This window comes from Gobio gobio (genome assembly GCF_949357685.1).
Source record: "Gobio gobio genome assembly, chromosome: 4".
Classification (NCBI taxonomy): Eukaryota; Metazoa; Chordata; class Actinopteri; order Cypriniformes; family Gobionidae; genus Gobio; species Gobio gobio.
The window spans coordinates 18,259,511-18,403,689 of NC_137100.1; the positions used below are offsets into that span (position 1 = coordinate 18,259,511).

A 144,179-nucleotide genomic window follows, 5' to 3' on the forward strand; every position below is an offset into this window, starting at 1 on the left:
GAGGCCATAGAGCGTCCGAGGGCTTGTGCTGCGGTCTTGGTAGCGCGGAGGGCAAGATCCGTCGCGCTTCTCAAATCCGTAACCAGCTCAGTGTCTGTGCTTTTCTCGTCCAAATCGCGGAGGAGATTAGCCTGGAGGATTTGCAGCACGGCCATAGAATGCAGAGCAGACACAGCTTGACCGGAGGCAGCGAAAGCGCGGCCGATCAGCGATGACGTCATTCTGCAGGCCTTGGACGGGAGAGCAGCCTTTGAGCGCCAACCGGAGGGCGGGCAAAGGTGCGCTGCGACCGCCTCTTCCACCGGAGGGATAGCACTGTAGCCTTTCTCAGCAGCGCCGTCAACTTGTGAGAGCGTCGAAGATGCTTGAGACGAAACCCTCGCGGAAAGTGGCACGTTCCAGGACTTCGCGAGCTCCTCGTGAAGTTCAGGCAGGAAAGGTGCAGTCCTGGAGGTGGGCGCGCGGCGGCGACTGTTGAGGAAACATCCGTCGAGTCGATTCGGTGCTGCCACCTTCGGCGGAGACCATTCGAGGCCTAGCTGCTCGACAGCCCGGGTGAGAAGGCGCAAGAGTTCCGCGTCCTCACCCGCTCGAGAGCGTCCGGAGGCCCGGACTGAAGAGGCCACGGAGGACCAATCCTCGCTGTCGGATGCCATGATGGAGCAGCTGTCGGCGCGTTCCTCAGCCGCATCCGCCTCATCCCCGGAGGCGGCAACAGACATGGCGGCCTGGGGTGGGGGCGGGGAAGGCGAGAGAGAAGCTGGCGGGAAAGGTTCCGGCGAGCTCTTCTACGTGAACTCCGGTGTCCGCTGCGAGCGGCGCTTCTTCTTGCGCGGCTTAACAGGGACAGAATGGATGTCATCCTCGAACTGATCGAGTCGAGCCCGCAGGGTCGATATCGTCAAGTCCTCGCACTCCGGGCATCCGCCGGCAAGGAGTGCGGCAGCGGCGTGATCGCGGCCCAGGCAGAGAGCGCAAATCACGTGGCGGTCTCCGGAACTGAGTGGCACGTGACACGAGCCGCAGAGGGAACGAGACATTTTGAAACAAACGCTCGGCTCTTTTTAGGAAAGTGTGACGCAGCGGCGACAACACTTGAGCAATAAAAGGATATAATGCTGCCGGATAGCAGAGCAGGCACGGAAGGCTGAAGGTGGCGAAAATGCAGCCGGCTTCTTCAGGCGCTGTCCTAAGCTTGCTGTGCTGTGCGGTCAACGGCGGCGGGTCCCAGATCCAGCGATGCGAAGAGCTTCGCTGAAGAACAGAAAATCGAATATGCAGCCCGTGAGCCCCGCTTATATACACGTGGCCACGCCCCACCTGTAGGCAAATGAAGCCAGGTGGGCGCGAAGCGCCCTCATTGGTCGCCACGTCACGCGGGCTCACCGATAGGCTGCTGCAGTTGCCAGCAGAGCAGCCAATAGCACGCTGGAATAGCCTGCTATGGTCTGCCAGGCTGCCGCACTGCGTTGACAATATTACAAAATTAAGGATAATTTTGGGTTTTTCAGTAATCTCGAAGAAAGAAAACTTTCCCGATGCGTAAGGAACTTACGCAATACGAGAGAACCTCTCGTAAGAGAACCACATTCTGCACACATTACAAAGTCCTGGCTGCGGAGGAAGAGGGTACGGGTACTTGACTGGCCTGCCTGCAGTCCCGACCTGTCTCCAATAGATAATGTGTGGCACATTTTGAAAGGGCAAAATGCGACAACGAAGACCCCGTACTGTTGCCCACCTTAAGACTTGTTTGCAGGAAGAATGGGACAAAATTACACCTGAAACACTTCATCACTTGGTGTCTTCAGTCCCTAAACGTCTTTTAAGTGTTGTGAAAAGGAATGGCAACATTACAAAGTGGTAAATGCTTTACTGTCCCAACTTTTTTTGAAATGTGTTGCAGGTCTGAATGACAGGAAAGGATGCATATTTACAAATGACATGAAGTTGACCAGACAAAACATGAAATATTTTGTGTTCATATTGTCTGCAATGAAATACAAGTCAAAGTAAATTTAGAAATCACTTCTTTTTTTTTATTTGCGTTTTCCATACTGTCCCAACTTTTTCTGATTTGGGGTTGTAGTATTTTCCCGTAAAATATCCCGTATTTTATATGCCGATTGTGTTAACTCAGAACACGCAACTATATGTGTCTGTGAAGTGGCTTGCACTTGGGTTGCTAGACCTCCAGTCAAGGTGGCAGTACACAGACAGTAGCTTAGGCCAGTGTTTCCCAACCGGGGTGCCGTCGGTCTGACGAAAGCAGGGGTGCCGTGTAAAAGTTCTTAAAATAATTTTTTTTTTGTTCAAATTTTTCAAATAATTCTCTCTTTGTAAACTTTGTTCATTGCATACCGTATGTTCGAATATGACCAGTCATTTTCGCCGTCATCACCCGGGTGTAGTGCCAGAAGACGCGAATGAGAAGTTGCGCGCGCTGTGAGAAAATTTGTCTCTGTGCACTCATCCGAAAGCGCGCATACGTCTCACAGCGCGCAAATATTGAGTTCTCTTTCAAGTCTTGCTCTTGAACGGACAAACTCACGCAGAAAGTATGTCAACATGTCCATCTTGATGAGTATTCTAGCAGACATAGTCTGTATATGCCTTAAGTTAACTTTATACAGTCGAGAAAGACGACGCATTAACGTGCATTAGGTCTTAGTCAAGTCAAGTCAACTTCATTTATATAGCGCTTTTAACAATGTAGATTGTTTCAAAGCAGCTTTACAGTGTTAAACAGGAAAATAATGCAGCATAATTTTATTCAGCTGTATAGCCATTCTGGAGAAAATGCTGATGTCATCAGTTCATTTCAATTATCATACAGTGACAGTGTGGGCTTTAGATCAATAATTAGATCAGTAATTTAGTTTATATGGTTAATTTAGTTTATTAATTAGATTTATTTCGATGTTTAGTTGAAAAATGTAGTGTCCCCAACTGAGCACGCCAAGCCAGAGGCAACAGTGGCAAGGAAACCAAAACCCCATTAGGTGACCTAATGGAGAAAAATAAACCTTGGGAGAAACCAGGCTCAGTCGGGGTGCCAGTTCTCCTCTGGCCAATTAACAAACAGCGTATGATTATTATTATTCTGGCAGCTTTACAGGTCAGAGGTCATAATAGATCGGAATATCCGAGGGACCGGAGGCAACATGCTGGAGACGGGTTTATTGAGGATGATGTTGATTAAATAATTATTAAAGTGCAATATTCGAATGATCGGAGGCAACACGCTGGAGACGGGTTTATTGAGGATGACATATCGATTTAAGTATTATTTAATTGTAATATTCGAACAATCGGAGTCAACACGCCGGGGGCAGTAGCCTTAAAGGGGCAGTAGCCTTTACTGCTGTCTGTATAATGTCAAACAACAAAAGACAAGGACATCACTCACTGCTCTTGATTGAATAGCTTTTGTAAGCTTCCATCTTCTTCCGCTTATCCGGGGCCGGGTCGCGGGGGCAGCAGTCTAAGCCGAGATGCCCAGACTTCCCTCTCCCTAGACACTTCCTCTAGCTCTTCCGGGGGGACACCGAGGCGTTCCAAGGCCAGCCGGGAGACATAGTCCCTCCAGCGTGTCCTCGGTCTTCCCCGGGGCCTCCTCCCGGTTGGACATGCCCGAAACACCTTCCCGGGAAGGCGTTCAGGAGGCATCCGGAACAGATGCCCGAGCCACCTCAGCTGTCCCCTCTCGATGTGGAGGAGCAGCGGCTCTACTCCGAGTTCCTCCCGAGTGACTGAGCTCCTCACCCTATCTCTAAGGGAGCGCCCAGCCACCCTGCGGAGAAAGCTCATTTCGGCCGCCTGTATCCGGGATCTTGTCCTTTCGGTCATGACCCAAAGCTCATGACCATAGGTGAGAGTAGGAACGTAGATTGACCGGTAAATCGAGAGCTTCGCCTTACGGCTTAGCTCTTTCTTCACCACGACAGACCGGTACATCGACCACATTACTGCAGAAGCTGCACCGATCCGTCTGTCAATCTCCCGTTCCATCCTCCCCTCACTCGTGAACAAGACCCCTAGATACTTAAACTCCTCCACTTGGGGCAGGAACTCTCCACCAAACTGGAGTGGGCAAGCCACCCTTTTCCGACTGAGGACCATGGCCTCGGATTTGGAGGTGCTGATCCCCATCCCAGCCGCTTCACACTCGGCTGCAAACCGTCCCAGTGCATGCTGAAGGTCCTGGTTAGAAGGGGCCAACACGACAACGTCATCCGCAAAGAGCAGAGACGAAACCGTGTGGTCCCCAAACCTGACACCCTCCGGCCCTTGGCTGCGCCTAGAAATTCTGTCCATAAAAATTATGAACAGAACCGGCGACAAAGGGCAGCCCTGCCGGAGTCCAACATGCACCGGGAACAAGTCTGACTTACTGCCGGCAATGCGGACCAAACTCCTGCTTCGGTCATACAGGGACCGGACAGCCCTCAACAAAGGACCCCGGACCCCATATTCCCCCAGCACCCTCCACAGGATGCCGCGAGGGACACAGTCGAATGCCTTCTCCAAATCCACAAAACAAATGTGGACTAGTTGGGCAAACTCCCATGAACCCTCCAGCACCCTGTAGAGGGTATAGAGCTGGTCCAGTGTTCCGCGACCAGGACGAAAACCACACTGTTCCTCCTGAATCCGAGGTTCCACTATCGGCCGGATTCTCCTCTCCAGTACCCTGGCATAGACTTTCCCGGGGAGGCTGAGAAGTGTGATCCCCCTATAGTTGGAACACACCCTCCGGTCCCCCTTCTTAAAAAGAGGGACCACCACCCCGGTCTGCCATCCCAGAGGCACTGTCCCCGACCGCCACGCGATGCTGCAGAGGCGTGTCAGCCAAGACAGCCCCACAACATCCAGAGACTTGAGGTACTCAGGGCGGATCTCATCCACCCCCGGTGCCTTGCCACCGAGGAGTTTCTTGACCACCTCGGTGACTTCAGCCCGGGTGATGGACGAGTCCTCCTCTGAGCCCCCAGCCTCTGCTTCCTCAATGGAAGACGTGACGGCGGGATTGAGGAGATCCTCGAAGTATTCCTTCCACCGTCCGACAACATCCCCAGTCGAGGTCAACAGCCGCCCATCGCCACTGTAAACAGCGTTGGTAGGGCACTGCTTCCCCCTCCTGAGGCGCCGGACGGTTTGCCAGAATCTCTTCGAGGCCAGCCGATAGTCTTTTTCCATGGCCTCACCGAACTCCTCCCAGGCCCGAGTTTTTGCCTCCACGACCACCCGGGCTGCAGTCCGTTTAGCCTGTCGGTACCCGTCAGCTGCCTCAGGAGTCCCACAAGCCAGCCAGGCCTGATAGGACTCCTTCTTCAGCTTGACGGCATCCCTTACTTCCGGTGTCCACCACCGGGTTCGGGGATTGCCGCCTCGACAGGCACCGGAGACCTTGCGTCCACAGCTCCGAGCAGCCGCTTTGACAATGGAGGTGGAGAACATGGTCCACTCGGACTCAATATCTCCAGCCTCCCTCGGGATCCGGTCGAAGCTCTGCCGGAGGCAGGAGTTGAAGATCTCTCTGACAGGAGACTCGGCCAAACGTTCCCAGCAGACCCTCACAGTACGTTTGGGTCTACCGAGTCTATCCAGCTTCCTCCCCCGCCATCGGATCCAACTCACCACCAGGTGGTGATCAGTTGACAGCTCCGCCCCTCTCTTCACCCGAGTGTCCAAGACATACGGCCGCAGATCAGATGAAACGACCACAAAGTCGATCATTGACCTACGACCTAGGGTGTCCTGGTGCCATGTGCACTGATGGACACCCTTATGCTTGAACATGGTGTTCGTTATGGACAAACTGTAACTAGCACAGAAGTCCAATAACTGAAAACCACTCGGGTTCAGATCAGGGGGGCCGTTCCTCCCAATCACGCCCCTCCAGGTTTCACTGTCATTGCCCACGTGGGCGTTGAAGTCTCCCAGTAGAACGACGGAGTCCCCAGTCGGAGCACTTTCCAGCACCCCTCCCAGGGACACCAAGAAGGCCGGGTACTCCGCACTGCTGTTCGGCCCATAGGCACAAACGACAGTGAGAGACCTATCCCCGAGCCGAAGCCGCAGGGAAACGACCCTCTCGTTCACCGGGGTAAACTCCAACACATGGCAGCAGAGCTGGGGGGCTATAAGCAAACCCACAAGAGCCCGCCGCCTCTCACCATGGGCAACTCCAGAGTGGTAAAGAGTCCATCCCCTCTCGAGGAGTGTGGTTCCAGAGCCCAAGCCATGCGTGGAGGTGATTCCGACTATCTCTAGTCGGAACCTCTCAACCTCACGCACAAGCTCAGGCTCTTTCCCCGCCAGCGAGGTGACATTCCATGTCCCAAGAGCCAGTTTCCGTGTCCAGGGATCGGGTCGTCTAGGCCCCCGCCTTCGACTGCTGCCCGATTCGCTTTGCACCGGCCCCTTACGGTCCCTCCCGTGAGTGGTGGGCCCACGGGAAGGTGTCCCCACGTCGCTCCTTCGGGCTGAGCCCGGCCGGACCCCGTGGGGGAAGGCCCGGCCACCAGGCGCTCGCATACGAGCCCCAACCCCAGGCCTGGCTCCAGGGTGGGGCCCCGGCTGCGCCATACCGGGTGACGTCACGGTCCTCCTTCTTTTTGTCATCATAAGGGGTTTGTGAACTGCTCTTAGTCTGACCCGTCACCTAGGACCTGTTTGCCTTGGGAGACCCTACCAGGGGCATATAGCCCCGGACAACATAGCTCCTAGGGTCATTCGGGTACTCAAACCCCTCCACCACGTTAAGGTGGCAGTCCATGGAGGAGCATTTGTAAGGAGGAGGAGCTTTTGTAAGCTTAATAGGATTAATCTTTAATTTATACAGTCAAACATGCAATGTTATTTTACATTTGATAAATTTCTGTACCTGAAAACTAATGTTAGACGTACCTGAAAAACCTGAAAAGCATAGTTTATTTTATTAGTATCTTTGCTCAATAGTGTTTATTTGTGCTGCTGCTTGTATTTAAATGATTTGTTCTTATTATTTTCTTTATTTTTATTTGACAGTAGTCCTTTTTTCCCTGAACATAGCAAATACTGAACCATACTTAAACCGTGAACCTAAAACAGTGATACAAACCGAACCGTGAGCAATCTGTACCGTTACACCCCTAGCGTAACGTATGCGAGGGGGTGCCACAAAATGGAGAACATTTTCAAAGGGTGCCATGACTGAAAAAAGGTTGGGAAACACTGGCTTAGGCTACTATCGAAGAAGAAGAAGACAGTTGTAGCGGCGGCCGGGAGGAAGAGGGAAAAAGTAGCGGGAAGTGAACTTCAAGGAGAGTAGAGTAGATGAGTGTGATGTGCGATGATGGATCAGGACGCTGACGGCCAAAATCAAAATATATTGTGTAGTTATAAACTCTTTAGACTGTTAATGATTAGTGCTTTTTCAAAAGGTTGTGGGTAAGAATCGTGTAAAAAAAACAAAAAAAAACTTATTTTGTGGATGGATTCCGGGAAATCTCCCTTATTTTCAATGTTCAATGTTGACAGCTATGCTCAGACCGGCCCGTCTGGCACCAACAACCATGCCACGCTCAAAATTGCTTAAATCACCTTTCTTTCCCATTCTGACATTCAGTTTGGAGATCAGGAGATTAGGCTTGTTTGAGATGAGCAAAATCTGCGCAGAACCGATCACCCGTGATCAGCGCGAGATGCATTCCGGTTAGAAAAGTGTCCGAGGGCGGTCCGCCTTGCTCTGATGTCATGCTGACGTATGACAAAAAACTCTCGCGAGCGAAAGGCGGATGTGTCGGATTCTGCAGACGAGCGCAGCTGCTCTCCACCGACTGCGCGGAGCAAAAGCATGATGGGAAACGACTTGCTGACGACACAGCTTAATGCTTATTGGTTTAAACAACCGTGATGTATGGTTCTTTTTTTAAAATGTTTGATTTTAAAACTCTGAGATCATGTTTTTATGTGTGAATATTCCCAAACTCTCAAGCAAAGGCGATCTCTCTGTGGGTTATGTGATTTTGTCATATTTATAAAATATATATATATATAAAAACATGTATGTAGGCCTAATTAAAGTCAAAATGATTGATAAACACGTCTTTCGAATGGAAATAAATAACAAAAACTTTGGGTGTCTTGTTCATAATATTTATTTTCATTTAAAAGTAACAGAACTTTAATTACATCCAGTTTATCAGCAACAAAGCGCACGAGTGTGAATCGCGCGATATCCGCCTTTGATCTCGCAGGTGTCTGATCCACTACGAGAAGAGAGAACTGTCCGGCTTGCCAGCACTTTTTTCACTCCTCCCCTCACTGCAGCCGCCTAGTCTCGGCTGAATTTCAGGCGAGGCAAGGCGCATCTCAAACAAGCCTATTGTCTTGACCAGGACCACACCCCTAAATGCATTGAAGCAACTGCCATGTGATTGGTTGATTAGATAATTGCATTAATGAGAAATTGAACAGGTGTTCCTAATAATCATTTAGGTGAGTGTATAGAGTGTAGAGTAAAAAAATGCTGACCAGAGTAAAGATTTTTCTTTTATTTATTTATTTTATTTTTGTCAATGCCATTTATTTAAAGATTTGGCATGCTGACCAGGGGCCCGTTTCAGAAAGGAATTTAAGTGGAAACTCTGAGTATGTTAACCCTGAAATAAGGGAAACTCTGGGTTTTCTGTTTCAGAATGGGAGGTGTAGACTTGGAATTTGCCTCTTTCCCCCGTAGTTTAATACACGGGACCAGACACCAGTTGCTTTGTCAAGAGATCTCTTTATTTTAATAATTGTTGTTGTTGTCAGGCATAGTAGAGAAAGACAGTTCTGGAGAGATGTTATAACATACACCGTTAAACCTTACCAGGTTACTTATAAGTAAAATACTGGCAACACTGTTGCCAGCTAGTTACTGTAAAGAATCTGTTACAGTGACTAACTGGCAACAGTGTTGCCAGTATAATACTGTGTCTATACCAATACAGTGACTAACTGGCAACAGTGTTGCCAGTATAATACTGTGTCTATACCAATACAGTGACTAACTGGCAACAGTGTTGCCAGTATAGTACTGTGTATATACCAATACAGTGACTAACCGGCAACACTGTTGCCAGTTTTATACCGTAAATCAGGCATTACAGTTGATAACTGGCAGCAGTGGTTTCAGTTATTTACTGTACAGTAATAACATACTGCATATACATTTAAATAATTTATAATGCAGTACTCATTGTGGTACTCTTAAACTTACGAAGCATTCTTTCATGTTACTTCATTTAAAAAATAAAATAGAAAGAACTTTTAAATCTTTACACAAATTCACTTTATTACTTAGGTGTTTATCCCAACATAACAGAATTACAAAAACAGAAAGAAACAACCTGTTTGTTTTTGATACAACACCCAAAAATCTCTTTCAGTCACCAATGACCCTCATGTTATTTAAATTAACATAAATTAAATTACCTTCTCATATTCTTACAAGTAAAACGTTAACAAAAATTTTTTCACTTAGTTGCCTGTTTTCCACTCAAATTCGGTGAGCCTCTGCAAAAATGTATGTACATGTGGATTTATGTTTTGAATCTTTCTTTTAACAGATGACCCAGTTTTACGGCTGGTTCCAGCTTTGGAAGCACACTTTGTCCCCTCAGGATTAATCCTCACTAAAAACCTGTTGAGTGAAAAAACAAATCAAACATTTCAGAAAAACAACATCATACATACTAATATATATATATATATATATATATATATATATATATATATATATATATATATATATATATATATATATATATATATATATATATATATATATATATATATATATATATATATATATATATATATATAAATAAAATGCACAACAGTGGCAAACTCATGTTACATTATTGAACAAATTTTTAACATGTACCTTTGAATGAGTTCTAATGTGGCACTGGCTGACTCTTGGTATTCAATGTTAAAAACATAGAACACGCTGAAAAACACAGAGAGTGCCGCAGAGAAATCTAACTGCTCATCAATGCAATGTGTCACTTTTCCCTCAATGCTGACCATCCACTTAGATGAAGTTAGAAGGCTGTCTCCTGCAACAGCCATAAAACTCAACCTAAAAAAAACTGCCAAACACATTTACTATTTCTCATTTATTTCATACTTACCAAGCATGATGAGCCTTGGTGTGACTGGAAGACGGAGCTCATTTTACACTGACATTTGGGTTGAAGTTTTCTTAGAAAAAAAATTGCCAAACATTACAAAGCTGTTCAAATTCTTTTACAGCTAAGGTTGATTCTGATTTGTGAGCACACCCTTTAGAGTGAAATGTCCATAGAAGCACTTATGCTCTGTGTAGCATCATACAGGCCCATACTACAAAAATAATTGTCAAACAGACAAGGCCTAACAGACTGTACTATGTAGCACAGACAGACATCATACATCCAACTTTTTTTTTTTCAAACCTTTGCCCATGTTTATACAGGTATGTCACATATGATCTGTGAAACCAAGCCTACAATTATTATTTCAAGGTATTTCTTTACTAGTCATGTAATGTATTAATTACTTACGTCTACTAAAATGAAGAGAGAGTTTTCTTTCTCTTTGAAGTGTTTCATTGTCAGTAGGATGGCTGATATGGCAGTCTTATCAGTGCTTGCTGGTGTGGCTTCAATTTCTCTGAGGAGAGCCTGGACTTCGGCATTCCATTTTAATGTCTGTTTTTGAAAGTAGTTCACAATCCGTATGCATTTTCCGTTCTGGCATTCACTCAAGCAACTGCTTATATCAACACCTGTAAGTGTTTCAAAATGATTGCATAGGCCTCTTTTACTGAAAAGATATGGCCATTCAAGTGCTATGTCACTAATGGCAGGAGGGGGGCATGAATTAATCATTTTGCGCTGAGCAATATAAGTCTCTTTCATTGGCTTGTCCACATCAGACAATTTACAAGACCTTGGGCCTCCAGACTGAAACATTTCTAATAAAGTCTGTCTCTTAATTTCAAGAGATTCAGATGTCTCTCCATCTGGCATGGAGGTAGGTTGCCAATTAATGCATCCATAACTGTCAACTTTACATCAAACTTTTTTGACTATGTTGTCCTGTTCTTCATCAGCTTTGTTGGTTCTTTTTGGTTGACGAATCCGGTGTGCTACATTGTCTCTGTTGACATGTTCTACTCTGGTTCTCAGCTGTCTTTGAAATGAACTATAGCCTTTCCCCAGTTGTTCCCCTTCCTCCGTAAAGTCTCTAAATGTTAAGGGAAATTTGGAAAAAATGTTTCTTGCCATTTCCCCACAGTCTGCCAAGCTTGGGTTTGGGCAAAATTCTCTTATGGCTGCTACAACAGCTCTTATAAACTCTCTTCTTGGTCCAAGAGGAGCCTTCTCCTTATTAGACGCTGCATGAAGAAGGGCTGCAGGCATGTGGTTCCAAGGAATCTGAAACATACTTAGCCAGTATGAATTTGAAGGAGTGTAAGAAGTGGATGGCTGTTCTAAGTCTGGTGATGGTAACGAGGTGAATGTTATTTCTAATGACGTCTCATCCACTTGGTCTCTCAATGCTTTGAAAAATACATACAGAAAAAGAAAGTGAGACATATAATGTACATAATATGCATATTATACAAGTTATATATGTCTACATATATGGAATATGATGTTGAAAATAATGATCACAGACATGTAATCAGAATTGATTTGGCTTACCTATTTGTTTAAAAGCCATCATTAGTTTTCGACATTGTATTGGAAGTAAGATGTCTTGAAGGTCTGTCAGCTCTACTAGCGCAAGGTCCTGTGTCCTCTCAACGCCCACCACAAAACAGAGATGATTGACTACTACATTAAGTTTTGGAATATCCAATTCTGGAAGATTTTTGTGATTTCTTGTTGAATCAGCTCAGTATCTAAAGTTAAAAAGAACATATGGAGTGATGTAATGACACCACAGAAAGGCCTGCCACTTCATACACCGGGAGGGGATAGTAATTCAAGAGATTGTCAGCATTAACACACACATACTTGAGATCAGTGTTGTGCAGAGAGTGAAGTCCAAGGTCAGACAATAGCACAAACAAAGTAGACATTGGTTGGATTAAGTATCAGTGATATTTTTCCAAAGACAAACCCACAGCTGCTCTGGGCTACAACAACTACAAGGCCATTGGTATATTTGGTTCCTTTATAAACAACCCCTGACACCTCTGAAGTACTCTGACTGACACAGTTAGCTGTCCTTATTGCATGTTGTATTTCTGTATTGTATAACTGGTCATTGTGTTCACGTGCTTCACTGACAGACTGAATTTTAGGAGGGAATAAATTGCCACAAGCTAGATAGGACTGAAGCAACTGGTGCCTTTCCGCCAAAGTTTTACAAAGATGAACAAAATTATGCAGTTTCCTTGCAGTTTTTAAAATATGAATGTTTACTCTCAAACCTGAGCGTCCACGAGCGAATCAATGGGCCAAAATGTAGTATAAGATCTGCATAGTACAACAAGTACCAGGAACCAAGTTTTACCAGGAAACAAGGTACTTCTTAAAGAAACATATTCTTGTGTTAAAAACTTGAGGTAGCCTATCTCATTATGACTAATTTTGGGCGCACAAATCACCTCATCCATTTCCTTTAGTTTAAGGCACAACTGCCAAACCTCACTGTCTATTGCGTTTTGCATTTTATGTCCTATATAAATTGGTAAGAGCCTCAAGAGACACCAGTTCTGTGCAGCAGAACCACCAAGTCGTCTTGCATCAGCTTTAATCACACATGGGGCATTGTTACAATCACTTCCTAAATGTCTGAATTGTGCAATGGTTCTATTCAACTCATTGTAGGTAAAGTGCTTTTCAACTGAAACCAAATGTTTAATGTAAAGTGCCAAGTCATCAGCCACAATACCTTCAAATAAATCATGCCCTAAGCACGGAGGCAGTCCACCACAGACATGAAAAAATAAGTAAGGGAATTGAAAACTGAATTGAATTTGATGCCCTCTATTATACACTGATCAGTAGTTGTGAGCTGTTCAACACTATGTTCATAATTTTGGTTTGTTCTTTTTAGGCCAATATGTAAAGGCTGCTGATTAAATGTGTCTCTGTCAATTAAACAGTAGCGACAGAAATGCTTGTTGGTACTGAAATTCTCAGAAAAGCCCCCAATACAATGAGACCCAAGATTATCTCCACAAATGGCAATAAGCCCTCCTCTAAGAGTAGTGCCGTCAGTAGACTCAAATCCAGACTCCTCTAAGTCTTTCAGATCAGCAACAAGACAGGCAAAGACCTTCTGCTGACCAAACTGTTTAAAGTCTTCCTCTCTACACAGCAAGATAAGTTGCATTGGGTCAACTAAGGAGCGGTTGTGTGGCAAAATTTCACCTAGTGTCATGTACACTGCCAAGATTTTATGTTTCTTTCTACCCGAGCCAAGTGGATTTACAACTTCAAATGCATCCTGGTATAAGATAATTGATAATGACGAAGAATGCTCTTGAAAGATGGAATTTTTCTAATGCATGTGCCATCCTTTATATCCTCTAGTACTTTGTTAACAGAACCAAGCATTTTTGTCTGTTTGTACTGTTCCCCTTAAGCTGCATGAGCGCGTGCACGGGTTGAAGCGCTATTTTTAGCACGAGTGTAATGTTTGTTAATAGATTTAACGTAAAAAAACATCATTAATCTTGACAAACTATATAGCATTCTAAAGGTCTAAACCTCAAGCATCGAGGACAGACCACTGTTTTTCAATGAAAAGCTTATAACGGCTGTATTTTTGCATCAATGTAAGCAATACACATCAAATCAAGCATAAATAAAAACAGAGCACATACCAATAGTGTCCTAATTACGAGCCACACACGCATCCACTGCTAAAAGTTCCAGAATGAATGGAAAGGTGAGGGTCCACTGAATAACATCCCATAGAGCATTTTAATCCAACGAAACAATAACGGTGTAATATTGATGGTTAATCCTTTGTTTACATCGCATTTCTGCGGAGCGAAGTATCATACTAGACTGTTATGCAATAAAATAATGCACCAAAAACAGTCTCCCGGTAGCATAAAGTGGCATGGGTTTATAGCTTAGAATGTTACGAACATAATACAACCAACCCCACTCAAAAACATGCAAAGATAGCCGGGATATAGTCAAAAATATCCAACCATAGCACTCGGTTTAGCTGATGTCAGGATGTGCTCATCCAATGATAATGTCTGTTTATCTGGAGCCAATAAAAGCATTGAATCGTCATGACTGACAGAAAATGTAGCAAATGAGCACACGATTCCAATGACAGCTGGCATGTGTATATTTGTCACATGGGCGTGAATATTTATTCATTTGAATGTGGCGCGCTCTCCCCACGAGATGCTGCGAGTAGTCTGTGTGACTGTGACACCCACACCACACCCCTCCCTGTCATTTGACAGCTAAGAGCAAACGGGCTAGTAAACAGACGGTCTCTTTGTAGTAACTGTTTGCTAATCTTACTAACTGGATGGAATTTATTATCCAATGTATCGTCAAAATAAGTTTTTATTGTGCTGAAGATGCTTTATTTGAGCTCACTCGAAGCAGCGATGTGGAAAACATTGAGGAGAGTGAAGACAGCGATGACGGTGCTTGTTGACAGAGAAGTTGATCCAATAACATACCGGTGAGTTGCTATGTGTAGTTGTTTATGTATATTGAGAATGTGTGTGAGAATGTATTTATTTTATTGTTTCTGTGTGCTAGAAAAATTACAATATACCAGTATAGATTATACATATACTGATATTTAGCATTTTTTCTAGCACACACAGGAAAAAAATATATATTTATATAATATATAAAATGCATTTTTTTCCCCTGTGCTACAAAAAACAAATTGACGAAAAAAGAAAAGTTCTGGACGGCCGACCATCTGTGTGATTGTTGATTTTATGTCTGGCCATCAATATGAATGCTCACTGTATCACCGGCCATTAGATTGATTGTAGGACTGTGTGCGAATGTATGGGCCGCCGTCAATATGAATGCTCACTGTATAGCCGGCCGTTAGATTGATGCTTGGGCTGTGTGAGAATGTATAGGTGGCCGTCAATATGAATGCTGTCTAACCGACTGCCCATCAGTTTCATTGTTCATGGGATGGCCTGTAATTAGAGTGAATGATGACAGTGTGATTGTTGATTGAATGGGCAAACTATACAGAAATATTACATGCAGTGCTAATTCTCTTTCCTTTCCTTGCCATTCTACAGGCATCAGGTTGAGTCTTCAGATGAGCTATGGCATCCAAGCACCAGCCAACCAGCAGAAAAGAGAAGAAAGCTTTCAGATTCTTCAAGATCTGCACTTGCTGTTGTAGACCTGAATCGGCCAGTAAAAGTAAAATGTTTTTTTTTTTTACATTTGCAAATTGTGTGTTTTTATAGCTATATATTTATATTATATTGTTATTTATATTACTAGTTATATTTATAGTTATTATACTTATATTACTTGTTGTATTTTCAGTTGCAAAGAAGTTTAGCTCTTTTTTATTAATATTTCATTTTTATTATATTTTTATAAGTTCTGTTGTACAAATAAATCACTTATACAAAGTCTTATGGTTCTGCCTATTATTTTATAGTTGAAAAAGCATTCAAGCATCATATATGATGGCTAAAACAGCTTGCAGTACCCTTCATAACATTAGGTTATCAAGTCTCCTGTAGGTTTCTTGGCACCTGAACATATTCTTAGAAAAAAGCATGCAGGAACCCCATTTTTCATGATATCTTCGTCAAATTTTAAATATAAACTGATGAGACTTGTGCCTTTCAATTCATTAACTAACTGGATTCCTCTAGGCTTATTTTCATATATTTTTACATCAAATAATAAAGTGTTCATTGTAGCACAAATCATCTTCAAGACACTTCAACTTCTATAACTGTTTGTCTTTCTAAGTTTTATTCTACTTTAATGTTTGGGTAATAAACTCTAAAGTGTCTTCTTTTTAAAGATGTCTAAATTGTGCATGTAGTGCAAATTGTTCAGCAACTGCAATTGTTTTAGTTGGGAGATGTCATTTCTGGGGATGTGCCTCAAGCAGGCGGAGGGAGAAATGGAAAAAAGCTTGCAGGAACCACATTTTTCATTATATCTTCCTCAAACTTGAACTATAAACTGATAAGTCGTGTGGCTTTCAATCCATAACTGAACTGGATTCCTCCAGGTCTATTTTCATATATTTTTACATGAAATAATACAACATTCTGTGTAGTGCAAATAATTTGAGGCATTTCAACTATTATAATTTTTTATCTGTTTGAGAATTATCAACTCTGATTGCTTTTTATTAGAGTCCCAAGTGTCTTCTTTCCAAAGATACCAGTGTTGCCACAGTTACTTTGAAAAAGTAACTTAGTTACTTTACAGATTACTTGATTTTAAAAGTAGCTAAGTTACTTTACAGATTACTTGATTTTAAAAGTAACTAAATTAGATTACAAGTTACTTTATTAGTTACATTCATCAGTTGCCGACAACACCTCTGCAGCCTCAACATAAAAATGACAACCGTTTTTGCCAACACTTTATTGGAAGTGCATTTTTAATAGTAACGTCAATGTATCTCCTGAAATTGTATCTCCAAAAAAAATATTTTGACTAATTTTATAAAATCTAAACATGTTAATGAAAAGGTACAAATTACTTTGTGTTCTTATTAAATACATTTATGAAAAACAATTTATATTTAATTTTTTAATTTATATTTATATATGAATGTAAATAATTATATGGGCCTATACAAGATTTATAGTTTATTGTAATCCTGATGTGCAGCTCTGTAAAGGGACAACAATTATATGATCGATACGTGAGAACAATATATTTTTTTAATAATCTTTAAGTGCACAAAACTATGAAAATATATGAAATGCTTCAAAACAGAGGGGCAACAAAGCGCTTATGCGCATCCCGGATGCAGAATGATGCGCTTAAAGCAACATGGAATCAGAGTGTGCAGTGCAGCGCGAGTGCACATTGAAAAGTTCACGGCATAAAGAGAAGATGAGTGTTGAGCCCACAAATCCTAGTCTACTACAGTAGCCTATATCGGTCCAAACATTCACTGATTATTTGTTTCTTCACAGTTTTAATTTCCGGTTATTGTGCGTGTGATGTTAATTAATAGTCCTTGTGTTGTCACCTGGGTAGCTCGAGCACAACATCTTTTAGAAACCGCTAGATAAACTCCAGCAAGATAAATTATTTTATCAACATGTCAAGTATTATAACGGGAATATATCATATGGAGTGAGCTTTACCGTGCTGCTGCTGCTGACTGTAACCAGAGAATGTCTAATATGGCGAGAAGTTTCACTCTCACTGAACTTCCGGCTTCTGAACTGGTTGCAGTTCCTCTCTGATTCCATATGAGGGCGCTCACAGGACGAGTGCAGAATGAATGGAGGTCTATGGCGCTATACCAATAAAAATCCACTTTTCTCAGGATATAATTTTTTATCTAGTAATTTGAATGTTGTATTCTAAAGGAAATGCAAATAAATTACACATTGCTGGGTGTTAGATTTTTTAGAGTCACTTATTTGCTTTAAAAAGTCTTTTAAAGTGTCAATGACGTCATACACATGTACGACCAGAGATACTGCTTAACGGCAATCCTTCAGTCGCTCTGGTGCTTTCGCGCTCTGCACTTTCTTTTCTCTCGAGGCATCGACAACACAGCTGACACAGGTAAATACACGTGCTAGAAGAGTTTTTGTTTTGTTTGTTTCTGGTCCCGCTTCAGATGACACGATGCCATCAAGCGGGATCTCTGGTCGTAATCAGTCCTTCACTGACCAATCAGCGTTCATTAGCAGAATGCTAGCGTGTTATGGACAACAACAACTCAACCTGTAAGAAATCAAAAGGACATAAGTACTCGTTCATTCAACTTTCGACCTAAAACCCATGTTGAACTTGCAAAATCTACAATCATTTCTGAGATTTCTCAACGGCAATCGGGTGAAAGAGACAAATTTAGCCGTCAAGCCCCATTGACTTCCATTCATTTTGCACTCATGGCGATCGCCCCCAGTGGAACTCTGGTGGTACTACAACCAAAATTCTGTACAACAGGGCTTAATAGGGAGTGGGCAGGCTCTCCGTAGACGGGCTCTGCTGTAACCGAACGCGACGCGCAGTTTTGCTGAACGGAGAATGACAGAGCAGCGGAGGAAAGACATTCAGCTATGGAATGGCTTTAGATGACTTTGTAAGCTGCTAGCAAATAATACTATGCGAATAATGATTGCTGAAGGATAATGTGACAATATATATTTCTGATGATTATTTAGCCTAATTATCACGACATGCCTAATCTGAGCAAGTGACTGCCTGTCTTGAGTTTTGTCGACAGACGGAGCGGCCGCCTCGTAATTCTCCTCTATGCCCCTGCTGAGACTCAACAAGAAAGCAAAAATATATATTTTTAGTAAGGAAAATGACAAAAATAGTAACGCACAGTGACTTGGATAAGTTACTAAGTAACGCGTTTCTGGCATCACTGAAAGATACCTTAATTGTGCCTGTAGCACACTGTTCTCAGGAGCTATAATTGTTTTAATTCAGGTAGGTCGTTTTCAGCTGTGAGCCCCAAAGTGGGGGTGCAGCTTAACAGGTTTTAATCGATGTCTGCCTAAACAGAGATGCCAGCGTTTCTTTAAAGGTCCCATGGCATGAAATTTTCATTTTATGAGGTATTTCAACATTAATATGAGTTCCCCTAGCCTGAATATTGTCCCCAAGTGGATAGAAATGTTGATCGGGGTAAAACCGAGTTCTGGCTGTCTTTCTCTGCCTTTGAGAAAATGACAGGCCCGACTAGCCAATCCTGAAGGCTCCTGGTTTGACGTCCAAGCAGGCACGGTTTCCTCCCTTTCCCCCGCCCAGAGAATCTGGCACGCCCATGCAAACACTCGAGAGATCATTAACGTTACTTGTGAACGAGTGAACACTGGCAGTTTCTCAGTGTTTGGATGTACAAATGAAAACAGAAGTCTTTCTTCAGTTCCTTCTGATCTGTGATCAGTGATTTCTGATGTGTAGCTAATTATTTATTATTTGTGGACACGCAGCGGCTTCTCTCTCTCCCGACAGAACGGTGTTTTCGTGTTTTCTATCTTGAGAGTCAGTGTTTTTGTACGTCCTCGTCGCGTCTATCTGTTCTTAAATGTGCATACAGTCTTTTCTGTTTAACATCAGCAGTCACATCTTTAGAGATAAACTTCACACACGCCGAAGCTCGGCCTCCAACATCCCCGACCCCCAGTACTGCATCTGGCCCACAGCGGAGGCACCAAACGCGGCGTGAGATTAAGCAGAAGGAGGGTAAGCGTGAGGGTATCTGGGCTAGGCTAGCCAGCTTTCCCCACAATAAACTGGATTACATTCGATTACAGCTGTTGTGTCTTTGTTTGCGCTGTGTAAGTTACTCAATGCGCGTCAACGACGCTATTCATATGTTTGGAACATATCTAGAAATAATGCTATATTCAACACTTACTAACTCGTTCATCTCGCTGTAATGATACATTGCATGTGTTACAAAGTTGGTAGAATAATGATGAAGAGGACTCGGTGTGACTGGGACTCGTGTTTATTCAGAACTCTCAGATACAAACACAATAAACTCGCGCTGACTGACAGCGCTCTCATAACTCAGTAGTTACTATAAATAACTTTGTTAGCAATCGCTTCGTCTCCGTGATGTCCGGTTCGCGAACGAATCATTCTTTTGAATCGGTTCTTTTTAGTGAACCGAACCAGTTCACCAAATCGGACTGAATCGTTCTGAACGGTTCGCGTCTCGAGTCAGCGCTGATCCATAATTTACTAAAGTTACTAACTTTCTGACATGAGTGACAGTCCCTCCGACTAGAAATAAACTAATAACCTGAAGTATATGCTAGTAACTACAACAGTTCACCCTGAACTGAGACATGCTGAGAGAACTGAGAAGTGAACACAGGTCCATCCGTCTCTCTGGCAGACTCGTGCCTGCTCGTGCCTCGTTAAACCACGCCCCCTCCGCTCATTTAAAATGCAAAGATGTCAGCCAATCACAACAGTGGGCGTTTTTACTGAAGTCTCACAGCAGACACGCCTCTTGAAGCAGGGCATTCAGCCACAGGGCAAACAGCAGTATAGAAAAAATGCCTTTTATTTCTAAATTATGACATTTTATGATGTAAAAATCATACTAATAATATAAGTACACCTCAGGAAACACTATAAAATAATAGAAAAATGCCATGCCATGGGACCTTTAAGTCGCACATATTGACAAAAGCGTTCTTTACGAGATGTGTCAGTGCCTAGATAGATCTGTTTTGGCTCAACAAAGTTAAACTTCTGTTTGAAGAAGTTCTTTCTGGTTCGGTCAGACCTCAACTGACCTTCATTGTACAAAGTTAACAAATCTTGTGACACTAGTTCATCGAGAAGTTTGTCTACATCACTTGAAGGTATGTCTGTTGATGACAACAACTTTTCCTTTAGTCTAACAAGCATGTCCTGCATTCTATCAACATGAAGTGCTTGAAACTCCTCAATAATACATTGAATAGAACTAGCAGGCAACAACATTTTGGCCTGCATCTTCAAGTAAAACAGAGCCAAGTTATGTAAAAAAGGCTCTTCATCTATGGCATTTCTTTGACTTTCAATTGATGTTGATGGTACATGACTAAGACACTGATCTGTAGCAGTTAGGTCACAAATCTGTTGTGGGTGCAGTCTCACACTGTCTGTGGAAGGCTGTGCTGGACAGCTGTGCTGAACCAGACGGCTTATGCTTCCGTGACAAATGAGTGGTGAAAGATGTTCTCACTCTAAAATAACTAAAGCAGCCATCAACTGGACAGCAAATTTTTCGGCCATCTCTAATGTGAATACGCAGGTGGACACACAGCTCTGAAAAAGTACTAGCCACAAATACACATCCAGGAACCTGACAGTGAAGGTTCACCTGTGGATGCCTATGTGTATTCTGTGTTTGTGGCTGCCTGTGATTTCGGTGCATATGTGATCGTAATGATGAAAATTTTTTAAAAGTACAATGGCACTGCTGCATTCCACACACAAACTGAAAATTTGCTCTATGTTGGTGTTGTTTTATATGTGTATAAAAAGCAGTTAGTTGGCGAAAAGGCAAATTGCTAAATTTGCATCTGTACATTGTGGCAAATCCAGACTAACCAAGAAAACTGAAAGCAATGATAAAACAAGCTGTTTATCAGCAAGAGTTCAAAAAATTCTACACAAAGAGATATTACTTAGTGAGGAGTTGAAAACTTGCTAATCAGGAAGCTACTTCAAACCATGCATATAAACAATCTAACTTAACATTTTAAATAAAAAAATGTTTTATAAAAAAATATATATATTTGAATCGTTTACTTACTTGTAGTTGTGCTATTCATGTTTAGACTGAAAACATACAAATCTGCTATAGGAGTTCTCAACACAGCATGCACAGTAGCAAACAAACTCCAAGATAATCAAGGCAAAGGAGTGACACCTGCTCGTTAAGGCTCAAACATTCCGCCTGTGTGAATGTATTTGTGTGCTCACATGCATGCATGCTTGCATGCTTATGTGTATGTTAATGCATTAATCTTTGCTTTCTGACTGAAGATGTAAACAGTTTGAAAGAAACAGTGACGTAATGCATCATGGGAATGTAGACCAGTAATTTACCAGTTAATATTACAGTTATTTGCCTTCATGGGCGCTGAAAGTAATGTACAGTAGTTTATAATTAGTGCAGCATAACCTCACCTCATATTACAGTAAAATACCTTCCAATGATGTTAAAGCTAAATACTGGCCCAGAAATCTACAGCAAGGTTTAACAGTGTAGCTTCACTGTTGTTCTCCACCGAAAGTTCTCTCTCTGCTCTCCAGACAAAAACTTGTGGTTTTTATGCGCCCCGAAAAACATCTGGTTTCCATTAACTGAATGTATAAGTCACACATACATTAAAGTCACACATACATTCATGCTGTTTCACCGTGTGCACACATGGAACCTCCCATGCTCTCTCACATACATGTAATGAAGCATACAACGATTATAAATGATTATTAATGATAATAAAAATAATAATACAGATACAAAATAGTAACTAATTATGAATATAAATGAGAAGTAATATTGACTAGTAAAATTTGGTCTACAGAGGTATGTCAAACCCGAGAAAGCAGGGTAAGTGAAGCCCGTTTCTAAAAGAGATGTAACTTATACTCAGAGTCAGTTACCAGGGTAACTTACTCTGTGAACCTAACCTGGTCAGGAGCAGGGGCCTATACGATGAAGCCGGTTTAGCTGGCTAGCCAGATATGTTTAAGCTTAGTTTGTGCCAATCCTGGGTTTTAGGTACCATTAAAGTGGTTTGGCTTTTAGCAGTGTTCATCTCCATAGTAACTTACGCTCCACGGCTAACCTGCTCCAGGGCAGGTTATGTTCTGGATAAGAGATCTCAAACTGAAATTAGACCAATCAGCTGTGAGCAAAGTGACACCCCTCTGATGCAATGAAGTCACTCCTCCTGTTTCTACTCCAAATTAAAGGTCACTACATAGCAAATGGTTTTAAAAGACTAAAGTGTCTGGCTTTTAACAATGCTTATTTATTATAATAATAATTTTGAATGACTTAGATATCATTTAAGTAATTATATACCCTTAATCACTTACACATGTATCATTTTAGTTAATCAATCATTAATAGGCACATAGTTAAAATTAATATAAATAGCCTACTGTAAATAAAGGTCATACAAATAAGCTTTAAAATCAATAAATAAAGCTATAAAAATGACTACATGCGAGTTTAAATGTTCAATTCTCTCTATATATCAACTAAACTAACTTTATAAATTTTACTGGTACTGACTAAGTAAGATTTTTCTTAAAGTTGACAGCTTTCATAGACAGCTCTTTTCTTCTTCCTGTGTACATTTGTTTAAATTCTTAATATTTTCAATCATGTAATATTCTGCAGAAGAGAGAAATCAATTTCGCAGCTTCTCTCGCGAGAAGTAGATGTCAGTTTCACTGATCCACATCGTGTGATTGGCTGTTCACTACTGATGTCACAGCTAAAATCCTAAACTCAGGATCAAAGCCTGAGTTGACAGAGAAAGTTGATGAGCTGCGTCATGGTACCAATAAAGCTTGATTGCATCGGTTTGGTTTTGTCAACTCAAAACCAATCCTGTAACCCTGAGTTTGTTCAACTACCTTCATGGTACAGGCCCCAGGTTTGCTTTGGTAAACCCAGAGTTTATTTTGTTTAAGAAGTGTTTAAATACTTAATTCATTCATTCAAACGCCACAAATGCTTTTGAAATAAAGAAATAAATTTAATCTAAATCTAAAGTAAGCAAAGTTTACTTAATTTTTTTTAAATTATCTGCCACTTGACAAAAATACATAGTAAGAAAAGCATTTTTGCAGTGCAGGAACACTCATTCATTGCTCATATTTTCATCATGAGGACACTGTCAAAGTGACAAAAATGTCCTTTTATACAGGATCCTGACGTTCACTTGATAAACCTCTAGAAGTAACCTAATAATTAGAATTTACTCTAGGATTTCCCGTGGTTGGACGCATTGATGACACTCATACTCCAATCATCACACTTTCTGAAAACGGATTACTGTATGGAATGGAAGGATGCTGCCAGATGGTAGCTGTGGTGTGGTTATGGCATATATCTCGTACTGTTAAATACATTTATTTACAATTTTTATGGTCATCTTTATTTCCTACAAATACTTTATTATTTTTCCTGTTGGATATTAATATTCTTCCTCCATCTCTTCTTCATCTGTCAGTGGTGCTGGTGTTTGGCTGGCCTGAGTAGAAGTCAAATGTTAATGTCATTACCCTAATTAATAAATGTAACGTGTGATTAGAGAACATTTCATTATGTGAAAAGAGCATAGACCCTTTTCACATTTCTGGGTTTCCGAAGCTGAAGTCGTCATAGTTGGGTAAACTTTTATAGCGGTGAATGAGAGAATACATGAAATATATATTTTTGTGTCCCCATTTGCTCAAATAGCAAAAGAAAATCTCCACAATAGTAATTTCACAACTTTCAAAAAGAGGGAAAAAAATAGAGTGAGATTGATAACAGAAGTGAAAAGAGAGAAAGATATTATTTTTCACCATCACTCCCATAGATGCTGTATTAGAAACACCCTCACAGCAGCGGTAACTTGTTTTTTGTAATTTGATGCAAAAGTAATAAAATACAAAGTATTAGTGTTATAAATGGACATATATTTAAAAAAAATAAATACAAAAAATGTTGCAGGATTTATGACCATTAAAACACGTCATCACAGTCTGTGAAAAGGGTCTATGTGGTAAAAGCTGTGCACATTGGACACTGAATGATATTTATTTAATATGTCAAATGTTTGTAAAGTCATTAAACCTACACTCATGAACATTTTATGCTTAAAGCTTTACCTGATTAAAATTTTTTTATTTTTCATTTTTAGCTGCTGCCACATTCTTTTTTTTCCTTTTCGATACCATGAAAATGAAACAATTAAAATAATTAAGAATTAAACTTACATATTGACCCGGAAGTATGTAAACAACTTTTGTTGGGTGCTGTTGCCATGCTGAATCGTAATTTCGGAGCTCCATTGATCGTGGCTTTTCATGGTTGGAGTGCATGTGCTTAACTCAGAGTCAGTCTACTCAGAGTTGATTGAACTACCTCAATTCAGCTGTTTTGAAACCCAAAACTCAAAGTTTCCCATCTCAGAGTAAGTCAACTCAGAGTTCAGGTTTAAACTCAGAGTTGGTTGAACCTCCTTATTGAAACGGTCCCCAGAAAGATAAGTTCTGTTTTTATTCTATTTTTGTTTATTGACAAACATTATCTTTAAAGCACTTTAACTTTGCATTTGCAGTCAGCAGAGCCAAAGGTTATATTTCATTTACATACAGTTCTAGATTTTACTATTCATATTTTATATATTCTATTTATATTAATAATATTCTAATCTATTAATATTGATTTTATTAGTAATAAATAAATCTACCTCAGTTTTGATCAATTGTTCACTTGTTTGGGAAGTGTTTGTCATGTTTTGACAATAAAGGATAGTTTAAAACCACAATTAACTGTCTGTTTTCTACATCTTTCACTCAGGGGCAAAAATATGCCTTTAAACTTTAAAGAAATAAAGATTTGACATTTATCGTGCTAATTATCGATATCGACTGACATGGAAAATTATATCGTGATAATTATGTTGGGCCATATCGCCCAGCCCTAGATCCAACAGTATATTTAACCGTTGACATGGTTCCCTTTTTAAGTTCCAGTCGTGTCTGAAAACTGAATATGCTGGAATTTGTTTTTGGATGAACAAGGAGAATTTTCTTGAAACCTTCCCGAACAACATGTGGTGATGTAGGGGTTGTCTGATTTTTCTCCAGTCATTCTCCATCTTTGCGACTCGCGAGTCTGACAGCTGTCAATCAATCCGTCACTGCGGGTCTCAGGTGCACACCCTCCGCTCAGCCCCGCCCTCGGTTCGTCCCCTCTGTGTCCGCCGGGCTCTGCCCACTTTTCCAGCATTTTTTGAAAATTGCCAGTGGGTGGAGTTAAGCTCCGAGCAGGGGTTTAGTTACCCTTTAATGCTTTCTGACCCCAACACTCAACTAATCTCTGCAATTCTCCATCTATGATCCTTGGAGAGCCACTCTTCTCTTCGCCGTGCACTAGGACGATATACACGTCCTCTTCCAGGCAGATTCGTATCATCTTTAGTAGATTGGAACGTCTTAACTATTGTCCTCCTGATGGTGGAAATGGGTATTTTCAATGGTTTTAGCTTTTTTCTTTCAGCCATTTTCTATTTTGTGAAACTCAACAATCTTTTGCTGCACATCAGAACTATATTCTTTGATTTTACTTATTGTGATGGATGATTAAGGGAATTTGGCCTTTGTGATTCATCATATTCCTACTCCTGTGAAACAAGAAGTCATAGCTAAACAATTTCATGTTTCTAGTCACCCTGGTTTATAAAAAATTATATATTAATGGGAATACAACTTCAGAGTTATTTTACACATAAACAATTTTAGGTGTGCCAATAATTGTTTTCAATGTGTTTTGGAGAAAAACATTTATTTCGTAATGAGTTTCCCCCCGCTTTCAATTCCGTTACTTCAATTAAAGGTTCGAATTTTGTACATTTTTTGAATGCAAGATCAGGATAAACGCAGATTTATTTTTACAGCCATCTTTGATCATATTTACCAGGGGTGCCAATAATTCTGGCAATGACTGTATGTATTAGCACCCTAAATCACTCAATTTCAGCACAGTTGAAAGATTCCATTTTGTTTATATTTGTGCAATAATAATCGACATGTAATCAAATAAAGGTATGTGAATGACCTCTGCTGGTGATATGAGGTTATGAGGAAATATTAATAAATGGTTCAATAACCATGCAAATATCAGAATGTTTATTAATCTCTTATTGAAAAATTACAATAACTAATTGTCAATAACTACACACACAATGTGAACTGCACACAAACAAGCAAACACACAAGCAAAAGGGTACAGTTTACAAGTCATGCCGTTATTATTTTTGTTTCAACACAAGAGGACCAATCCACTGTGTATTGCATTTCCCTGAAAAATAAGGAAAAAATCCATTTGTGTTACAGTAACTCCAGCTATAGTGGATCTTTACTGCCATCTCTGTAGTTCCAGACACAAGTGTGTGTGGAAACTACATTCTCTATAGTCCATATGGTGACCCCAAATATCCCTAAAGTTGTCAGAGTCCATGGGTGGTGGTCTGAAGACTTTCAGATTCCACTTCTATAGAAACCACATGATGGCCGGGGATCATAGCTAGTCCCAACACTCTGGGCTCACCTTGTGAGAAAGAATCTGTGGAAAAGAATATAAATATATTTTTAACTTAACCATGGTACCGAGGAGACATACATGGTTTTACCTGTGACTACTATCAATCAAGGGCTGTAGTGTCCCAACGCAATGGTCAACATATATTTTAATTTTTCAATTAAAAAAAAAAAGATTGACCATTTTTTAAAGGTGTTACTGTCATGAATCAAGTAATACTACAAATAACATGTAATCCATATTACATGTTTTAGCAACATGGTTTTAGTAAAATAGTGAAATACAATATTTAAATACTATATCACCCCTACTGGTGCTACCAAATTTACTTTGAGACACAAGCAAGTGTTTGAAATAACTTCCTTACGAGCCGATGTGGTTTCTGATCATGTGGCAGAAATATATTTATATGGGATGCTAAATGCTACTTATGATAACCATAGCGATAATAAATACACCTGTTTATGGAAAATACCAGAAACAGCTTGAAGAACATCATCAAATGATTATAATCGTGTATTTATTTAAAGTTAGTATTATTACATTTACATTTATGCATTTGGCAGACGCTTTTATCCAAAGCGACTTACATTGCATTCAAGGTACACATTTTACATTTTTTGTCAGTTCTTGCTTTCCCTGGGAATCGAACCCATGACGTTGGCGTTGCTAGCGCCATGCTCTACAGTTTGAGCTACAGGAAAGCCTATTTGGTTTCATGTTTTATCGGTCTCTTCCCTGTGCCTTTGTTGATACCGAATTAATACATCTGCATATACAGCATGTCATAGAAAACATCTACTTGTATAACTCATAACTCATGTTTTCTGTCTGTGAGCTCCCTCTATTGCTCTGGCTTAAGGGATAACAGTATTGTGAGAAAGGAGAGATCGCTCAAACCTCCTCCGATTGCTTTTTTTTTGTTGCATCATCATCGTGTTAAGGCACAACTTGTTTTTTTCCTCAGTGGTTGAGGTCCAAGGCTATTGGCTCCACCTGCCATGTTGTTAGCCCTGGCTCGCACTGGCCCGGCAATTGACTCTAATGTTAGTTTGGAGCCTTGCCTCTCCAACAAGCAAATGAATTGTGTTTTTAAAGTACCCATAGCACAAATAGTTAGTGGTAAGCTGGTAAGTTTAATAACAGTTATAATGATTAAGTGTTTATAAAGCATTAGGTGTGTGACTGGGGTGTACTGGGTACCTGTGGATTTGAGGAATTCTTGTGCAGATCCCAGGATGACGTTGCAGTCTCGGTCTGTGCACAGGAAGAGTCCCACCAGGGTGCGCCCATCTGTCATCCGAATCCTCATGCTCTTATTGAGGAGGTTCTCCAGCTTACACCGAGCCAGCGAATACGCAGACTCCTCCACCTGAGACACAACATTAAGTTTGTCATCAACAACACAGAGGTAAAACATTAACATAACCCAAATCAATGGATTCAGAATACGTAGCCACATATAATTGTTTCCTTTCAGAAGTAATCATCTAACATAAGGCTGATCATTTTGAAAAAATATATATATATTTTATTAAAAAAATGTATCTAATAAAGGCACTGCCAAACTTATCATTGCTTGCTAGCTATAGCTTCAGCGCTAATATTTCACTGTGACATGTGACAACATATTCAGACCTCAGTTTGCATTTCCGTGCCGTTCTCTTCGCTCTCTGTTGCCATGTGAGCCTTCTTGATGTTAAAGTTTTTGTATAATTGCGACCCAACGGGAAAGAGATGAGAGTTACTCCAAAAAAAAGAGGTAATCTTCTTCAGGTCGTAAAAATCTGCTGTAAATATCACGTATAAACAATGTAACAGCGCCCCAAGTGAAGTGGCGTGCAGTGCACAGCGTTGTTCTGAACACTAGTAACCAACGCAAGCTATAACGACATCTGCTGGTTAAGCCGTGCAAATGTAATGAGACCACAACCAAAAATATGGAGTTTATTTTACAAACTGTAATCTATATTGTTATTAAATAATAAAACGGAGCTTCGTTTATGGAATTCACTTGAGTTGGTCAGTTTGTCAAGCGCTCAAAAAGAAACCGTAGCTGCATCCCAATTCGGATGCTGCACACTTTTTTTGTATCAAGAACAATGACACATTACAAATAAAGAAAGAAATATACAGATAAGAAAGAAAATACAGTTAAAAGATAGATAACAAATAGCACCATTAGGGAGAACAAGACCAAACACCAGAGGAAAGAGAAGGGGGGGAAAATACAACAATAATAAATGCAGAGAAGACCAAATAAGTAAGTAAAATAGCTGAGCATTTAAAGCATGTTAAGACAGGAAGATGAGACTAGATTAAAGGGGTATTTTAAAAAGAACACAAGATAATGTTTTCCTGCTTTGGCATTCTTCAATGCAATTGAAATTTGTTGAGGAAAAACTTTGAATAATGTTTAATTGTTTTGAGTTTTATGAACTTGTATATAAGTTTTTTTTTGTGCAAGATTAATGTTAAGTGGGAGATTTAGTAGTGTTTAATGTTTTGCCATGTTATTTTAGAAGAGTTTCTGTTATGTTTCTGTTATCATGGTGACAACTGGATCATGAGCTTGGTTTGAGAACAGATTTGTTAATTATTAACCTCCCGATTTTGGTCTAAGACTGGAAGAGGCAACATTGAGATTGTGATCATATTACGTGTGCTAGTGATGGCGGCAAACCGCTACCAAACTGCCAATAAACAATTTATTGTAAAATCAAGGGGAAACAAACGTGAGATAATAATAATAATAATAGTAATAATAATAATAAGAATGATAGAAATAATGAAAAATAACAATATAGCAAAGTAAAATATATACAATAACCAATCTAACTCAAGTTCAACATCTAACCTAACTGATGAAAGCAAGTCTTCAGCGTTTCTCACACCCTAACTTACCTATCCTTTCTAACAATACAAAACATACAAAAGTGGCGCTTACTTCTAAACTGGTGTCTCTATACATTAAAGTCACTGGGTGTTGCAAAATGTACGTCACGTGACATACTACCTGTCCAGTTTTCCCATGGACCAAGGAGACGGTCAATCCAATCAAAAATAACAGACGAGAAAATGAAAAGACAACTCAACTGTACAAAGTAAGTAGATCACTAAACCTAACAAAAACTAATCTAACCAGATTAAACAACGAGCACAAAGAGACAGGAAAGCAAAGCCGTCCCCATGTCCGTGCCTGTCGCTCTTTTAAACTCTGGCACTAGACAGGATATCATGACGTCACGCCAGTTAATGAAGATGGACAGCTGAGCTTCCACAGGATGGCCGTGTAGGCGTGCCTAAGAAATTGACAGGAGGCTGGAGAAAGAAAGAGAACATACACAGAGGCACAAACAACTACCGGGACGTAACATCTATATTGCTGTACTCATTCAACAAGTGCTATGCTATGCTATGAAAGCATTGTGTTACCAATTAGCAAGGTAGCATATTTATTGAATTAGCTAGTTAAAGCTAGCCAAGTTTCCACAGCTAAAATGTTTAAGTTGATCATTTTAATTTAAATGTATGATTTTCCGGACTGTAAACCTGTGTCTTCCCATGACAGATCTTGGTCTGCTCCCTCTCAGTGTTTGTAGTAGTTCCATCCCTTTTCATGTAGGACCTACCGCAGAGATTCCTCCATATGTAGTACTGCTCCCTAGTCAGTCCATAGGCTACAGTGCATCCGGAAAGTATTCACAGCGCTTCACTTTTTCCACATTTTGTTATGTTACAGCCTTATTCCAAAATGGATTCAATTCATTATTTTTTTTCCTCAATTCTACAAACAATACCCCATAATGACAACATGAAAGAAGTTTGATTGAAATCTTTGCAAATTTACACAAGTATTCACAGCCTTTGCCATAACATTTAAAATTAAGCTCAGGTGCATCCTGTTTCCACTGATCATCCTTGAGATGTTTTTACCTGTGGTAAAATTCAGTTGATTGGACATGATTTGGAAAGGCACACACCTGTCTATATAAGGTCCCACAGTTAACAGTGCGTGTCAGAAGTCCGAGGAATTGTCTGTAGACCTCCGAGAAAGGATTGTATTGAGGCACAGATCTGCGGAAGGGTACAGAAAAATTTCTGCAGCATTGAAAGTCCCAATGAGCACGGTTCACTGAAAAAAGTGTTTCATTGGATCAAAGTAAAAAATTTGCGTCGACTTGTTACAACTAATTACTTTACTTTTTATCAACTTAAAAACTTTTTATCAACTTTGTATTAACTTAATTCATTTACTTTACATCTAACCAAATATCCAACCAAATACAATTTAAAATATTAATTTAATATAAAGAAATTTATTTACTTTCAGAATGTGTAATTTTATCATCTGTCTAAGATGAATGACTTCAAGCATAACACTTTTGACAATTTATTTAGTCATAATAAAATTTTTTACAATACGTACAGTACACAAATACACACTGTCTAACAATGTAAACATTATAAAAATGCATATTTGAGTCCTTCTGGATATTTTAAGTTCAGTGTATAACTCAGTCCAAACATCATGTCACAGGCTCATGCAACAGAGGACAACTCATTTAGTACTTCCAAAATGTCAATGACAATGGAAATGTCCAGTGCACGACTTTCACGAATCACAAAAAATGCCATGGTGGTCTTTTCAAATTCTCTCTCCGCTTCCTCCCTCTGGTCAGCCTAAAAACATACAAGAACAGAGAGTAATTGAGGGACTGTGGAAGAAAAAAAAAAAACACCCCTTCATCTGAAAATGTATTACAAAAATTAGTTAGCTATCCTACTATGGAGGTCAATGTAGAGCCCAAACGTCTGTTGCTAACTTTCATTAAAATATCTTAATTTTCTGTTCAGCGTAAAAATAAAATTTGTACGGTTTATTACAAGAGTAAGTGATGACAAAATTGTCATTTTTGGGTGAAGACGTACTTTTACACTCTCTTTGGCTTTGAAAATGCTTTTAAACACTTAAACGGATTGCTCACCCAAAAACGAAAATTTGATGTTTATCTGCTTACCCCCAGGGCATCAGATGTAGGCGTGTTTGTTTCTTCAGTAAAACACAAATGAAGACTTTTAACTTCAGCCGTTGCAGTGTGTCAGTCGTATAATTGATGTCAATGGGGCCTGTTTATTGTATGAGAGCTATGAGAGTTAAAAAAAACAGACGTACGAATCCATATAAAACCCTGCGGCTCGTGATGATACATTGATGTCTTAAGACACGAAACAATCGGTTTCTGCGAGAAACCCAACAGTACTTATGGTATTAGTTTACCTCCTATCAGACGAATGTAATCACGCTTCCCACCACCATCACTTCCGGCGAGTAAGATCATAGATATACATAGATTCCTCATTAGTAAGACATCAATGTATCGTCACAAGTCGCAGGGTTTAATATGGATTCTTATGTCTGTGTTTTTTTTACTCTTATTGCTCTCATACTATAAACGGACCCAAGTGACATCAATTATACGACTGACATACTGCAATGGTTGGAATTAAAACATTTAATTTGTGTTCTACTGAAGAAACAAACACACATACATCTCAGATGGCCTGGGGGTAAGCAGAAAAACATACACTTTTTGTTTTTGGGTGAACTATCCCTTTAACATTTGTACAATCAAACGCTCCCATGTGTTGACCATTGTAGACAATCACAGACATATTTGTTGAGTGCAGTACCACAATGGCCAATCAGAGGCATTTATCAATCTACTCAACAGTGCTCAAAATTCATTTTTGGGTGAAGCAACCCCTTTTAAAGAAGTAGTTCACATTCAAATTTCTGTCATCATTTACATGCCCTCTTGTCATTTCAAACCTGTATGAATTACTGTCCTCTGCAGAATTTTGAACAATGTTGGTAACAAAACAGTACAGCCCCCATTCACATCAAATGATAACACAATTACTTGAGCTACTTTAAAGCGATATGTCACTACCAAATCAAATTTTTTTTTGAAAAACACGTTTTACTCACCCTCAAGGTTTGAGAGAAGACCTTTGTTAAGACCACAGAGCCGTGTCGAGCATTATTTGATCGATGGATGCACTATTTGAAGCTTAAAAAAGTCAACAATTCACTCCCATTCTACCGCTTGGAAGTAAAATGATACGTAGGATTTTAACTTTGCCTGTATGGTTCTTCAAGAATATAACCATATTCAGTTAGGATGCCTTGAGGGCGAGTAAAACATGGGGAAGTTTTGATTTGGTAGTGAAATAATACTTTACGGCAAACATGGTTGGAGAAAATTTCAGTATTTTGCACTGTCTACATTACCTGGTATTCTTTGATCAGACAGCTTGTCTCTTCACCAAGGTACATGATCAGGCACTTCAGCAGGCTCTCCCTTCAGATGTATGTGACTCTCCAAAATGTAAAAGATGTATTGTTTTTATTAGACCAAAACACTACTAAATTGATTGCCATAAGCAATTTTGTTCACATGCAACCAATACCTGATCCATAACTTTATAAGAGTGTCCTTAGTTTTTTCACGGAGGACTCCACCTTTGCTCAGTATAACCTGGAGAAGCTGAGAGCTCTGTCTGTCCAAAAAGGCCATAAATCTCGATTGTAAAGGTAAGGTTGTGGTGCGCAAAAAACAACATTAATCTGTAAGAAAGAGAAACAGAAAATAGACTTCTGAAAAAAAAAAAGATTTTACTCTGAGAACTAGTTAAAAAAAATACACAAAGTAGGGCTGCACGATTTGGGGGAAATATATAATTGTGATTAGTCTGGTAAAAAAAATTTACAAATGAAAAGTGTGTATTACATTGTGTTTATATATTAATATGACTAATAATAATCATTATGATTATTATTATTGCTAAATACAAATATTTAACAAAATAAGAAATATTACTATTACAATTTCCATTATTAAAAATAGAGTATTTAAGAATAAATATAACAATATAATACTACTACTACTAATAATAATAATATTTATATTTTACAGAAAACTTATTTAACAAAAACTGTTAATATGCAGACAACCTATGACTAAAATCATTAGAAAGGTCTAAGGATTTATTGTAAAATTATTATAAAAAGCTGTGCTTTTTCTGTGATATCAAATTCTTAAAGTCTGTCTTTAATATTAAATATGAGCCTCTTATGCATCCACTGTCGGGAAAAAAACAACTGTATATTTAAGAAAAACATATGGATTGTCATATAGAGCATGAACTGTAGATAAACACTCTCTTATTACCGTTGTTTTACTATGATAATTATTTATTTAGAGAGAAGTATGATTTCTCATTTGTAACCAAAAAGTTGAATTCATACTGGAGGCCAGAGGGCGCCCTCGAGCGGAAACTCCATATTTGCCCTAGAAGAAGTAACTAATCGTTCGTTTTCAGGAAATCCCTATGGGAAATCTCTAACGTGAAGCGGCTGAATAAAAGGAAGATAGGAACTATGGCGTCATATAGCTGTCTTTATTATGAGAGCGCACACACAATATAAGCAAGCACAGAAACAGAAATCGAGAGCGTAAAAACAGAAACTGAACAGATGAAACATAATCTTGTGGCAAGTAAAGCTGTCATCACGAGCGAATAAATTGTGATCCAGCACAGGTTTGAAGGTGGCAGCGATGTCTCAGTGTGATCGAATTCGTTTTCGGATTGGCAGCTCGGTCGCGTTATCATCTGCGCTCTCTCTGTTTGAAAATTCTCCTCGCTCTCGATTATATCTTCCAACCGGAAACACGTCATGGATTAAGGCTTGACAAGACGATCACTGATCAATTGAACTGCATTACTACGAACTGCCACTAGAGTTCAGAATTGCGACTTTGGAGTTAATTGCCAACAACAACAGATGGAGGAATAATTGCAACTCATCTGCTCACCTGGTTTACTGAAGCCATGGAGTCAGGAGAAAACGTAAGTTTAAAATATTTCAAATAACACATGTTGATGCGTATGCGACTTAATAGTGAATGAGTTTTGTGTTTATTTGTAATGGCTAAAGCTGCAATTTTAAAAAGTCATTAATAGGCATTTGTCTAAAACCTGCAACCTAGGCAAATAACCAACAGCCAGCAGAGGGAAAACTAGCAACAGCAGTAGCCAGTTAGTTTATGGACTGATGCATTTTAATCATTTAAATGAAACAGTTTTCACATTCATTAAAGAAATGATCATTTGTAATTTACAATTTAATACAATGCATTTAAATTACACATTTAAAGCAATGCTAGTCTATTGTAGCTCAAAAAGACTAATGCAGTGTTCCTTGTTTAGGAAATCCTACGTAACATACTGGAACGTCTGACGACAAGACTTCAGTGGATCCTTGAACAGTCTTCTGTTGACCTTGATTATTTGGAGTATGTTTGCAATCAAGAATACATCTTAATTGATGCAGCATCCCGAATCTTTGATATACCCTCCCCCATAACAGAGGGTCTGAAACAATTAGGCAGACTTGTGCATGCTGGCATAGAGGAAGAACAACGACCTATATTGTTCACACTTGAGCAAGGGGAAAGGGGACGCCCAAAATGTGTGCTTTCCGCTGATTTCCTGACATATCTTTTTGAAATACCATTACCTGTTAAGTGTGTGGCCAATCTACTCGGTGTTAGTCATAGCACAATTTTTAGAAGAATGAGAGAACTTGGCATTTCAACAAAGACTTCATACAGCTCTATGTCAGATGAAGAACTGGACAACAAAGTTGCTGCTGTTAAAGCAAGAGTCCCTAATGCTGGATACAGACTTGTCAAAGGACTGTTACAGTCCGAGGGCTATCGTGTTCAGTGGGACAGAATTAAAGGGTCTATGCACAGAATAGACTCTGCTGGAGTTCTGTCCCGAATGACACGCATGGGGAGCACAGTGAGACGAACTTATTATGTCCGGGGTCCACTGTCACTTGTCCACATCGACACCAATCATAAACTAATAAGGTTTGCATGATATAGCACTAGTAGTACCAGTAGTTAGTTATGTGCTCATATTGGTTTGTATTGAAAGTGCCTTCTTATCTTTAAAGCCAATGATTAACATAAAATGTTAAAAAAATATTTAATTCTGTATTTATTCCTGTGGGTTAGGATGGTTAGAATAATATCTTCAAATTTCATATCTGACAATTTTAAAATTGTTTAACAGTATGTTTTTTTTTTACTTGTGTAAGGTACAACATTGTGATATTTGGCAATGTGGATGGCTACTCAAGAAAGGTAAATATGATGTGTGCATTGGTCAGTCAGCTCGTGTGTTCCTGATAGGCTCTCAGACAGGATAACATTATTTTGTTGTTGTTAGGTCCTGTACCTGAATGCTGCAAATAATAACAAGTCGAGCACTGCGCTTGCTTTTTTCCTGGAATCTGTGCAGCGGTTTGGTTGGCCGTCAAGGTATGCTTATTTACTCTTCCAAGACTGGCCAGGTGAAAAAAAAAAAAGTACATTTCCATACTGCTTTATTTTCACACACTAATTTTGTACTTAAAGTACTAAAGACGAATTTTTAGTATATTAAGAATCGTAAAAGGATAGTTCATCCAAAAATGAAAATTCTGTCATTTACTCACTCTCATGTTGTTACAAATCTGTATAAATTTATTTGTTCTGGTGAACACGAAGAAAGATATTGTGAGGTATGTTTGTAACCAAAGTGACCATGAGCCCCATTCACTTCCATAGTAGCAAAAAAAGAATACTATGGAAGTGAATGGGCTCATGAATGGTTTGGTTACAAACATTCCTCAAAAAAGCTTCCTCTGTGTTCATCAGAACAAAGAAATATATACAGATTTGTAACAACATGAGAGTGAGTAAAAGATGACAATTTTCATTTTTCGGTGAACTATCCCTTTAAGAACATCTAAGTGAACTTATATGTGCTGTTTTGAGACACCATGAATATGAACTAAAATGTGCCAAAAAAATGATTTGTATGAAAGACAGGTTTAATTCAAAAGACATACAGTTTTCTTTGTCGCTACATGCAGAGTAAGAGGTGATCAAGGGGTCGAGAACCTGGGCATAGCACGCTGCATGTTTACAGTGCGGGGGACTGGACGAGGCAGCTTTGTGTCAGGAAAGAGTGTACATAATCAGAGGTGTGTGAAATTTGTAATACATCCTTAGAAATTGAAAATGCAAATTAATTACACTCTAAAATATGAACAATTTCAGAATCGAGCGTTTATGGAGGGACGTATGGATGGCTGTGACCCAGATCTACTACGAGGTTCTGCATGGTCTGGAAGAAGATAGCCTACTTGATCCTTCTAATAACATTCACATGTTTTGCGTTCACTACATCTTCCTACCTCGGCTGAACGACGACCTGGCAAAGTTCTGCGATGGTTGGGACAACCACCCACTACGCACGGAGCAAAACCTAACTCCAAACCAGCTGTGGGTCATGGGCCATATTCAACATTCCACCACTGAACCAGAACATCTTGAGCAGGTATACACACAATAACAGTATAAATTTAACATTTAAATTCTTGTAAAAACACTTTACGGTTTAAAACAAAGTATAGCCAGTTCAGAACAGCTCCCTATGAATGTCTGCATTTGTGTTGTTGCAGCCTGCTGAGGACAACACCATTGACTGGGAAAATGTAGGGATCCCACACGGGTCTCATTATGGCATTGAAGTACCAGAGATTTCCAGCCCATTTAGTCCTGAAGAAATGGAACAGCTACAAACTACCATTAATCCTAAAGGACCATCACAATGCTTTGGCAGAGACATTTATTTGAACATGGTACAGTACATACAAATAATTCTTGCCAACTCGAACAACAATCACTAACAAGGTCATTGTTCGAACAACAGTGACAACAAGGATATTGCATATACCAAAAATAACTGATAACAATCATGGCACTTTCATTTTGCCATTTACTTTTAGTGTAAAAAAAGATTTTACAATGTTTACCAAAATAAAATGTAATCTGTGCCAAACATTAATCATTGTCTTCATTGTTCCACAAATTAAACTCTACCAAAGACATTCCCAAAACGCAGAGCCAGAGTTAGTACATGTTTGAACTCACTGTAAGAGCTCATGTGTGCCACTGGAAAAGTTATGGTCTTGGTACAAGCACTAACTATTGGAAAACAAATTGTATGTGCTTCCTGTTGGCAGACATGATTGAATTTCACATGAATTTCAAAATTGTTTCTCTCACTTGGTAGTACTGGCTTGTGTGCCTGGCCAGTTAACCACTGCAGGACAGCCGGAACTGTAAGTGTCTTGGTGTTTGAAACCACTTCAGTGTCTGAGTCTTCGATTTCGGCAAAGTGCTCAGGAACTGCATCTAATAAAGTAAAATACTACATTTAATTTTCACTTACAAAAAAACTCAAGCAACTCAAATCTGCACAATTAAAGCTCTGTACCATCATCCTCTAGTTCCTGAAGAAAATCTTGAAAGTAGTTCAGAATACTTTGTTCAAGATTATGTCTTGAGGTGCCTTTTTCACTTAAGTCAGGTTTGCAGCTTGCCATAAGGAAGTTTGCATCAGGCTAGTAAAGACAAAAGAATAATAAATATCACAGAATTTATGCCTAGCTTCAACTAAATTCAAACGATTTTACTTTGTTATCCTGCAGTGGCACAAACAAGAGCCGACAGAGGTCCATGTGTTGTTCCATCACATCTGGAAGGTTGTAGAGCTGCAAGCCTTTTCGCATTTGATCAAGCATGGGCAGAACTCGGGCCAGGGAGTTTAGAATGATTGTTCTGAAGAATAAAATATTTTTTTTTTACTATAAACATATTCCACTCTCAATAACACTAGATAAATTATGCATAATGTTAGATTTTATGCTTTTATAAAAAAAAGTACTAGAAAACACTTAGATCCATCAATAACATATACTTAAAAAGCTTTAGCAGTTGATAAATCAATGAGGTACATTTTAGTGACTACAAACCTTATTATTGGGTCCTTTCTGTCTGTTTTTATGAGACCCGTATATCCACAGGAAAGCAGATTATCAGTGAGACTCCGTAATTCGTCATCGGTGGCTATTCTTACCTGTAACATACAGGTTACATGATACATGCAGTGCACACATACTTTTTAACTGTTTTGATGGGACACCTAGTGTATGTAATTGAACAATATATTTTATGCTCTTAAAAAAACACAGTACACTTCATCTTCAGGAGGATTTTGTGCCCAAACTTAGTTAAATAGCTTTCCACAAAATATGAGAGCATATACTAAAGGTATTTATTTTCTGTTGAGGTGTACAGATAGGCAAAACACTCATTTAATACAGCAGATGAATTGCATTTAAAACATTTATGGGTGGTTTCCCGGACAGGTCTCATCCTAGTCCCAGACTAAAACGCATGTTTGAGCTGTTTTAATTTAAAAACGCCTTGCACTGACGTATATATCAGTGTCATTGTTTTGTTTTTAAGATGCACACCAGTATTGTTTTTTGTAAGGTTTGTTTAACTACTTAAATGCCCTAATATAACTAAAGCCTAGTACTGGATTAATCTAAACCATGTCCGGTCTAAACCCTGTTTCCCGGACAGGGATTATCTTAAACCAGGATTAGGCCTTAGTTTAATTATGAAATATAAGTAGTATTAACAAACATGCCTTACTAAAACATTACTTGTGTGCATTTTGAGTCAAAACGAAGTGCACTGGTGTATTTTAAGATATATCAGTGCAAATTTTCAGTTTGGACGACTAGTCTAATCCCTGTCCGGGAAACCACCCCATAATATTGCATATACCATTATTATAGCTTTACCTTTTCAATCAATTCGATGGTTTCTACATCTGTGACATCTTCGGGGGTTAACACCACACGGTCAAAATCTCCTGTAGCAAGATAGGTGTAGCACCAATTGCGCATGAAGTCAGGTGCTGGACCTCCTTGAGCCAAGGAGCAAGCAATGATCTCTCCAAAGCTCCTAAGGATATTTAAAAGACAAATTTCAAGCATATACACCACCAATCAAAACTTTGAGTACACTTTCATAACTTTATATTCAAAGTGTACCAAAACTTTTGATTGGTAGTGTATACACACACACACACATAAAAAAGGAAAATACATAAGTAAAACTTAATGCAATAAAAAGGTTTTCTTAAAACCTGAAGTAGCTCTCCTCCAGGGCACTTATTGAGTATATAGGATTCTTTCCCTTGTTGTCAGGGCCAGGCTCAAAGTAGCGTAATTCAATTCCATTCATCAGGTCTGCCAAAATCAATAAGTGCACGTAAGTTAAACAGCACAAGAAGAGAATATCAACGAGATATTGTTCACAACAACTGATACACCAAAAAAATGAAAGACAGTTACCAGTAAGGAACTCCTTCTTTATTGCTCCTGTATCTATACCTGCCTCTCCAACAAAACAAACTTTAAGGGAGCATTTTGGGGTGCTTTTCTTTTGTCTTTTCCATTGTTGAATAGCACGGTGAAAGAAGTTAGATCGAGTGACACAGACTGAGAATGTCTGAGAGTTGTCCACCTGTTCAGCTAGATTTTGCAGGATGTCATCAAGGCTGGAAAAACGACAACTCAATCACATATGTGTGTGTGTGTGTGTGTGTGTGTGTCACACACACACACATATATTTCACGATAACAATTTCACAGTTTATCTACTGTAATCGGTTCTGACCTTTGAGGCTCATTTTTTTCTACATCCAAGGTTCCTTGGTTTTCTACAGGTCTGAGAAATATATACAATAGAAAAGAGAACAATGTCACAATGGGAAAACTTTTGTTCCTTCATAAAAGTAAATGATACACTATTGAACGTTAATGAAACATGTTTTTAAACCTGGGTAACATTTGGATGCTTAAATTACATTTAAAAAGCTAATAATGAGAAATTATACAATTAATCACAAAGTAAATTACATGAAGTTCAAATAATCTGTATTTCATATTCTATTCTGCAATAGCCTGATGTGTTTCAGAACATAGGATAGTTTAACCACTCCTACCTCTCACCACATGTGCTTGCATGCACCTCTAGAAAATAAAGAGGAAATGGTTCCTGGCATATTGGGCAAGATGCATACTCGCTCTGAAAATATGAGAATACATACATGGGAACATAAGCAGGGTATATAATTCTATAAATTAGAAAAAAAAGATTCCATGACAACAATTACCTTTTTGGATGGTTCTGCATTCAGAACAGGTGGAACAAATTCCACATCAGAGTCACAGTTGAATAGCTATAAAAAATATAAATTGCATTACATGGCAATACTCAATATTGTGGTTTTAAAAATACCAGGAAATAGTTAAAACACGTTAACTTACTTCTTTGCTGCCTTCGTCATGCACACCTTCGTCATGCACACCTTCTGCATGCACACCTTCGTCATGCACACCTTCTGCAGCATCCGATTCCACAGTTATTGATTCCTCACTGTCAGAAAAACTTGCACTGCTACAGGAATTGACATGGATTGCCAAGAGCTGTAATGGCATTTGTTCATTGCATCTACTGCAGTGAGCTTTGGGCATTTTATCAAATTCTTTGGAATTGAGTGGCAATGGAGTCATATCAATTTCCAGTTGAAGTGGCACTATATAAAGAACAGATTTGCCACAATTGCTTGCTGTTTGTACTAGTGCTCCTGTATAGCCTTCTGATTCTGGGGCAATCACAGTTAGGGGCCTCTGTCCACTTCCACCTGTGAATATAGCAAAATGAAATATAGAAAAGCTAGTAAAAGAGCAAAAAAAATTTAAATAATAAAATCAAACAATACCCATTGCTTTATACAGCAGCCAGCCTCCATCCAAGCCTTGCATTTTGGGGAATTCAAGACACAACATCTCAGACAACTGTATATAAATAAAATGTGTTTACAATGTGAGTGTGCATTATATAAGTATGGTCCAAGAATTATACTATTACCAGCACATACTTCGGCATGACTGATGTTATCGTTAACTTTTAAGCTTCTTTTCCCAAGTCCTGCCTCAATCAACTTGAATTCATCACTGCCTTTTGGAGTTTTTGTAGTCATGTGAGGCAGAAGGTAAAATGACATCACAACTGTCTTTGGTGCCTTGCGTTTCATGGGGACAAACTTTGATTTTCCCTTCAACCCCTTTTGAAAAACTCCTGGAAATGATCTAAAATGATACAAACAACAATTCCCACATGTATATGCATACTATAAACTAATATATTTAACAAAACCTACAGAATTTTATCCATCACAAAAAACAGAAGAATGAACCTTATCATTTCCTGCTGTACGGAGGTCTGGGGCGAGGGCTGTGGGTGGCTGATGTGTTGTCCTCTTGTCTGGTTAACCTGAAGACTAGTTAACCTAGGAGACTGCAATGTGCTGTTGATTACGGTAATGAGGTTTTGAGCTGTGTTCACTATTTCCCTCATAGTGCTCTAGGACAAATGAACACAAAGTATATATTAACATCTCTTCTGACTTGCACTTAACCACTGTTTACTAAGGTTTTTTTTTTATCTTGAAGGCACAGTATGCTAGTTCAGAGGGTTTTTTTTTTTTTTTGAAGCTACCATTAGTGAAAAAAACATCATAATCTGGTGAGCTGGTTTTAGCTGGTCTCCCAGTTTGGTATAAGCTGGTTTTGCTTGTGTAGCAAGCTGTTCTAGTTGTGTTTTGGTCACTTTTTAAGATGGTCTAGCTGGACTTAGCTGGTCAGGCTGGAAGGACCAACTTAAACCAGCTAAAACCTGCTACCTGCTTATGCTGATTTGAGCTGTATTTTTCAGTAGGGAATTTTTTTAGTAACGTATTGACATGTAAAGGAGACATAAACACACATTCCATCAGCAAGCTATTAATTATATAGATTTAGCAAGTACACTTTATGTAGAAGTATGTTTCACAACACCTCTTCACCAAATAAATGATTAAACTGATAATGATAACTGTACTGCTGTTGGTTATTTGCCTAGGTTGCAGGTTTTAGACAAATGCCTATTAATGACTTTTTAAAATTGCAGCTTTAGCCATTACAAATAAACACAAAACTCATTCACTATTAAGTCGCATACGCATCAACATGTGTTATTTGAAATATTTTAAACTTACGTTTTCTCCTGACTCCATGGCTTCAGTAAACCAGGTGAGCAGATGAGTTGCAATTATTCCTCCATCTGTTGTTGTTGGCAATTAACTCCAAAGTCGCAATTCTGAACTCTAGTGGCAGTTCGTAGTAATGCAGTTCAATTGATCAGTGATCGTCTTGTCAAGCCTTAATCCATGACGTGTTTCCGGTTGGAAGATATAATCGAGAGCGAGGAGAATTTTCAAACAGAGAGAGCGCAGATGATAACGCGACCGAGCTGCCAATCCGAAAACGAATTCGATCACACTGAGACATCGCTGCCACCTTCAAACCTGTGCTGGATCACAATTTATTCGCTCGTGATGACAGCTTTACTTGCCACAAGATTATGTTTCATCTGTTCAGTTTCTGTTTTTACGCTCTCGATTTCTGTTTCTGTGCTTGCTTATATTGTGTGTGCGCTCTCATAATAAAGACAGCTATATGACGCCATAAGGAACGCTTTGACTGAGAATATATGAAGGCAATAAATATGACTGCATCAAGATATGGTGTATTTGAGTTATTCAAGCCTTCTCGGGTATTTTTGTAATAATAAAGCTGTGCTGATTGACATAGACTCTTATCTCTGTATATAATACTCAAGAATAACAACATCGTCTGCCTCATTCTGTGATAAGAAACCACGTCAGCTCTCAAACACTCGACTGACTAAATGAAGTGAGTTAAAACATGTTATTAAACGTATTGTGTTGGACAACATCGTGATGAGGGAAACTTGTAAACCTAGCTAATTTAGAGCCGTCAAACTAGTAAAACAGCAGTACAACATAATATTTTATGGAATCATACCTGTATAATGTTAATAATACGCCCAAACTTATGTTTAAAATTACTTACCAATTTTCTTGATTCCCGTTTCACCACACCGAGTTCATCCATGCGGTGTAACAAGATGGCGGAAAGCTGAACGTCCTCACGCACGACCACGGATGACGTTTGAAGTCACGTGACAATGGGAAGCAATATTTTTACTTTAATTTAAAGAAATGTATTTACTTTACACTAACAAGACTTACTTTTAATTTGAATCAACCTAACTTTTTTACTTAACACTGATGGCTAGACAGAAAATTAAATGTTTTGAGTTAGATCAAGTATAAAAACTTATTTAGAGTAATGACATGCCTTGTGCACTTTTTTCAGTGTTGCCTCCATCATCTGTAAATGGAAGAAGTTTGGAACCACCAGGACTCTTCCTAGAGCTGGCTGCCCGGCCATACTGAGCGATCGGGGGAGAAGGACCTTAGTTAGGGAGGTGACCAAGAACCCAATGGTCACTCTGACAGAGCTCCAGCGTTTCTCTGTGGAAAGAGGAGAACCTTCCAGAAGAACAACCATCTCTGCAGCACATCACCAATCAGGCCTGTATGGTAGAGTGGCCAGTAGGGCTGTAATCTCCAAGTCGATCAGTCGATTTTTAGTCGATATGTTTTGGCTCGAACAAAATTCTGATTGGTCGATATTTTGCCGCGTTCATTTAATCAGTTTTGCCGCGTTCATTTCATCAGGTGGAAAGATCTTTTGGATTAGCCCAACCCACTGGAGAAGAGACAGATTGAAGTAGACTACTTTGCTGTATATTATTTATTTAATTGTGAGAGCGTTTTCCTAGTCAGTCCTCTTCTACCATGTCAACAAAGACATCGGCAGTGTGGCAGCATTGTTTTAAAATAGAAAATGGGAAAAAAGTTTAATACAAATTTTGCAAGCAACAGTATTTATTTGGAGCCTAATGCGCAATGCGCTATGCCCACTGTTTGTATTAGTTTTGAGCCCATGCTTTATTTTTCAGTTATGCACTTTATTTTGTTTCTGCTCTTGATCTGGCTTGTTTAATAAATATTCATTTTTTTATTAAAGTAGACGTGCCTTTTGTGTTTAAGAGTAAAAGCTTTAAGTTAATAGTCTATTTGTGTCTCAGCCGCGAAGCTGAGCTGAGCTCCTATGTTCGAGCTGCACAGAGCAGCTGAAATGATAGTGTATGTCAGTTAATAATAATATCAGTTAAAAATACATATGACAAAAACCATTGTCTAAATTATGTTGCATATTCCTCAAAAGTTCTTGTGATGATATCACTAGTTGACAACATAGTACTATATTTTCGGAAATCATAGGCTATGATATTGCGGAGGTGCACGTGATGCAACGCTGTCAGAGCCGACAGACTCGTGTGTCAGACTCATTTCAGTGCAAAATAATCAGGTCGAAAACGATTTAATATACTGCAAATAGCCTACTAGTTATTTATGTTTATTTATAATTTATTTAGGCAGACAACAAGGCTAGCAAGTACTGTGCACAGTGCGCAGCTAATTAATTTAAAGTTTTTTTTCCTAACGTCATTTTTAGTCGATTTTTTGTCAAAAATTTCAGGACTTCAGTCGACCAAGATTTTCTTTGGTTGATTACAGCCCTAGTGGCCAGACGGCACATGCCTGGAGCAAGGTTATTTTCGTAAACGAATACTGAAACTAAGAGTAAAACTATTGGTCAAAAAACATTTTCGTAAACTGAAATAAAATTAAAAAATCATAATAGATGAAAAACTAAAACTAAACGAAACTAACAACTCTTACTGAAAAACTAACTGAAATAAAATAATAATTAGCAAAAATAAATATTCATTTTCCTAATTAATAAGCTCTCTGTGGTCGGAAAAGCTGACTTGTGGCGGTTGAGGGAGTGTCTGTATATGGCGCTACTGCGCGTGAAGTGAGTTGAGGAGATGAACCGCTGTTCTGTGACCCGATGAGTGCAGTGAACACACATCGCTAGTCCTAAACGGCTGTTCACAAAGAATGCGTTCGTGGCAGTGAAATGGGAAATGACACACGGTAACGCGACTCATGTTGAACTTCTTTGAACTCAAGTTCACTGCTTTTAGAATGACGTTTCATACGCGACGAGAGACGCAGGTGCAACAGCAACTATAGCAAGTGCTTCTGTGTGTTTGAGATTTCATGTTTGCGTAATATTGACAGGCTCAAAGGTGTTATCATTGTTTTTACAAATCATTTACTACTACTAATATTATTATCCGTGTGGAGACATTTCCCCACAACGTAGGGAATTCCAGGACACGCACACACTTTATTATTTAATCACACTGGCCCTCATTTATCAAAAGTGCGTACACCAAATTTCCAGCGTACACCTGGCGTACACCCAAAACCACGGTGACTTTGAGATTTATCAATATGGACGTTGGCGTACGGCACGCTCAAATCCTACGCCAGCTCAGGAGGTGGTGTACGCACGTTTTGAGTTAGTGCGGAAGAAAACAATTCCTAATACCACAAAACGCACTGACAAAGATATGCTATATTATGACCCACTGTAAAAAAAAAACACAAAAAACAACAACAACAACAACAAATAAAGCCCTATTCGCACGGGATAAGTATTATCTGGGGACCTCGTGTGATTTAGAAATGACTCCCCCACATCTGAATTTTGCGTGGCGCATTCGCACGGGATAAGCTGTGATTTTACTAGAATTTACTGACTTATCTCCCGGATATGATGTAAAGACTTGAAAATGTTTATTCGTTATATAGCTGTATGAAATTATAAACAGTCGTATCGATATCATTTTGATTGTTTTATAGTAATAAAAATAATTTCGTTCAGTTAGAGAACAGACGCAATTAAAAACGAAACTGAGCAATATAACAATAGCTATAGGCTACAACGGAAGATTCAGTTTCAAAGCTAAATGTAAAAGTGCCCATTTAAGCGAGTTGTCATTGTACTGTTCTGTTTTTGTGTTTTTCATTAAGAATAATATTAAACACACTATTCAAGCAATTTACTGCCAAATTGGTGATCATTCTAAAGTGAAAGTAGGCTATAATCCGCGCGGCCGCATGGGAAGTCATAACGGTGCGCATTATATACAGCCTATCCATTCTTCTTGAAAGATAAAGATAGAAATGCGCACAGGACACAAAAACCTTGCAAAAATTATATACGATCATCCGCCTAATCCCGGCCAAATCACAGAGATGCCGATTCGCACGGGACTATGTTATCACAGGACCTCTGTGTTTGGCGAAATATGGTAGGGTTGCTAATTTGCGGGGGAATATTTACATTACATATTACAGACATGGCCGATTCGCACGGGATTAAGATCACAGACATTCTCTGCAATTATTACAAATCACCATGAGGTCCCCAGATAATAGGCTAATCCCGTGCGAATAGGAACATAGTAATTATAAACTTCAGTGTTTATTTTTTGTGCAACATGGACTTCAATGTTTAATTTGTGTAACTTTACCAAAGCATTTGATTTGTAGGCATATGTATTCCTCCAGTTGCGAGCCTGTGCGCTTTACCTGATGTTGGTTAGGCCCGGCAGCTGCGCACGGACTGGGACTGAAAATAATTCAGACTGACAAAATAATAAAAATGACATTCTTCTTCTTTTAAATAATAATAAAATAAATAATAATAATAACGAAATTCTTCTTCTAAATAACAATAAGTGTCATTAATAATACAAATTATAATAATAATAAGAATCGTACAAATTGTCATGCAATTATTAATGTTAATGAATGGTACTCCACATCACATCATCATCACTATTGTACACCCCAATACATGTGACGTGATACGAAATTAAATGCTAATTATTTCAAAACACCTGCTGTAAAAGAATGAATTGTGATAGGTAATTTCTCATCCAAACAGCTATTTAAACTGGATTTCCACCGTACACCTTTTTGTGGGCGCCTTTAATCCCACTCTTCAAACTCCCAAATAAAACAAAAAAAATTTTTTCCACTTCCCTGGTGATGGTCTCGATCTCCACGTCAGAGAAGTTTCGCTTCTTTGCCATCTTCCGTATGTCCATGGCGTAAAATGAGGGCGTGGGGGAGGCGGAGACTTGAATATATAGGGGCGTGTTATTCTAATGACGATCGTTTTCAGCCGCGGCATTTATCAAGGGCAGGTTTTGCGTACGCCTGGATTTCAGAGGTGCGCACAGCTTCATAAATCAGGCGGTGAGAGGAGTGTAAGCATAATCTTACGCCAATATATACGCCCGTTTCTACGCAAGATTGATAAATGAGGGCCACTGTCTTCACAACAGTTTGTGTTGGCTGTAGTCAGATGACTTTATCTGTGGTCACACTGCTAGCCTACATTGTACTACTGAAGAAATTAAAATAAGCTTATAATTGTTTAATAATATTTCATCTTTAATGAGTTTGTCTGGAATTGATCATTTTTACTTTTATATTTTTACATTGCATTTATTTGGTTCTTTGTTCAATCTCAGACCATTTGTCATATAGGTCATAGTTTGACTCGAGCTTTTTTGCTTAAAGGTGAAGACCCAAATTTATGCATGTTTTGTAAGATTCCCCTCTCTGTTAAACATATTTTGTTGGACTTTCCTGGGTTAAAACAAGAATTCTCTTTTATCAAGTTATTTCACTTAAGGACTTATTTAGTAAAATTATGCATATATATACATTTGTATTTTTGTAATTACATTTTTGCCATGAATATAGCCTTAGATGCTGACATGGCATTAAATAAAACAATCTTTATTCCATTATTTTTTATTTTTTATTAAGATGTCTGCAGAAGAGTAAACTCTAATCTGTGCAAACATTAAACTTTGCTGAAATTAAAAATCTTGATTTGGTCGCTACACTTCGTTCTTGTAACTCTGCTTAACTATAATTACTAAAACTAAAACTGAAACAAAATATATAAAAACTAAATAGAAATGTGTTTACAAAATAAAAACTAAACTAAAACTAGCAAAACAATTTATAAAACAAACTAAGACTAGTTCACAAACCCTTATGTTCACAATCACACCAAGGACCGTGACGTCGCCCGGCATGGCGCAGCCAGGGCCCCACCCTGGAGCCAGGCCTGGGGTTGGGGCTCGTATGCGAGCGCCTGGTGGCCGGGCCTCCCCCCATGGGGTCCGGCCGGGCTCAGCCCGAAGGAGTGATGTGGGGCCGCCCTCCTGTGGGCTCACCACCTGCAGGAGGGAGCGTAAGGGGCCGGTGCATAGTGAATCGGGCAACAGTCGAGGGCAGGGCCCCGACAACCCGATCTCTGGACACGGAATCTGGCTTTAGGGATGTGGAATGTCACCTCGTTGGCGGGGAAGGAGCCTGAGCTTGTGCGGGAGGTCGAGAGGTACCGACTAGAGATAGTCGGGCTCACCTCCACGCACAGCTTGGGCTCTGGAACCACACTTCTTGAGAGAGGCTGGACTCTCTACCACTCTGGAGTTGCCCATAGTGAGAGGCGGAGGGCTGGAGTGGGTTTGCTTATAGCCCCCCAGCTCAGCCGCCATGTGTTGGAGTTCACCCCGGTGAACGAGAGGGTCGCTTCCCTGCGCCTTCGAGTCGGGGATAGGTCTCTCACTTTCGTTTGTGCCTACGGACCAAATGGCAGTGCGGAGTACCCGGCCCTCTTGGAGTCTCTGGGAGGGGTGCTCCGACTGGAGACTCCGTCGTTCTACTGGGGGACTTCAACACCCACGTGGGCAGTGACAGTGACAACTGGAGGGGCGTGATTGGGAGGAACGGCCCCCCTGATCTGAACCCGAGCGGTGTTCTGTTATTGGATTTCTGTGCTAGCCACGGTTTGTCCATAACGAACACCATGTTCAAGCATAAGGGTGTCCATCAGTGCACTTGGCAGCAGGACACCCTAGGCCGGAGGTCGATGATCGACTTTGTGGTCGTGTCATCAGACCTTCGGCCATATGTCTTGGACGCTCGGGTGAAGAGAGGGGCGGAGTTGTCAACTGATCACCACCTGGTGGTGAGTTGGATCCGATAGCGGGGGAGGAAGCTGGACAGACCCGGCAGACCCAAACGTACTGTGAGGGTCTGTTGGGAACATTTGGCCGAGCCCCCTGTCAGAGAGATCTTCAACTCCCACCTCCGGCAGAGCTTCGACCGGATCCCGAGGGAGTCTGGAGATATTGAGTCCGAGTGGACCATGTTCTCCACCTCCATTGTCGCTGCGGCCGCTCGGAGCTGTGGCCGTAAGGTCTCCGGTGCCTGTTGAGGGGGCAATCCCTGAACCCGGTAGTGGACACCGGAAGTAAGGGATGCCGTCAAGCTGAAGAAGGAGTCCTATCGGGCCTGGATGGCTTGTGGGACTCCGGAGGCAGCTGACCGGTACCGGCAGGCCAAGCGGACTGCAGCCCGGGTAGTCGTGGAGGCAAAAAAAAAAAAAATCGGGCCTGGGAGGAGTTTGGTGAGGCCATGGAGAAAGAGATTCTGGCAAACCGTTCGACGCCTCATGAGGGGGAAGCAGTGCCCTACCATCACTGTTTACAGTGGAGATGGGCACCTGTTGATCTCAACTGGGGATATCGTCGTGCGGTGGAAGGAATACTTCGAGGATCTCCTCAATCCCACCGACAATTCTTCCGTTGAGGAAGCAGTGGCTGGGGACTCAGAGGTGGACTCGTCCATCACCCGGGCTGAAGTCATTGAGGTGGTTAAAAAGCTCCTCGGTGGCAAGGCACCGGGGTTGGATGAGATCCGCCCTGAGTACCTCAAGTCTCTGGATGTTGTGGGGCTGTCTTGGCTGACACGCCTCTGCAACATCGCATGGCGGTCGGGGACAGTACCTCTGGACTGGCAGACCGGGGTGGTGGCCCCTCTTTTCAAGAAGGGGGACCGGAGAGTGTGTTCCAACTATAGGATCACACGCCTCCCCGGGAAATTCTATGCCAGGGTACTGGAGAGGAGAATTTGGCCGATAGTGGAACCTCGGATTCAGGAGGAACACTGGACCAGCTCTATACCCTTTCCAGGGTGCTGGGGGGTTCATGGGAGTTTGCCCAACCAGTCCACATGTGTTTTGTGGATTTGGAGAAGGCATTCGACTGTGTTCCTCGTGGCACTCTGTGGAGGGTGCTCTGAGAGTATTTGGTCGGCGGCCCCCTGCTTAGGGCTTTTCGGTCCCTGTACGACCAGAGCAGGAGCTTGGTCCGCATTGCCGGCAGTAAGTCAGACTTGTTCCCGGTGCATGTTGGACTCCGGCAGGGCTCCCCTTTGTCACCGGTTCTGTTCATAATTTTTATGGACTATTAGCATTATGGAATACTGAACTAACTGTTCAGCATTTTATATTAAAAGCATGTGCCGTAATTTAGATATATTTTTAAGATGGAAGTATGCGGTTTTACAGATGCTAAAAACATGTCTTTCAAATGAAAGATTGGTATCAAAGAGCACACCCAGGTTCCTGACTGACGATGAGGACTTGACAGAGCAGCCATCAAGTTTAGACGGTATTCTAGGTTATTAAGTGCAATTAATCTTGTGAATTGGTAAGTTTCATCAGGGCGCAAATAGATATAGAGCTATTGACAGCATAACAATGAAAACGAACACCATGCTTCCTAATGATATCCTAAGGGTAGCATGTACAGGGTGAAAAACAACGGTCCTAGTACTGAGCCTTGTGGTACTCCATACTGAAATTGTGATCTGTACGATATCTCTTCATTTACTGCTACAAACTGATAGCGGTCAGATAAGTATGATTTAAACCATGCCAATGCAATTCCACTAATGCCAACATAATTTGAGAGTCTATTCAAAAGAATGTTGTGGTCGATAGCATCGAATGCAGTGCTAAGATCGATTAACACTAATAGCAAGATACAACCACGATCGGATGATAAGAGCATATAATTTGTAACTCTAATGAGAGCAGTCTCAGTACTATGATACGGTCTAAATCCTGACTTGAAATCCTCAGATACCATTTATTTTTAAAAAGGACCATAGTTGTGAGGATACTGCCTTTTCTAGTATTTTTGACAGAAAAGGTAGATCTGAGATTGGCCTGTAATTGACTAATTCTGTAGGATCAAGCTGCGTTTTTTTTTAATAAGAGGTTTGATAATAGCCAGCTTAAAGTTTTCGGTACATATCCTAATGTCAAGGATGAATTAATGACATTAAGAAGAGGATCTATGACTTCTGGAAGCATCTCTTTTAGTAGTTTAGTCTGTATTCATAGTTTTCAGTCACGTGACTGTCGCAGAGCCTTGGAGGGCAAAGCCGCCATAGAACTCCATAGAACTACAGCACAAGCCTGTCAAATTTCCATCTTAAAACAAAAATATGTGAAAAAGATGCACATTTTGGGCACTTATGATCCATATACAGCACCTGCTGCAGTATTTCAATCACTGAAAACAGCGGTATGTTTTTAAAACGCTTAACGTGAAAAACACTATAGGGTGAGTTGCACCAATAAGGATTAAATTAAGCAAAGTATAAAGGATTTGTTGATATGGGTTTTATTTTAAATCGAGTTGTTGCATCACTTCATTTTAAACAGATTAATTACGCAGTAAAACCGTTATAGAGCTGATCAAGCTGCAGACGGAGGGTGAACTGACGACAGGCTAAAGAATCCTTAGTGCAACCCACCCTTAAAGTGACGTAATGTACTAAAACAGAGATATTAAAAGATCAAATTCAGTTTACACCTTTTTGATGATGCATACTACATACAGGCGAGTAGATGAGGCAAGAATATGAACGCAACGCGTTTTTTTTATTATGGGTTTCGATGGGGAAAACACCTAACGAGAAACCTCGTGTTCCACTAATATTCTGTGTTCATCTGCTTTCCTGTACAAAGTATGCAACATCAATAAGGTGTATATTGAATTTGGTATTTTAATATCACTGTCTTACCACATTAATACTGACTACAAACCTGGTAAAAATGACTAGCAGGCAATGGAGGGGAGCCTTGTTTTGCCCTCCAGGTGGGCGTTCCTATAAGCGTGTGACAACACGTGAAAACTATGAATTGGGTCTAGCACACATGTTGTTGATGTTAACTATTAATGTTTCATAACAAAAGATCTTAACATATTATGTTAATAAATAAGGAATACTCATAAAAGTATATGATAATGGACAATAGCACAACCTTATTAACTTGTGATTAGTATCCACATGCCAGAGAGACAGGGGCCCTCTCACAGAAAATGTGCGTACCACACACCCCAATCCATACATTATGGACAGGACTCCTATCGAATCCACTTTGTGCATTCAAGCAGCTACTCTTCTCCACTGAATGTGAATCCCCATGGACTGAAGCTTTGAATCCCCATGGACTTTGATATCCATTGTTAATCTGGGCAACCAATCTATTAAGGTCTGGATCACTGATATCACTGTATTTTTTAGTGGGAAGACCAAACTCCGATACGTCTACTGACAGTGCGACATGAAACGCCCATAAGTTTTGCAATGTAGTGTATAAAGAAGTTTAGTTCGCAAAGTTCAGTCTCCATTTCAATGTTATATTTCGGACGTCCTGTCCTGCCAGCCAAAGCAGTTACTTCTGTCTGTGGGGCAGGGTGTGAAAAAGTAAATTTATTGACGACATGTCAAGAAAATCAAGATCAACTGGTGAGCTATTTCTAATTTGGACAGCAGTCTTGAAAGAATCTGAAATCTCAGAATTTCCTAAGATTACAAAGATAAATAAGTATCAGTAAACTTTTAGTAAGTCAGTAAGCTTTTAAAATAACATGGTTAGTCTACATTCCACTAATATAATGACACCTTTACTTTACTTTTACCTTAACCATAAAAGTGTCATGTATCCAGGGAATACAAAAAAAAAAAAAAAACATATGAGAGGCTAAGGGAAGGAGCTGTGTGAGTGGGCCACATTTCTGATACAAATTATTGAAAATGGGGTCCCTGCAAATGCTGAGGTCATTTGACTCTTACACTATATCGCTATTAAGCAAGAGGTAGCATGCTGTGAGAAAACAATGGACCAAACTGAAAAATATTAATATGTTTAATACATTTATGAATTATTTACAATTTAAATGGAGAAAAAAAAAAGCATGTGTCAAGCTATTTTTAGTTCATCAAGACAACATCAAGAGTTGTTGGTGTTACCTTATCTATGTTACACAAGTCAATTATGTAAAAATGTCCTAAAAATTTAAATTATGTTTTACTAACAAAGTTCGGGAGGAACACATTCAAATGATCTATCCAATTATCACATCATTTAAACCAGCTGTCAGCAATCAGCAATCAACATGTCTACCCAATCAGCACAAGGGAAGGACTACATAAATACCCAGTCAACTCACCAAAGTTCTTTGACAGTTTCCCAGCATCCCTCCACCACCCCATCTTCCTCAGGCTCACACTCACCTGGTTACTTCCTAACCAGAGATACGGGGGGAGTACTCTGGGTTCGGGCCAAATACCGAGCTCGGAGCACTCTCCTCGGACAGCACGCCAAATACGCATACTACCACGCATACTATTATGTATACTATATTTACCATCTGATTATTTGTAAGTGTGAACTCGTGAAATCACATGCAAACTTGGGTCAGCCATTTTAGAAGAATCAGGTCAAAATACATCCTTGTATCGATGGAAATAAAATAAAAATACATCAGGCATATGTAAATTAACAATTTTGTGTTAATTCTACCTAAATTATAAATATATTTAACAGTATAATTTTTAAACCCGTTAATTATAAACACATGGAGTTGGAAAGAAAACTTGCCTTCTTACAGTCTGTTCTCCCGGATCCCGCTTTCTGTTTTGAGGGCCATCGGAGGTCGCTTCGGGCAATTCAGGTCCCCGGTGCGCTCAACCGTGTGGCCAACGAGCTCTCACGGGCTGCGCTCCCGAGAGAGTGGCGACTCCACCCCCAAGCGGTCTAGCTGATCTGAAGACAGATCAGAGAGGCTTGGGTCAACTTGTTTGCTTCTCCAGAAACATCTCACTGCCAGTTGTTTTACTCCTTGACTGAGGGAAGGCTGTCTCCCTCCACCCTCCAAGTGTATGCTTCCGCAATATATGCATTTCACGACCCCATAGGAGGTACGTTTGTTGGGAAGCACTACCTGGCCATCAAGTTCACTAGGGGGGAGAGACGGTTAAATCCTCCTCGACACCCACGTGGTACTGAGACCCCGGCCTGGCTATGTGTCCAAGGTTCCTACCACTCCCTTCAAGAATCAAGGTTTAGAAATCAACCCAAAAACAAGACACAGTGGCCCTCATTTATCAATCTTGCGTAGAAACGGGCGTATATGTTGGCGTAAGATTATGCTTACACTCCTCTCACCGCCTGATTTATGAAGCTGTGCGCACCTCTGAAATCCAGGCGTACGCAAAACCTGCCCTTGATAAATGCCGTGCTGAAAACGATCGTCATTAGAATAACACGCCCCTATATATTCAAGTCTCATGCCTCCCCCACGCCCTCATTTTACGCCATGGACACTCGGAAGACGGCAATGAAGCGAAACTTCTCTGACGTGGAGATCGAGACCATCACCAGGGAAGTGGAAAAAAAAAATTGTTTTATTTGGGAGTTTAAAGAGTGGGATTAAAGGCGCCCACAAAAAGGTGTACGGTGGAAATCCAGTTTAAATAGCTGTTTGGATGAGAAATTACCTATCACAATTAATTATTTTACAGCACGTGTTTTGAAATAATATGCATTTAATTTCGTATCACATCACATGTATTCGGGTGTACAATAGTGATGATGATGTGATGTGGAGTACCATTCATTCACATTAATATAATTGCATGACAATTTGTTAGATTCTTATTATTATTATGATTTGTGTTATTAATGACGCGTATTGTTATTTAGAAGAAGAATTTCGTTATTATTATTATTTATTTTATTATTATTTAAAAGAAGAAGAATGTCATTTTTATTATTTTGTCAGTCTGAATTATGTTCAGTTCCAGTCCGTGCGCAGCTAACCGGGCCTAACCAACGTCAGGTAAAGCGCACAGGCTCGCAACTGGAGGAATATCAAATGCTTTGGTAAAGTCACACAAATTAAACATTGAAGTCCATGTTGCACAAAAATAAACACTTAAATTTATAATTACTTCCCTATTCGCACGGGATGTGGGGAGCTCTGGTGATTTGTAATAGGCCTAATTGCAGAGAATGTCTGTGATCTTAATCCCGTGCAAATCGGCCATGTCTGTAATATGTAAAGTAAAAATTCCCCCGCAAATGACCTACCATATTTCGCCGACACCGAGGTCCTGTGATAATATTAGTCCTGTGCGAATCGGCATCTATTTGGCCGGGATTAGGCGGATCGTATATAATTTTTGCAAGGTTTTTGTGTCCTGTGCGCATTTCTATCTTTATCTTTCACGAAGAATGGAGCTAGGCTGCATATAATGCGCACCGTTATGACTTCCCGTGCGGCCGCGCGGATTATAGACTACTACTTTCACTTTAGAATGAGCACAATTTGGGAGTAGCCTAATTGCTTGAATGGTGTGTTTAATATTATTCTTAATGAAAAACACAAAAACAGAACAGTACAATGACAACTCGCTTAAATGGGCACTTTTACATTAGCTTTGAAACTGAATCTTCCGTCGTATATTGTTATTATACGAAATTATTTGTATTACTAAAACAATCAAAATGATATCGATACGACTGTTTATAATTTCATACAGCTATATAACGAAAAAACATTTTCAAGTAGGCCTAACATCATATCCGGGAGATAAGTCAGTAAATTCGAGTAAAATCACAGTTTATCTCGTGCGAATGCGCCACGCAAAATTCAGATGTGGGGGAGTAATTTCTAAATCACACGAGGTCCCCAGATAATACTTATCCCGTGCGAATAGGGCTTTATTTGTTGTTGTTGTTGTTGTTACAGTGGGTCATAATATAGCATATCTTTGTCAGTGCGTTTTGTGGTGTTAGGAATTGTTTTTCTGCGCATTTTCGCACTAACTCAAAACGTGCGTACACCACCTCCTGAGCTGGTGTAGGATTTGAGCGTGCGGTACGCCAACGTCCATATTGATAAATCTCAAAGTCACCGTGGTTTTGGGTGTACGCCAGGTGTACGCTGGAAAATTGGTGTACGCAAGATTGATAAATGAGGGCCAGTGTGAGTGAGAGGGAGGTTCTCTACATTGTCCATCACAAAATTCCCCTCAAGATGATTCCCACTGAGGATGGATGGGTTGGAAAGACAGGAGATGCTGTGCCACATCTTCGTTTTCTAGGATTCCAACTGGAACATTTTGGTATAAGTCCTGATCATCAGCAGCTAATGTTAGCTAAAAAAGTACAGTATGTTATGACCCCTTTAATTTATATAATCTATGACTGACAAATACTTAAAAAGCATGCTTTGAAGAACTCAGTAGGGTCATCAAGTATTACAGGAAGCCCTCTAATTGGCAAGCGAGGTCTGAGGTGCAGTGGTGGCAGAGACAACATTGTATAATTTTTTTTAATCTAAGGAAGAAAATTCCCATCGATCATTGTTCAGTCTTTATTAAAGAAATAGTTAACCCAAAAATAAAAAAAGCTGTTAATTTAAACCTTCAAGCCATCCAAGATGTAGATTACCTTTTTCAGTAGAACAGTAAAGAAAACTTTTCAGTAAATAACTTGGGTTAGTATCCGTCACATGCATGAGATTTCAATATAAGCTTGTTTGTGTAATACTTCACTCAAAAGCAATGTAAAAACTTATGAAATGGGCTGCATTTATAATAGAGTCGGATCCGATCTGGTGTTCTGTCTACCGTCAAGATGGAGTAATAGGTCACAACTATGGTCAGTAAAAAAAACTAAATCAATCTTACTGGAGACAACTGATGATTTTCTTTGAGAGATGAACATGGTAGCATGAACCCACAAGATAACCTTTTTGCCTGTTTGTTTAATGAATAACACTGACCAGATATTGTCAGTAACAAAATAATAAATTAATTCATAATGGTTTCACAGCAAAACCTAAAGACCTTCAACTTACCAGCAACTGTTGACAGATATGTGTGCGCTACATCTGTGCAGTGTTGCGTTCCACTCTGCCTCTGTCGTTTCCAACGGGCTCAAATAAGCTCAGTTAAGTTGATTCCACTTAAAAAATTCAATAGAATGACAAAAATCATACAAATCGTGTAATGTTTATGTTTAGTGTACTTAATTGATTTGGGTTAAAACCATTTGGTTCGGTTCACTTGCAAATTTTAGGGAGAAGTGCAATTTGAATTTGAGGACAGATGCATAAAATAGTCCAACTACTAATTACAACAAAAACAGTACTTGCAAGAGATTATTTATCACAAAATGTATTTTTAAGACGTCAAAGTGAGTTTGCATTGAACAGTGGCACAAAAAAATATAATTATCATAAATTTTTATTTCCAAAAATGTCTTTAATCTTTTATTTTAACACTGCATGTACTGCATTAAAAAATACAGACCAAATATGTAGGCTACACTAAGTATTCCTACTGACATTACCTAAACTTGTCAGATGTCTTAATGTTCTTTAAGGTGCTTCCTGTGCTAGAATATCCAGAGCTATTCCATGAAAGCGGAGAAAATGCCAGCCCTCCTTATCTGTGAGGTCCTCTGCACCTTTAGCTAAATAAAAGTCTAAAGAGGGTTTGTTCCAATCCAGTACAGAGAACTGTAAACGCACACAATGCTGCTCTTTGGCCACCTATAAAGTAAATAAAAAACATTGAACCACATTGAAACCACACTGCTCAATCAATTTAACGACAAACATACGATAAAATTAAATACCATGATGCAAAAAGTTATCCAGATAATATAAAATTATATATAAAAATATTTTTAAAAACTCACTTTGGCGACAGTTGCCATTAAAGCCTTTCCAATGCCTTTACCTGTAACATAAGGAGAGATGAGTGAGTAAATACACAATCCTGCATTTTGGATCAAACTCTGGGTTACTGAGAAGATATACACACCTCTGTACTCTGGCATCACATACAGATCCTCCATATACACAGTCCTCCCTTTCCAGGTGCTGTACGTATAGAAGAAGAGAGCATAGCCAACCTTAGTGTGTCCTGTGGAAAGCCAGCTGCAGTAAGAATACTTGTGAAAACTATAAAATTATAAAATCCAGATGAAAAATGTCATTGTACACCACTCACTGGCCCTCATTTATCAATCTTGCGTAGAAACGGGCGTATATGTTGCCGTAAGATTATGCTTACACTCCTCTCACCGCCTGATGAAGCTGTGCGCACCTCTGAAATCCAGGCGTACGCAAAACCTGCCCTTGATAAATGCCGCGGCTGAAAACGATCGTAACACGCCCCTATATATTCAAGTCTCTGCCTCCCCCACGCCCTCATTTTACGCCATGGACACACGGAAGACGGCATAGAAGCGAAACTTCTCTGACGTGGAGATCGAGACCATCACCAGGGAAGTGGAAACAAAACAAAATTGTTTTATTGGGGAGTTTAAAGAGTGGGATTAAAGGCGCCCACAAAAAGGTGTACGGTGGAAATCCAGTTTAAATAGCTGTTTGGATGAGAAATTACCTATCACAATTCATTGTTTTACAGCAGGTGTTTTGAAATAATTAGCATTTAATTTCGTATCACGTCACATATTGGGGTGTACAATAGTGATGATGATGTGATGTGGAGTACCATTCATTCACATTAATAATTGCATGACAATTTGTAAGATTCTTATTATTATTATGATTTGTATTATTAATGACGCTTATTGTTATTTAGAAGAAGAATGTCGTTATTATTATTATTTATTTATTATTATTTAAAAGAAGAAGAATGTCATTTTTATTATTTTGTCAGTCTGAATTATTTTCAGTCCCAGTCCGTGCGCAGCTGCCGGGCCTAACCAACGTCAGGTAAAGTTCACAGGCTCGCAACTGGAGGGATACATATGCCTACAAATCAAATGCTTTGGTAAAGTCACACAAATTAAACATTGAAGTCCATGTTGCACAAAAATAAACACTGAAGTTTATAATTACTATATCCCTATTCGCACGGGATTATTAGCCTATTATGTGGGGACCTCTGGTGATTTGTAATAATCACAGAGAATGTCTGTGATCTTAATCCCGTGCGAATCGGCCATGTCTGTAATATGTAAAGTAAAAATTCTCCCGCAAATTACCTATATTTCGCAGAACATCGAGGTCCTGTGATAATATAGTCCCGTGCGAATCGGCATCTCTGTGATTTGGCCGGGATTAGGCGGATCGTATATCATTTTTGCAAGGTTTTTGTGTCCTGTGCGCATTTCTATCTTTATCTTTCACGAAGAATGGAGCTAGGCTGCATATGCTCACCGTTATGAATTCCCGTGCGGCCGCGCGGATTATACTTTCACTTTAGAATGAGCTGTAGCAGAAACTCTGTCTTCAATTACACGGAAGCAGCAGCTTTAGTTAAATAAAAGGTACATTTCATTTCTTTGAAAACGTTAGAGTAACATTCATCCGAGTCATGATAACAGATAAAACAGAACAGTACAATGACAAACTCGCTTAAATGGGCACTTTTACATTTAGCTTTGAAACGGAATCTTCCGTCGTATTGTTATTATTGCTCAGTTACGTTTTTAATTGCGTCTGTTCTCTAACTGAACAAAATTATTTTTTATTACTATAAAACAATCAAAATGATATCGATACGACTGTTTATAATTTCATACAGCTATATCTATAACGAAAAAACATTTTCATGTCTTTACATCATATCTGGGAGATAAGTCAGTAAATTCGAGTAAAATTCAGATGTGGGGGAGTAATTTCTAAATCACACGAGGTCCCCAGATAATAGCCTACTTCCCGTGCGAATAGGGCTTTAGTTGTTGTTATTGTTGTTGTTGTTGTTTTCACAGTGGGTCATAATATAGCATATCTTTGTCAGTGCGTTTTGTGGTGTTAGGAATAGTTTTTCTGCGCATTTTCGCACTAACTCAAAACGTGCGTACACCACCTCCTGAGCTGGCGTAGGATTTGAGCGTGCCGTACGCCAACGTCCATATTGATAAATCTCAAAGTCACCGTGGTTTTGGGTGTACGCTGGAAATTTGGTGTACGCACTTTTGATAAATGAGGGCCACTCTGTGGTGAGGTTGGGGGTATGGGGTTGAGGACTTTTGAGCTTTGTCAGTAACTGAGATTAATTATTACAGAGGGTGATGCATACTGATTAAAAAAAGTCTCTATGCTTTTACTATTACTTTGTCCATGCTATAATTTTTCTTTAATCCCTCCATGTTCTAGCTTGTACTATTTTGAAAAATGACAAACTTTGTATTACTGGCACTTCTTGTGTCCTTATGATGAATCACTTTTTGTATTCATCAAATACAAATTTAGCAAATCTGTAAGTCGCTGCTAAATGAATAAATGAACATGTGGTGAGAGATCTTTCTGTCCAAATTTGATGCAACTTAAATTTGTTATGATGTAAAATAATAACAAATATATAAACAACATTTAATGTAATAGGTTATATCAGGTAAACCAAAGATTTTAAGTTATTGATTACCTATTACTGTTTTCTCTGAACATTTTTGGTCTTTTAGGAGTCATTATTACCATCTTTAGACATGTGCTCCTCAGGTACCTCAGCTAGAAGACAATGGTAAAAAGGATTTGGGCCAAATCCATCCCTCTCCAACTCTAACAGAAAACAAAGAAAACCAACAGAGCCAGACTCTAATTAGTAAGCAACAGGTAGCTTAATTTTGGCTGTAATAACATTAAATGGGTCAGCTTATCTAAAATAACCTTTATGGGATATCTTCACTTGATCGGGCATCTTTTCATAAACTGCCAATTCCTACAATAAGACATACACAGATAATCGAAACTCATTCTGCATTCAACAATCACTGGGTGCGTTTCAATCAACTCCCTCGTTCAGTAGTCAGGGCACTTATCATGTCTGTCTGCCATTTTAAAGGCTGTCTCAATCGCTAAATCCAAATCCAATCCTACCAGTGCACTGGTATTTATTTATTTTTTTAAATACAAACCGTTATTTATTTATATTTCAGCATAAACTTACATCTTTAGACAGGTAATGACCATAATCTAGCTAACATTTATAATTTATTTACAGCTGAAATGTTGCATGTTTATGTGGGTTAATGATAAATAAAGAAAAAATCTTTTTTTAAATTGATGTAATGTATTTTTTTATGTGTTTAAACAAGTATTAATAGTTAAATAACAATTTAGCAAAGTAACCCTTAGAGTGTCTACAGTGCCTAACATTTTGTGGTTGTGTATTTTATTCATATTGCAATCTAGTGGCCTTGTATTTAGTATCTTTAGCACGCAATTTTACTTTTAAAGACAGAAAAATAATCATACAAGTATAACAGTAAATGCATTCAATACAATAGCTATTCGTTTTCAGTCATTTGTTCACGTATTTGTTGGTTTAAATTCAAGATTTTACATGGTTGCACCACCTAAAATTTTAGGGGTTTAAGATACCAAAACATATACATTATTTAAACAATAACATTATTTGACTGTACTAAAAATGAATTAAAACTAACTAGGTTTTATAGAACGAAGTGATACATGCCATGAATTTATCACATTATTTTAAAAGGAAACAATGCACTTGGAAACAAAAATATGCACGTCATGCAATTGACACATGTAACAAGCAAAGTAGGCCTATGTACCATTATGTATGTACTTTAAATAAAATGAAAAAATAATGTCAGAAAGATATCAGTTCTGCCGTTGTTCATAAATACCATTTGTGATTAGCCAGGGTCCTTAAAGCCCTCATCAGTGCCCGAATTCGTGTACACGATATACTGATTCAAGATCTAGGAAGCTAGGGAGCTAATTGAGACGCACCCCACTGTCTTTTAAACACACTTAACAAACTCTGCATGGTATTTGTCTGTATGCTCACCATAATCATGCGTTCTATATCTTTGCAGTCTTCATGTTTGGCTGGAAAAATTGTAAACCTCATTTTGCACAGGCAAACAGCGTTTTCTGATTTCCTGCACTTTTGACCAATATTGCACTAAAAAGACGACTGCAGGCTACACGTTCGTCCACCAGAGAGCAGCGAGGCGTGTAAATGTGTGTTCAAGAGCGTAATATATCACAAATTCTCCAATGCTGCGTTCCACTCCAGTTTTAGACACGCACTTGCGAACTTCCCTAACCATTTCCCTAACCATAGTGACGTCACAAACAACTCTATGATATTTTTATTATTTTTAAAAACATTTAAAACAACCCAAATACACATATATACATATAGAATGCGGTATTAAACAATTTCGTAAAGGAAAAAAATAAATAATAAATCAACTCCATAGTGGATTCGAAGTGATCAAGGGCTTAGGACGTTCCAGTTCAGTCCATTGCAAAGGTTCCTCCAGTAGTGGGCAGTGGGCAGTCATGCAACGTAAGCAATGACGCACATCCGAGTGAACGAGACGGAGGGAAGTTAACGAGTGAAGGGCATATGGTGCTTCTCAATATTTTTTATTTTATTTAATTTATTTATTTATTTATTTTATTCAGTTTTCAAAGAAACAAATATACAATGACATTTAACATCAAACAAAAAACTAACAGAAATTGAAATTGGGGGAGGATACGCACAACAGATCTTACATTGTACAAGGTAAAACATTATATTTTTCAAATTACTTTTTCCAGTATGAGAGATGTTTTAATACATTTCTTATTTCTAGTTATTAAATTCAGTGAGTCATAAATTTTTTTAATATCTTTACAGAAAAACTTAAATGCAGGATTTATAGACATTACTTTAGCTTTATGAATATGAAACTTCCCAAGAAGAATAATTAACTTCAATGTGTTATCAATGACATCAGATCCAGTATTACAGTCTAAGAAAAGAATCATAGATTCTTCTATTTTGATTATTTTGTAAAATGTATCAAAAATCAACATAGAAATCTGCTTCCAGAAGTCTTCTGAATATTTACAATTACAGAATAAATGTATGAGATTTTCAGGTTCGATTTTACAAAAAGAACATTGTGGTGAGTAATCTTCTTTACATTTTTTAAGAAACATATTACATGGATAATACCTGTGCAGTATTTTAAAATGAATTTCCTTTACCTTATTTGGCAATAAAAACTTATTGCTTACTGACCAAATTTTCTCAATTGAAGTTATAGGGAAAAATTGTTTCCATTTCATAAGTGCTTTTGGGTAACAACTGATATCTCGAGTAATACAATTTCTGATGTAAGCGTTATTACACTTCGTATCAAATATATTAACACATCCAATGACAAGTTTTGGAGTCTCCCGGCACGCTGAATTGTAACTGAGATGAGCTTTCATAAGGTGAAGTAATTTAGTGGAAATGCTTTTCACCGCCATATGGAAATCTTTATACGAATACTCAATCCTTGACAGAGAATTAAATTGCTGATAAGTGTAAATCTCACCATCACCATTTAGTAAGTCAGAAATAAATATAATTCCCTTATCGAACCATTCTCTTTTAAATATACTCTTTCTTTTATATAACACATGTTGGTTATTCCATAATATGCATGAGTGTGGAGAGAAATTATGTTTAAATGCTATTTTCCATGCTTCCAGTGATTGTTTGTGAAAATTCGATAATTTGATGGGAAGTTTGCTACATTTGAAGTCACAAGATAGTAAAAATTTTAAGCCACCACATTTTTCAAAAAACAGGTTGGGAATATAAAACCAAATAGAATTATTCTGGGCCAAGCAGTGTTTTATCCAATTAATTTTAAAAATTCTATTAAGAGTACTGAAATCAAGAACGTTAAGCCCACCTTCTGAAAATGTTCTAATAATCGTTTTTCTCTTTACATATTCTGTTCTATTTTTCCAGATGAATTTAAATAAGGCCCTGTCTATATCTGAGCACATTTTTGGGTTAACATACAAGGAGAGAGCAGGGTATAATAGCCTTGAGATTCCCTCAGCCTTGGAAAGCAGAACACGCCCATAGATTGACAGGTTCCTCTGAGACCAGCAATTAAAAACTGTTTTTGCTTTATGCAAACAAGTTGAAAAATTATTTTTAACTCTTTCATGTGGACATTTATTAATTATAATGCCAAGATATCTAACCTTTTGTTTTATCTTAATTCCACATACATCTGGGATATTAGAGTGATGAATTGTCATGATCTCTGATTTATTCTGATTAACAGAAAGGCCAGAGGCATCAGAAAAAAGTTGAATGGTCTCTAATATAATGGGGACCTGGCTTTTATCCTTTAAGAAGATACATGTATCATCTGCAAGCTGACTAATTAAAATAGTGCGGTCTGCTATTTGGATGCCCTCAATATTCGAACAATGCACTATATAAAGGTTAAGAAGCTCTGCAACCAACAGAAACAAAAAAGGAGAAATAGGGCATCCTTGTCTGATCCCTCTCCCAATGACAAAACGTGGTGAAGTTCCATTAAACAAGGATACAAAACTGTTGATGTCTTTATACAAGGTCTGTACAGTTTGCACAAATTTTGGACCAAAGCCAAATCGTCTTAAAGCATTATACATAAAGGCATGCTCTACTGTATCAAATGCCTTGTAGAAATCTAAGAACAAAATAAGTGCATCATCATTGACCAACTCAGAGTAATCTAAAAGATCTAAAACCAGACGAATATTATTTGAGATGTGTCGACCTTTTATGAAGCCAGATTGTGTGGGTGAGATAACTTCTTCTAAGCAGGGTTTTAGTCTCCTAGCATATACTGCGGCTAATATTTTGTAATCAGAGTTAAGCAATGTGATAGGGCGCCAATTATCTAAAACATTTTTATCTTTATTTGGTTTAGGAATTAAAGTAATAAGACCTTGCTTCATCGATTCAGATAATTCCCCTCTATCTAAACACTCATTGAAAACATCTAAGATCAAATATTTTTTTTTCACTCCAAAAAGATCGATAAAATTCAAATGGTAACCCGTCAGGGCCCGGACTCTTATTAAATGGGGTCTTTGTAATTAGAGTGTCCAGTTCTTCAAACAGCCTGACTATCTTCACTTATGGTTGATATAAATGGATCCACCTTAAAGAAGAACTGATTTGAAAATTCAGAATTAAAAGAAGAAGTGTAAAGTCGTTGATAAAAGTCAGCTACAAACCTAGAAATTTTGCTTTCATCAGAAGTGAGATAACCATTTATAATAAGGGATGAAATCCTTTTTAACTCGCATCTTCTTTTTTCTAAATTAAAAAAGTATGTTGAATTTCTTTCTCCAAATTCTAACCATTTTGCCCTTGATCTGATGAATGTACCTTTGGCCTTCTCTGCATAAAGTACATCAAGGTCTTCCCTCAGTAAATACAATCTCTCTTTGTCTTGTTCACTAGGAGATGATAGACATAAAATATTATTTATTTCCTTTATGATCGCAGAGCTTCTCGACTCCTTTGTCTTAGAAAGTTGTTTACCAAACTGAATTGAAAATTTTCGGCACTCGTACTTAAAGAGTTCCCATTTCACTATAGCAGAGTCTGAATTAACTTAAAATTTTTCAATAATGTTCTTAATGCCTGAACAATATGAAGGAAGTTGTAAAAACGAAGTATTTAGTTTCCAGTATCCTGGTCGTCTCTGAGAACTTTTGTTCACCTCAGATATTTCAAGATCGATACAGGCATGATCCGTAAGAGGGGCAGGAGAAATAGTACAGGAATTAATAAAAGAAATTAGCCAATCAGATATAAGCCAAAGGTCTATTCTAGTTTTTTGTGACATGTCTGCTTTAAACCATGTAAATGAGGAGATACTGTTTCCATGGACGTGTCTGTAAGCATCCCGTAAAGAAAGGCTGTTACAAAAATCATTTATAACTAAATTAAGGCAATTAATATTTAGTCTTGGGGGAAATCTATCTAAATGGAGATCAGGGGCCTCGTTAAAATCCCCTCCCACAATAAATGCTGCTGAAGGAAATTTCAGACTTAAAGCAAGCAATTTTGTAGACAAAGATTGGAAAAGAATGCGGTTTAAATCAGAACTGTTAAAGCCATATACATTACATAAAATAATAACAGCCTCTCCAGATTGAACAACCGCTATTATCCATCTGCCCTCTGAAGAGAAATGTGATTCTAGAAATTTACCACTGAAATTATGATTAAATAAAATTACAACTCCCCCTGAATGAGTAGGTTCATGTGAAAATAAAGTTTTACCTCCCCACTGTGCTGACCAAAAAGACTCATCATTAACACTAGAATGAGTTTCTTGTAGAAAATAAACATCTCTTCTTTTAGAATTACAAAATAAAAATAAAGCTTTTCGTTTAGTAAGATCACGAATCCCCCGAACATTAAGTGAAAAGCACAAAAAGTTGAACGACATTGAATAAGAACACAGAAAGAGCAATCTGCCCTAATAGGCAGAAGAGTTAACTAGGCGAGAAGGAAATAGAGTGTAAAAACCTATCTCTTTAACCTTCCATATCAAACATCATAAGGTTTAGAAAATATCAACCAATAACCAATGCATTCAAAAAAGAAATGCCATGAGAGAACAAACAGGACGTGCTTATGAAGTTCACTTTTAGTCCTCAAAAGAGTAAAGGACAAACGTTAATATGATTTACATATTATCCGCTGTGATCTTCTTTCCATCAATGATGGCAAACGATCCCTTGAACCCAGCTCGTTTTCCATCTCTCCTGGCTTGACGGCCACAGTTTATTCCGCGCCTCCCTCGTCCGTTGTGTCAGATCTTCTGTTATTTTTATGCCTTTTTGTCTGAGGACTTCAGAGTTTTTCGCGTCCAGCCAGATGCGATCCCGATGAGTGCGTGACAAAAACTGCACAATAATCCGCCGTGGAGGTGCGCCTTCTGCTCTCGGACCGATTCTGTGTGCAACATCAATGGACGTCTGAAGAGCATCTCTCAATCCCGGCGAGACTCGAGAGAAAACATCCATTGCGATCATTTTTACATTTTCTCCTGCTTCCTCCGGAATACCAGACATTTTCAAATTCCATCGTCTTTTATATGCATCCAGTTCGTCGACTTTTTCCAGCAGTTGCTTGTTTTCAGTTAACACAGCCGCCACTTGAGCACCCAGTTCGTCAGTTTTCCCTGTAGCTCTCTCTGTTTTCTCGGTAACTGAATCAACTCTGATGGCAAGTTCAGATATCAGGGTAGAATTTGGAAGCAACAGACTGTTCAATTCCCAGTAACTTTTCCATGAAGTCATCTTGCTTTTTCCCCAACCTCTCGATTGCCTTCAACATATCATTCAGTAGTATATCCGTATTTGAAGGCTCTGATACCTGTCGCCGCATTTTCGGAAGAGGGCTGTTGGTCGGGGTTTCTGAAGACGGTACACAATCCATACTTAAATCCTCTTCGGGAGTGGTTTTAGCATAATCATGCATACGCTTCACACTTTCTGCCATTCCTTCCATGTTTTCCCCCTCCGGTTTTGGCAACACGCGAGTTTCAGTCAACGCATTCTTTAGGCCGCGACAGACGTTTAGTTATGACAGTCACAAAAGAACGTAAATATTCCCAATTTAGTCTTAAAAACGTTGTAGACTCATTCAGAATATAAAGGCAATTGTATAAGTAACGTAAAAAATCAAGGAAGGAAAAACGAGATTAAGTTTTGCACAAAATTTTATGAGCGACAGAAATGGTTCAGCTACACAGACGCCATCTTGGCGCGAAACCTGCTTCTCAATATCCCTCCTCGTTTCCTCGCTCCTCCGTCCTCCATCCTATGACCCGGAAACCGTCCGAGCTCAGTGAGGATTGAGGAGTGAGGAGGCTTCCTGAGGAGTCATGAGCGAGGATACACCAAGCCTGTAGTGCTCGAGTCAGAAATTGAAGCTTCCGCGCCTCGATCGCCCCCCGGTGGCCGGTCCCAGTATAGCTCCTAAACCCCACCCCTCCATGTATTTGAATGGGCGCGAGACACACTAAATAATTTAATTACACTTCAAATAATTGTTTCCTAAAGATGGTTTCTGTCATTTTAGGCAGTTTTTATTACAATAATTTCATTTCAAGTGTTCGTTTTTTAAATAAGTTTAGTTTTAGTGAGTTATTTGATGCTATAAAAACGGGGGGTGTGACGTCATGATTGACAGCTGAGATTGACGGCTTCTCTGAGTGAAGTTGTCACTGAGGCACTAACGGACTTTTTTCTGGATTTTTGGGAGGAGATTGGAGCTTTAGCTTTAATTTCTACACTTCCATAACTGTTTATTTCACACCAACATAATTAATTGTTCTGCATCTGCGAGAGTGTGGGCGGGCTTTTGATAATCGCGCCTCTACTTCCTGTTCTCTACTGCGCAACTCTGGTCCCGAGATCGCTACTGCGCAGACTCGGTCCCAAGATGTCAGCGCCGTGAGCGGGCCTATGAAAGCTTCAACTTTGGTCAGCGGAAGTCAATGAAGTTGCGTCGTCCATATTTTTTTACGGTCTATGGGATACACGGGTGTATTCTTTGAGGAAGTGTTTTATCAACCAAACGTGAGGCACGTATTAATTCTTCTCCCCCATCATATCTTTTTTTAAATTTTTTATTATTTTTTTTTTTTATTATTGACAAAAAACAGCAAAATACAAAACTCTCATAGGGGAAAGAGAATATACACATACATGTAATTACAAATGTTGTCAAAATACAAAAGTTAATAACTAAACAGAAAACAACCACAAAACAAAAACAAAACAAAAGAAAGGGGCTATTTAAAAACACAAATCAATGGCAAAAGGCTAAATATAATAACGTTAACATTTGGAGCGGCACACATAAAGGGAGATTATTCACAACAATAGTTTCCTAGATATGTCACTACACATTTTTATGGCAATTTTAGTTGATTTCATCTTTTTCAGTGAGGTAAAATATAATTTAAAATTTATAAACCATACAAAGGAAGGCTTAGAACATCTCCACTTACTACAATGAATATGATATTTACCCATAAGAATAATCATATTTACTATATCTGATACTGACGAATCTAAATTATCCATGTAAAAGAGGATGTGTGTCAAGGTGAGAGTAGGGATATTATCAATCTTGATGCTGCCTTCACGTGCTATCGGAATTATCGTAAATACGAGTTTCCTAGGTAAAAATTGCACATGAACGCCCTCTGATGTCGTGTATACCACTGGGAAGTTCGGAAATAATTTTGATACCCCAATTCCCGAGATGGGCGTGTCATAAGCTTTAAACATGGTGGCGGGGAGAACTAGACTGCTGTGGCAGGTGTGGTTTTATTGTTTTTTTTTTCCCAAAACAGCCCAAGTGATATCCAATTGTGAAGTTCGGACCAAAAGCTATTGGACATGGGGCAAAAAAAGAACTTGTGTTCCAAAGTCTCATCAGTCATCTGGCAAAATGCACAAGGGTCTACATCAAATTTAAATCTTTTTCTGAGAAAGTCCGCAACCGGATATGTTTTATAAATTATTTTAAAGTGAGTCTCTTTGACTTTTGGGGAAATGGGCCATTTAATAAATTTAAAATGTGATTTTCCTATGGACAATGCACCTATATTCGGAACCTGTACACACAATCCTCTGTCATAATCAAAAAATAACCTAGATTTCAAAGCATCATTAATATATTTATTATTACATTTATTGTCAACTAAAATACAGTTGTTAATAACTAAATTTGGTAAAGTTGGTAAGGGTCTTCTTATTGTATACAACAATGTGTTTCGAATTAACTGGAATAATGGGACAGGTATTGCTTTACAGATCTTATTGTATTCTCTATAAGTACAGTTTAAGTTATATTTGTCTAAGAAGGCTTCATATCCCAAAAAGTTACCATTATCATCTATAACATCATTCACAAACACAATGCCCTTATCATACCAATCATACCTAAACAAAGATTTCCTATTAATCATAATGACCCTATTATTCCATAAGGTGGATTCATGTGGAGAAAAAATATGGGTGAAGATCATCTTCCAGTATTGAAGAATTTGTTTGTGGAATTTTGATAATTTAACAGGAATTTTGGTCACCTCAAAATCACATTGCAAAAGAAAATCAAGCCCTCCTACCTTTTTAAATGTGTCTAGGAATGTGAAACCACATAGCATCTGGCTGTGATAGATATGTTTTCAACCATTTAATCTTAAAGGTCCCAAACATTGATTCAAAATCCAAGGCTTTGATACCCCCCATATCATAGTCTTTAACAAGCTGTGATTTCCTAATATAATGGGTTTGATTTTTCCACAGGAATTGAAAAATAATTGAGTTGGCTTTCTTAATATTACCGGAAGAAACATACAGGGAGTGACATGGATATATAACTTTGGAAATACCTTCTGTTTTAGATAGAGTAACCCTACCGAAGATAGTGAGGTCTCTGGAGAGCCAGCGACTTAAGGATTTCTTCATATCAATTAATCGGTTAGAAAAATTAACATCTTCCCTTCTGATAGCATTTTTGGATAAAAATATTCCAAGATATTTCACTTCAGATTTAACCTCAATTGAAGATATGATGGAATCTGTTGATGAGTGAATGGGAAGTACCTCACATTTTTTAATATTGAGTGTTAATCCTGAAGCTTTAGAGAAAATTGAAACTGAATCAAGGGCAACATCAATCATTAATTTATTCCTTAAAAGGATTACGGTGTCGTCTGCAAATTGACTAATTCTGAATTCCTTATCAAACATCGAGATTCCATGCAAATCGGGGTTATGACTAATGAGGATAATAAGTGATTGAGTGGCTAGAATAAACAGTTTGTGAGAAATCGTGCACCCTTGTCTAATCCCACGGTGCACCTCAAACCTAGGAGTTATTCCAGGATTCAGGGACACTATATATGTCAGTATAAAACATCTTAATTATTTTATCTTCTTTCGAGAAGTCTTCTTTGAAACGTATGTGCATATCTCTACACACTCTCGCATCCTTCGACTTCTTCCAAACATCATCCCTCACCGTTCTCATCCCGAACTGAATGATGATTGCTCTCGGTGTGTTATTTGAGGTAGCAGCGTCGCCTTTCCTTCCCAGCCGGTGAACAGTGTCTACTGTGTCTCGCAGCCGCTCCACAGACATTGGAACAACTCTTGTCAGTATCCCGATGACAACTTCTCTCGTCTTCTCCATCCTTTTCAGGAAGACCAATCATCCTCAGATTCCACCTTCTTTTGTAGCGGGTTTGCTCTGCACAAGCTTCTTTTAGCAGGCTGTTTTCTCTCTGAAGCCCTCCTATTTTTTTCTGAAGCACACAGATTTCTTCACGGTTTTCTTTTGTAGCGGCTGTGTTAGCTTCAATACGTCTGTCGAAGCTTTTCAAAAGTTCCGTCTGCTCATCCATTTTTCTGGTCAGAGCCTGTAGAATTGCAGCGCCAGTATTCGCGTCCTCAATTTCTCTTCGTTGCCTCTGTTTCTTTGGATTCGGCTGTTTCACTGGCGTATGATCCTTGTTAATTTTGTCTTCTTTAAATGAATGATTCTCCGCTTCCATTTCTTCCTCAACGTCAACTTCGTCACATGCCTCGTGGAGCGCAGTCAAATTGTTGTTGTGATCGGACATGATTCCAAAAAACAAGGAAAAAGCCCTCAGAATGATGTGATGACTTAGTTTTGTCACTAGATTTTAACACAACGTTAAATATCTGTTTACTAGAGGGGTTGACACACTAGTTTATCACATTTCAAGGACTATAAAGCAAGTTTCTACCAGAGCCTGGAAAAGTGTTACCACTCACTCCGCCATTTTGAAACCCCTCAGACCCCCCCTTCAGGGCCGGCCCGTGGCATAGGTGGAATAGGCAAATGCTAGGGGCGCCACTCATCCATAGGGGCGCCAACATGTATTACTGATACTATTTTATTAATATTAATTTGAAATATTAACTTAACTAAGTCCCCCGCATCTTCCCGGTCCGCCTCATCAATCTCCCCCTGCCGAGCTACTTGAAGTGCGTCAGAAATATAACGCGCGATTAGGGATGAAACGATTACCGGTTTCACGATAAACCACGATAAAATTTAGAGACGGTTAGTAATATCGTATAAAATCTTTATACGATATTCATTAAAACTGTCAAGGAAGGCGGCAGACGATGACTCTTTCTTTACATTTATTAATGGAAACAATCATGAACAGAGGTTTAAGTACACATGTGCTTCTTCTCTACTAGCTGACGTTACGTTCCTTTTTTCCTTTAAGGCCTCTCTTAAAGTCGCATACACAATACTCTGACATCTCCCCCTTTTAAGAACTTTCTTCTTTTTCTTTTAACAGAAGAACTGGTATACCGAATTACAATGAACATGGTATATTACCTCTTCAATAATTAACACAAGGCAGTGTTTTAAAGATTCAACTTATGCTCTCTTAAACAACCAACTATAGTTCCCTACATTAGAGAATAACTGTATGCATGACTTACATAACACAGTATTAATGCTTCTCACATTTATCAACATTTTACTTCTCTTTACTTTCCCTATTCTTAACTTCAACCACTAACATTGACATTACAACAGTTTGTTAACCTCAATTCTTACACTACTTGTAAGACATACAGTATTACAAATTCAGCTTCTGAACTGGTTTACTCACTCTACCATATCTTGTTACTCTACATCCTTCACTAGTCTGTGTGAGCAGTGAGTCATTTGTTCGAACTGTATCCCCATCACACTTTGTTTCTGGGTGCCCTGTTGTTTTGGCATCATCACTGCTCTCTGAGGGACATTGAAGCTGTAAGTGGCGCCGATTACGCCTTTTCATTCCCCCTTCTGGGCTACTGATCATGTAAGAGCGCTCCGTTGAACTCTGCCCCATGACTGTCGCTGGAGACTTCCACTGTTTTTCCCCATCCAACTTGACAAGGACTGGATCTCCTGGCTTTAGCGGAGGCAAGTTTCTCACTCCATGCCGTCTATTAAAATAGAATGCCTGTTGTTGCTTAGCAGCATCATCTCGCCTACGTATCAGTCTCTGATCTGGCCACTTAGGAATGAGGTTGCGGCCCAGTGTTGGTAATGTGTTCCTGAGTCTCCGTCCCATCAAAAGTTCTGCCGGGCTCACTCCAGTTGACACATTTGGGGTTGTTCGGTAGCTCAGCAACGCTAATACCGGGTCCTTTTGCCGTAGGATGGCTTTTGCTGACTGGACTGCACGTTCTGCATGACCATTACTCGAGGGATGATGTGGACTTGAAGTCACATGCTCAAAATCATACTCACAGCTAAATGACTGGAATGTTTCACTCGCAAATTGTGGGCCGTTGTCCGACACGACAACTTCTGGGATTCCAAATCGTGCAAATGTAGCTTTGAGCTTGGTGACTACTTGTTCAGCTGTAGTGCTCGATAGGTGTAGGATTTCTAAGAATCTGGAATAATAGTCTGAGAGTACGATGTAGTTCTTTCCTTTGTACTCACATAAATCTACCCCCAGGCGCTGCCATGGTCTTTCTGGCAACGGAGTTGGATTCAGAGGTTCTTTTCTCTGTGTTCTTTTGTGTTTGCAGCAGAATGTGCACTTCTCAATTTTCTGTTTTAATTCAGAGGACAGTCCTGGCCACCATACAGATGTGTGTGCTCTTTCCCTACATTTGGTCAAGCCCATATGTCCTTCATGTATTCGTTCGATAATTTCTCCTCGAAGAGACTCTGGTATGATGATACGGTTTCCTCTAGTAAGTAAGCCGTCAGTCTCAGACAATTCACTTTTGAATCCGTGAAAGTCTCTCACAGAGGGATGTACATCACGAGCATGTTCAGGCCATCCGATTCCAATTAAGTGCTTCACTCTCTGCAATTTTCCATCTTGTTGCGTCGCATCCCGAATTGCACTTATTTTGCCTTTTGAAGCAGGAAGGCATTCAACGATTGCATTGACATAGCAGCTGACGTCCACTTCCGTGGTGCTGTCCATGGTGCTGCTTTGTGGGCTTCGTGATAAAGTGTCTGCTACAACAAGTGTTTTACCTGGAGCATACTCAGCTGTCACATTGAATCTCATCAGTCTGAGTAAAAGTCTCTGGCATCTGATTGGTACATTGTCCAAATCTTTACAATTAATCAAAGGAACCAGCGGCTTGTGGTCTGTAATGAGTTTGAAATGCCCCATTCCACTCAGGTATTTGCTGAAATGTTCGCACGCCCAGACTCCTGCGAGACACTCTTTCTCTATCTGTGCATAATGACGTTCCGCACTAGTAAGGGTTCGCGAGCAGTATGCGACTGGCTTCCAGCAGTCTCCGTGTTGTTGGAGTAGCACTCCTCCCAAGCCGTAACTGCTTGCATCGGCAGATACAGTTGTTGGCCTCTCTGCATCATAAAATGACAATACTGGCGATGTCATAAGCGCTTCCTTTAGTTGTCGGAAAGCTTGCTCCTGTGCTGAGTCCCAAATCCATGCCGTTTCAGTTCGTAGGAGTTCGTATAGTGGACCTCCCAGTGTTGCCAAATGGGATATGTATTTTCCCATATAGTTAATCATCCCCAGCACTCTCTTTAGTTCATGTACATTACTTGGGGCTTTGAGTTCAGCAATAGCTTTGACTTTCTCGGGGTCTGCTCGGACTCCGTTCTCGTCGACTACCTGACCCAGGAAGTGCAGCTCACTTTTTCGGATCTTACATTTGTCTTTATTTAATCTCAGGCCGGCGAGTTCCATTTTTTTCATTACCTGCTCCAATCGTGTGTCGTGTTCTTGCATCGTCGCTCCATATACGATGACGTCATCCATGTACACTTGGACTCCTTCCAGACCAAACAACAGCTCTTGCATTTTTCGCTGAAAAATCTCCGGTGCAATGCTAATGCCAAAAGGAAGTCTTTTAAAACAATACCTGGCAAATGGTGTGATGAATGTTGTTAACCGGCTGCTCTCAGGATGCAGCGGTATCTGCCAAAAGCCACTTGCGGCATCTAGCGATGTGAACACTTTGGCTCCGGTTAGTTTTGCGAGAATTTCATCTGTTGTCGGCAGCATGAATCGTTCTCTTTTGATGTTTCCATTCAGTCTCTTCAGGTCTACACATATTCGCACCTGTCCGTTGGGTTTGATGACGGGCACCATAGGTGCGCACCAGTCTGTTGGTTGGGTGACTCTCTCAATCACACCACTAGCTTCCATCCTTCCTAATTCTTCTTTCACTTTCTGAAGCAGCGGCAATGGGACTCTACGGGCAGTATTAACAGCATACGGTTCTGCTCCTTCTCTGAGTAGAATCTTAACTGGTTCAGTGTTTAGCCTTCCGTGGTCCCCATTGTTAGTATTTACTTCTTCTATTCGTTTAACCAAGCCCATTTCTTTAGCTGCCCTTCCACTGAGAAGATTATTCACTGTTGGGCCCTTTACAACATATATGGTCAGTTCGTACTGTTCCGCTTTATGTTTTATGTGGCTTCTGAATTGACCCACACATTTTAGCTGACCTCCCGGACTGTTGAGTATGACATTTGCTTTGCACAGTTCATGTTTCTTTTGTAGATTCTGGAATGTCTGTTCGCTTATTATTGTCACATCCGCCCCTGTATCTATTTTAAATACTACTGGTGTATTTCCTATTGTCACATTGACAGTCCATGTTTCAGTGCTGCCTTTTCCAGGCTGCTGTACTGATCCAAGGTAAAATGAGTCAGATTCTCCATCTTCCCTCATGACTTCATGGACTAATTTAGTTTTGCACATGCGTTCCCAGTGGCCTTTCTTGTGACATCTCCTACATTCTGCTCCAAAAGCTGGACATTTCTCTCTGTCTTTATGTTTTGTTTTGCCACATCGGCTGCATTTGTCCTCGCCATTCCGTATTTTACCAGGTTGGCTTTCTCTGCTGTGCTCAGACCTGTAGCCAGTACGCTGTTTGGGTCTTCTGATCTCTTGAACGCTGCACATTGGATCCCCCTGCTGGCTGACCTGGTGTGTAACTTCCTCTGCTTGTCTTATCATTTGTACTGCAACATCCAGTGTGAGGTCTTTAATTAGTTGTAATCTTTTTGACAGATCCTTGTCTCTAATTCCTACAACTAATCTATCTCTGATGTTCTCATTTCTGTTAGCACCAAAGTCACAGTTTTCTGACAACTCGTACAGTGCACGAATAAATGTCTCAGCTTTTTCCCCTGATCTCTGAGATCGCTGGTGAAACTGCGCCCTCTCGTGAATGATGTTGGTCTGCGGTACAAAGTAGTCATCGTATTTCTTCAAAACTGTCTCGAAATCGTCTTCTTTTTCTCTTTCATTGAAAACGAAGGATTTGAAAATATTTTCTGCCTCATTTCCCATCGCGTAAATTAATGTACTCACTTGGACGGTCCCGTCCTCTGCTGTGAGCTTGGCAGCCGTTCTGTATCTCACAAAACGCTGTCGCCATGACGGCCATTCTCCCGGCCTGTCGAATGTAAAGTTGTCTGGCGGCTTGAACAGTGGCATTTTCGGGCATGTAGTTCTCTCTTTACCTCGCCACTTCTGACACCATGTCAAGGAAGGCGGCAGACGATGACTCTTTCTTTACATTTATTAATGGAAACAATCATGAACAGAGGTTTAAGTACACATGTGCTTCTTCTCTACTAGCTGACGTTACGTTCCTTTTTTCCTTTAAGGCCTCTCTTAAAGTCGCATACACAATACTCTGACAAAAACCGCGTGTGATTATCACGATTGTGAAAATTCGCGGTAAATCTTGTCCAGTCAGCGTCCGTCTGGCGCAGCGCAGCTGTTTTTTGAATGAGAAGAAGAAATGGCAGAAGGCAGTGACAGCGCCGGGAGATTTTTCAGACTTCTAAAAGGACCAAATCTGAGGCGTTGTCATTTTTTGGCTTTTACAAAAGTCCTGAGGGAAACTTAATCGAAGATGGTCACCCTGTCTGCAGAACATGCCTGAAGAAGTCGCTGTAATAGGGGGAACACTTCAAAACTACGAACGCAAGTGGACTTTGACCTGAATATCAAAACTACGTCTGGGAAATTATAACGTGAAGCGAACGAACAAATTCAGACAAGACTAGGGTGACATTTAAGGGATAATAATCAGGGCTTGACATTAACAACCGCCATTTGCGGGTGTAATTTAACGTTATTTCGGCTGCACACTAGCCACTCTGCCATCTGTTATAATCGCGTTACGCATTATAACCACTCACACGTGTTTATATTGAGTTTATGAATGCAATGTCTCATAATCCCCAGATAGCATGTAGTAATCGGCCCGAGCTCGGCTGCCCCGCGGCGCCTGCGGCTCTGACTCGGCATCGGCGTGTGTTTACCGGGCCGATTCTGGCCCGCAGCTCGCTCTGGCACATGCAGTTTTGTTACGGCTGTAAAGCACTGGCCCGATTGCTGTTCATTGTAACTGGCCCGATTCTGGCTATAGAGATCTGGGCCACTTCTGTCAATGACTCGGCTTATGTTCAATCACTGATGGTTACATAATGAAGCAATAATTAACATAAAATTGTTTTAAAATTTACTTAATTTCCTGACAGGATCTGATAATGTGTTAGCTACTCATTTAATGTCATGAATTTGTACAAATCAAAATATCTAAGGTAAAACTTAATCAAAATGATAATAACAGTGATCGTTTTGCACAGAAGGATCAAATCTATTTAGTTGTAATAAAGCATGCAGGTCATTCTTTACGGTGTAATGCTTTTTAAACGTGCTAAATTATGCACGTGATCTCAGGTGACTCGTTCATCGTCACTTACAGTAGTGGGAGGGGTCTCAACTGTGGCGATTGTGGTTGTGTTTGGACGAAAACAAAACAATGGATTAAATACCACAAAATACGAATATGGTAAGAAAAAATTTGAAAACATTGATGCGCTTTTATTTCCAAGTATTCTATGAAGCAGACACGCTGAAAAGGACTAATGTTACAGACTTTAACAGCACGCGTGGGACTGCAGCTAACCCCATAACTGTTGCAGCTGCTAGCACGACTTTCTTGCATGGGAATTCGATGACCACGACCTAAATCAACCTAAAAAGTAATAGCAGTGCTCATTAATTAAAAAAGTTCTTTTAAAATTTGTTTTGAAAATTGTTACGATGGGCCATATGCAGATAAAACGGTTGCCATTCAGCGATTTGTTGTTGTTGTTGTTTTCTCTCAATGACGGCTTTAAAACGAACTCGGTAAGTGCCATATTATATTCTAACAGCTTGTGTTATTACCCATTTATTTAATATAAATATTTATTCAAGTTATAGGCCTACAGCATTTAGCTGAGCTTCGGCAAATTCAAATCTTGCGTAACAATGACGCATTTCCGTAGCCGTAGCTGATTGGATGACGGTCATTGAATGGACAATAAAAGGTGATGCTAAGAGATTCGGTTTCACAACAGTTTGACAACATTTCGACGTTGGATTTCAATCGCAAAGGTAAGGTTTTTGCTACTTGATATGCTGTTGATACTGACTTGCTATTTTAAAACATTGTGAATGCTAAATTTAGTTTAGTTTAGGTCAAGTATATATTATTTTAAGAAACCATGCTGAACAAATTATTTGAAGTAATAAAATAGTCCATATACTATATGGCTCTGTTAACAACACTAGTAAAAGCCGTAAATGTTGTATTTCTGAGCTAACTTAAAGGAAATACGGTAGAGTGTTGACACTATGATTCTTGCTATTTTAAAACATTATTCACACTGTTAAATTGTAACTGTGTTTAACTTAAAAGTATTTTTAGGTCGTTATTTGGTAACACTTTACAATAAGGTTCATTTGTTAACATTACTTAATATATTAACTAACAATGAGCAATACATTTGTTAATCTTTGCTAACGTTAGTTAATACAAAATACAGCTGTTCATTATTTGTTCATGTTACTTCACATTGCATTAACTGATATTAACAAAACTTTTGTTTTGAATAATGCTTTAGTAAATGTTGAAATTATTATATTAACTAAGATTAATAAATGCTGTACAAGTGCAGTTCATTATTAGTATACAGTAGAATTTTGACTCTGTGAATAAGGTTTTAAAATAGTAAGTCATAATGTTAAACAGTAACATTGTAATTTTCATTGTGTGTTGTACAGACTGTTTTAAATGGGTTCCAAACACTTATCCATTTTCATTTAGTTGTAGTTTTACGTTGGTGTCAATTGGTTGGTTTATTGGCCTCTGTTAACAGTCCTGAAAATATCTGTAGAACAGATCCTGGTTTACGTATAAAAAGATGCAAATGTAGGTATAAAGAAAACAAAAGTACACATTTTGGGCAATTTACAGCACATCAGTTGATCTGCACAAAGACAAAAGAGTAATGTCAGTGTTTTATAATGAACATGTGAATAGGAATGATATTGTCTGAGGTGTTAATGGGCTATTGCAAGCCATGAACTGCTGGTACTGATCTTTCTTTCTTCTGGCTCTTTAAGTGTAAAAAGTGTAAGTCTGTAATGTATGTAAAGATGTAATTTAGTTGATTTCTGGTGTTTTCTGATCTCTATAAATGTATCTATGCAGTATATTGATTGTAACAAAATTAAACTTTGTTTGTGTGCTTTTTGCTTTTTTTGACAGACCACAACAAGATCAGTGAAGTTGCCAAGCTCAGCACAGAAGAGGCCATCCTGTGTAAGTCATGTCTGAAAACTATGAGTTTTATACTGTAAATTCTAACATTCAAAAAAAGGCGAGGGCAAGTGTTGCTCAGATTCTAAAGTCTTTGCAAACTCCTAACTCTAAGGCTAGTGATGACACTCCTCATAATCAACAGATGTACACTAGTAAAAATGAATCCTCTGAAGATAATGACTTTGACAATATTGATGTGGTGGTGTCAGAAGACTCTGTTAATTTAGATGATTATGATGCAGTGATGTCGGAAGACTCTGTAAGTGATTCTGAGAATAGTGATGACTATTTTGAGGAAAGTCCTGATGAAGCTTTTAGAAACGCTCTAACTGACTGGGCTATAGACTTCAGAATCACAATGGTTGCATTAACAGCTCTTCTGTCAGTCTTGCGTAGTATGCATCCCAGCCTTCCAAAAGATGCTCGAACACTGCTTAAGACTAACACAATATATAGGATAGAACAAGTAGCAGGAGGCTCTTTCTATTATTTTGGTATTCTTAATGCATTGTCTGGAATGCTTGAAAAAATATTGCCCCAGTTACCAAACAGACACACACTGAGATTGCAGTTGAATTTTGATGGCATTCCGTTGCACAAGAGTTCAAATATGCAACTGTGGCCTATTTTAGGCTTATTACAAGGCATAGCCAAAAAGCCTTTTCTAATAGCAATATTTGGTGGCATTTCAAAACCAAAAATACTGGCAGAGTATTTAAAAAGCTTAATTGACGAAGTTAAGGTCCTGCAGTCAGGCTTTATTTTCAGAGGAAAGGAACTACTCCTAAAAATTAGTTCTGTAGTTTGTGATGCACCTGCTCGTGCATATGTTAAGGGAGTTAAATCTCATACAGGTTATTCGTCATGTGGTAAATGTGTACAGTCTGGTGTGTACATACAAAAGCGCATGACTTTCCCTGAGACTAATGCTGCCCTAAGAACGAATGAAACGTTCAGAAGCATGTGTGATGAAGACCACCACATAACTAGATCTCCATTTACTGAACTTGATATAAACATGGTATCATGTTTCCCTCATGATTATATGCATTTAGTCTGTCTTGGTGTGATGCGAAGGTTATTAGATCTATGGACAAGTGGTCCTCTCAAGACTCGTTTGCCATCACAGAAAGTAGTCAAATTATCTCAGAACTTACTCTCCATTAAAAATTATGTCCCATCAGAATTTGCTCGTAAACCAAGGTCGATTGAAGAAAAAAACAGGTGGAAGGCAACTGAACTAAGACAGTTTTTACTCTACACAGGATCAGTAGTTCTTCATGATGTTGTATGCACTCCTGTTTACAATAACTTTATGCTTCTCTCAGTTGCGATTTCAATTCTTATTGATCCAACCCTGTGTTCTGTAATGTGTGAATATGCAAAGGTATTACTAGTGGCTTTTGTGGAGCACTTTGTGAAGCTGTATGGCAAGGAATATGTGGTGTATAATGTGCATGGCCTTGTTCACTTAGCTGATGATGTGAAATGCCATGGTCCACTTGACCACATTTCTGCATTTCCATTCGAGAATTATTTAGGGCAGTTAAAAAGATTGGTCCGACGTCCATGTCATCCTGTTGCCCAGATTGTACGCAGGATATCTGAAATATCTAGTGGTGGTTCTAAGATCGACCCTTCCAAAAGTTATGTGCGAAAAGAGCATTGTGATGGTCCTATTTTGCAGTTTGTTAATGGAGAAGTGAGACAGTATAAAGAAATATATTTCCCTGATTTTTGTCTAAAAATTTCAAAAGGCGATAACTGTGTCAGAATTGGTTCCAATATTGGGTTGGTACAGAACATCTATATTCAGAACAATGATGCTTACATCGTATATGCTGAGTTTGAGTCTGTTCGTAGATTTTATGACTACCCAATTGATTCTTGCAGGCTTGGAGCTTATCTCGTATCTGATCTTTCTAAAGAATTTAGATGTGCCAAAATTGATGAGACGCTTAAAAAATATGTCATACTTCCTTTTCAAACCAAGTTTGCCTGTCTACCTTTACTGCATTTAAATTGACAACAACAGCAGTTCAACTGTGTGTTGGTCTTAGGTTTTTTAATGTAGCATAGATATATTTAAACATAATTCACCAAAATCTCACATTCAGGTACAGGCTTGTGGAGTGTAACATAACAGTATTTTTGAAAATAGAAGGATTATTGTGCAATAATAAGCGGAATGACAGCTCAACTTGACTTGATTATTATTGTGTAAATTATTGTGTAATGTGAATAAAAATTGTGTAAAAATGTGTAAAATGCAACAAATTGCTCTTTTTTTTGTTTTGTTTTTTGAAGATTTTTTGGGAAAATGTTCCATATTGTGGAGTTCATCGAGTCATCTGAAGTGGAAGTTGTGCCATCTTCATGGGTGCAGAATGGTACCTGTGCTTGGCCGACTTACAAATCTGTGGCTAAGATCCAGAAGGCTGTAACACTCCATGAATCTCCTAATCGTACTTGGTCTGCCTTCAGGGTGCGAATTATTCACACCACAGGTACTAAAATATTAAGAAAACTGTGACAATATTTCATGATTGTTACATTTTTGGGGAGGTTAACCACCATGTATGTTTTATAGACACGTATCAGGAAGCTCGGCTCAAACTTCCGCAAGCAACTCTGATGTCTGATTTGCAGACAGAAGATGATGATGATGATCGTCCAGCATACACAAAAAGAAAGAACAGGTTTGTTTGTATTTTAAGCATGTTTTTTTACCACAGGTGTTTTTCATATAAACGGTGTAGTTAACCCCAAAATGAAAAGTCTGTTAGCGACAACAGAATGAGGGAATAGATGATTGCAGAACTTTCATTTTGGGTTAACTGTCTTATATGTAAATTGTACATATATTGCATTGATACATTATAATCTGCAAGTTTTGCTACGGCACTATTTTAACGTTGTTGTTTTTTCCTCATGTACACGATCAGGGGAAATAAAAGAAACCACTCTAGTGAGGATGATGACGATAATTACTTTGCAAGCAAGAGACTGGAAAAAACTGTCAGAATAGGGGACCGTTCAGAAGTTTTTGCAGCACCTCAAATACCGTCACCACCACGGACTATGGCAGAACCTCTGAGAACTCCATCCAGACACACAGATGGTATTGCAAGTCCTACCACCTCTAGGAATAATTTACGTCTATGTACCAGTGCAGCTGGAGATGGAGACAGAACATGTTGCAGTTCATCATGTGTTTGTAAGTATGAACTTCATTTTAAAGGCCTAATTCAACAAGGGATTTAAGATTTAACTGACTACCTACCAAAACACTATACAAAAAATATACAAAAAACAAGCTTCAAGTGCATGTACGCTTATTTATGTTTTTTTTTTTGCAGCCCTGCTGACTGAAGTTTTAAAAGCACAAGAGGTCATCAAGCAACAACTTGCCATCATTCTGAAGAATCAGCAGAAACAGAACAGTGCTCAGTCGCAGAGTGATGAACTTCCAGACATCACCACATTCAACCTTCCTTTGTCAGATTTACCTGATCTGGAAAGGCTTGAAAATCAAATAAAGGATCAGCCAGAACAAATGAAGAAGTTGGTAAGATGAAGTCCTTGAATTTTTCACACAATGTGTCTTGTCTTGTATGTATTATAATCACATTGATACTCCGTTACTGTTGTATATTTATTTTGCCTGTAATACCGTTTCATTTTTTTTTTTCTTCAAAGGTAACCTATTTAGGAACAATTGGTGGGTTTTCCACTAAAGAAGCTGTGTGGCGTATCCTGGGAAAGCTTTTGGCGAACTCCTTTGCTAAAAGAATTAACTGGAGTGGTGCAAACCAAAAAGTGGCATTTCGTGCATTGGCCCTCAGGACTATTGTAGTCAGTAAGTTGATTTGATATACATTCCAGTACATATAGGCTGCTATACATCTGTCGTGTACGATTACTTTCATATAATTGTTAATGTATTGTTAGTGTATTTTTTGCTTGTTTTTTGCGCAAAATTGTGTAACTGTATAACTAACTATTTGTGAATATTGTTTGCCATTTACAGATGCAGTGAGGACAAATGCCCATACCAAGAGCTCCACTGATAAAGAGGTGGAAAGGTATATAACAAGATGGCTACAACTTGCTCCTGACAGAGATGGAGGAAGGAAGGAAAGAGCGAAGGCTAACGTGTTTAATGTGTAAATTACTTTGATCAATTCTTTTCTTTTTTTATATTTGTAATGACAGGTATAAAAATAGGTGTTTAAGTATTTCTTTCTTTTTTCTTTTTCTTTTTTTTTTTGCACTATTTTATTTATATGCGTGTTTTTTTAATTAGTATTATTGTGGGGGTTTTTTTTTAGATTACATTTTCTTGACAAATAGGTGTTTAAAGATAGTTCTTGATACCATTTTAGTTTACCATTACCATATAACACATATACCTTTTTTTTATTTTTTCAATATAATCTAGTTTAAGTATTTATTTATTTACAATAGGTGTTTTAAGATGTTTCTTCATACTTGTATAATTTTAAATATATATATCCATTTTTTATTTTTTTATTTAAAATGTGTGCCTTTTTACAAAACTTTTGTATTCAAGTTTCTTTGAACTTATACTTGTGCACTTTAATATTTTTTTTTGGTTGTGTTTAAAGTTGTTTCTTGATAAATGTGCAATTTTCTAAATAAATATAGTTTCTTCATATTTCTGTCCTTTGTTTTTATATCATTTGCAACAATATTCGGATTAAAAATATGTTTTAAGTTATGTTTTCATTTTCTTCAAAAGTTTTATTATAGCCTAAATGTTTTGTATCACATTATCCATTTGCTGTCATATCAACACAAAAGTGGTATAAAGGTTATTCAATTAACATTAATAAAGGTAGACATTTCATAATAACATGGCAAGAATTAATCGGGCCAGCTTTGGCGGGCAGTACGCATTAGTGACGGCCCGATTCCGGCTTGATTGCGGCAGCGTCGGCAAGTTAACGGCTGCCGCATCTGGCCCGATTGATTCGGGCCGGAATCGGGCAGTGAGTAAACATGCATACGGCCCGAGTGCGGCAGACGGAAGCGGGCCGACGGGTAAGTCTCCGGCAGTCGAGAATCAAACCGGAACTGGCCCGAGTGTATTTTGCTATCTGGGTCAGAGGCGTTCAGATTAGCCAGAGTTATGCTCAGAGCGCGCACCTCTCTCACTCGCTGAAATATAGACTCAGATCAGAGATAAACGTGCGATGTATGCAGGAGATTCACTCATCATACAGAGGTTGACTATGTTTGTTCTATTTCAGCAGCGAAAATGGTTTAAAAAAAACACAGCAGAGCTACAGCGCATCTGATATGACAGGCATAAAGTTGGCGAATTTAGGGACCGTCTCTAAAGTTACATACAACATTGGTAACGTTATACAGGTTTGAAACTTCAATAACATTTGAAGGGAATGACAGTCAAAAAACTGACTGTAAAGTGATCATCTAGGTGTCAGGTATGATGCACACATTTTGATATTTAATAAAATAAACTGTCAAATCATATGGATATGCATTATTTCACTAGGATACTGTTTGGGCTCTTACACAAAATATGCTAGATTGAAATGCATCATTGCTGAACACTGATGAGAATATTGCTTGAGAATATATTTACAGAGATAATATTAGAGATTATATTTACGACAAATTAATATTATTTATGCGTTATGCGTTGCTATTGACGACGGCCATTATAAGGAAGGAAATCCCACAGAATAGAATCTATCTTAAAAAAGTGCATAGAGCTGCTTTAGTTTTTTGTTGTTTGTTGATTTTCAAATATAAAACTTGTTGAAATGTTTTAAGTGTGTGCATCTGTTCTTTTTGAACACTTTCATCTCGTTTGAACAAAACCGTGATGATACTGATAACGGTGATAATTTGGGTCACTATAATCGTGATGTTAAATTTCCATACCGTTTCATCCCTACGAGCGATCAGTTTAACGTTGGGAATTTGTTGTGTCGCGTCGCCTCTCGCCGCATCTAATGTAGACAGGATTGCTTTCATTTTTTAAGGTGCTTGGCCGCTCGCGCCAGGTGTAGACACGGTGAAAGTTGCCTGATAATTTATGATGGATGGCCGAATTGTAGTGTCAAAAAAGACAGAAGCCCTCTGATGCAGGCAAGATAAGGGAAACACTGCAAAAATGCTCTTCTTACTTAGTATTTTTGTCTTGTTTCTAGTCTAAATATCTAAAACTTCTTAAATTAAGATGCATTTACTAGATAAGTAAAATGACATAAGATATATTTTCTTGTTTTCTTGAAACTAAAATTAAAAATTAAGTGAGTTTATGCTTAAAACAAGCTAAATTATATGCCAATGGGGTGAGATAAATAATCTAGTTTCTGATTGAAATCTTGTTTCTTGTTTCTGTCCCAAACAGAATTTTTCTCACCCCATTTGGCAGATAATTTAGCTTGTTTTAAGCAAAAACTCACTTCATTTGAGTGTTTTTTCCCCCCAGAAAACAAGAAAAGAAAAATATCTAAAAAATATCTGTCATTTTATTAGTAAATACATCTTGATTTAAGAATTTTTAGATATTTGGACTGGAAACAAGAAAAAAATACTAAATAAGAAGAGCATTTTTTGCAGTGTAAAGTGAGGTAAAGTGATGTAGGCTAATGAATGTACAGTTTATTTAATTGCATAGTAGTAAAATACTAATGTTCGCTAATTAATTCCAGTTTTACCTTAAACGTTATGCAAGCAGCTGTTCTGGGTTCTCCAGAGGCCACATCCAGTGTGATTTTGTTGATAAAAACACATGCAATATCACTTTTTTAATAGCCTAATGTTTTTACTCTACAGTTGTGCAGTTTTAAGGGGACATATGGCAATTTTAAAATGTATTTGCCAAAATTAGTAATGATATTTATATACAGGTTTATTTAAAATAGCAACATTTTATTTAAAATTCACATTAAATATCTACATTTCTCAGTTTAATTCATGGTGAAAATATGAATGTGCATAGTTTAGTGGAAGATTGCTGCCATCTACTGGAAAACAAACACTTTTGCTAGTTCTCAATGCATAGTTTGTGCATGAATGCTGGATGCTATTACTCTTGCTATTTGTGTTTAGGCTGTAATGTGGCGTAGGTGCTATTTTTGTATAGTTTAACTATCATCAGCCTTTTAAAAAATAAAATAATAATAACAATATCATGAACATAATGACGGGGTAGAATGGACTGGACATCATATAAAACAATAACAATGAAAATAAAAATAAGAACATCAATGCATTACAAAAATAAAACAGTAGTAATTCCACAACTTAGACTGATAACATGTAGTGCTAAACCTTACAAGGGGCACCAAGTAAAATCTTGCCTAGGGCAGCAAATTGGTCAGGGCCGGCCCTGCCCCCCTTCACTTCTTGCTACAGTTTATTGACACAAATGTATGTCAAATAAGAACAACTGACAGTTGCAGAATCATATCAAAGCTCAAGAAAATGAAAGAAACAAACTATAATACTATAAACAACAGTTAATAACTGGGAATAAATAGTTGTTATTAATAACTGGTAATATTAAATAAAATATGGACAAATGTGGTATTTTGTAGGGTTTGAAACTATTACAATATAAATAGTTATCTCAAATTTTCAAGAATCCCGATGTGCAAACTAAATCCAGCGGTGTGGAGTCATTTTTTGATTTTACGCTTTGAAGTGACGCTAAAGGGAGCGAGGATATATCATTTCACTGGATTAAATTCCTCCATCCTCCTCACGTCTTTTCCTTGCACCCTTCCCTTGCATCCAAAAGGGGTGGAGCCAAGATGCAAGGAAAGGAGGGGAGGAAAGGAAACGAGGATACACAAATAAGAATTGAGGAGCACCCATAATAAAAATGAACTGGAACACAGCATAGGTACTTTTTTTTTTTTTGTAAGCTTATATGTTGAACTTTATTCTTGTACAAACAGACGCTGGGCTTGGGCGTCGTGACGTCATTACTTGGCGTGGCGGCCATGTTGATGGCCTCCTTTACTGCTACTCGGACTACTGCGCATTGTTTACAGACGTACTCCCTCTCAGTCGCGTGTCTTAATTTGATTAATTTGGCGTCGAAAATGGATTAACTTTCCACCGCTTTCCTGCTTGGAGGCGCAACCACGCAGACCAAGTATCCGAGGTAACAAAGAGTCGTCGGCTTTCACAAAAGGACGCTGTCAGCTGGATGCAAGAGATATGGAGAGCACAAGAAAAAATGCCCACCTCCGAATTCACGTGTAAAGGGACAAGTACACTATTTTGTCAGATAAAGTACCGATTCACATGGTGTTGCCATGCAAGGATGAAGACATGACATTCCTCGATAAGATTGTGTCTGTATGTTGTGCTCTGACAAACATGAGCCCTAGTGTTGTCCTGAAATAAATGTGCATTAAATACAGCCATAAGTGTCTGTTGCATCCATACGCACAATCTTCACAATAAATATACTTAAATTAAATGCAAGTGTCTTATAAACAAGACGCAATAACAGTATAATGTGCAAAAGCAAGAAGTGTCACACAATCAGATGTTTTTCAGTGTTTATTTGCAAGTAGTGCAACCTGAGAACACCGACTCTCCCAACTCTGCTTCTCCTCGTTCAATTTGCTGTATGTTTACATTCGCGAGGCCATCAACATGGCCGCCACGTCCCAGAATGCAACGCGACGCCCAAGCCCCTCTGAAACATCTGTGTATTGCCAAATATTGCATTTATTTCACTCAAGCTGAAAAAGTATGCAAACCAGTGATGCGCGGGTTGATCCAAAATGAGCGGGTGCCTGCGGTCACCCGCGGTTACCCGCGGTAACGAGTCATCCAAAATAATTTTTAATGATATTCGGGTCGCGGTCGGTCGGGTCATCCTTATTTTCCTTTTGAATGTTGAGCGTTATTAACTTTTTAATAAATACTGACGCGGGACAAAATGCCCGCTTTCCCAACACGTTGAACTGAGCAATGCCATTGTGCCATTTTAATAGGCTACTTTTAAACGCATATAGCTCAGAAAAGTCAGTTTTATGTATTTTCTGAGAGGGGGCGGGATTTTTGTTGTCAGGGGAGAGACGCACACATCGATTAGACTGGATAAACACATGCAGCATCTTAATTGTTAAGAAAATGAAACAAAATAGCCTAAATGAATAAATCAATCCATTAGGAGCGCAAACTGTTCTTTTTCTGAATGCTGTATGATAGCCTAGTGTTATGTAATAAACATGTAATTTAGTTGAAGCTTCTATTCAAAAGCAACTACATCACTCAGCTGGCATAAAGTGAAAACTAGCTCTTAAGGGCTTTCTCGCAGTTGACCTGCTGATGACCTTCAAGCCGGGTCGAAACATAAACATCGCGTTCATCAATAGTATGCATCTAGACAGCTGAAATGGAAAATTATGGGCCGCCTCAAGAACTGCCTGCTCTCGCCGCTGCACCTCTGAGCGCACCACGTCAGGGCCTGAAACATTTCCTCAATGGCCCAATGAGCTACGATGAGCATTTATTACTTTAAAAAAATGCGGGTCAGGAAGCGGGTCGGGTACAATATTTTCTTCTTTTTTTTTTGCGGTCCGAGTTGCGGGCGGGTTAGTTGAAAACGTCGGTCGGGTGCGGGTTGTTTATACATTGACCCGCGCATCACTGATGCAAACACAGCGCAAACGTCACTGCGGGAAGCAGAAAGTGTCCGACTTCACGTCTCCGTTTGCAGCTCCTCCCCGCCTGCACGCGGCTACTCTCGCTGATCAGTTGCATCCAGCCGCAGCCAATGTCGAACACACCTAACATTTTTTATTTATTTTTATTCAAGAAGTAACAAATTACAATAGTGCAAACACACATCTCTTATAAATCTATAACTTTCCAACAATATGCTTAATAAACAACAATCAAAGGATAAAAATGTAAAGAAATAAAAAGAATGGAACATACAGAGAGAAAAAAAAAAAAATAAGGCACCGATAAAATAATCATGTAACATGAAAGATCTCATTATATTTCATCAAAAAAGACGTACATTTTCTATTTTCTATTATTCTTAGTGATTTGATTAAATACTCTACTTCGCATAAGAAGTCTATAAAAGTAGGAATTTTCTTAAGAAACCTTTGTTTGTGAAAATAAAACTTTGCCACAAGGATAAGGAAGTTAACAGAAGATTCTAAAGATTTGTTTGGGTTTTCAAAAAGACAAATTACATCCTTGATGCATAGATAAAAACTATAAGAGCTCAAATCATTCCAGAAAATTGATGATACCTTACAAGAGAAAAACAAATGACAGATGTTATTATTGACCTCTTTAATCTCCTCCCATCAGGAAGAAGATATAGGAGCATTAAGACTTCTACTTCACGTTTCAGAGACAGTACTTACCCTCTGGCTATTAGATATCTGAATATGCACTGACAGCTAGCTGCACTATCAACTGTATGCACTGTGCACTTTCTTTTTCTTGTCCAGGGGTATTGTCTTTTTTAATGTCTGCGGGGTCTTGGTCTAAAGTCCTACTGTTTGCTGGGTATTGTTGGGGAACATTGTTTGTTTTTGTACTTATGATGTCTGTCTTTTATGTAATTTACGTCTGAGAGTTGTACCAGGACAAATTCTGGCTCTGCACCAATATACCTAAACTCGCTCGTTCAGACTTACACATCCACCAGGAACTTACGTTCTGCCAGTGAACGACGCCTTGTGGTGCCATACCAGAGATGCATGAAATTGCTCTCACAGACCTTTTCCTGGACCGCCCCCATCTGGTGGAATGACTTGCCTATCTCAATTCGTGTGGCCGAGTCTGTAGCCATTTTCAAAAAACACCTAAAGACACATCTCTTCCAGCAGCACCTGACCAATCAAGAATAGCACTTATTATTCCATTCATTTTATGTCTGTCTAATTTATTTATAAAAAATAAAAACAAATTCTGTCCTGTGTGTTCTGTGCTAGATTAACTGAGACTTGTTACAGCACTTGCATACTGTTGCCCTTGATTGTTCTAGTTGCTTCTTTTGCTCTCATTATATTCATTTTCTGTCTGTCTAATTTATTTATATAAAAAAAAAAACAATTCTGTCCTGTGTGTTCTGTGCTAGATGAACTGAGACTTGTTACAGCACTTGCATACTGTTGCCCTTGACTGTTCTGTTGCTTCTTTTGCTCTCATTTGTAAGTCGCTTTGGATAAAAGCGTCTGCTAAATGACTAAATGTAAATGTAAATGTAAATTCCTATCAACTTGTTGACATGGCAATACATTTATTGAATTGAATTGAATGTCTTCATTTTCATTTTTACAGAAGGTGCATATATCATCTACATCACAGTATTTGGATAAAAGTGCATTACAAGGGTATATATTATGCAGAATTTTAAAATGCACTTCTCTCATTTTATTGGGTATGCAATATTTATATGGTAGTAACCATGTTTTCCTCCATTTAATGTTATCTATTATAGAACCCCCAAAAAATTTCCCCCTTGGAGTAATTACATTTCTTGACTGAGAGAGTTGATGGATAAGTTTGTTATTACAATCTTTACTTAAAAGGGAAACACCTCCTAAACATAACAAAGATAGTTGTTTAGAACATGACTCATGGGTTAGGGAAGCTTTCATCAGACATATTAAACCACTTGGAATAGCCTTTATTACAGAGTTAAATTCTTTAAACGGGACAGGGTATTGGTAGGTATTCATAAAACTCTCATAAGATAACAGATACAATTACATTTGAATAGATCAGCAATAAAAATTATGTTTTTATTTAACCATTTATCAAAAAAAAAAGGGATCTATTTCTAATTTTAATATCGGAATTATTCCATAAAATGGTTTTGTGGGGGGAAAAGTTTTGGCTGTAAACCATTTTCCAGGCTAACAGAGCTTGCTGATGAAATTTAGCCAATTTAATGGGTAATTTACCAGTGGAGTAATTACATTTCATCAAAAAAGAGAGGCCACCTACCCTTTTAAATATATTATTAGGGATAAAATACCACATATATTCTGACCCAAGCAAGCATCTCTTCAACCAATTAATTTTGAATGTGTTGTTAGTATCATCAAAATTCAGGACTTCAAGACCCCCCTCACTCCTTTTGTTTGCTAAAATATATTTATTTAATTTGTGAGATTTATTATTCCAGATGAAATCAAGAAAAATCTGGTGTGATTATCTACTGCTAAAGAGAGGGAAGGGTACACAAATCTAGATAATCCATCTGTTTTGGATAAAAAGACTCTGCCTAAAATGGACAAATCTCTTTGGAGCCAACTATTAAAAATATATTTTGTTTTGGATAAACGTGGAGAAAAATTCAGAAATTGTATTTATAATTAAATTTTTCGTTATATGAATCCCCAGATATTTCACTTCATGTTTAACTGGTATATTCTCAATTTCAGTCTCTATATTGTCAAATAAGCAAATTATTTCACATTTGGATAAATTAAGTTTGAGTCCAGAAGCATTAGAGAAAGCATTAATTGTAGTTAAAACTGGAGAAACTTGCTCTTTATCTTTTAAGAATAAAGTGGTGTCATCTGCTAATTGTGAGATTCGAATCTCTCGGTTAAAGATATTAAGACCAACAGTCTTTATAAAAGTTATTATTGCTCAGGATATCAATAGATAATGTTTCTACAACAAATAAAAATAAAAATGGGCTTAAAGGGCAACCCTGTCTTATTCCGCGAAGAATAGGAAACCTTGGTGATGTACGTGAATTTAAAATTATACAACTATCAATATCTTTGTACAACATTTGGACAACATTAATAAAATTGGAAGGGAATCCAAAAGCCTTTAAAGAGTTTATAAGAAACAGATGCTCTACAGTGTCGAAGGCTTTATAAAAATCAAGGAATAAGATAATTGCATCAGACTTAATTTCTTCTTTATAATCAATAAGATCCAGAACAAGACGAGTATTACAACTAAAATGACGTCATTTCATAAAGCCAGTTTGTGTTTCATTAATGATATTATGTAAATGTTGTTTTAATCTCTTGGCAAATATAGAAGCAGTTAATTTATAATCAATATTTAGAAGTGTGATAGGGCGCCAATTATCAATTATAGTTACATCTTTGTCTGGCTTGGGAATAAGAGATATTATTCCTTGTTTCATAGTGGGAATCATTATTTCATTTTTTTATACATTCTTGAAGCATTAAGAAAAAGGGTTGCTCTAAAATCTCCCAGAACTGTATAAAAAATTCTAAAGTAAGGCCATCGCAGCCAGGCGACTTCCCCTTTTTCATCAATTTCATTGCATCTCTAATTTCATTTAAAGATACAGGAGCCTCACATAATAACTTAAATTCATCGCTTATTTGTGGTATAAAGTTCTTAATCTGATGTAGGTATGACTCGCTTTGGTTTGCCTGAAAATCAGAGGAGTATAAATTTCTATAAAAATTGGTGACAAAATTCTCTATTTCTTCAGGGTGTTTAGAGACTGAATTGTTAATTTGTAGTGCAGAGATGCTTTTCCTTTTAAAATTCCTTTTCTCAAGTGAAAAGAAGAAGCTAGTATTTTTATCTCCTTCTTCAATCCATTTTGCTCTGGATCTAACGAAGGCACCTTTAACTATTTCTATTAGGGGTTGACGATTCATCTACTACATCGATGTATCGATTTATTTTCCTATGATCTAACTACATCGATCTGTGCTCGGCAAGTTGGCCTTCCGGACGACATATATCGATCTAACATCGTTTTAAAAGGTAATCAATCGATTGTATCGATCATAGGAAATAACGCATTGGATTTAAGCACGTCAGACTTTATATGGATATTTTTTCTTAGCACTTTTAATGATAAAGCCGTTAAACGTTACTCGATTAAGTCTGCCTATCTGTGACATCATCGCAACGCACCAGCAGCAGCAGAAGAAAACAAAACATAGCATGGCGGATGGCAGAGAAGCCAACGTGCGAGAAATTATCAAGCCACCAGGAGAAAGAGCTAAGTTAGTAACGTGTTACCTGTACTTTCAACCCTTGCTAAATGTTACCTGTGCATTCCTGACACCAGTGCGCCAGCAGAGCGAGTTTTTGTACTGCTGGCGACATAGTGAACGCACAGAGAAGAGTTCTGCGGTCAGATTATGTTGATATTTTTGAAAAAGAAATCTGTAGAGTCATTGAAGAGTAGTTGGTTACATTTTATCTTTGTTAAATATTGTTTGTTTATTAAACTGAGAGCAGTAGCAGGTTCATCCAGTTTATTAAACCTGAAGAAATGTTGGTTGCACTTTATTTTTGATATTAATATTGTATTTGTATTATTTTAATGTTGTAAAACAACAGCAAAAGTAGCAGGTAAACCTACTATTAATTAAACCTGAAGAGTAGTTAGTTGCACTTTATTTTTTATACTAATATTGTAATATTTTTATGTTGGAAAACAAAAGCAGAAGTAGCAGGTTAACCTACTGTTGAAATGTTGGTTGCACTTACTGTGCTTTTATTGAAAATATATTGAAAATTGAAAATGAGAGCAGAAAAGGTTAACTTCCTGTTAATTCAACCTAAACTGTTGGTTGCACTTTATTCAAATAAAATTTGAATGCATTTGCCATTAATTGTTGTTTACTTGTTTGTTTATATCCATAATTAATTGATACCTGATTCCCTTACAAGAAACAACAGGAATCTAGGAAACTTCACCTGCACTGAGCAGTATCCAGATATTTATTTCAGTCACACAATTTTTGGCTAAAAAGTTACTGAATCGATTTCAAGTCACTGAATCGTTTCGGATCGTATCGTTCTAAATTAACCAATATCGTCCTTGAATCGTATCGACACCCTCAAATCGTGATACGAATCGAATCGTTGTTAAAACGAATCGTTACACCCCTAATTTTTATATATAACTGGTGTCATGGATCTGCTGGGCTCCTCCCTTTTGCTCTTGGTGGATAGTTCCATCCAGGTGCCAGTTAAAATACTTAGGGACACAGGGGCATCTGAGTCTTTTATCTTGGAGTCCGTTTTGCCTTTTTCTACTGACTCGAGCACTGGAAACAATCTGTTAGTCCGGGGGATTGGATTACAGGTTGTCTCTGTTCCATTGCACAGGATTAATCTGCAGTCTTATTTGGTACAGGGGGAAGTAGCAATAGCAGTCCGACCTTCCCTACCTGTAGAGGGCATCCATCTCCTCTTGGGTAACAATCTGGCTGGAGAGCGTGTCTGGGGTGAGATACCACCCCCTGTAATGGTTAAGGATATTCCTTCTATTTCAGCTGACAGTGATGTTAGTAGTCAGAATTTGTCTGTCTTTACTGCGTGTGCAGTGACACAGGCTATGAGCCGTGACACTAACGATGTTGTTTCGCCGACTAGGGAGATAAAGTCTGTTGTGTTGCCTAATCTACCACCTTCTCTCTCCCATAGTGATTTTGTTGCAGCTCAAAAAGAGGATGAGACATTAAAAGATCTGTTTGTTGGGGTGTTGCCACCTGAGGAGTTGCGCAATGCAGCAAGTGGTTATTTTGTTCAGGAGGGCTTGTTGATCCGGAAGTGGTCTTCTCATACTGACGAAGGGGTCAAGGACCCAGTGTTTCAAGTGGTAGTGCCAGTTAAGTTTAGAGAATTGGTCCTACAGACAGCTCATGGGGATGTAGCTGGGCACTTGGGGGTAAAAAAGACCTATGATCGGCTTATGAAGTACTTCTATTGGCCTCGCCTAAAAAAGGAGGTGGCATGCTTCATTAAGACGTGTCATGTATGCCAGTTAACGGGGAAGCCCAATCAGGTGTTAAAGCCCGCTCCGCTTTACCCTATTCCAGCTATAAGGAAACCATTTGAACATTTGTTAATTGATTGTGTGGGACCATTGCCTTCATCTAAGTCAGGGTGTGTTTATCTGCTGACGGTGATGTGTCAGTCTACCCGATACCCGGCTGCCTATGCTTTGCGAACAATCTCTACTAGATCTGTGGTGATAGCCCTTTCACAGTTTATTTCCATCTTTGGTATCCCTCACACTATACAGAGTGATAGAGGCTCTAACTTTCGTCACGCATGTTCAGAGAGGTGCTTGAGCAGTTGCGGGTGAAACATCAGTGTAGTAGCGCTTATCACGCCCAGAGCCAAGGTGCTCTGGAGCGGTTTCATCAAACATTGAAGTCACTTCTCAGGGGTTATTGTGTTGAGCTTAACAGAGACTGGGAGGAAGGGCTCCCATGGCTAATGTTGGCGGCACGAGAGGTAACCCAAGAGAGCACGGGATTCTCACCTAATGATTTGGTCTTTGGCCATAGAGTTCGTGGGCCTCTAGCAGTTTTGCAGGGGGAGCTGAAGTGTCCTGAGTCTCCTGTTAACTTGTTGGACTATGTTAATGGTTTTCGTCGTAGGTTGTTTTTAGCCTGTGAGATGGCTACTGACAACCTGACATCATCCTCAATAAACCCGTCTCCAGCATGTTGCCCCGGGTCCCTCGAATATTCTGATCTATTATGACCTCTGAGCTGTAAAGCTGCCAGAATAATAATAATAATAATAATACGCTGTTTGTTAATTGGCCAGAGGAGAACTGGCACCCCGACTGAGCCTGGTTTCTCCCAAGGTTTATTTTTCTCCATTAGGTCACCTAATGGGGTTTTGGTTTCCTTGCCACTGTTGCCTCTGGCTTGGCGTGCTCAGTTGGGGACACTACATTTTTCAACTAAACATCGAAATAAATCTAATTAATAAACTAAATTAACCATTTAAACTAAATTACTGATCGAATTATTGATCTAAAGCCCACACTGTCACTGTATGATAATTGAAATGAACTGATGACATCACCGTTTTTTCCAGAATGGCTATACAGCTGAATAAAATGATGCTTCATTATTTTCCTGTTTAACACTGTAAAGCTGCTTTGAAACAATCTACATTGTTAAAAGCGCTATATAAATAAAGTTGACTTGACTTGACTTGACTTAAAGCACAACAGAAAATTAAGAGTTTGTATGACCGTCAAGCTGAGCCAAGGGTGTTCAGTCCTGGTGATCAGGTTTTGGCATTATTGCCGATAGCCAATTCACCTTTCTTGGCAAAATACACAGGTCCATATAGGGTGGTTCGGCAGGTGTCAGACCTGAATTATTTACTTTCTACACCCGATCGTAGGCATTGTACACAGCTCTGTCACATTAATCTCTTGAAGTCTTATTACAGCAGGTCTTCGGTCTCTGGGGCAGCAGAGGCTGATGACCAGGTTATGCCCGTTGCTTTAGTCGCAGCTGTGGAGACTCCTAGGGCCTCTCCCTACATGGTGGCAGCAAGTAGTAGTGAGGATCTAGTAGGTCCTGATAACTGTGTGCTGCAACCTCGTTTGAGGAACTCTGAGAAACTGGCTGAGTTGAATACTTTGTTTGGGCATTTGTCAGATGAACGGGCGTCAGAAATGATGTCTTTGTTGTCTGATTTTCCCTCCTTGTTTTCAGATACACCATCATGCACTCATTTAATTGAGCATGATATTGATGTCGGTGATGCGGAACCAATAAGACAGCGGTTCTATCGGGTGTCACCAGACAAACAGCGACATCTAGAGGCAGAGGTGAAGTACCTGTTAGATAATAGGTTGGCAAAGCCTTCCTATTCAAGTTGGGCTTCACCTTGTATATTAGTCAGTAAACCTGATGGGACGTATAGATTTTGTACCGATTACCGTAAACTAAATAACATTACAAAATCTGATTCTTTTCCACTTCCAAGGGTTGAAGATTGTGTTGATCGGGTAGGATCCGCAAGGTTTGTGAGTAAATTTGACTTGCTCAAAGGTTATTACCAAGTTCCTTTGTCATCTCGGGCTCAGGAGGTTTCAGCCTTCGCAACACCATCTGGGTTGTACTCCTACTCTGTTATGAGTTTTGGGTTACGAAATGCACCCGCCACATTTCAACGACTTATGAACCATGTCGTTTCTGGTTTGCAGGGGTGCGCGGTGTACCTTGATGATGTGGTTATGTATAGCGATGAGTGGTCTGAACATCTGGACCGTATTCGGGCTCTCTTTACCAGGCTTGTGGACGCTCGTCTCACTGTAAATCTAGCCAAGTGTGAGTTTGCCCAGGCCACAGTTGTATACTTGGGGAAGATCGTAGGGCAGGGGCAAGTGAAGCCGGTCCATGCTAAGGTGGTGGCGATTGATAATTTCCCTGTTCCTACCACCAAACCCGAGTTGCTGCGCTTTTTGGGGATGGTAGGGTATTATCGTAGCTTTTGTTCCAACTTTTCTACGGTAGTAGCCCCTTTGACTAACCTGTTAAAAGCCAAAGTGAAGTTTGAATGGACTGGGACCTCTCAGGCTGCTTTGGTAATGTTAAGTTGTTGTTGACCTCGGCCCCAGTTTTGATGGCACCCCGTTTGGATCAGCCTTTCCAGATGCAGGTTGATGCAAGCCATGTGGGTGCTGAAGCATGGCGTTAGTTTTCATTGTTATGCTGACGATACTCAGCTCTATATTTCTTCACGCCCTGAAGAAACTTACCAATTCACAAGATTAACGGAATGCATAGCTGATATAAAACATTGGATGACCGGTAATTTCCTGCAACTCAATTCAGAAAAAACTGAATTTTTAATTATTGGACAAAAAAGCTCCACAAGTAGTAACCTAGAATACTGTCTAACACTTGATGGCTGCTCTGTCAAGTCCTCGTCGTCAGTGAGGAACCTGGGTGTACTCTTTGATACCAATCTTTCGTTTGAAAGCCACGTTTCTAGCATCTGTAAAACTGCTTTCTACCATCTTAAAAATATATATAAATTACGGCACATGCTCTCAATGCAAAATGCTGAACAGTTAGTTCATGCGTTCATGACCTCAAGGCTAGATTATTGTAATACTCTACTGGGTGGTTGCCCTGCTCGCTTAATAAATAAACTCCAGCTGGTCCAAAACGCAGCAGCTCGAGTTCTTACTAGAACCAGGAAGTATGACCATATTAGCCCAGTTCTGTCAACACTGCACTGGCTGCCTATTAAACATCGCATACATTTTAAAATCTTACTTATTACTTACAAAGCACTAAATGGTTTAGCTCCCCAATACTTGAGCGAGCTCTTAACATATTATACTCCATCACGTCTACTGCGGTCTCAAAATTCTGGCCAGTTGATAATACCGAGAATATCCAAATCAACTGCAGGTGGTCTATCCTTTTCCTATTTAGCTCCGAAACTCTGGAACAGTCTTCCTAACATTGTTCGGGAAGCAGACACACTCTGTCAGTTTAAATCTAGACTAAAAACACATCTCTTTACTGTGGCATACACATAAAACACTTTTTCAATGAAATGATTGTTAGGCTGCATTAACTAGGTCAGCCGGAACCGGGAACACTTCCCATAACACCTGATGTACTCGTTACATCATCAGAAGAATGGCATCTACGCTAATGATAGTCTCTCTGTTTTATCCCGAGGTTTACTGCAGTCAGCTGGATCCGGGCCATATCCAGTTCAGATGGTGGACCTGCGCCCAGAGAAGACCAACACAGGACCCCGAAGTGTCTGCAGAGACCGTGATTAGACTCCCCTGCAACTGCCTCATCGACACGGCATCCTCAATAAACCCGTTTCCGGCGTGTTGACTCAGATTGTTCGAATATTAGAATTAAATAATACTTAAATCGATATGTCATCCTCAATAAACCCATCTCCAGCGTGTTGCCTCCGATCATTCGAATATTGCACTTTAATAATTATTTAATCAACATCATCCTCAATGAACCCGTCTCCAGCATGTTGCCCCCGGTCCCTCGAATATTCTGATCTATTATGACCTCTGAGCTGTAAAGCTGCCAGAATAATAATAATAATACGCTGTTTGTTAATTGGCCAGAGGAGAACTGGCACCCCAACTGAGCCTGGTTTCTCCCAAGGTTTATTTTTCTCCATTAGGTCACCTAATGGGGTTTTGGTTTCCTTGCCACTGTTGCCTCTGGCTTGGCGTGCTCAGTTGGGGACACTACATTTTTCAACTAAACATCGAAATAAATTTAATTAATAAACTAAATTAACCATTTAAACTAAATTACTGATCTAATTATTGATCTAAAGCCCACACTGTCACTGTATGATAATTGAAATGAACTGATGACATCATCGTTTTTTCCAGAATGGCTATACAGCTGAATAAAATTATGCTGCATTATTTTCCTGTTTAAAGGGTAACTAAACCCCTGCTCAGAGCTTAACTCCACCCACTGGCAAATTTTGAAAAATGCTGTAAAAGTGGGCAGAGCCCAGCGGAGACAGAGGGGACGAACCGAGGGCGGAGCTGAGCGGAGGGCGTGCACCTGAGTCAGACACAGACCCAGAGCCTTATCAATGCGTGCCGCTGGCTCAAACTGCGTTAACTCCCGATGCTGACGATGCCAGTGAAGCAGCAGCGCAAGAGAACTGACCTAATCAATGAACAGTCAAATCCGTACACTGAATGCCACTAAAAATAGATCAGATATCTGATATACATACAATGTATTTTCATTCAAATTAACGTAACTGAATCAGCGCAGCAGTGCAGGACCAATAAGTTCACACCTAAAAGCCTATTATAAACAGATTTCCTCAAATAATTTAGACTATATACGCCAGCACGTTACAGTATTGTTATTCGTCACCGCGTCCGCGGCAACCACTTGCGTGTCAGGGTTTGAAAGCGCGTCTCATCAAAACTTATCTGTACACATGACGGGCGGCAATAATATTGCAAGAAAAGCCTGACGTGTACTGACAACTGCATTGTTTTACCGCATTTTCTTCAATACAATGTTAACGCAAGTGTCATGTCAGTTTCCTTCATAATGTTTCTACTTCATGTAACATGACAGTTCATACTGGAGTGAAGCCGTTCTCATCATGTGATTGGGGGAAACATTTCTGAGGGCGTGGTGAGCTCGTGCCGGGGGCGCGGATAGTGAGCCGTTGGAGGTACCATCCAATGTCACGATGTACCACAACGTCCAATAGGAAAATTCAACTGCAGTAGCCACCGTTCAACCTTAAGAGGGCAGCACTTTGGCGGTTTTACACCATATTTTATAGAATTAAAACACTTTATACTCAAATGTCAAAACATTTACTCGAATCAATGAACAGCATTAATAAAGCCCCAGTATTACAGATCACTAACTACAAAAAGTTGGTTTAGGGTTTAGTTACCCTTTAACACTGTAAAGCCGCTTTGAAACAATCTACATTGTTAAAAGCGCTATATAAATAAAGTTGACTTGACTTGACTTGATGCTGTGCTCCTGCAGAGTGATGAGCAGGGGGTGGACAGGCCAATATGTTTCTTCTCTAAAAAGTTTAATTGTCATCAGTTGAATTATTCAACTATTGAGAAGGAAACATTGGCATTAGTATGGGGTCTGCAACAGTTTGAGGTGTATTTAGCTGGGGGCGCTGTTCCTATTACTGTTTACTCGGATCACAATCCACTTACATTCCTCCACTTGTTAAAGAGTCCTAGTCAGCGCCTTATGCGCTCGGCTTTATTTTTACAGCCATACAATTTACAGATACGGCACATTCGGGGTGTGGACAATGTCATGGCGGACGCTTTGTCCCGTGCCCCAGGTGGGCTGGAGTGAGTGTTTGTTTTGTCCCGTCTTTCTCTCTTCCCGTTTCTCCTCTCTCTTCTTCTTCTTCCTGGTCTCCTTAAATTAGCTTTCCAGGTACCGGGATTTGCTGGAGCCTTTGGTATGGGGGAGGGCGATTGGAGTTGCTGCAGGGTAGAGGGATTGGGGCCTGTGGACAAGTGTTCTTCTGTCCAGTTCATGTATATGGGCTGTCAACACTCCTGGACCAAAGTTAAGTGCTCACGTTTAGTTTATAGAAATTATTGTTAATAAATTATAAAATTGCTTGTTATTTTGGTTGTGGTGTTTGTGGGTTTTGAAGGTTTTTACAGAGTCCTTTTAGGGGCCTCTGTTTTAAGGGAGGGGGTGTCGTGGATCTGCTGGGCTCCTCCCCTTTGCTCTTGCCTGTTTTCCTGTTCATTGCGTCTCCCCTACAGGTGACACAGGTGTGGGGTGTTACGCTTGATTGCTTCCAGTATCTTGGGCTTTAAAAGATCATTCCAGACATGGTGGACGGAGGGCTGCCGCTTCTCCTTCTCTCTCGCACCATTTTATGTTTTGTTTCCTTTTGCATGACACCTCATATCTCATGTTGCATACGTTCTTATTTTTCCACCTAACATATATACTGACTTTATTTAACTTACTTTGTTCATTCTTTATCATTAATAAACATCAATGCTTTATACAAACTAATCCGCGTGGTCTTCCCTTGCTGTTTACATAGCCTGGAAGAGGCAGAATGTAACACTGGTCTAATTCTAATTGCAAGGTTTTTAACTGACTCATTTCTGTAACAGAGAGATTATCTTTTTTGATTAGGTTATTTATGTTACTTAGCAAGTTGGCTTCTCTATCAGCATTAACCACTTTCAGGGCTTTAGCTCTATTTATTGCTGGTGATCTAGCTTTAAATTAAAAAAATTCCCAATTAGCCCCATGTGACTTAAGCTAATTTTTTGAAAATATTTCTTTAGCTAATCCCTTTATTTGATCATTAAAATTTGTATCTTTTAGCAGAGTATTGTTCAACTTCCAATACCCACGCAAGGTATTCTTCCTGTGTTTTGTCTGCAAATTCAGCTTAATAACTAAGTGGTCCGAGAATGGTGTATACTGGTGACTGACATCAAACACATACTGCAGTATCTGTTGAGAAATCAAAAAAAAAGTCTATTCTAGATCTTGAGGTTAGCAACTTGTTACTCCATGTAAACTCCTTAACATCTGGGTGATAATAGCGCCATGCATCTGCAATATGGAGATGATCACACAAGGTACAAATAATGATATTACTGAGGCCCATTTTAGGAGGAAATCTGTCAGCTGAATTATCTAACACATTAAAATCTCCAGCAATAATAATGAAAGGATGTTGAGATATAATTTTTAAAGCTTAAATTTTCCCTTGTAATGATGAAATAAGACATTTGTTGGCAGAACTTAAATTGTGGCCATATATATATATATAATAAAAGTAGCATTATCAAGTTTAGTGACAAGATTAACCCATCTTCCTTCCGTAGAAACCAAAGACTCCACAATATCTCCTTTAAACTTGTTAATCAAAATGAGAACACCAGCAGAGTGGTTAGAACCATGACTAAAGTAAACCTTATCACCCCACTGTGATTTCCAAAAACGAACATCATTCTCACATGAATGAGTTTCTTGTAAGAGTATTAAGTCAGCATTAGTTCTTCAACAATAAGAATAAGGCCTTTCTTTTAGTGAGATCTTTCAAGCCACGAGTGTTTAACGAAATAATACTCAAAGAGTTAAACTCCAAGTCTTGCATTTGAACAGAATAAAAAAAATAAAAAGATAAAATAAAAACACACTGCAGAAAAGAGTGACTTGGATAATAAGAATAGAACCCATAACAATAACAAGAACACACAGAAGGTTGAAGCTTAGCTTTGTAAACCTGAGGTAACAAAGAGGTAGTTAAAGCTAACAAATACCTTGAAACTTAGGCAAAAGTGCAACTGTAAGGGAGGGCATAACTTACTTATGCTTTAGAGGAGCCACAGCAATGTACAAGAAACTTTCACGTTCCATAAAGTCAGGCTGCAATTAGAAATGATCCATGCGCAACGCAACTCAGGAGTCAAGTTCGATTGCAGGAGTTTCATGTCCTCTGTGAATAACGAATCCACGCACAACTTGGAATTTAAATTTGAAGGCTGTTGCTCCTTTAAGGTTGGTTGTAAACGAGAGACTGATCAAACGCAACTCATTGCTCTACGAAGGCAGTATGCATATGCAAACGTGAAAATAAGGTGCTGTACATCTCAGGGGTTAAGTTCAAGTTTTTTCCCAGCAACAAAAGCATAGGGACCCTTCCATGAGACCTTCTTTCCATCCTCACGAGCCTTCTTCACAGGCGGCCATAATTTAGCTCTAGCATCAACATCTTGCTTGATCAGCGCCTCTTTGATGCGAAGCTTGTTTTCCTTTAGAAAGCGAGAATCTTTCGCAGCTCGCCATACCATATCTCTGTAGGTTCGCATGGTAAAACGCATGATGATGTTACGAGGTGCTCCGTCGGATCTCCTTTGCCCCAGGCGGTGTACAACATCAATGACATCCTCCAACTTGTTCTGGATACTAGGGATCATCTTTCTTAGGATGTCTATCGACACATTTCTTGCATCTTCTCCATCGCGTTCTGGGACCCCCTGTAGCTTGAGATTCCATCTGCGCGAGTACCGTTGCATTTCATCCATGTTTTCTTTCAGACATGTTTTCAGCTCGCAGTTCCTTATTCTCCTTTTCAAGTTGAACGATCTTGACAATTATATGCGAGACCTTCTCGGATAGTTTGTCAAGTTTTTCACAAGAAACGGCAACCTTACCGTGGGTTTCATCCACTTTATCTGTTAGCTTCTGGATCGCATCAAGGAGTGTAGATAAAGAAACTTCTTTCCTGTCTTTTGAGATTGCTAGATTCTTGAATGGAGTAGAGCAAACAGGCCTTGCAAAAACTTCTTCATTGGAACCGATTTCTGTCTCAATGTTAATATTTTTATCCAGATCGGCCGATTCCATGCAGCTCTCTTCCACGAGGTGTCCAGCTAATATAGCGCTTTCTTGAAGGGACTGATTCTTCCGTTTTTTGCCCATTATCAAGTCAAAAGTTAAGAATTGCCAAAAATTATAGAGAGAAAAAAAAACAAATGATCAAAATCTGAACTTTACATACTCAAATCTCATCTTGTTAGCTTTAACTCCTCAAACTACTTGGACGTTTAAAAAAACTAATTTCAATCACAAAACCTGTTGATGTTAGCGTTTGTTTGAAAACTGCGTCCTAAAAGTATATACTCTTTTTGTGAAGAAAAAGTACATACTTTTGAGTGTGTAGCAGAAGAGTATGCAAGCTTTGGGACATACTACTTCTTCATCTTTAACGGACTCTGTTGCTTAGTTACGTGCGTCCCGTCACCGTTTAAACTGCCCTGTCAATCATCGTCACAGTTCAAATCCTCCACATTCAATTTACAACCCCAAATCAGAAAAAGTTGGGACAGTATGGAAAACGCAAAAAAAAAAAAAAAGAAGTGATTTCTAAATTTACTTTGACTTGTATTTCATTGCAGACAATATGAACACAAAATATTTCATGTTTTGTCTGGTCAACTTCATGTCATTTGTAAATATGCATCCTTTCCTGTCATTCAGATCTGCAACACATATCAAAAAAAGTTGGGACAGTAAAGCATTTACCACTTTGTAATGTTGCCATTCCTTTTCACAACACTTAAAAGACGTTTAGGGACTGAAGACACCAAGTGATGAAGTGTTTCAGGTGTAATTTTGTCCCATTCTTCCTGCAAACAAGTCTTAAGGTGGGCAACAGTAGGGGGTTTTCGTTGTCGCATTTTGCGCTTCAAAATGCGCCACACATTCTCTATTGGAGACAGGTCGGGACTGCAGGCAGGCCAGTCAAGTACCCGTACCCTCTTCCTCCGCAGCCAGGACTTTGTAATGTGTGCAGAATGTGGTTTTGCATTATCTCATTGAAATATGCATGGACGTCCCTGGAAAAGATGTCTTCCTGAAGGCAGCATATTATGCTCCAAAATCTCTATGTTCTTTTCAGCATTAATGGTGCTTTCACAGAAATGCAAGTTACCTTTGCCAAGGGCACTGACACAACCCCATACCATGACAGACCCTGGCTTTTGGACTTGTTGCTGGTAACAGTCTGGATGATCCTTTTCTTCTTTGGTCCGGAACACACGGCATCCATTCCTCCCAAAAAATACCTCAAATACTGATTCATCTGACCACAGTACACGTTTCCACTGTGTGATGGTCCATCCCAGATGCCTCCGAGCCCAGAGAAGTCGATGGCGCTTCTGGACACTGTTAACATAGGGCTTCCTTCCTTTTGGCACAGTACAGTTTTAACTGGCATTTGTGGATGTAACTACGTATTGTGGTACTTGACAAAGGTTTGCCAAAGTAGTCCTGAGCCCATGTGGTGATATCGCTTATAGATGAATGACGATTCTTGATGCAGTGCCGCCTGAGGGATCGGAGATCACGGTTGTTCAGCTTAGGCTTGCGCCCTTGTCCTTTACGCACTGAAATTCCTCCAGATTCCTTGAATCTTTTAATTATGTTATGCACTGTTGAATATGAAATATCCAAATCTCTTCCTATCTTTCTTTAAGGAACATTGTTTTTAAACATTTCAATAATTTTCTCACGTATTTGTTGGCAAACTGGCGATCCTCGGCCCATCTTTGCTCCTAAAGGATTAGACCTTTCTTGGATGCTGATTTTGTACCAAATCATAATTACAATCACCTGTTGACATCACCTGTTTCAAATCACATCATTATTTAATTACTAGCCCTAAATTGCTCCTGTCCTAACTTTTTTTTAAATGTGTTGCAGGTCTGAATGACAGGAAAGGATGCATATTTACAAATGACATGAAGTTGACCAGACAAAACATGAAATATTTTGTGTTCATATTGTCTGTAATGAAATACAAGTCAAAGTAAATTTAGAAGTCACTTCTTTTTTTTTTTGCGTTTTCCATACTGTCCCAACTTTTTCTGATTTGGGGTTGTAATTTCCTACCATATCGGAGAGAAATGTAGTAGCACGTTGATCTGCCATTCTTGGGTCTTTAATGCAGAGACTCCTCTCATGTGTTTGCAAAGTTAATGGCCAAACGTATCATTACAAAAGTTCACAATGCTGCTGCAGTTGAAATATAATGTGGCTAACATTGAATAAATATCTTTTCGTCAGGTTAAATACTGATAATTGCTCAAACCCCTTTATCTAATCCTCTCTACTTAACCGTCAGACTCGCGTAACCGTCATGTTTGTAGTTTTTTTAACACTTTTTATCCGCGTTTGTAGTTCTAACCGAATCCTCGTCCATCTCGCAATAGAGTGCCGAAGTTATGACGTCAATTTGTAGGCCAAAACGCGGAAGTGAGTTAGCATTTTAGCACTTCCGGTTCCCTCGCCCTAAAGTCTATGGGTTTTTTGAATGGGTTTTTGCTAAATCACCTGAAATAAGGTCTGTGGTTAACAAAGCCTCTAAATATTTTCACGTTTTGATCTATGACATAAAACACATTAGTTAAAACCTGCTTGTGATTTTTTTTAATTTTATTGTGTCTTAAAAACGGTGGTTGCTAACAAGTTGCTAAAAGGGACTACATCCTTTGGCGGGGACTTTAGACGTCATCGTGACAAACAGGAAATCTCTCACTAGCCCACGTTTCAGCCTCACTTATGAAGAACTTATGTGGTGTGAATAAATCGCGCTATTCACGTGAAGTTGGATGCTTGAACATTTGAGTTTACTTGCTTCATTCGCGTGGGACATTCACTGCACAACAGACGTGAATTCGTGTCATAGGAGGGGCTTCTGCCAGCGGCTCGTGTCGTTGAGAAATGACTGACAATGGCTGTGTTTACACGTCTTTTTTTGTTAAAATCCACTGTTAATGTGTGACAAAACGTAGTTTTAAGACTTTTTCAGACGATAATGTAGTTGTTTAAAGCTCAAATCTGTGGTTTATTTATAAGAAGAGTGCCTATTTGAACATTTTATCTGGCGTTTTCCAGGTTGTGAGCTCCAGTGGATCAGCCGCGCTCCGCGCTTGTTTACCCGGCGAGAGTAGACTTTCCTCGGCTAGTCCTTCTGCCGTCTGCCCCACCGGTTAATCGACGTGTGACAACACCGGTAATACCGGTATCACCGGCGGGGGCTTGTAAATCACTAATTCTATCTAACCGAAAGTAACATACACGACCGCAACTGAAAACTGAACTGAAAACGCACCAGTGCGCGCGCACACCGTGAATGACAGCTTGTCTGTAAATGCCCGCTCTGTGAGGCCATGAATGAAGTTCATCCATAAATGCGCGCTCTGTGAGGCCATAAATGAAGTTCATCCATAAATGCGCGCTCTGTGAGGCAATGGGTGCGTCTCAACAGTTCCCTAGTAGTCAGGGCACTGATCAGGCATTGATCGGTCTATGTGTGAGACGCACGCCATGAATGAATGACAATTCGTCCATGAACCCTTGTTTATACTTGACGCGTCCGCACCATGGTCCGAACGAACGAGCGCGAGGGTGCGCGCGGCAAAAATGACGTCATCACCGAGTGTCGGAGACGGAGTCACAGACGAAAGGAAACAATGCGCGCTCTGTGCGGCCGTGCACATTTTACTTTCGGTTTTGAATAAGCGCCAATTCGGTGGCGGGTTGCTTGAATTGTGGGTTCATTAGCCTATTATTTTATATGAAAAACACAACAACAAAACAAATGTCAAACTCCCTTAAATAGGCTCTTTTACGTTTCGCTTTAAAACCAAATCTTCCGCGATCATCTCAGTCAGCTCCTCACTCTATGATGAATGAAATCTGATGAATGATTCCTGCCGAGACTCACGGTCGGGTCATGCTTTATTAAGCAGACACGTTCAGTTTTAATTTGTATTGTCTGTTCTCTAACTGAACTAAATTATTGTATTAGTATAAAAAAAAAAAACGACGGTGGGGCGGTGCCACGGTGGGCAAGTGATGTAAGCGGTGTTGAGTCTGAACACCGGTAACACCGGGAACACCAACTATCGTAGCAAGCCTATCTGACGGCTTTATTTAGGCTTCAAAATGTATACATTTTGGATTAATTTGTAAAGATTATCTTGATAGACAAAACGTGTAAGGGTCATAACTCTTTGTTGAACACAGATCTTATTTTTTGGGATTTTCCAAAAGTCTATGGGGAAAATGCATGGCTTTTCGATCGAGGGAACCCATGCGCCGCTAACTTCCGGGTTGGCCTACAAAGTGACGTCATAACTTCGGCACTCTATGGGTTGAGGGCAATATCAGCCGTTATGTTTTTTTTTTTTAAACAATTGTGCATTTGTGTTAAAGGGGTGGTAAAACACATTCTTTTGAAGGCTTGATTGTGTCTGTGGGGTGCACTGTAACACGTGTTCATGCTTCGTTTAAAAAAAAAAAAAACATTATTTTTCATATATTTGACCTTTATTCTACACTGCTCTGTCCCTCCTTGTAAAACGGTCTGATGCTATCAGGGTTGTATGAAGCCAGTCCCTCAAAAATACGCAATGGGCTCAGATTGGTTAGCTGGCCCAGTGTGTTGTGATTCGCTAACTGCCTAGTGCACGTTTGTCGGAAACGTCACGCCCCTTACCTGGAGGCTGTGCTTTGGTCAGTATTAGAAAGAATGGCGTCAATAAAACCATACCAATCTGAGCCCGAATCAGAACCAGAACATTTTAGTGAAGATGATCGAGCATAACCTGTTCAACCTGTTCAGTCCTCAAGAGAAAAGACTGCGGATCTATAGTGATCGCTACTGAATGGCACTGTTACTTTTGTATTTTTAGAACGATTATAGCCAAATATCTGTCCCAAAACGAACAATAAACATTGGCTTTGCTAGTAGCCAAATCACACACAGAACCATGTTTAACATGCCTGTAGATAAATAATACATAAAAGCTCTAATCAAAGAATCATTTACACTAATGCCAAGTTCGCTGTTGAGATTTTAACGTTAGTGTTTGTAACGTTAGGTATGAATGAGCATTTAACAGACTGGTTTGCAGAACAGTGTTGTCATCTGTTTACTTCCTTGCTACAACCTATTACAGGAAAACACATCGATGAAAAATAAATCAGACTTACAGGTTGTGGCCCGTAAACAGCTTCTGTTTGTAAATCCAGCTTTCAGGACAAGCCGTTGTGCATATCCTGTACTGAACTCGCGAAAAATGTGGAAGCTAATACCTCCGTGAAATGTGCTGCGGGAGCCGCGAGCCCGTCGTGCATCCACGCACTGGCATGTGTCTCGCGCAGCTGACGTGTGTGAATCCGGCATTGAACTCGCAACGATTGTGGGAGTTTTCCACTCCGTGAAATGTGCAGTGGGAGCCGCGAGCCCGTCGTGCATGAACCGCGGCTCATGAATTGCAAATACAGATGAATATTGTCCATTATGTCACATTTTCCAGTCTTCTCCTCCGACCCTGTCTGTCTCGTGCTTTATGATGGGCAGCATATATCTGAGACCTGTTCCCCTCCGTCTCAAACACACGTGCATATAACATGCTGTATGTTAAATGCTCTGCAACGCACCCCCGTCCCACAAGGAAAGCTGAACAAAGCAAGTACCCCAGACCTGCAATCCGGATGAAAATAACAGCGTTTCGTCGGCATTGCAGCAACAGCACTCCAGCCTAACTATACCACAACAGCGCCGCGATACAAAATGGCCTCGCCCCCCCTTATTTAATATTCTCGGAGGAGGGGTTTATGCAAATATTGGGGCTGTTGATGTCACCAACCCTGGAGGAATGTCTGTAGTCGCCTGCTGGCCGTTTGCTGTAGTCCTTAGAAACTGATTTCTTTAAAAGCAAATATCTCCCTTTGCTTTAAACTTTGAACGATGTAACTTTGCAGATGTTGTTTATGCTCACGCAACAACATTACACGCTAGCTAAAGTTAGAATAGTGAAATCGTGGTTTACCACCCCTTTAACGGATGCCATAGAGAGCGTCATAAATGTTTAAATCATAAATGTAAATAAATGTTTAACATGTGTGCCTTTAAACAAATTAAGGCTTTAAAGATGTCTTACAATAGAGCAAAAAGACTTAAATGAATGTAGTCATGTCATTGATTGTTGTATGCATTGCAAAAAAAAAAAAGTTGTTCCTCAGTATTTTTGTTTTCCAAAAACGATATTTAAACATCTTTAAACAGAGATGCATTTGTATGCAAATGTAAATTGGAGTCTCAAAAGATTATACATTTTATTTATAATAAAAATAAATTGTATTTATAATAATAAAATTATGTGAAATTATGTTTAAAACAAAAGCAAATATCTGTCAGAGTTATAAAACCTTTCATTTGAAATAAGTTAATTTTCTGAGCTTTGATGGATGATATTTGTTATTATTTTAATTATAAACTCACTTAATTTTTTTAATCAATTTCAAGAATTCATATTTTATGTCATTTTGTATCTCCAGTGAATGCATCTTGGTTAAAAAAAAAAAACTTTAGACACTTGTAAAACATCTGTGGAACAACACTTTTTTGCAGCATGATCAGATCGTACTGTAAACGTTATGTTCCTGTATGTACTGTAGGTTATGTTACTAGTTTTTTTGGAGATAAACTAGATTAAAATATATCTGTCTGTAATGTCTGTCTGCCTGCCTGTCTGTCTGTAATGTCTGTCTGTCTGCTCTTTCTGTCTGTAATGTCTGTCTGTAATGTTTGACTGTAATGTCTGCCTGCCTGTCTGTCTGTAATGTCTGCCTGCCTTTCTGTCTGTCTGTAATGTCTGTCTGCCTGCCTGCCTGTCATGTCTGTCTGCCTGCCTCTCTGTCTGTAATGTTTCTCTGTAATGTCTGCCTGCCTGTCATGTCTGTCTGTAATGTCTTTCTGCCTGCCTGTCTGTTTGTAATATCTGTCTGTAATGTTTGTCTGTAATGTCTGCCTGCCTGCCTGTCTTTAATGTCTGTCTGCATGCCTGTCTGTCTGTAATGTCTGCCTGCCTGCCTGTCTTTAATGTCTGCCTGCCTGTCTGTCTGTAATGTCTGCCTGTCTGTAATGTCTGTCTGCCTGCCTGCCTGTCTGTAATGTCTGTCTGCCTGTCATGTCTGTCTGTCTGCCTGTCTATCTGTAATGTCTGCCTGCCTCTCATGTCTGCTGCCAGTCATTTCTGCCTTTCATGTTTACCTGCCTGTCATGTCTGCCTGCCTGTAATGTCTGCCTGCCTGTCTGCCTGCCTGTAATGTCTGCCTGCCTGTCTGTCTGTAATGTCTGCCTGCCTGTCATGTCTGTCTGTAATGTCTGCCTGCCTGTCATGTCTGTCTGTAATGTCTGTAATGTCTGCCTGCCTGTCATGTCTGTCTGTCTGTCTGTCTGTAATGTCTGCCTGCCTGCCTTTCCTGGCTCAAAATGAGGCGGAGGTGGTAAAATCCTGCTTGGTCCGGCCGACCCGTGGCCCTCAATTTTGCAGATTAATTGTCAGTTTTAGGGCTTTGTCATACATTTTTTGTGTGCTTCGATCATTAAATAATTATGAATTTAATCCTTTTTACTTATCATTTTGCAGTGTAAGATTACAGCTAAAACCTTTAAATATTTAAGTATTTATTAAATTCAGTAAATAACTGGAACAATCACAACAAACTGGCAAAATAAAAGTGTTATAAATGTATCATTAATATATTTCTACATCACTATAAAATATCTATACATCTGTGTTTGTGGAACTAATGTTCACTAATGGTTTTATTTGTTAAACACAATCCAGAATCCACTGGTATGCACTTCTTCATTATAGAGAAAACAACAATAAAAAACAATTAATAAACATATATAATCTTAAACTATGACAAAAAATATAAACTCACCTAAAGAATTATTAGGAACACCATACTAATACTGTGTTTGACCCCCTTTCGCCTTCAGAACTGCCCTAATTCTACGTGGCATTGATTCAACAAGGTGCTGAAAGCATTCTTTAGAAATGTTGGCCCATATTGATAGGATAGCATCTTGCAGTTGATGGAGATTTGTGGGATGCACATCCAGGGCACGAAGCTCCCGTTCTACCACATCCCAAAGATGCTCAATTGGGTTGAGATCTGGTGACTGTGGGGGCCATTTTAGTACAGTGAACTCATTGTCATGTTCAAGAAACCTATTTTAAATGATTCGAGCTTTGTGACATGGTGCATTATCCTGCTGGAAGTAGCCATCAGAGCATGGGTACATGGTGGTCATAAAGGGATGGACATGGTCAGAAACAATGCTCAGGTAGGCCGTGGCATTTAAACGATGCCCAATTGGCACTAAGGAGTCTAAAGTGTGCCAAGAAAACATCCCCCACACCATTACACCACAACCACCAGCCTGCACAGTGGTAACAAGGCATGATGGATCCATGTTCTCATTCTGTTTACGCCAAATTCTGACTCTACCATCTGAATGTCTCAACAGAAATCGAGACTCATCAGACCAGGCAACATTTTTCCAGTCTTCAACTGTCCAATTTTGGTGAGCTCGTGCAAATTGTAGCTTCTTTTTCCTATTTGTAGTGGAGATGAGTGGTACCCGGTGTAGCCCATCCGCCTCAAGGTTGTGCATGTTGTGGCTTCACAAATGCTTTGCTGCATACCTCGGTTGTAACGAGTGGTTATTCAGCTTGAATCAGTTGGCCCATTCTCCTCTGACCTCTAGCATTAACAAGGCATTTTCACCCACAGGACTGCCGCATACTGGATATTTTTCCCTTTTCACACCATTCTTTGTAAACCCTAGAAATGGTTGTGCGTGAAAATCCCAGTAACTGAGCAGATTGTGAAATACTCTTGACCAGGACAACACCCCTAAATGCATTGAAGCAACTGCCATGTGATTGGTTGATTAGATAATTGCATTAATGAGAAATTGAACAGGTGTTCCTAATAATCCTTTAGGTGAGTGTATATATTAAACTAGGTGAGTGGATAGTTACAAAAAATACAATTACACAAAGTGATTCTTGAAATAAATCTGTAAGTCTGTAATGTCTTCCTGCCTGTCATGTCTGTCTGTAATGTCTGCCTGCCTGTCTGTCTGTAATGTCCGCCTGCCTGTCTGTCTGTAATGTCTGCCTGCCTGCCTGTATGTCTGTCTATAATGTCTGCCTGCCTGTCTGTCTGTCTGTAATGTCTGCCTGCCTGCCTGTCTGTCTGTAATGTCTGCCTGCCTGTCTGTCTGTAATGTCCGCCTGCCTGTCTGTCTGTAACGTCTGACTGTCTGTAATGTCTGCCTGTCTGTCTGTAATGTCTGCCTGCCTGTCTGTCTATAATGTCTGCCTGCCTGCCTGCCTGCCTGTATGTCTGTCTATAATGTTTGCCTGCCTGTCTGTCTGTAATGTCTGCCTGCCTGTCTGTCTGTAATGTCTGCCTGCCTGCCTGTCTTTAATGTCTGCCTGCCTGCCTGTCTGTCTGTAATGCCTGTCTGTCTGTCTGTAGTGTCTGCCTGTCTGTCTGTAATGTCTGCCTGCCTGTCTGTCTGTATTGTATGTCTGCCTACCTGTCTGTAATGTCTGTCTGCCTGTCTGTAATGTCTGCATGTCTGTCTGTCTGTAATGTCCGCCTGCCTGTCTGTCTGTAATGTCTGACTGTCTGTAATGTCTGTCTGTCTGTCTGCCTGCCTGTCTGTAATGTCTGACTGTCTGTAATGTCTGCCTGTCTGTCTGTCTGTCTGTCTGTAATGTCTGCCTGCCTGTCTGTCTGTAATGTCTGTCTGTCTGTCTGTCTGTCTGTCTGCCTGCCTGCCTGTATGTCTGTCTATAATGTCTGCTTGCCTGTCTGTCTGTAATGTCTGCCTGCCTGCCTGCCTGTCTGTCTGTAATGTCTGCCTGCCTGTCTGTCTGTCTGTCTGAAATGTCTGCCTGCCTGTCTGTCTGTAATGTCTGCCTGCCTACCTGCCTGTCCGTCTTTAATGTCTGCAATGCCTGTCTGTCTGTAAAGTCTGCCTGCCTGTCTGTCTGTAATGTCTGCCTGCCTGTCTGTCTGTAATGTATGCCTGCCTGTCTGTCTGTAATTTCTGCCTGCCTGCCTGTCTGTCTGCAATGCCTGTCTGTCTGTCTGTCTGTAGTGTCTGCCTGTCTGTCTGTAATGTCTGTCTGCCTGTCTGTCTGTAGTGTCTGCCTGCCCCTCTGTCTCTCTGTGTGTCTGCCTGCCTGTCTGTCTGTCTGTAATGTCTGCCTGCCTGTCTGTCTGTAATGTCTGTCTGCCTGTCTGTCTATAATGTCTGCCTGTCTGTCTGTCTGCCTGTCTCTCTGTAATGTCTGCCTGCCTGTCTGTCTGTAATGCCTGCCTGTCTGTTTGTGATGCCTGCCTGTCTGTCTGTCTGTCTGTCTGTAATGTCTGCCTGCCTGTCTGTAATGTCTGCCTGTCTGCCTGTATTGTCTGTCTGTCTGTCACTAAATTTTGCTAAATTTTTCAACTAAATATCGAAATAAATCTAATTATTAAACTAAATTAACAATATAAACTAAATTACTGATCTAATTACTAATGTAAAACCAACACTTTCACTGTATGATAATTGAAATGAACTGATGACATCACCGTTTTCCCCAGAATGGCTAGACAGCTGAATAAAATTATGCTGCATTATTTTCCTGTTTAACACTGTAAAGCTGCTTTGAAACAATCTGAATTGTTAAAAGCGCTATATAAATAAAGTTGACTTGACCTAACTTGACTTGTAATGTCTGCCTGCCTGTCTGTCTGTAATGTCTGCCTGTCTGTCTGTAATGTCTGCCTGCCTGCCTGTCTGTCTTTAATGACTGCCTGCCTGTCTGTCTGTAATGCCTGTCTCTCTGTCGTAATGTCTGCCTGCCTGCCTGCCTGTCTGTCTGTAATGTCTGCCTGTAATGTCTGCCTGCCTGCCTGCCTGTCTGTCTGTCTGTCTGTCTGTCTGTCTGACTGTCTCTCTGTAATGTCTGCCTGCCTGTCTGTAATGTCTGCCTGCCTGCCTGTCTCTAATGTCTAACTGCCTGTCTGTCTGCAATGTCTGCTTGCCTGTCTGTCTGTAATGTCTGCCTGCCTGTCTGTCTGCAATATCTGTCTGTAATATCTGCCTGCCTGCCTGTCTGTCTGTCTAATGTCTGTCTGTCTGCCTGCCTGTCATGTCTGTCTGTAATGTCTGCCTGCCTGTCTGTCTGTAAGTCTGCCTGCCTGTCATGTCTGTCTGTAATGTCTGTCTGCCTGTCTCTCATGTCTGTCTGTAATGTCTGTCTGCCTGCCTGTCTGTCTGTATTGTCTGCCTGCCTGTCTGTCTGTAATGTCTGCCTGTCTGTCTGTAATGTCTGTCTGCCTGTCTGTCTGCCTACCTGCTTGTCTGTCTGTAATGTCTGCCTGCCTGTCTGTAATGTCTGCCTGCCTGTCTGTCTGTCTGTAATGTCTGCCTGCCAGCCTGTCCGTCTTTAATGTCTGTCTGTCTGCCTGCCTGTCTGTCTGTAATGTCTGCCTGCCTGCCTGTCTTCAATGCCTGTCTGTCTGTAATGTCTGCCTGCCTGTCTGTCTGTAATGTCTGCATGCCTGTCGTGTCTGTCTGTAATGTCTGCCTGCCTGTCGTGTCTGTCTGTAATGTCTGCCTGCCTGTCATGTCTACCTGCTTGTCATGTCTGTCTGCCTCCCTATGATGTCTGTCTGTAATGTCTGTCTGCCTGCCTCTCATGTCTGTCCGTAATGTCTGTCTGTCTGTCTGTCTGTAATGTCCGCCTGCCTGTCTGTCTGTAACGTCTGACTGTCTGTAATGTCTGCCTGCCTGTCTGTCTATAATGTCTGCCTGCCTGCCTGCATGTCTGTCTATAATGTTTGCCTGCCTGTCTGTCTGTAATGTCTGCCTGCCTGTCTGTCTGTAATGTCTGCCTGCCTGCCTGTCTTTAATGTCTGCCTGCCTGCCTGTCTGTCTGTAATGCCTGTCTGTCTGTCTGTAGTGTCTGCCTGTCTGTCTGTAATGTCTGCCTGCCTGTCTGTCTGTATTGTATGTCTGCCTACCTGTCTGTAATGTCTGTCTGCCTGTCTGTAATGTCTGCATGTCTGTCTGTCTGTAATGTCCGCCTGCCTGTCTGTCTGTAATGTCTGACTGTCTGTAATGTCTGTCTGTCTGCCTGCCTGTCTGTAATGTCTGACTGTCTGTAATGTCTGCCTGTCTGTCTGTCTGTAATGTCTGCCTGCCTGTCTGTCAGTAATGTCTGTCTGTCTGTCTGTCTGCCTGCCTGCCTGTATGTCTGTCTATAATGTCTGCTTGCCTGTCTGTCTGTAATGTCTGCCTGCCTGCCTGCCTGTCTGTCTGTATGTAATGTCTGCCTGCCTGTCTGTCTGTCTGTCTGAAATGTCTGCCTGCCTGTCTGTCTGTAATGTCTGCCTGCCTACCTGCCTGTCCGTCTTTAATGTCTGCAATGCCTGTCTGTCTGTAAAGTCTGCCTGCCTGTCTGTCTGTAATGTCTGCCTGCCTGTCTGTCTGTAATGTCCGCCTGCCTGTCTGTCTGTAACGTCTGACTGTCTGTAATGTCTGCCTGCCTGTCTGTCTATAATGTCTGCCTGCCTGCCTGCCTGTATGTCTGTCTATAATGTTTGCCTGCCTGTCTGTCTGTAATGTCTGCCTGCCTGTCTGTCTGTAATGTCTGCCTGCCTGCCTGTCTTTAATGTCTGCCTGCCTGCCTGTCTGTCTGTAATGCCTGTCTGTCTGTCTTTAGTGTCTGCCTGTCTGTCTGTAATGTCTGCCTGCCTGTCTGTCTGTATTGTATGTCTGCCTACCTGTCTGTAATGTCTGTCTGCCTGTCTGTAATGTCTGCATGTCTGTCTGTCTGTAATGTCCGCCTGCCTGTCTGTCTGTAATGTCTGACTGTCTGTAATGTCTGTCTGTCTGCCTGCCTGTCTGTAATGTCTGACTGTCTTTAATGTCTGCCTGTCTGTCTGTCTGTAATGTCTGCCTGCCTGTCTGTCTGTAATGTCTGTCTGTCTGTCTGTCTGCCTGCCTGCCTGTATGTCTGTCTATAATGTCTGCTTGCCTGTCTGTCTGTAATGTCTGCCTGCCTGCCTGCCTGTCTGTCTGTAATGTCTGCCTGCCTGTCTGTCTGTCTGTCTGAAATGTCTGCCTGCCTGTCTGTCTGTAATGTCTGCCTGCCTACCTGCCTGTCCGTCTTTAATGTCTGCAATGCCTGTCTGTCTGTAAAGTCTGCCTGCCTGTCTGTCTGTAATGTCTGCCTGCCTGTCTGTCTGTAATTTCTGCCTGCCTGCCTGTCTGTCTGCAATGCCTGTCTGTCTGTCTGTCTGTCTGTCTGTAGTGTCTGCCTGTCTGTCTGTAATGTCTGTCTGCCTGTCTGTCTGTAGTGTCTGCCTGCCCCTCTGTCTCTCTGTGTGTCTGCCTGCCTGTCTGTCTGTCTGTAATGTCTGCCTGCCTGTCTGTCTGTAATGTCTGTCTGCCTGTCTGTCTATAATGTCTGCCTGTCTGTCTGTCTGCCTGTCTCTCTGTAATGTCTGCCTGCCTGTCTGTCTGTAATGCCTGCCTGTCTGTTTGTGATGCCTGCCTGTCTGTCTGTCTGTCTGTAATGTCTGCCTGCCTGTCTGTAATGTCTGCCTGTCTGCCTGTATTGTCTGTCTGTCTGTCACTAAATTTTGCTAAATTTTTCAACTAAATATCGAAATAAATCTAATTATTAAACTAAATTAACAATATAAACTAAATTACTGATCTAATTACTAATGTAAAACCAACACTTTCACTGTATGATAATTGAAATGAACTGATGACATCACCGTTTTCCCCAGAATGGCTAGACAGCTGAATAAAATTATGCTGCATTATTTTCCTGTTTAACACTGTAAAGCTGCTTTGAAACAATCTGAATTGTTAAAAGCGCTATATAAATAAAGTTGACTTGACCTAACTTGACTTGTAATGTCTGCCTGCCTGTCTGTCTGTAATGTCTGCCTGTCTGTCTGTAATGTCTGCCTGCCTGCCTGTCTGTCTTTAATGACTGCCTGCCTGTCTGTCTGTAATGCCTGTCTCTCTGTCTGTAATGTCTGCCTGCCTGCCTGCCTGTCTGTCTGTAATGTCTGCCTGTAATGTCTGCCTGCCTGCCTGCCTGTCTGTCTGTCTGTCTGTCTGTCTGTCTGACTGTCTCTCTGTAATGTCTGCCTGCCTGTCTGTAATGTCTGCCTGCCTGCCTGTCTCTAATGTCTAACTGCCTGTCTGTCTGCAATGTCTGCTTGCCTGTCTGTCTGTAATGTCTGCCTGCCTGTCTGTCTGCAATATCTGTCTGTAATATCTGCCTGCCTGCCTGTCTGTCTAATGTCTGTCTGTCTGCCTGCCTGTCATGTCTGTCTGTAATGTCTGCCTGCCTGTCTGTCTGTAAGTCTGCCTGCCTGTCATGTCTGTCTGTAATGTCTGTCTGCCTGTCTCTCATGTCTGTCTGTAATGTCTGTCTGCCTGCCTGTCTGTCTGTATTGTCTGCCTGCCTGTCTGTCTGTAATGTCTGCCTGTCTGTCTGTAATGTCTGTCTGCCTGTCTGTCTGCCTACCTGCTTGTCTGTCTGTAATGTCTGCCTGCCTGTCTGTAATGTCTGCCTGCCTGTCTGTCTGTCTGTAATGTCTGCCTGCCAGCCTGTCCGTCTTTAATGTCTGTCTGCCTGCCTGTCTGTCTGTAATGTCTGCCTGCCTGCCTGTCTTTAATGCCTGTCTGTCTGTAATGTCTGCCTGCCTGTCTGTCTGTAATGTCTGCATGCCTGTCGTGTCTGTCTGTAATGTCTGCCTGCCTGTCGTGTCTGTCTGTAATGTCTGCCTGCCTGTCATGTCTGTCTGTAATGTCTGCCTGCCTGTCATGTCTGTCTGTAATGTCTGTCTGCCTGCTTGTCATGTCTGTCTGCCTCCCTGTCATGTCTGTCTGTAATGTCTGTCTGCCTGCCTGTCATGTCTGTCTGTAATGTCTGCCTGCCTGTCATGTCTGTCTGTAATGTCTGTCTACCTGCTTGTCATGTCTGTCTGCCTCCCTATCATGTCTGTCTGTAATGTCTGTCTGCCTGCCTCTCATGTCTGTCCGTAATGTCTGTCTGTCTGCCTGCCTGTCATGTCTGTCTTTAGAGCTACACTGTGTGATATTTTCCCCCATCTAGCGGTGAAAAGGTATATGACCATCCAGTGAATTTTAGTTTCTGTTCCTCTCAATTCCGATTTCGTTTTAACTCCTACGGTGGCCGATTTAGTCCAAGATTAACATGGCTTCCAGTTCGACCTCGTCCACATTTGACACGGTGCCTGTGGGATATTCTGTGCGCAGTGGGATGGTTGGAACTCAACTGGCCTAATTATTCGGCTAGAAAGAACTGCAGCTAATCAGAACTGACCGCACATTTGATTTGAACTGATCTAACCGCTGGAAAACACATGGCCTAGGCTCACACATCCCCAATCCAGCGCTCCAGAGCGGCTCACAATCAATGAATAGCGCACATTTATGCCAGGCAATTGTTTATGAACTAATGATGATGAATAATGACAATGTTTACTTTACGATGTTTATATAGTAATATGTTTTAGACGGTTGTAACAATGCATATTTTATCTCCTGAACTTGAATGAGCTCCTGCTACAACTGTAATAGTAGGCTAAGGCAGAGACATTTCAAAATAAGAGTCCCGGTGTATTTCGAGCTTGTTTGTAAGTAAAAGTCACGCATTTATATATTCGTTTTTGGTTACACAATAAACTGTATTTATTTTAATTCCCATTTAATTCATAGTCAGGAGGAAAGACCAGTATTTGACACATATTCAATAAAGTATCAGGGTAGTTAACTAAAACCATTTAAAAAAACTTAATTACTTGAAATTAAATAAATGTTAACTGAAATTAAAAAAATAAACAAACTTATTTAAAGCTTTAGCTTAACCTGATATGGCCTACTGACTAAAACAGAAATACAAAGTTATAAAAACTATATAGATGTTTATAAAAAACAAACAAAAAAGTGAATTGAGCTCTGTTTCGTGTATTTTTAATGTCAAAAACAAAATGTTGAAGATGTCAGTTCAAGTGACAGTCGGTTATGTACCGCTTAAATGCTTAATGTATTACAATTTAACAAAATTTAAATCTACAGTAGATTTAGTCGACTAAAATCTTATGATATTTAGTCAACTAAAATCTTAAGATTTTAGTCGACTAAATATCATAAGATTTTAGTCGACTAAATATCATAAGATTTTAGTCGACTAAATATCATAAGATTTTAGTCGACTAAATATCATAAGATTTTAGTCGACTAAATATCATATGATATTTAGTCGACTAAAATCTTATGATATTTAGTCGACTAAAATCTTATGATATTTAGTCGACTAAAATCTTATGATATTTAGTCGACTAAAATCTTATGATATTTAGTCGACTAAAACTAGACTAAAACTAAAAACAATTCAGGTGACTAAAATATGACTAAAACTAAATCAAAATTTGCTGTCAAAATTAACACTGCTGTCGTGTCTGTCTGTAATGTCTGTCTGCCTGCCTGTCATGTCTGTCTTTAATGTCTGCCTGTCTGTCATGTCTGTTTGTAATGTCTGCCTTCTTTTCTGTCTGTAATGTCTGCCTGCCTGTAATGCCTGCCTGTCTTTCTGTAATGTCTGCCTACCTGTCTGTCCGTAATGTCTGTCTGCCTGCCTGTCTGTCTGTAATGTCTGTCTGTACTGCCTGTCTATCAGTAAGTCTGCCTGCCTGTCTGTCTGTAATGCCTGCCTGCCTGTCTGTCTGTCTGTAATGTCTGCCTGCTTGTCTGTAATGTCTGCCTGCCTGTCTGTCTGTAATGTCTGTCTGTAATGTCTGCCTGCCTGTCTGTCTGTCTTGTTGGATTACAAATTTATACATTGTTATATCTAGGTCCCAATATAATAGAATATAACTGAAAACATTATCTATATTTGTGTTTTACATTTTGAAGTAAACTTGAGGAAATTCTAAGGAGATTACGTCAGGCTGTGTAAGTGGTTGAGACATTAAGTTTTTTGTCTTTATGCACTTCCTGACTATTTACCATGACAAGTTTAGAGCAATACTGCCTGAGTGATTGGATTAGCATCTATGCATTTGAATGGCACTGTTATGCTGATTGAATTACGGCTGATGAGACAGGAATGTTTGGGGTGTGTCCCTATTTTGAATGTCTCCTCCCCTGCTGTATAATCCCTCCCCTTGAAATGTATATAAAATACAATGTTCAACTGGCTTTAGTCAGACTTGGAACCTCAGCGGACAGACAGCACGTTTTTTCTCAATAAAGAATCCTGCTGAAAAACCTATCCAAGTTCTCCTGGTCTCTACTTCAAGAAACAACAGAAGTTCACAACAGTCTGTAATGTCTGCCTGCCTACCTGTCTCTCTGTAATGCCTGCCTGTCTGTCTGTAATGCCTGCCTGCCTGTCTATCTGTAATGTCTGCCTGCCTGTCTGTCATGTCTGCCTGCCTGCCTGTCTGTAATGTCTGCCTGTCTGTCTCACTCTAATGTCTGTCTGCCTGCCTGTCTGTCTTTCTGCCTGCCAGCCTGTCTGTAATGTCTGTCTGTAATGTTTGTCTGTAATGTCTGTCATGTCTGCCTGCCTGTCTGTAATGTCTGCCTCTCTGCCTGTCATTTCTGTCTGTAATGTCTGTCTGCCTGCCTGTCTGTCTGTAATGTCTGTCTGCCTGCCTGCCTGTCATGTCTGTCTGTAATGTCTGTCTACCTGCCTGTCTGTCTGTAATGACTGTCTGTAATGTTTGTCTGTAATGTCTGCCTGCCTGCCTGTCATGTCTGTCTGCCTGCCTGTCTGTCTGTAATGTCTGTCTGTAATTTTTGTCATATCTGCCTGCCTGTCATGTCTGTCTGCCTGCCTGCCTGTCTGTCTGTCTGCCTGCCTCTCATGTCTGCCTGTCATGTCTGCTGTCTGTCATTTCTGCCTTGCATGTCTGTCTGCCTGCCTGTCATGTCTGTCTGTCATGTCTGCCTGTCTGTCTGTATGTAATGTCTGTCTGTAATGTCTGCCTGCCTGTCTGTCTGTAATGTCTGCCTGCCTGTCATGTCTGTCTGTAATGTCTGCCTGTCTGTCTGTAATTTCTGCCTGTCTGTCTGTAATGTGTGCCTGTCATGTCTGTCTATCTGTAATGTCTGTCTACCTGCCTGTCTGTCTGTCATGTCTGTCTGTAATGTTTGTCTGTAATGTCTGCCTGTCATATCTGCCTGCCTGTCATGTCTGTCTGCCTGCCTGCCTGCCTGCCTGTCTGTCTGTCTGTCTGCCTGCCTGCCTCTCATGTCTGCTGCCTGTCATTTCTGCCTTTCATGTCTGCCTGCCTGTCATGTCTGTCTGTCTGCCTGCCTGTCTGTCTGTCTGTATGTAATGTCTGTCTGTAATGTCTGCCTGCCTGTCTGTAATTTCTGCCTGTCTGTCTGTAATGTGTGCCTGTCTGTCTATAATGTCTGTCTGTCTGCCTGTCTGTCTGTAATGTCTGTCTACACTCTCAGAAAAAAAGGTACAGTGGAGGTACAATTTTGTTCCTTGAAGAACAAAACATATAACTGTACCTTTAAAGGTACACAATTGGTCCTTAGGGTACAAACCATTGGCAGGCAAGTTCGGTCCTAGTGAGTCGCTGTCCTGCAGAGTTTGGCTCCAACCCTGAAAGACATCTATAGAAGCTCTTATTGAGAATTAACAGAGGTTTAGATGTTGATGTTTTATTGAAAATATTGGTCACCATTATGGTGATTAGTGTTTTTCTTCCAGTTTAACTCTTGGCTTTTTATGTGAGTTTTTTTTTTTTTTTTACAGTGTCATCAAAACACATAATCTGTTCAAATCTAAAAAAAACATACACAAAAATTGTCATGAAGTAAAATGTTTGACTTAACTCATCACTGACCAAAAATATTAATGAATAATATTCACCAACAATACTTTCTTGCCACAGATCAGGCATTCTGAATTTTGATTTTTAAATACATTCTGGGGAAAAAAAAGTTTAGACGCACACAGATATCAAGAATCAGCATATGAATCTCAACAATGGTGACATACTTAATGCTTAAATGCATGCTGGGAGCAATGAATTTTATACTGTGGTGGCTTAGTAGGGTTGGAGCTAAACTCTGCAGGACATCAGCTCTCTAGGACTGAACTTGCCTACCCCTGACTTAGAGGTACAAAAATGTACCCTTAAGGGTACCACCCCAGTGACGGCCACTTGTACCTTAAAAGGTACAATTTTGTACTCTTTTTTTGAGAGTGTGTGTGTGTGTGTGTGTGTGAGAGAGAGAGAGAGAGAGAGAGAGAGAGAGAGAGAGACATAAAGTGTATTGTATAACATCGACGATACAATACACTTTAATTTATTTAGTGCTAATAAAATGATTAAGCCTATTTGGAGAGAGAGATTTTTAATATGACAAAATGTCAGTCATCGTGTGATAACGAAAAAATAACTAGGCCTAGGCCTTTTGTTCTACACTACTTTTGTTCTGAGCAGGTGTTGTCAGTGAACAGGCTGTAAAACTTTTGTCTAAGTTACAGATATTCATGAAAAACTGACGCTGATTATCTGGGAAACATTCTCTAACAGCAGTAAAGTTGTCATTGTTTGTGTCAAACAAGTTGTGTATTCGTTGGAACATTAAAACAGGAGATCATGACTTACTCTGTGCTCAAAGTGATGCTCGGAGCTCCAATGGTTTCTCTGTGGGTGAACGAGGATATGCTTTTTTTTCATTGGTTGTTGCGTTAAATCTTACCCAGATACAATAATGCTGTTTTCTGATTGGCTATTGTGTAGCCTCTTTCTTTTCTTTTTTTTTTGATTGGCTGATAAGTGGCAGGCTCAACTAAGAACTCCAGGTGAGACGCGCTTGATTCCTGCCCGGTTCCATAGAGTGAGCAGCGCGGCCAGAAACATTTTGGGCGCTGCGGCATATTAAATATATGATAAATAGTTTTTATGCTTGAGAAATACAATGTGTGGCGGGAGTGCATGACAAAAGACCGAAACGAGTTGACTGTCACGCTCAATGCGTGACACTTGAGAGCCCTGTTAATGCTCAATCATCACTCAATTATCTCATTAACTTTAACACTGCTTCAATTGTACTTTAACCCCGTAGTGAGCACACACATGAACACTACGAAGTGTTAATTTAACAGGGGCGTTTTTCTGTGCACATTTACATAAATCTTAGCTGTTTCATTTACGTAAAACTGGCATATATTAATCACATTCAGTTTATCAATACAATTACATAAATCTTACCAGTTACATTTATGTATGACTTACATATAAGAATCACATTAAATGTATTAATTTGTTTCTGTTAAAATTATGTAATCTAAATGCATGGAAAATTTATATGCAATTAAAATACATAAATCTTATGTCTAGACAAGATTTTTTTTGAGTGTAATGTGTGAAGCTGGTAGTGCTGTTTGTGGAGTTGTTTAATCCTCCTCTGCTGAGATCTTCAGAGATTTAATGTCATCTTTTATCTTCTGTTATTTCATCTAAAGCTGTGGCTTTAAGGCCGCAACATAATCCGCAAGAACAGAGAAAAAAGTTCTCGCTTCCAGGGCTGCGAGAACAAAATGACGTAATTTTGTTCTTGCAGCCCTGGTTTGGGAGTTCTCGCAGCTCGTTCTCGACACATCGTCTGAGCAGAACTTTTTTCTTGTGGGTGTCCGAGAACTATTGTGTGATTGGTCAGAATTTTAAAGTGAGCAGGGTTAATGCAGAGAAACGGAGATGTTCGGCACCTGCTTTTCGCGTGAAGTATGGAATGTCCTGGCCAGAACAAACTTTGTTCTTGTTCTTGCCACCTCGAGAAAACGAATACATTTCTTTGATCTTGCAGAGTATGTTCTAAGTACATGTCAGTTGTAGTTCTTGTGTTTCTCTTTCCTTCAGTGATTATGCTCATTATCATCAGGTGTTCATCACTAATGATCAATCATCACTTAATTAATCACTTAATTTCTTGATTGCAATGAGTGTCTTATTTTAGTGAACTTATTTGAAATAAGTTCAAAGTACTCATTACTATTTTTTTCTAAAATTAAAAGAATTAAGGTAATCAGTGTCCTCAAATTTAATGAGTTAGCTTAACTTACTACACTGTAAAACAGTTGTATGTACTAAATAAAAATGAGTTCACTACACTCAAATATTACCGATTGTTGTGTGGACACAATGACTGAAACAGAACTAAAACTGAATGAGTTCTAGAACATTTCTAGTTCCCAGCATGATAATTGGATAATAATTGTATTGTTAAGTAATTAAATAAGTGATAATTGCGTATTGGTGGTGAAACCTGATGATGGTAATGAGCAGAATCACTGAAGGAAAGAGAAACACAAGAACTACATTTACATTTACATTTATGCATTTAGCAGACGCTTTTATCCAAAGCGACTTACAACTTGTGGGGTACAATAAGCGATTGGTCATGAAGAGTCGAGTGAGCACAACAAGTGCCTGAAATACTTAGTCCGTGTACATTTCTCAGTGTAGCACAGGCTAGAGTAGGGAGGGAAAGAGGAGGAGAAAGAGGAAAGGAAAGTTTTTTTTTTTTTTTTTTTAAGAGGTTAAGTGCTCATGGAAGAGATGAGTTTTTAGTTGACTTTTGAATGTTGTCAACGAATCAGCGTTTCGGATGGCGGTGGGAAGATCGTTCCACCAGCTGGGAACGTTGAATGAAAATGTTCTGGAAAGGTATTTTTTGCCTCTCTGTGATGGTACTACAAGCCTTCGCTCCTGGAGTCGTAGAATCGAGTCAAAGTATGCAGGAGCTGAGCGCGTGGTGACTCTGTAGGCAAGCGTCAGTGCCTTAAACTTGATGCGAGCAGTGAGTGGTAGCCAGTGCAGAGATATGAAGAGTGGTGTGAAGTGGGTCCTTTTGGGCTCGTTGAAGACCAGGCGTGCCGCTGCATTCTGGATCATTCGAAGTGTTTGGATCGCACAAGAGGGGAGTCCAGCCAGAAGCGCATTGCAATAGTCAAGTCTAGAAATAACCAGGGCCTGGACAAGAAGCTGTGTTGCGTGTTCTGTTAGGAACGGTCTGATCTTCCTGATGTTGTAGAGCGCAAACCTGCACGAGCGATCGAGCTGTCTTAGCAATGTGTTCTCTGAAGGACAACTGGTCATCAAATGTAAATCCAAGATTTCTGACTGACTTTGAAGGGGAAATCAGGGATGTACCTAACTGGATGGTGAAGTCATGTTGCATAGTGGGACTGGCGGGGAAGGTGAGGAACTCAATCTTTGCCAGGTTGAGCTGTAGGTGATTTTTACTCATCCATGCAGAGATGTCAGCCAGACAGCTGGAGATTCGTGCAGCTACTGTGGGGTCGTCTGGTTGGAATGAAAGGTAGAGCTGAGTGTCATCAGCATAGCAGTGATATGAGAAGCCATGTGCCTGTATGATGAGACCTAATGAAGTAGTGTAAATGGAGAAAAGGAGAGGTCCAAGCACTGAGCCCTGAGGAACCCCCGTGGTCAGTTGATGTGCTTGGGATTCCTCTCCTCTCCAGGCAACCTTGAAGGACCTACCTGTGAGATAAGACTCAAACCAATGGAGTGGAGTCCCTGTGATGCCCAGTGATGAGAGGGTGGACAGAAGAATTTGATGATTGACCGTGTCAAAGGCAGCAGATAGATCAAGGAGGACGAGGACTGACGATTTGGACTCAGCTTTAGCTATCTGCAGGGCTTCAGAGACCGACAGTAGTGCAGTCTCTGTGGAGTGGCCCTATTTGAAACCGGATTGGTAAACGTTCAGCTGATTATTCTGTGAGAGGAAGGATGAAACCTGGTTGAAAACAACTCGTTCAAGAGTTTTTGCTATGAATGGCAGGAGAGAGACAGGTCTGTAGTTATCTATGAGTGATACATTTAAAGTGGGTTTCTTAAGCAGTGGAGTTACCTGAGCCTGCTTGAAAGTGGTAGGGAAAGTGCCAGTGCAGAGAGATGTGTTGATGATGTGTGTGAGTGCTGGTAGGAGTGTAGGAGAGATGGCTTGAAGGAGGTGTGAGGGAATGGGATCGAGAGGACAGGTGGTAGGATGGCTGGAGAGGAGAAGTTTAGATACTTCGGCCTCAGTGAGTGTAGAAAATGAGGAGAGAGTATGTTCGGTTGTGGATGTGGCTGATCTAAAATCCACAGTGCGCGGGGGTGAGAACTGATTGCTGATAGTTGTTGTTTTGTTTGTGAAGAATTGTGCAAAGTCGTCTGGAGATAGGGAGGTGGTGGAGGAGGACAGAGCAGAGAGTTGAATGTTCTGAAAAGTGTGCGTGAGTTTGAGTTGCTGCTGATTTTGTTTTGGAAATAAGAAGATTTAGCTGCATGTACTTCATCTGAGAAGGATGAGAGCAGAGACTGACACTTAGCAAGATCAGATGGGTGTTTCGATTTATGCCATTTCCTCTCTGCTGCCCTGAGTATCGTCCAGTGTTCACGTATAACATCAGATAACCAAGGGTTAGAGGGAGTAGATCGTGCTGGCCTAAAAGAAAGAGGGCAGATATTGTCTAGACATGAAGTTAAAGTGGAGCATAAAGTGTCAGTTGCAGTGTTAACATCCATAGAGGAGAATTGTGTGGATGAGGGAAGGGAGGATGACAGAGCAGAGGAGAGATGAGAAGGAGAGAGTGAGTGCAGGTTTCGCCTGAAAGTAACTGGTGGAGGAACTGGTGGTGCGTGAGTAGTAAGTTGAAGATTAAATGTGATGAAAAAATGGTCTGAGATGTGTAGAGGTTTGACCAAAATGCTGTCAGTAGAGCAGCTGCGTGTGTAAATGAGGTCCAGATGGTTACCAGATTTGTGGGTATGTGAAGTGATGAGGCGTTTGAGATCGAATGAAGCTAGGAGGGTGTGGAAATCTGAAGCATAAGATTTGTCCAGGTGAATGTTGAAGTCGCCGAGTACTATGAGTGGACAGCCATCCTCTGGAAATGAGGACAGCAGAACATCTAGTTCATGGACAAAGGTGGTCAGTGGACCTGGGGGGCGGTAAATGACTACAATATGGATTTTAGAGGGAGTTGTAAGCGTAATAGCATGATATTCAAATGTGTTGTTATTGCAAAGAGGTGTGTGAGATGAGTATTTCCAATTGTTAGAAATGAGAAGACCCATGCCTCCCTCCCAGTCTGGCGAGGGGTGTGGGAGAAAGAGAAGTTTTTAGAAAGAGCAGCAGGTGTTGCTGAGTCTTCTGGACAGACCCAGGTCTCAGTCAAGGCCAGGATTTTGAGAGCGGATTGAGTGGCAAAGGCTGGAATGAAGTCAGCCTTATTGACAGCTGACTGACAATTCCATAGCCCCACAGAAAAAGAAAGAGACGGAGGGGCATTAGAGGAGGAGGGAACAGGATGTAATAGTGGGACGTGGTTGAGAGATAACAGGAATGGAGTGGACGCACATGGTTAGAGAGAGGAAAGGAAGATGAAAGGAGACAAGATTGGAGATAACTCAATGCCTTATCGGAGTCCTTGCCTCGGACGAGTCGCGCAGAGGAAGAGTCGAATACAGATGTCTTTACACGCGTCGGTCTTCACACGCGGAGGCTGAAAACGCGCCAGCTATGGAACGCTCCTTAAATAGATACTATTCGCTGCTGAGTGAGCTCAGCTGGCTCTGATAATTACACTTAAACGCGCAGATGATAGTCCGCCAATGGCTTCAAATCAATACCAATTTCTGCCTGGATATAGGGCAACTTAAGTGCAAAACGCTCTAATAACAAAGTCAAATCTTATTCAAATGCAATTTTGCAATTTGCTATGCCAGTAATACAATGCTAAAAACACAGAACGAAATACAATATTAGTAGGAGAATCAACACTGTTCTAGCAAGTAGCTACTACTTTGAGCCGTGCAACAGGACTAAAGAATATGTTCAAAACGTACATGCGCGCTCTGCCGACCTGCTTCAAATGCCGTTCGCTTTCCCGAATGACAAGAGACCTGACAACTGTATATATACACTATTTTCGTTCGCCCAGCTGGCTCTGATAATTACACTTAAACGCGCAGATGATAGTCCGTCAATGGCTTCAAATCAATACCAATTTCTGCCTGGATATAGGGCAACTTAAGTGCAAAACGCTCTAATAACAAAGTCAAATCTTATTCAAATGCAATTTTGCAATTTGCTATGCCAGAAATACAATGCTAAAAACACAGAACGAAATACAATATTAGTAGGAGAATCAACACTGTTCTAGCAAGTAGCTACTACTTTGAGCCGTGCAACAGGACTAAAGAATATGTTCAAAACTTACATGCGCGCTCTGCCGACCTGCTTCAAATGCCGTTCGCTTTCCCGAATGACAACAGACCCGACAACTGTATATATACACTATTTTCGTTCGCCCAGCTGGCTCTGATAATTACACTTAAACGCGCAGATGATTGTCCGTTAATGGCTTCAAATTGACGCGCGTTCAAGGCACTCCAGGAGAAATATGTCATAAAACACCACTCTGCCTCTTTTCATTTTCATTAAAAATATATATTAAACATTAATAGCCACACAAATGTGGTCCAGTCAACTCCTACATTATCTTCACTACGTGTATATTTAAATATCCTTAAAAAATAAAGTTATGAAACTTCTCTTTGCCCTCAGTCAAAACGATTTGGCAGACAACAAATTATAGATTCATGACACCAAAGATCGCCCGTTATGCTGCGTTCACACCAAACGCGAATAGAGCGTCAAAATCGCGCCTACCGCGTCTAGTTTCACGCGCGGACATTTTTAATGCATTCGCGTGTCCACGGCGAATTGGACGCGCATAGAAATCGAGCGCTGGAAGCGAAATTGACGCGCGTTCAAGGCACTCCAGGAGAAATATGTCATAAAACACCACTCTGCCTCTTTTCATTTTCATTAAAAATATATATTAAGCATTAATAGCAGGGGCGCCGTATAGGAGGGAAAAGTTAGGACAATTCCAAGGGCCCCTGACTGACAGGGGCCCCAACAAATTGGTAAAAACTAATTAAATTATTTTATTATATTATACACTATATAAACCATCATCATTGAGTATATTTCAAATAATAATAAAATGAATGATGTCTTTGATTTTACTTATTTTGGCAATAAAAGTTAAATATCCCCATTGACCAAAAAGTAAACATCCATATTGACTGACCACCCCCCGTATTGGCATGAAATGGTTTGGTCCTGCCTTAGCGCACTCATCAGTAGCTGCGTTTCCATTACAGATTTGCACAACACTTTTGCGATATTTTCTAAAAGTCGATCAAAAATATTACGAAATGACGCCGTTTCCATTAACTGATGTTATGTGACTGAAACTCTTTTTTTCCTCTCGTTATCAGTCATTTCAAAAATGATGCCATGTATGTTGTTAGGTTTATATCCCAGCCATGCCATTATTATTAATTGAAGAAAACGTGTGTTATCCAAGCATTGATGGATTAATGTTTGATTTTGATGGTGGTAATTCAAAGTTTTTTTTTTTTACCACTTTATTTTGGCTCGGAATTCTGTTTGTTGGAAATATAAACTGAATTTAGAAATGCTTTTGAAATAAAAAACTTTGCATTTAATAAACAAAATACATTTTTGAAATGAAGACAGCGTTTGGAGTGGAGTGCAAAATAATCCGTTTCCTGAGTCCACGGCCTTTGCTGTTATTGTAAGTGTACACAAATAAAAGTACACAGTTTATAGTTTATAATTATATCTTGCACTTTTCTGTATGGCTAAAAATGACGGAGTATTATGAGTTTTTTCCACTGTCATAAAGGAAAAAATCCATTAAGGCGCCGACCACTTCGTCAGACAGAGAGTTAAAGAAAACGCAGCCTATTTAGTTTCATAGTTAGGCTATGTTTAAATAATATTATTATTTGAATTTCATATATTGATTATGAAAACTGAGCAGCATGAGTAAGGCTACATAATCAGATGCGCGGCTATGTCTGGGGACATGGATTTTGAGCATGTATTTCATTTAATTTTGTTTCCTATTAAGTCTTTCTTTAAAATTAATTTCGTTTTGTATACATTTTATTTTTATGTTTCATAAACTAATTGGCTGTATTTAATAAACAATTAGGAAATATAGCAGTCAATATAATCGTGACATGGAGGCGTCAGCGACATTAATAGCATTGCATGTGAAGCGGAGCGCGTCTCACAGACATGAGAAATATGTTGCTTGAAATGTCTACTTTTAAATGAAACAATTCAAAATGAAAATAAACAGGCTACTCTCTGATTATGTAATAAAATGTGCATTTCTCTCTTGGCACGTCCACTAGCTGCGGAGATCAGCACCGTCAGCCGACATGACACAGAAAACTCTAGAGTTTATTAATAAACAATTAAAATATCTCCTTGCTTTTTTTGACACATTCATAATCAATACTTTTGCCGGTTCTTTGTGGAAAGCTTAATACGTGCGCTTGAGTGGATGATAGCATCGGTAGCATACTCATTACAGTAATATATTAATATATTAGCCATACGTAAACGCTCGGGTTTAGAATTCTCATATTTATGTAATTAAATTAATAAAAGTGCTTGGTCAACGAATGGCTTAAATGAACAACTAGGCCTACTATTATATCAAAAAAAACTTTAGTCGGGGACAGCCCTACTTATTTCACATATTTTTGAACTAATGTCGCAATGTGCATTCTGGGATGAGCGAGCAGTGCTGAGCGGAATGAGCAAGCTCGAGGTCAGTATTAGATTTTGGATAGCTACCTTGGCCTGTATGTTTGGTGCAGAATGGGTGTGTTAGGGGGCCCAACCTCATATTCTTGCCTCAAATCGCTAGCGGCGCCCCTGATTAATAGCCACACAAATGTGGTCCAGTCAACTCCTACATTATCTTCACTGCATGTATATTTAAATATCCTTTAAAAATAAAGTTATTAAACTTCTCTTTGCCCTCAGTCAAAACGATTTGGCAGACAACAAAGTATAAATTCATGACACCAAAGATCGCCCGTTAGATCCACACAAGACGAACCACTACAGAGACATCAGAGCCAGCGGAAAACGGCAGAAGGACTAGCTGAGGAAGGGCTGCTCTCGCCGGGGTTGTGAGCGGTGATTGCCCGGTGATTGCCTGGATCTCACAACTCCAAAAACACAAGATTATTTTTTTAAATATGCGCTCTCTTTATAAATAAACCACAGATTTGAGCTTTAAACAACCACATTCTCACCTAATAAAGTCTTAAAACTACATTTTGTGACACAATAGTACTATTTTTAATTTATGCAGGGTTTCTCATCACGTCACTTTACCAAGTGACAGCAGCAAGCAGGCTCCGGATTGGTTAACGCGGCACGAATTGACGCCAAAGTTCAAATTTTTGAACTTGGGCGTCAGACGCGAATTCGCTTCAAATGTGTGAATGCACAAAAGCACCACGGTAACAACGGTAACTAGCCTAAATATTCTAAATAAATATGCAGATAGCCTAATAATATTAAAAATACAAACACACAACTGCACTACGGGATGAGTCATGATTTTCAAATATTCCATTAGTTGATTTAATTATAGAATATCTAATAGGTTGCGCAATAATTTTTTTTTAAAATGTCGGTGCTGAAGTGGTGGTGACGTGTTCATTTTAGGCTTCTCCTTTTTATATTTTATACATTCATTAATTAAAAGAAACTATGAGATGTGCTGCGCTGGTGGAAACAACACGAGACCACGCGACTGTCAAGACTGACGATACAGATCCACTTTCGCGGCACGACTGAAGCGTGGTGTTGTGACGCTTCCCCTCATGTGTATGTTGATGGGCGTTCCTCAAGTTTACCGCTATGGCCGTGCGTTTGAGCCAGCGGGGAATGAAAAACAAAGGACCGGCGAGAGACTTCCCTCCGTCTCCATGTGCTCTACTTCTATTGGATAGCTGCGTCGCGTTCAATGGATTCATTTGCATAAAGTTGAGCTTCGGCCAGCTTTTTTGACGCGCGGCATTTGTTCAGATGCAGCGCCGCCTTCCCGGAATGCTTTGCGGGCGCGTTGAAGTTGCTTGACGTCACCCATAGGAATAAAGTGGAGTGCGGCGCGACAGAAGTGTTGCACGGACAAGTGGATCAGCACCCTGACTCGCGCTGTGTTCAGAGTCCACGCCTATGAGGCGCCGTATATGACAAAAGTGAAGCGAACGCCGCGAGAGACCTTGAAACCGACCTTGAAACCTTGAAATCTCTTCCGGACTGTCGGTCTCTCTCACGCACTGTCGGTCTCTCTCGCGCACTGTCGGTCTCTCTCGCAGACACGCTTGGCATCTCTCGCGCACTGTCAGTTTCTCTTGCGCACTGACGGTCTCTCTCGCGGACACGCTCGGCATCTCTCGCTGACTGTCGGTCTCTCTCGCGCACTGTCGGTGTCTCTCGCGGACACGCTCGCCATCTCTCGCACACTGTCAGATTCTCTCGCGCACTGTCGGTCTCTCTCACGCACTGTCGGTCTCTCTCGCGCACTGTCGGTCTCTCTCGCAGACACGCTTGGCATCTCTCGCGCACTGTCAGTTTCTCTTGCGCACTGACGGTCTCTCTCGCGGACACGCTCGGCATCTCTCGCTGACTGTCGGTCTCTCTCGCGCACTGTCGGTGTCTCTCGCGGACACGCTCGCCATCTCTCGCACACTGTCAGATTCTCTCGCGCACTGTCGGTCTCTCTCGCGGACACGCTCGGCATCTCTCGCTGACTGTCGGTCTCTCTCGCGCACTGTCGGTCTCTCTCGCGGACACGCTCGGCATCTCTCGCGCACTGTCAGTTTCTCTCGCGCACTGTCGGACTCTCTCGCGGACACGCTCGGCATCTCTCGCTGACTGTCGGTCTCTCTCGCGGACTGTCGGTCTCTCTCGCGGCGTTCGCTTCGCTTTTGTCATATATGGCGCCTCATAGACAAAAGTGAAGCGAACGCCGCGAGAGACCTTGAAACCGACCTTGAAATCTCTCGCGGACTGTCGGTCTCTCTTACGCACTGTCGGTCTCTCTCGCGCACTGTCGGTCTCTCTCTCGGACACGCTTGGCATCTCTCGCGCACTGTCAGTTTCTCTCGCGCACTGTCGGTCTCTCTCGCGGACACGCTTGGCATCTCTCGCGCACTGTCGGTCTCTCTCGCGGACACGCTCGGCATCTCTCGCGCACTGTCAGTTTCTCTCGCGCACTGTCGGTCTCTCTCGCGGACACGCTCGGCATCTCTCGCTGACTGTCGGTCTCTCTCGTGCATTGTCGGCATCTCTCGCTGACTGTCGGTCTCTCTCACGCACTGTCGGTCTCTCTCGCGCACTGTCGGTCTCTCCTTCAGCGCAGCTGCAAGAGTTATGGCCTTTTTTTACACCTTCTCACTTCATTCGTTTTCTCTGATCAGATATCTATCCAATTGACCTATCGGTAAGCCCCGCCCCCCTTAGTTACTGTTGCTAACTCGGACAAACAAACGGAGTTGCAATATCTTACTAGCCTGACGTCGTCATACTCAATTCTAGTCAGAATATGAGTCTGATTCTGCTCCGTTGGGCTGTGATTATGGGGCGTGTTTCAACCGAACCAGGAAATACTTCAATTGGATAGACCTACAACCAATCAGAGCAACGGAGCGACGCATCAAATGTCAACAGAACTCGACTGCACACAGTGTTGCCATGTCCGCGGGTTGAAGCGACCCAATTATGTGATATACAGATCCAGGAATGCGAATTTTAGCTGCCAGCCCTGCCAAAATAACACATGTTACCCCCCAAATGCCTTTTTTCCCCGGAGAACCCCCCCTGGAAAGCTATTGGGCTTTGTTGGGGAAAAATTTAATCACAGAAGATTTAATCTTCCAGACCTGTTTTCTCTATTGTGTTTTAAATGAGTCAGATCAAAGAGGCCTCACCTGTGGAAGCCATACATTGTCCCTTTTATCTATTATGGCTCTTGGAATTGGAATTCCTGACTAGCATCTATGCGTTTGAATAGATATGCTGATTAAGAGTAGGTGATACTCTGTCTGTTGTTACAGATGAAGGACCATTGTGTTTCTTGCTTTTAATTGCTCAAGGCGAAACCTTCAGTGGGTTTCGCCAGATGTATGGGAAATTACTGAGGGGGTTATTTAGACATTGGGGGTATAAGAAGCTTGTGGCTTCTTTGTGTCTCCAGTTCACACTCAAGGTAGCCTCGAGCGGCTGCGTTTGACCGTGGCTCTTCCTTGCAAGGAAAATAAATCTTTATAAAGACAATTGGATCTTGGTTTGTCTCTTATTAGTGATGTCGATGAATTAATTTTTGCCATTACAGCTTGTTTTTGGCTAGATTTTTTTTAGGAACGTTAGCAATTGGGCGGGTTTTGTTGTAAAAACTTGGCAACCCTGTCTGCACGCACGCTGGAATAAGTTACGTTAGAAGAAAAAGATGAGTGTAAACGATCTTTGCCGGTGTTGTAAAAAAAGAATTAAAGGATACACAGAGTACTTACCAACACCATCATCATTTCTGAGAGAAATAGTAAAGGGGGACGCATATACGAACAAGTTCTCCATTTAGGATTAGAACAAATTCAACCCAAGCTCCTTTGATGACGTGGATGATTACTTTATGTTGATCATCTGTCCATCATCGTCTAAAGCCCGCCCTAACGATTTCATTGGTCTGAACAGTTCCTGTTCGGGCATAATTACTTCTCTATGGATCAAGTCCAGACCGAACTGCCCGAGTAAAAATGTTGTGGGCGGGGCTAAGTTCGGCTGGCATCCAGGCTAATATCTTACAATGTACAGCTGTCAGTGTGAAAACCTTATCCCAAGATGTTTTTGGACACAGAATGTAGCATATACCCCGTCCGAATGATGGCCAAACTTTACTGATGGTTTATGAAGTTTATTATCGTTTTTCACTCAAAAAATCATCATAACAGCTGAACAAACAAAGCATAAGTGCGCCTTAACGTCTCATTCACAAACTCTCTCTCTCTCTAGCCCTGTCTCCGTGGCATTACCATTAACATACACAGTAAATTACACAAAAACACTCACAGTAAACAAACATATACACAGACCTTATGCTTTTTCGGGGGTGCAGTTAATAACTGGTGAACTTTGTATCTGCAAAACAACTCCGATAAACTGCGTGCGAGCTCTCCCTTTCACTAACTTACCCATTGGCTATAACACCCGTCAAAATAGGAGTCCTCCTTATAAGACAGATAATGCAGACCTTTAAACATCTAAACTCACAGAAATAAAATGGGAATAAAATAAATATGGTGAGAGATTAATTTGGAAGCGATGGTTTACAGATTTCAATGCAAACGAAGCCTCTTGTTACGATCGCAGATGATAACATTAAGGATCAACACTGTTCATGTACCGCAGTGATTACACTAATTACACAGATTACAAAAATTCACATTTAATCAGTTTAATATGGAGAGATGCACTGAAATGTAGACCTTCGTGTTTCTGACCTACACCATTGCATGAGAACAGTTAGTTATAGTTAGTCGGTTTGTACGTTAGCAGGGAATTACTAACTTTAATAGTAACTTAATTAGAGTATGACAACCAGAAAATCCTCTCAGGATCCCTGGAATCACTGTTGCAGTACCTCAGACACGACCTTTACCATTTTTGTAGCATAAAAACCATCAAACCGATGAGAGCTTCGGATTTTCCAATGTTTCTCTGGCGCTGACACCTAAAGATGTCCGAGTTCCGGTCCCAGCGCAACTGATACTCAACTGCCATTGGCTCATCGGTGTGCGATGGGAGGGGCTTACCGATAGGTCAATTGTGAAAAGACCATTTATATGCCTTTCGAAATTCTTTCGATACAGATTAATATCTGATCACTCAAACCAATTCAGAAGGTGGTCTGGGACGCATTTCAGACTGATCAAACATGTGGTTCACTCACTGTCGGCCGCTGGCCGCTTGGTCATCAATTAAAAAAACTAAAACTTTAATTTAACAAACAAAAAATGCTCCAAACATTTTTCTAAATTAACTTAATAAAGAAACAAAACGAAATATAACTACTTTGACATATTTAAAAAAAAAAAACAGAACTATTTTAATAGCTGCAGTGTGTAATCGTGAGGATAAGAAAAAAAAAACATGGGCTCCAGTTGGAGTCAAGAATATTGATAAGCTGTCGGACACGGGACTCGGTAGGCTACCTCAGTGCGCACAATAGCTCTGTATGAAAGCTTTCACATTAGCAAATTTTCATGCGATCGGTGTCCCTTTTCGAACTAAACTGCCTTGGGACAACAGAAGAACACATTGTCTCACACACACACACACACACACACACTCACACTGTAGATGTGGCATATAACGGTTACTGAGGGCGATGTCAAATAACCAGAGATCTATAGTAACGAAGTAGAACTACTTCACTACTGTACTTAAAGGGTTAGTTCACCCAAAAATGAAAATTCTGTCATTAATTACTCACCCTCATGTTGTTGGACACCCGTAAGACCTCCGTTCATATTCGGAACACATTTGAAGATATTTTAGTTGAAAGCTGATGGCTGAGAAAGGCTTCAGACAGGCCTCCATTGGCATTCAGTACATTGACACTTCCAAGATCCATGAAAGGCACTTAAAACGTTGTTACAAAGTCTCTCTCACCACAGTGGCTCTACAATAACTTTACGATGCGACAACAATAGTTTTTGTGCCAAAAAAAAATCAAAATAACACCTTTAACCAACTTGTTCTCAACTTCCTTGTGTGCCTCCACGACGCATGCGCGAGGATATGACGTAGCGCCGGCATTCGGGAATCCATGAAATACACAATTTAACCCCATTTTGAGCACTACGCCGAGACCTAAAGCACGATCAATGTAGAATTCAACAGCTTAGATATGCGCGTCTTTCTCTGCTCGTAAACAAATCGCTTCTGGGTCATATGTCCGAACGCCGGATCTGCGTCATATTCTCGCGCATGCGTCGTGGAGGCATACACGGAAGTCGAGAACAAGTTGGATAAAGGTGTTATTTTGATTTTTTTTTTGGCACAAAAACTATTGTCGTTGCATCGTAAAGTTATTGTAGAGCCACTGTGGTGAGAGAGACTTTGTAACAACGTTTTAAGTGCCTTTCATGGATCTTGGAAGTGTCAATGTACTGAATGCCAATGGAGGCCGGTCTGAAGCCTTTCTCAGCCATCAGCTTTCAACTAAAATATCTTCATTTGTGTTCCGAATATGAACGGAGGTCTTACGGGTGTCCAACGACATGAGGGTGAGTAATTAATGACAGAATTTTCATTTTTGGGTGAACTAACCCTTTAAGTACTAAAAGGCAGTATCTGTACTTTACTAGAGTATTATTTTTTTCTCCTACTTCCACTTTTACTTCAGTACATATTTTCGATGAGTTTAATACTTTTACTCCGATATTTTTTTATGTGCTGCATCGTTACTCGTTACAATTATAAAAATGTTACGAATCATTCCAAACCAAACCCACATTACCGCGCGAGAGAGAGAGATCGCGCGAGAGAGCCGCGCATTCACTGTCTTTAGAACAACACGAACGTCTTGCGCTCAAATTGCTCTCTATTTGTTTACATAGTTAATGTGCACTGTGAAGTAACATATACAAACAATGAACAGCTGTATTTTTATTAACTAAGATTAACAAAGATTAATAAATACAGTAACAAATGTATTGATCATGGTTAGTTCATGTTAGTTATTAGTCTAATACATTAACTAATGTAATGTTAACAAATCAAACCATATTGTAAAGTGTTACAAACAAATCATTTACTCAGAACACCTCTTGAAATGAGAATATAAGTGTGCTTACCCCATTTTTTTTTTAGTAAGAGTGGTTATAGTAAGATTTAATCTTAATGAACTACAGTATTTTCAGGTTATTTATATGACAATATGTAGAAAAATTACCTACCAACATTGTGATTGTCCTTTAGCTTAATCATTTGAAATAATAAAAACAATATGATGTTCAAACTTTTGACTACTTTCTTTAATAACTACCAGTGATGCGCGGGTCAACCCAGCCAACATGTCCATGTGGGCCCCACGTGGTTTTTATCTGGGCTATATGGGCGTCATCTGGGCATGGGCTCAGAGTGGGCAATTTGATGGGCTGAATGTGGGCCCCATCTTGGATAAAGTTGTGGGGCCCAGTTAGGTTGCCCATTATTGTTTATTTGAGGGTCCCATGTGGGCCACATTTGGGCTATATTTAGAATTGTAAAGTTTTATTGTTTGCAGTTGGTTTTGTTTTTTATACAATTATGGGTAACAGCCTAACCCTATTATATATATATATATATATATATATATATATATATATATATATATATATATATATATATATATATATATATATATATATATATACACACACACACACACATACACACATATATATACATACAAACACACTTCATTAAAATTCTTTTTTTAAATGATCTAAAATCACTTGCCTCGTGCAGGCATGGCTTTATCATAATCATGTATGCTTTTTAAGAGAGTGTTCTTGTTAATGTTTTGATAGTATTTTAAACTAATTGTGTCAGGGTTCTGCCCTGGCAGCCTTGTCTGTGTTGTCCTTGTTTAATGTTTCTATGTTTGTGTTGTGTCTGCCTTGTGTTCCTCTTGTCCCACCTCTTTGTTTCCTGTTACCACGCCCCCTTGTTTAGTCCTTGTCTAGTCCTCGTTTCACTAATTGTGCTCACCTGATCCTCATGTGCTTTTCCCTTTTATATTGAGTTCCTTTCCCTCTTGTCTTTGCTGATTCGTTGTATGTACGTATTCAGTGTTTGCTCGTTCATCTTGCCAAGTCAGTTAGAGATTTAGTGTCTCCTATATTTTTGGCTTTGAGTTTATTTATTTTCAGTTTTTTCCCTTTGTTCCTGAATTTTTAGTCAAGGTTCTATCTTTATTTTGCTCTAGTTTTCTCCAGGCTTTATTTTGGTTTCTCTTTTGTTTTCCCCTTTTTCTAGCTCCAGTTATATCTAGTTTATCATTTGTTTTTAGTGTTCTAGTTTCGCCAGTTTTTATTTGCTTGGTTTTCTTTTGTTGTCTTGAGTGTTGTCTTGTGTTAGTTCCTGCCTCCTCCCTGGGATTCCCTGCCTGCTGGTTCCCTCTGCCTGGTAACTTGACTGGTTCTGAGTGTGTGAGCAGTAAGTACGGATCCCTGCTTCACTGTGTCCTGCCCTGTCTTCTCCACTACCATCTACCTGGCCTGGTCAGTCCTCAGAGGTTCTTCAACCAGCTGTATCTTGGAGCTGGTTCCAGCAGTCACACTCATCCGTTGTGTCATTGTTCTGCGTTGGCCCTGCTGTTTGGACTCACTCGTCCACTACCCTCTTGTGCCTTGTTGAACTGTCCTGTCAATAAATTATCTTTGTTCACTCTGCATCTGGGTCCTCCATTTCAGAAGTCCTGACAAATTGCCTTTTCTTTCATTACTGTTCTTTAGATATGAAACTGATGGGTCTGCCCAATCCCAGGAGTGATGGACTGAAGAATTTTCAATGCTCATGTCCTGTGTGATTTAACTTTTATTTTGTTTTTCTTATGGTCAATAAAAAGGTGATTTGCAAATTCTGAGTTGAAAGTCATTTTTTTTTTCACAGTAGAAATATTTTTTGCATGTAAATTATTAAGGTCAGGTACAGGTTTAGTAAACATAGATTAACTTAAAGTTGGCAGGGTTTGATAGTTTATTTTGCAAATCAGCACATTAATTTCACAGGAATAAAAAGAAATATAAATGGGGCCCAGTTCTCACCCACTGGGGTCCCACAAAAAACCCCATAGAGGGGCCATTTGTGGGCCCAGTGGTATCACCCATTTGGGCCCCATAAGGGTTCTGTATGTGGCCCACTTTGGCCCCATTTATTACAACCCATATGGGACCCATATTGGCCCCTATAATGAATACACAAATGGGCCCCACTTAGAGCCCACTATGGACCCATCATGTGCCCCTATGGGCTAACACACATGGGGCCCATGTGGAGCCGATGGACAAAATTCTATGGGCCCCACTTGGGTTGCCCATGTAGGGCCCAAGTGACAGCCCATCAAAAACCCACATGGGGCCCACATGGCAATGTTGGCTGGGAATGTATAAACAACCCGCACCCGACCGACGTTTTCAACTAACCCGCCCGCAACTCGGACCGCAAAAAAAAAAGAAGAAAATATTGTACCCGACCCGCTTCCTGACCCGCATTTTTTTAAAGTAATAAATGCTCATCGTAGCTCATTGGGCCATTGAGGAAATGTTTCAGGCCCTGACGTGGTGCGCTCAGAGGTGCAGCGGCGAGAGCAGGCAGTTCTTGAGGCGGCCCATAATTTTCCATTTCAGCTGTCTAGATGCATACTATTGATGAACGCGATGTTTATGTTTCGACCCGGCTTGAAGGTCATCAGCAGGTCAACTGCGAGAAAGCCCTTAAGAGCTAGTTTTCACTTTATGCCAGCTGAGTGATGTAGTTGCTTTTGAATAGAAGCTTCAACTAAATTACATGTTTATTACATAACACTAGGCTATCATACAGCATTCAGAAAAAGAACAGTTTGCGCTCCTAATGGATTGATTTATTCATTTAGGCTATTTTGTTTCATTTTCTTAACAATTAAGATGCTGCATGTGTTTATCCAGTCTAATCGATGTGTGCGTCTCTCCCCTGACAACAAAAATCCCGCCCCCTCTCAGAAAATACATAAAACTGACTTTTCTGAGCTATATGCGTTTAAAAGTAGCCTATTAAAATGGCACAATGGCATTGCTCAGTTCAACGTGTTGGGAAAGCGGGCATTTTGTCCCGCGTCAGTATTTATTAAAAAGTTAATAACGCTCAACATTCAAAAGGAAAATAAGGATGACCCGACCGACCGCGACCCGAATATCATTAAAAATTATTTTGGATGACTCGTTACCGCGGGTAACCGCGGGTGACCGCAGGCACCCGCTCATTTTGGATCAACCCGCGCATCACTGATAACTACATAACACAATACTTGTACTTTTACTTTCAGTACTTGAGTAGTACATTTTAAAATAAACTACTTGCAATACTTAAGTACAAAAAATGTTGAATACTTTAGTACTTCTACTTAAGTGTGGTGCTTAAAGAGCACTTCAACTTCTACTCAAGTCACTTTTTTGAAAAGGAACTTATACTTTTACTCAAGTATGTGTCTCTAGTACTTTATACATCTCTGCAAATAACTGCATGTTAAAATAATGATATGGCTTGAGTTAATATAGCCTATTCCCTAATTAATTAAACAGTTTGTTATATCATACAGATTGAGAGTGTGTATGGTCTCTCTCCCTCTGTGTTTATGTGTGTGTAGAGGGAAGAGGAGTTGCGATTTTTATTTTAAATCGAGTTGTGTTGCACCACTTAATTTTAAACCCAGATGACCAAATCGATGATTAGAATTTAACCTGCGATTAAAACCTCCATTTACGATTAATTTTCGCCGCCATGATGGATTCCATTGACAGCAACAATACTAAAAGGGTAGAGTGGGGGAAAACGCCCCCCTTAAGGAAAATATGACATTACAGTGAAACAAAACATAAATGTGACTAGAATAGCCATAGAGTGACTATGGCAGGAGTTATTCACCAAATATTAAAATTGCTCAGCCTTCATAATTAATTAGTATTTTGACTGAAAATATTTTTGTGCAAAGGGGGCGTTTTGCCCCAGCAGTGGGGTAAAACGCCCCCCAAGGTGGGGTAAAACGCCGCTTTTTTTACCAACCAGTTTGCTTCATAGATCAACAGCAAAATGAACAGACTAATTTTTAATCTCTAAAAGTAAAAGGCAAGTAATGTATCAACATGTATA

General features: G+C 40.0%; 5 protein-coding genes, 2 long non-coding RNA genes and 1 pseudogene across 9 annotated transcripts; 2 read left to right on the forward strand and 6 right to left on the reverse strand.

The window, feature by feature from the left end:
* Positions 1-788: 788 nt before the first annotated feature.
* On the reverse strand, positions 789-11,300 carry LOC307125388 (annotated as a pseudogene). The gene is made up of 5 exons: positions 10,575-11,300; positions 10,164-10,233; positions 9,914-10,088; positions 9,602-9,670; positions 789-999 (listed from the first exon to the last, which is right to left on the reverse strand). The product of its transcript is annotated as an uncharacterized misc_RNA (transcript).
* A 15,265-nt stretch (positions 11,301-26,565) lies between these two features.
* Positions 26,566-30,223, reverse strand: naa38 (N-alpha-acetyltransferase 38, NatC auxiliary subunit). Its single transcript, XM_079814398.1, has 4 exons — positions 30,063-30,223; positions 28,633-29,069; positions 28,198-28,366; positions 26,566-27,018 (listed from the first exon to the last, which is right to left on the reverse strand). The coding sequence occupies exons 2-4, from the start codon at positions 28,675-28,677 to the stop codon at positions 26,903-26,905; spliced, it is 330 nt and encodes a 109-aa protein (XP_079670524.1). The 5' UTR covers positions 28,678-29,069; positions 30,063-30,223; the 3' UTR covers positions 26,566-26,902.
* Positions 30,224-31,552: 1,329 nt separating this feature from the next.
* On the reverse strand, positions 31,553-33,599 carry LOC307124906. The gene is made up of 3 exons (XR_013816304.1): positions 33,469-33,599; positions 33,290-33,377; positions 31,553-31,677 (listed from the first exon to the last, which is right to left on the reverse strand). It is a non-coding gene; the product is annotated as an uncharacterized lncRNA (long non-coding RNA).
* Positions 33,600-34,354: 755 nt separating this feature from the next.
* LOC307124905 (uncharacterized protein) lies at positions 34,355-37,961 on the forward strand. 2 transcript variants are annotated; one of them, XM_079814400.1, is made up of 7 exons: positions 34,355-34,908; positions 35,269-35,354; positions 36,167-36,212; positions 36,298-36,389; positions 36,986-37,096; positions 37,173-37,452; positions 37,577-37,960. In XM_079814400.1, exons 1-7 carry the CDS (start codon positions 34,891-34,893, stop codon positions 37,802-37,804), a joined length of 861 nt encoding a protein of 286 aa, XP_079670526.1. In that variant the 5' UTR covers positions 34,355-34,890; the 3' UTR covers positions 37,805-37,960. The 2 variants fall into 2 exon arrangements, with proteins under 2 accessions (XP_079670526.1, XP_079670525.1); XM_079814399.1 differs by having other exon boundaries at positions 34,381-34,908; positions 35,269-35,936; positions 37,577-37,961.
* LOC307125389 (G2/M phase-specific E3 ubiquitin-protein ligase-like) lies at positions 37,728-40,217 on the reverse strand (the record flags this gene model as incomplete). The annotated part of the gene is made up of 6 exons (XM_079815235.1): positions 37,728-38,312; positions 38,395-38,521; positions 38,594-38,738; positions 38,933-39,036; positions 39,773-39,935; positions 40,120-40,217. The coding sequence occupies 6 exons, from the start codon at positions 40,215-40,217 to the stop codon at positions 37,987-37,989; spliced, it is 963 nt and encodes a 320-aa protein (XP_079671361.1). The 3' UTR covers positions 37,728-37,986.
* Positions 40,218-40,688: 471 nt separating this feature from the next.
* LOC307124907 lies at positions 40,689-41,388 on the reverse strand. Its single transcript, XR_013816305.1, has 4 exons — positions 41,306-41,388; positions 41,152-41,217; positions 40,981-41,063; positions 40,689-40,703 (listed from the first exon to the last, which is right to left on the reverse strand). It is a non-coding gene; the product is annotated as an uncharacterized lncRNA (long non-coding RNA).
* A 16,051-nt stretch (positions 41,389-57,439) lies between these two features.
* Positions 57,440-63,181, reverse strand: sat2b (spermidine/spermine N1-acetyltransferase family member 2b). Its single transcript, XM_079813961.1, has 6 exons — positions 62,902-63,181; positions 61,752-61,803; positions 61,560-61,643; positions 58,933-59,034; positions 58,808-58,848; positions 57,440-58,658 (listed from the first exon to the last, which is right to left on the reverse strand). The coding sequence occupies exons 1-6, from the start codon at positions 62,962-62,964 to the stop codon at positions 58,485-58,487; spliced, it is 516 nt and encodes a 171-aa protein (XP_079670087.1). The 5' UTR covers positions 62,965-63,181; the 3' UTR covers positions 57,440-58,484.
* A 17,216-nt stretch (positions 63,182-80,397) lies between these two features.
* LOC307125054 (uncharacterized protein) lies at positions 80,398-85,259 on the forward strand. Its single transcript, XM_079814667.1, has 7 exons — positions 80,398-80,582; positions 82,890-83,089; positions 83,173-83,281; positions 83,528-83,799; positions 83,942-84,150; positions 84,282-84,441; positions 84,613-85,259. Exons 2-7 carry the CDS (start codon positions 82,903-82,905, stop codon positions 84,750-84,752), a joined length of 1,077 nt encoding a protein of 358 aa, XP_079670793.1. The 5' UTR covers positions 80,398-80,582; positions 82,890-82,902; the 3' UTR covers positions 84,753-85,259.
* Positions 85,260-144,179: the final 58,920 nt, after the last annotated feature.

Bases quoted from the DNA above. Each gene is read 5' to 3' on its own strand.
- LOC307124905 (XM_079814399.1), top strand. The intron at 36,390-36,985 runs GTATGCTTATTT...CGCTACATGCAG, and splicing joins CGGTTTGGTTGGCCGTCAAG to AGTAAGAGGTGATCAAGGGG. The intron at 37,453-37,576 runs GTATACACACAA...GTGTTGTTGCAG, and splicing joins AACCAGAACATCTTGAGCAG to CCTGCTGAGGACAACACCAT.
- LOC307125054 (XM_079814667.1), top strand. From the start codon at position 82,903: ATGTTCCATATTGTGGAGTTCATCGAGTCATCTGAAGTGGAAGTTGTG. The intron at 83,800-83,941 runs GTAAGTATGAAC...TTTTTTTTGCAG, and splicing joins TTGCAGTTCATCATGTGTTT to CCCTGCTGACTGAAGTTTTA. The intron at 84,442-84,612 runs GTAAGTTGATTT...TGCCATTTACAG, and splicing joins CCTCAGGACTATTGTAGTCA to ATGCAGTGAGGACAAATGCC.
- sat2b (XM_079813961.1), bottom strand. From the start codon at position 62,964: ATGAGGTTTACAATTTTTCCAGCCAAACATGAAGACTGCAAAGATATA. The intron at 61,644-61,751 runs GTTATTTTAGAT...GTTTTCTGTTAG, and splicing joins AGTGAAGATATCCCATAAAG to AGTTGGAGAGGGATGGATTT. The intron at 59,035-61,559 runs GTAATAATGACT...GGCTTTCCACAG, and splicing joins GGAGCACATGTCTAAAGATG to GACACACTAAGGTTGGCTAT.
- naa38 (XM_079814398.1), bottom strand. From the start codon at position 28,677: ATGGCAACAGAGAGCGAAGAGAACGGCACGGAAATGCAAACTGAG. The intron at 28,367-28,632 runs GTCTGAATATGT...GTTGTGTCTCAG, and splicing joins GCACGGAAATGCAAACTGAG to GTGGAGGAGTCTGCGTATTC. The intron at 27,019-28,197 runs GTACCCAGTACA...TCTTTTCCACAG, and splicing joins AGAATTCCTCAAATCCACAG to ATTCTTTCTCACAAGGTGAG.